This window comes from Camelus dromedarius, chromosome 4, assembly GCF_036321535.1.
Source record: "Camelus dromedarius isolate mCamDro1 chromosome 4, mCamDro1.pat, whole genome shotgun sequence".
Lineage (NCBI taxonomy): Eukaryota > Metazoa > Chordata > Mammalia > Artiodactyla > Camelidae > Camelus > Camelus dromedarius.
In genome coordinates this window covers 41,467,167-41,572,018 of record NC_087439.1, presented here as the reverse complement: position 1 = coordinate 41,572,018, position 104,852 = coordinate 41,467,167, and the positions used below count along the sequence as shown (strand labels likewise).

At 34.3% G+C, this 104,852-nt stretch overlaps 1 protein-coding gene across 4 annotated transcripts; it reads right to left on the bottom strand.

Annotated features, from left to right (window-relative positions):
* Positions 1-12,444: 12,444 nt before the first annotated feature.
* Positions 12,445-93,128, bottom strand: LOC105091047 (sodium channel protein type 2 subunit alpha). 4 transcript variants are annotated; one of them, XM_064484871.1, is made up of 27 exons: positions 93,045-93,128; positions 91,113-91,430; positions 90,092-90,210; positions 80,962-81,051; positions 80,082-80,210; positions 79,607-79,698; positions 78,264-78,536; positions 75,390-75,453; positions 73,706-73,847; positions 73,362-73,568; positions 71,804-72,091; positions 66,982-67,329; positions 63,113-63,245; positions 58,558-58,796; positions 52,879-53,052; positions 50,631-50,987; positions 44,222-44,701; positions 34,430-34,550; positions 30,993-31,147; positions 29,225-29,398; positions 25,122-25,244; positions 23,856-24,137; positions 22,372-22,425; positions 19,446-19,583; positions 18,978-19,082; positions 15,167-15,437; positions 12,445-13,648 (listed from the first exon to the last, which is right to left on the bottom strand). In XM_064484871.1, exons 2-27 carry the CDS (start codon positions 91,377-91,379, stop codon positions 12,453-12,455), a joined length of 6,021 nt encoding a protein of 2,006 aa, XP_064340941.1. In that variant the 5' UTR covers positions 91,380-91,430; positions 93,045-93,128; the 3' UTR covers positions 12,445-12,452. The 4 variants fall into 4 exon arrangements, with proteins under 4 accessions (XP_064340941.1, XP_064340939.1, XP_031307431.2 ...); XM_064484869.1 differs by lacking the exons at positions 90,092-90,210; positions 91,113-91,430; positions 93,045-93,128 and having other exon boundaries at positions 80,962-81,466; XM_031451571.2 differs by lacking the exons at positions 79,607-79,698; positions 90,092-90,210; positions 91,113-91,430; positions 93,045-93,128 and adding an exon at positions 79,420-79,511 and having other exon boundaries at positions 80,962-81,464.
* Positions 93,129-104,852: the final 11,724 nt, after the last annotated feature.

Here is a 104,852-nt window from a genome sequence, read left to right as displayed (position 1 = left end):
ACATTCTACCACTAAGCTATAACCTCCCGCTTAATATTTAAATTTTGGTAAATCTGGAATTTATTTTGTTATAAGGAGGGAGATTGGGATTCACTTCTTTTTCAGATGACTATACAGCTCCCTGACTATATGCATTAAATAATCCATGTTTTCCCAAATGATATGAAATATCATCTTTCATATCTTAAATCCCTATGCATATTTAAATCTATTTCTGGATTTGAATTAATATAATTGTATTATTATACCTATTCCTGTGCCACTACAAGTTTTCTATAGCTTTGAAAAGGCCTTAATATTTGGTACGAGTTATATTCTTTTTCTAGGGCAGTTTGAAAATGTGTGTCAAAAATGATAAAATTAACTATAATCTTTGACCCAGCAATTTTACTTCTGGACTTTTTACCTAAGAAAATAATAAAATGTATATAAAATTCAAAATGCATGATCCAGATTCCCCCAGGTCTAATCAGAATATAGGACCAAGTAGAATCTAGTAAGAGTTATAACTAGGGTGGCCACCCTTCTCCCAGGACTGAGGTATTTCCCAGGACATGGAAATTTCAGTGCTGAAACTGGGAAATTCTCAAGTCAACTAGATGGTTGGTCACCTTAGCCATCCTGTTTCTAGTTCTTCTTCTTCCTGCTCAACATAGTCTCTAGCCTCAGAGATATTTCTCTCCACAAATATTTCTAAGAGGTCCTAAGTTTCATTTGGGCTTACAAACGTGTGTTTGCCGCTGTTGGCACTGCCACAATTCCTCCTGGAAGTCCCTAACTGATGTTACTCTAGTCTGTGCTACTTCACAGTCAGACTTCACTGCTTCTCTACTGGGTATAGTGGGCAGCACTGTCTCTCTGCTTAGTACAGTGTTACTTACTGAGTGTTAAGGTATCTCACAAGCTGTATGACCCCGTTTTCCCTGGCTCTATTACTGCTACTCTACAGCCAAAAACACAGACTCTGAGAGACGGACTGCAGACTTCCAACCCTGAGACATCAGGAAGACTACCTGGAGGCCATGGTGTCAGACCCAGGTTACCCAGGGAACAGTTACTTCCATGTTTACCATTAGCTAACTGGAAAGGCTTCCCTCACCTATTCCTAGCACACAGCCACGCTTCCCCACAGGACTTTGCCTCCCCAGCCTCCAAGCTGCTGAGTGAGCATCACCTGTGAACTCAGACGATTACCCAGGGGTGACAGGATCTCAGGCTCTCAAGTTTGGGCTCGTTGCCAATTTACATGTGTGAGTGTGTATCCTGCCACATTTCACTGCTGAGTTTGGCATAAGAAATGAGTGACAATGGAGACTTGAATCACTCCTCTGTGTTGAGGTAAAGTGTGGGCAGAAAACGAGTAGTCGAGACTGAGCAATAACCACTGGCAGTGTTGCCACCCGGGAGGGCAAAACAGGCCCCGAGGCAGACAGGCCCACGTGGCCCATGGCAGCATGGCAGGTTGGGGGGACATGTGCTTCTGTGCTATTAGTAGTTGTTATTCCAGTGACTAAGTACGAAATACAGTGATAACTTCAAACAGAAATACATGTAGTTGTTGGTTTTTAACTATTCACTGTAGCCTATTTGGACTTATATTTTTTAGCAATGAAGAGCAAGAATCAGCAATCTATCATCTATCCAACTTTATACTCTCTAAAGCAGGTGAGTTTCATCATAGGGTATACTTTTAATGCATCTCAAAATATTTTCAGCATATTAAGAAGCATAATGAAAAATACCTAAGGAAAAAGTAGCCTCAGGTTTTTAAAAAAATTATGTTATAGAAATGTTAAAATACTATTAGATTAAAAACTTTCAAAAATAATGTTGTGTAACCCTTCATTCTTTAGGGTTCTATAATTGTGAAAAATCAGCAAAAGATACAATGTTAAAGGGCAAATTTATTTATGTTTTATTAAATCTATGTATATGGTCTTTTAATACATGTATCTTGAAACAAAGTAGAGTCAGACAATTTATGAACTATGGCTTATACATAGAAAAGCTGTATTGGGGGTGAGAGGGTATAGCTCAAGTGGTAGCGTGCACACTTAACACACGAGGTCCTGGGTTCAATCCTGAGTACCTCTTCTAAAAATATACATATAAATAAACCTGATTACCACCCCCCCCAAAAAAAGCCCTTAAATAAATATATAAATCACTGTTTAAAAAAATTTAAAAAGAAAAGAACTACATATGAAAAAAAAGCTGTATTGAATACTCAATAAACTCATTCAGCGCTACTGAATCTCTTCACGATCCTTACAATGCACTTGTCACTTTCTTTTATGTTAAATTATTTCTACTGAAAATTATAAGTTTATATTTTTTCTCTCTCTGTTAAGCTGCAGAGCTGCTGTGGGTGGTTTCAATGAGTTTATACTAAAACATTTCCCAGAAAATAAATTTATCTAAGTTTAAATCTGCTGTATCCCTAAGAAACTATGTAAGGTGAGAGTGGAAAAGGAAGCTACTATAAGCTATTAAAAGTTTTAAGTTTGATAGGTATCCTCCTTGAAGAGTGAGAAGTGAGGAAACAAAGTAATTATTTACCTGCAGACGTTTTGTGTTTCTTTTCTTTCTTTCTTTCTTTCTTTTTTTTTTTTTTTTTGCCTCCAGAACATCTCAAAAACCTATTGATGGTCTTACTTAAGACGTCTCTGGTTAAAACTAATATAATTTTCAAAAGAGACCAAACAAACAAAAATGAATGAAAAGGGGATTTATTGAAAAGATGTTTCACAGAATCCAAAGAAATATTGAGTGCAGCCTTGTGATGCCCTGAGCAGAGGACCCAGGTAAGCTGTGCCCAGATTCCTGACCCATAGAAACTGGGAGATAATAAATATGTGTTGTTTGAACCAGTATGTTGTGGTTACTTATTAGTCAGCAATTGAAAACCAACATGCTATCTTAAAAATATCTGAAAGTTATTTCATGGAGATGACAAATGGATATTTCATTTGTTGGTTTTTAGAATGTCTGAATTGAAGCACTATAGGAAAATCTACACATGATTTGGTACTGACTATAGAGTAGATTCTCCTGTATTTCCAGGTGTTCCTAAGTAAAGGCCTATGATTAAGCTTATGTTTCTGGATTTTTGGATTTTTTTGCCAGGCCTCACATTGAGTCTTGTCCCAGATCATCTATTCTGGTATGCCTGCTTCTTGTTTCATAGATGACTTAGTGGTGATATCATTCTGATTTTTGCTACAGTATGGTCGTTATAGCCTTTATCAGCTAATTCCTGAGGAAGGCTTTGCTTCCTGTTAATGTGCCTTGGGAAATGCTGACTGCTCACTTTACAATACTATCATTATATAGTACTAATCGGAATGCTTTGGATCAGATTTACTTTGTGGACGATGTTTTCTTGGGCTATTTTTTCCCTGCTACAATTGGGAGGTGCTGTGTATGGTAGCAGTAGGACTTTTGTTTCATAGGAAGAGTAACTTATTGTGTGGTTTTGGAGCTGAAAATAAAATTTCCATACGTGTGGATACATGACATTTTCTGGATTCCTTTGTTAAAAGTCCTAGCCACAATAGCTCAGGAAGATTATAGTCTATTTTATTCCTCACATGATTTCAACAAATGAAGCTTTATTAATTTTAATACATGATTAATTATTTCATGAATCAGAGAGAGAAGTTAAGATATGAGCTACGTTGGAAAACCAAACGTTACTGTGTTCATGAAAATATGGATAAATACTTTCAAGACTCTCTTACAGTAATAATGAAAAAGTATTTGAAACTTTGTGTTGATATGAATACCTGGACACTTTGCTCATTTAGTTTTATATGAGTCTTTGAAGTGCTTTCCATTAACCTTTTCTTTAGTTTCATAATTTATTCATGTTCGTTTAATTTTTGAACCATGAGGTCTACTATCCTCAAGGAAGGGAATCTTACTACGTATGCTTCACAAACTGGTTTTTTCTTCAAGAGGTACACTCAAATGTAAAACATTGTTTTTCCAGAAATGTTTTCAATGTACAATTGTTAGTTTTGTTTTTGTTTTTGTTTTTTTTACATCTAAAATAGTTGCAAAATAAGCAGAAAGTGTTTTTACAAGTCTAACTCCTACTCGGCCAAAAAAAGTACTAGTCATATTTCTTAATGGAAGCAGCGCCCTCTAGTGGATAAGGTTGCAGTAACGTAAACTTAAAAAAATACATACATTCTTTAAGGTGAAATTCACGTAGCCATTTTAAAGTGTACAATTCAGTGGTATTTTGTGTATTCAAATGTTATGCATCCACCACCTCTCTCTGGTTTCAAAACTTTTAACCACTCCATAAAACACCTCTTAACCATTAAGTAATCACTCCCTATTTTGCCCTCTTCCATCCTTTTTCTGTCTATGGATTTGCTTATTCTGGATATATCATATGAAAATAAATATACAATATGTGACCTTTTGTGTCTGGCTTCTTTCACTTAGCATAATGTTTTTAAGGTTCATCCAAGATGTAGTATCTATCAGTACTTCCTTTTTATTGTTGAATAATATGTCATTGTATGTATATATCACAACCTTTATCTGCTCATCCAGTGGTGAAATTTGGGTTGTTTGTACCTTTTTGCTGTTACAAGCAATCCTATTATAAACATTTGTGTACAAGTTTCTGTGTGAATATATGTTTCCATTTCTTGCAGGTAAATACCTCGGAGTGGAATTGCTGGGTCATATGTTTGTGTTTAGCTTTTTGAGAAACCACCCCCCAAAAATGCCAACCAAGACACATCAGAATCTGGTATCCTAAAATACTAGAATATTTTGCAAGAGAATGCTTGTTAGTATGGGAAAATAATGCAATAGTTAGAATTACTTATAGTTCCCTCTCATAATGCCAAACTTTTATAGAAAGCCTTTCTAGAATTGAGCATAGGGCAATAACCCCTCCTACCTCATAGGGATTGACTTCAATGATATTCTATAAGATTTATCATTTAAAATACATATAATTATTTACGTTTATCAAGATGTTTGAGTTGTCTCCTAATGCATTTTGACTTCTAATTGTTTCTCTCCTCTTCTTGAATCCTTTCCATCTGAAAAACATAAGGTTTTTATTATTTGTTTTAAATAAAAGAATTCAGATATCAATTACATCAGAACTGGGGAAAAAACATTGCTTACTGCCAAATTTGATTTTTATAAATTTATAGTAATGTTGAGTTTTTGCTTATTAAGACTCAAAATTCAGAGAATTGAATAAAATATAGGCTCCAGAATAGGAAGAACTGTATATTATGTAAGAATTTCCTCATCTAAGTTATTGAATTTGCTGCATAAATTGTTCATATCATTCTCTATTTATGCTTGTAATGTCTGTGGCATCTCTAATCATACCTCTTTTTTGATTTCTGGTATTGAAAATTTGCAATTTATCTTTTCTGATTAGCTTATCTAGGGATTTCCCCAATTTTATTAATGTATTTAAAATACCAACTTTTTTTTTTTCTCAGGAAACTAAACATTTTTTATTCACATCTGGTCAGCAAACATTTATAACTCACATATCTGAAGCAATCAATGCCTTTTCAGGTCTATGAAAACATAAAGTTGTACATTCATTTTTTAATCCATGATAAACATGCTTATTATTTATTTAATTATTTTATTTTATTTTTTGTATATATATGTTTGTTGAAGCATAGTCAGTTTACAATATTGGGTCAATTTCTGGTTACAGCATCAAAATACCAACTTTTGGTTCACTGATTTTCTCTACAGTTTATTTTCTATTTCATTGATTTCTGCTCTTTTCAATCCTATTACCATCATTTCCATTTTCTTTCCTTACTGGACTGTCTAGATAGCCATTATAACATTTAAGAGGTAGGATGATAATGGTTATTAGCTTGTTTACTTTCGATCTGAGTTTGGGGAAGAGTTTAATAATTCACTATTAACGATGCAACTTATCAAAACTAAAAAAAAAAAAAAAAACAGGAAAAATCTCAGTTGCCATATATCTGTTAAAGAAATTACTATCTTTAATTTAAAACTTTGCACAAGGAAGATTCAAGTTCCAGATGGATTTACTAGTGAATTCTATCAACACTTAGGTGAGAAATAATTCCACTCTTACAGAAATTCTTTCAGGAATGAACACGTCCAAACTTGTTTTATGAAGACAGTATTATCCTAATACCAAAGCCTGACAAATTATCCAGAAAGGGCCCTGAAAATAATAGAGAGACATTAAGAGATATGGAAGAAAGATTTAGAAATTTCAGTATATAACCCTCAAAAGTTCCAGATGGAGAGAATAGAAAAATATGGGATGAGAAAATATTTCTAATGCTAAAAGCTGAGAATTTTCCGAATTAAAGATATTAGTAAATATCTTCAAATCATATTAGCATAAATTCTGAGTCAGATTAGTAAAAGTAATTTCATAATGACACAAAAATTTTTAAAAACACCAAAAATAATTATAATCTAAGCTAATCTATTAAAATTGTGGCTGAAAAGTCATTTTCAGAAAAAGAAAAACTGAGTCAGTTTAGTATCTACGACCTTATTAATGGAATTCCTCATATATTTCAAGAAAGAAATAGAACATGAAACGAAGAAGTAGGCCGAAGCAGCATATTTGAGGGAAGAAATTAACTAACATCTAAGTAAGCCTAAATAAGCACTGCCTATATAAATACACAATAATAGTATTGCTTAATTCGTTGGGTGGCAGATAAGGTAGAATTAAAATAGTAGACAAAAATAACACATGAAGTGAACAATGATATGTAATTAGTCTAGGGAACTTCAACGTTCCAGATAAGAGTACAACTATTGATTGTAGTTCACTAATTAAGTATGCATGTTAAAGTTTAAAGGTAATCACTTATGAAAAGCAAGAAAAAAGGAAGGAAGGAAGAAGGCAAGCAGGCAAGCAGATAATGTGTATCTTTGCAACTAGTAGAGATGAGGAAAAGAAAATAAAGATAACAAAATTGTTGCAAAAGAGGACAAGAAAAGAAGGAAGAAACAAAGAAAAAATACCTTGAAAAATAAAAAGCACAAAATAAGGTGATAAAAATAAAATCAAATATACCTGTACATAAAATAAATGTAAGTAGATTAAGGTAGGCTATTAATGGAAAGTGTCAGATTGAGTTTTTAAAAAATTCTAGGTATATTCTTTTAAAAATACATATTAAAAGATAAGAACACAGACACCTGTACAAATAAAGGGATGGGAAAATGAGATCTCTGTAAAACATCCGTAAGAAACCCAGCTGTGTACCCTTACTACTGTCAGCTTACATAGGTACAGATGTATCTGATTTCACTGCTCATTCTACTGCTTAGGAGCAATCAATCACTACTTGTTGCCAACAGAAAAAATTCCAGACTCGATAGCATAATTTTTAAGGTTCTTCACCTTTGACTACAACCTTCCTTTGGACAGTTAAATTCATCTTTGATCTTGCAGCTCCTACCATAAAGCTGATATGTAGTAGACACTCAAATATTTTAGTTCAGATGAAAGTAAAAAAAAAAAACAAAACCACAATTTATGCAATCATTGTAACATTTACTTGCATAATGTCCTCAACTTTTTCATCGGTGTTTTTTCCTTTAAAAAAAAATGAGGAGAAGCACACTTATATTGTGGATCTAACATATAGACAACTAAGCAAAATTTCTTCCCCCGATGCCTCTTCCTTCTCCCTTCTCCCACTATTGCTGTACATTATTAATAGCAAAAGACATTTTTTAGAGGATAATTTATGAAGCATCTTCTCCTATTTCTTATACTCCCTTCCTTTCCTCTACCTTCCCGTTTTTCTTCCTTTTTCTTTCTTCTCCTCTACCTTTTCATCCCCTCCTTCTTTTCTTTGCTCCTCCCTTCTCTGTAAATTAATCTGTATTATACCAGAGCTTAGAAAAACAAGTGATGAGGAGAGATGTCCAGCGACAGAGAAGTTGAAAATGGGAGTCTTTCCTGTTTAGATTTGAGATTTGACAATGACAAATGGAGTGATTGTTTTATGGGGGTCCATATGAGGGCCCATTTGTCCAAATTAGTGGTTCTTACCCAACAGGGCATCTGAAAGACTGTTTTATGAATCCATACTGTTTCCTAAACCATCCCTATAGGCACTAGGGATGGTCAGGGTGCCATTTTGTTATATGTGAGTTTGTATGTATAGTTTGAAGAAGATCTCTAAACTATTCTGATAGACTTCTCTTTTCACCAGCTACAGTCCTAGAAGAGAACTCCTGCTATAAATGGGTCAATGTCACACTTCAAGAGAAGCACCTCTCTCACTACAAGATAAACACTCTTATAGCTATTATACAGGGAACTTATACATGCTGACATAGACAATGAAGCCCTGAATGGGACAGGTGAATTTTCTATAGAATATTTTTTCCTATTGAGCAAGGATACCCTAACTCATTGACCCTTAACCATAAGTATAAGTCAGCATCAATGAGAAGCCTTAAAAAAATCAGATGCTTATTTCATCCCCAGAGATATGAATTCAATTGGTCTGGTCTTGGTCCAGGAATTGGCATTTATTTAAAAAAGTTTCTCAGATATTTCTAATAGGTAATCAGAACTAAGAAACATTCCCCAAACTGCTCATAATTAAATGGAAAAACTGAATATGTCATTTGGGAATTTTGTTTGTATATTATGAAGGGTGGGATCTAAGCTCACTTAGAATTTTTGCCAAAAAAATGGTAGAAATGAACTAAAGATATTAAATGAACTTTTTGTAGTACAGCAGATTATTAGGGGCTTAAATGTACAGATATGTTGTCTACAAATTGTAATAAACAAGATATTTGGTGAACAGAAAAGAAACAAAGAAAATATCCTGAATGAAAAACACTGAGAGCTCAAGAAAGGGTTGGAGAAGTACATAGAACAGTAGACAAAAAGTGCTGGAGAAGGTGTGGAAAAAAGGGAACCCTCCTACACTGTTGGTGGGAATGTAGGTTGGTGCAGCCATTTATAGAAAACAGCATGGAGATTCCTCAAAAAGCTGAAAATAGACTTACCATATGATCCAGCAATCTCACTGCTGGGCATATGTCCGGAGGGAATTCTTAATTCGAAAACATACATGCACCCCGATGTTCACAGCAGCACTATTTACAGTAGCCAAGACATAGAAACAACCTAAATGTCCATAGACAGAAGACTGGATAAAGAAGCTGTGGTATATTTATATAATGGACTACTCAGCCATAAAAAAGAATAATATAATGCCATTTGCAGCAACATGGATGGAACTGGAGACTGTCATTCTAAGGGGAGTAAGCTAGAAAGAGAAAGAAAACGACCAATTTATATCACTTATACGTGGAATCTAAAAAAAAAAAAAAAAAAGAAGAAGAAGAAACAAATGAACTTATTTACAAAACAGAAACAGACTCACAGATATAGAAAACAAACTTACGGTTACCAGGGAGGAAAGAGGATGGGAAGGGACAAATTGGGAGTTCAAGATTTGCAGATACTAACTACTATATATAAAATAAACAACAAGTTTCTTCTGTATAATACAGGGAACTCTATTCAATATCTATAGTAACCTATAATGAAAATGCATATGAAAAGGAATATATATGTACACATATGAATGACTGAAATATTATGCTGTACACCAAAAACTGACACAACATTGTAAACTGACTATACTTCAATTAAAAAAAAAAGAAAAGTAGATCAAGAATACATAGGGAAGGAACTAAAATGGAAAAGAGAATAACAAAACAAAACAGTGGGTAGACAGGAAGAAGAAAGGATGCACAACTTAAAATGTTAGTCAATTTTTTATTAATTTTTACAATTTTCCACTACTCTATCCAATACCATATCTAGGTGTTTGGCCAATATTAAAACTAGATATCCAGTATACTCTTCTTAATTATTTTCCATTCCATGAAAAAAATTTAAAGATGAATTATCATATTTAATGTGTAGTTTTACATTTTTTTCTGATAGACCATTTTACATGATAGAAATTTACCTTTAAATGTCATTTCAAAGATAGAAACAAAGACGGAACAATTAAATACAAAAACAAAAGCAAAACCTTTATTCTTTTGGCTTGATTGTAATGTGATTTACCGTTCTTTATGGTAATAGCATTTTCCTGCATGCATTTCACCAACACACTACAAGTCAATAGCTTCAGTATAAAGAATCTACATTTAATGTTGCCTGTGAAAGAAACACAAAATGTTTAGCTGTAACTGGTAATATAATTTTTGTGGAAAAAGCTTAGATCCCATATCATATCTGATAAAGTTCTAATGCCTTATGGGTTGGTAAAGATATGATCTATCTGTGTAAACAAACACTGGAAAAGACTGATGATTTACTGAGTAAAAAGACTAGGTGGAAACATCTGGTTCAAGCAATGCCAAGAGTATCAGCTGATCTTTTCTTAAGCCTCTTTCGATGATAAGGCATCACTGTTTGAAAGCAAATAAATGCTGGACTCAGTCTGAGATTTGTTTCACATTGAAATGTGTGCAAAGTTTACAGTACTAATAAAAAAGCAGGAATCTACACTGCATGTTAGTCTTTCTTATTTTGTGAAGTGCTTTAATTTAAAAGTGCTAGGAACAGAAACTAACAATAGTGACTGTGACATCAACCTGAAGATACTTTTAATTTCTCATTTTATGTACAAAAGGCTGAAAAATAAAATAAAATGAACTTTGTACAGTATTTATATTTTCTTAGAAAACTCTAACCATATGTTTTCAACAGAATTTAGCAGCTTGCAACATGTTTATACATTGGGCTTTTTACCATAGAGTATTCAATTAAGATTGGAAGGATAAAAAGCAAGAAGCTCTTCCTTGTTTGCTGCAACCTATTGCTTAAATGACATGAAGAATGAGGTCTTGGTTGAACAGCTTGCTTCACTTTACCACTGACATATGGCTTCCCATATCTGACTTCTGAACAGTGGAAGGAATAAGATGCAGCAGCAGAGGCAAGATAAACATGCAGCAGTGACAGCTTCGAACTATAATGGAACCAATTACATCATATTACCTGTTGAAAGCTTGCAAACTATACTTACTGTGGTACATATTTGATGCAATAAATACTGTGCTTAAGTCGTCATTTTTGTTTGCTCAAACATGCACCACTGGGTAAAATTACTATTTACAAAGCAGACTTTCTTTTTTTTTTAATTGACATAATACTATGTCAACGTTACCAAGAGCAGAAGATGGCTAAACAATACTGCAGGAAAAAGCAGAATCAACTTTATAAAGTGGTGGTAGGGGATGCTTTTTGGTCAGTTCAGGTTCTTAGAAAGGACTGATAGGATACTTTTACTTTATGCCAAAGGACACTTATCAAAAATGTTATAGTCATGCTGTCAGGACTCTGAATGACTATGTAATGGTGTGTGTGTCTGTGTGTGCACGTGCATGTGTGTGTATACACATATATGTATATGTGCCTGTATATACATACGTATATACATATATACATGTACATATAATGGATTATGTAAAAATAAAACAACTTTTTAATGCTTGTGAATTCTATGGAACATTTACAGGCACAGTAAAATTTTTCTGGATGAGACACCTTAAAAACATGAATAGCTATTTAAGCACCTCAAAAATCTAAAAACATCCTGACATGAGAAGTAAACTCTTTCCTTTTGTGATGTGATTTTTTTTCGTGTGAGAATGAGAAGTGCAGCATGCCTTCATTTAAAATATTCCCAGTTATACGACAGAAACATAGAATTTCCTACCTTTACTCCCTCTCCCCAAACATAAATCCATTTACAAAAATAGTCACATATAATAGTAAACAACCTGTGAATTAAAAAAAAAGTGATAAATTCACAGCATACATTTTGTAAAAATATGGCAGATGTGGCAGTTAAAACATAAACAGTGGTGACAGTTAGTGTTATCAAGTGTCACGTGTTGAATTTACATAAAAATCTAACTTCCCTCCCCCCTTTAAACTGGTTCCTATCATCTGAGTAGCCATAACTCTCTGCTCTTCAGCAGTGTCAGCTGGTTGTGAACACAGAAACCTCCTGTTGATGCTGTTTCTCTGGTTTGTTGAGTCCCAGTTTGCTGACCAGAGGTCCCTGTCTTGTTATAGGCACTGACCTTAAGTATACATTTGTAAAAACAGTCAGTTTGGCATAGACCTCCTGTGGGAGTCTTGTTGACACAAACACATCACCATCACAGGCTGTAAACAATTGATCACAAAATGGAATTTTCTTCCTTTCTTCACTTCTTCCCTTCTTCCTTCCTTCCTTCCTTCCTTCCTTCCTTCCTTCCTTCCTTCCTTCCTTCCTTCCTTTTCTTTCTCTTTCTTTCTTTCTTTCTTTCTTTCTTTCTTTCTTTCTTTCTTTCTTTCTTTCTTTCTTTCTTTCTTTCTTTCTTTCTTTCTTTCTTTCTTTTCTTTCTTACTTTCACTTTTTACTTTCCCTGATATCTTTCCCTTTGTCTTCCTTTTCTGATTTGTCTTTTTCAAATTTTTCTTTTTCTGGTTTGGTCACACTATCATAGGAAGGTGGAGATGTGGTGGAGGGTGTTCCATCGGTTTTCTCTGGAGTTGAATTCTCATTTAGTTTATCTATGAGGGTATCTTCTTTGATGGGTGTTCCATCACCTTCTTTGCCTTTGTCTTTCTTATATATACATGAAACTTTTTTAACTTTTTGCTTCAAGAGGTAGCGTCTATAAGCCCTCTGGATAACAATAGCAGACACTTCCTCTTGTTTGCGTTTCAAAGTGGTTGTAATGGGCTCATAGGAGACTTTGGAGGGGTTCGATGCCATGAATCTCTCTTCCATCTGTATTCGAAGGGCATCCATCTCTCCACTTTCACCCAAAACACGCTTTGTAAAGGCAAATAAGATGTCAAGGCAGTGGATCCTGTCCCCACTGACCATGGGCAGATCCATGGCAATGAGTTGGACTTTGTTTGGTTTTGCTATGAGAAGCGGAGGATCCAGGGCAGCCGCAAAATCAGAGAGCTTGGAGAACTCTATGAACTGGGTGGCATCTGGGTCAAACTTCTCCCAAACCTCATAGAACATCTCAAAGTCATCCTCACTCAGGGGCTCTGCACTTTCTTCAGTAGCAACACTGAAGTTCTCCAGGATGACAGCGATGTACATGTTCACCACAACCAGAAACGATATGATGATGTAACTGACAAAAAAGAAAATCCCAACAGAGGGGTTCCCACAGTCTCCCTTAACAGAACTTCCGGGGTGATCTTTTTCAGGGTCACAGTCTGGAGGTCCACTGTTGAGAATAGGTGCTAGTAGCCCATCCCAGCCAGCAGAGGTTGTGATCTGGAACAGGCAGATCATGCTGTTGCCAAAGGTTTCAAAGTTGAACATGTCATCAATTCCAACTTCCCTCTTAACATAGGCGAAGTTGGACATGCCAAAGATGGCGTAGATGAACATGACCAGGAAGAGCAGGAGGCCGATGTTAAACAGTGCAGGAAGGGACATCATCAAAGCAAAGAGCAGCGTGCGGATCCCCTTCGCCCCTTTGATCAGACGCAGGATCCGGCCTATCCTGGCGAGACGGATCACTCGGAACAGGGTAGGGGACACAAAATATTTCTCTATCAACTCAGCCAGAAACATGCCTATAGAAAGCCAAGATACAGCAAAAAACGTGTTAATATTTAACAGCAGCAAATTAAAATTTACATTCTAAGATAAGCACTAACCAGTTTTACAAAATGTTGACATGAGAATTAAGTATACACACATTTACATGTACACACAATCTGCAATGTTTGTTTAGCAAAATGAAACTAATATGTTTAGTGTTACAACATTAACACTTTTATGCAAACTGAAGGTATTATTGGTCATTTTTCCTAGTTCAAGTAAAGCACCTATCAAAAGACACGATGTATGTGGCAGCCAAGTTCAGAAATGGATTTGTTTCTAAAATACTCTAATAGTTTAAGTATTTGCATAAGAATTGATAAGGCATGCATCTGGCACCAGGAATATGAGAATTCTTATTCTTCTGAGATGGTTTGTGACCCATTTTATTTGAGAGGTGACAGAATAATGTGCAGGAGACAATCCAGGCTTTGGAGACAGACATACTTGGGACCGAATCCTGCCTGGTGATTTTACACATTGCTAAATGGTGATAATATGCAGCTTTTTGGTTGTTGTTAGGCTTAACATTTACTGAGTCTTTTCTTTGTGCTAGGCATAGTGCCAAGTGCATTTACTTTCATAATCTCATTTAATCCTCAGGACACCACTTTACAAAAATATTTCCTGGAAAACCAGGGATTGGAGAGGTGAGGTAACTTGCCATAGGTCACAGAGCTGGGTAAGTAGTGAAAATAGAGAAGCACCAGGCCAGGTCTGTGTGACCCAAGAGTCTCATCCCTTAATCACTGTGTTACTCCCACATGTCACGGTCATCAGGATTAAATGGAATGGTATATTGTTTCAAAGTTCTATTTAACCAGGAAAGTGTATAAATAGTGGAATACTACTTTTCTCTCTATGTTTATGTTCTCTTTTCTCAAACAGGAAGAACCTTATCTTAAATTTCTTATATTTACTTCCAGATTTGCTGGCCTACACATAAACACTTAAAGTGTACTGACAAAATGAATCTGCTTTGAATTTTTGAACAAAATGTTTATTTCTGAAAAAAAGTATTACACACCATAGAAAACTATCTGAACCCAAAGATAATGTGAAGCCTGTATGAGTGTGAATATATATAAACACACAACATGCTATTCCAATTATCAAGGACAATTATTTATGAATGATTTGACTTCTCCTAGTGATTTATACGTGCAGGTGTGTGAGAATTGTTTAGTCAAAGCAATACTTGTCTGTACTACAAGAGTATGTTGAGTTCAGGAGTATTATGCCAAAGTTGTAGTTATTGTCTTCTGCAGTAAGACTAGCTGATAAATGAAAGCTGCAAAATATGAATTCTTTTTTTTACACATCATTTCATACACAGCATGCAATTAGAGAAGTGGCAAGCTGAGAATGGACTATTAATTAGAATTTCATTTAAAATTTTGGGATGAATGAGTAAGATAACACTTTAAAGTTTCAAAACACCAATTTTCACTACTTAATCTCTGTAGGTGAGTAAAAGCACTTCTTCTTACCTACAATGGAGAGAATGACCACCACAAAATCAAAAATATTCCATCCTATGGTGAAATAGTAATAACGAAGAGAGATTAGTTTCAGTACACATTCTCCAGTGAACAGAACAATAAACACCAGATTAATCCAGTACAGGATGTTTGTCATTTCTTGACTCTGATCATCGGTTTCTACCATCATGGTGACCATGTTGAGGCAGATGAGGATCATGATGCTGATATCAAAGACTTGTTTGGTTACAAAATCAAAGACCATTCCTTGGAATTTGTTCTGAAACAAAGAATATGTAAAATTCACTTAGAAAATGGAAAAAAAATCAAGTTCAACTTGTCTGATTTTAACATAGCAATATGAAAATGCAGCTTGTATAAGGACACTCCATGTTTGTTTCATACTTGGGAGAAAATTCTGTATATTGGAATATCTAACTCTTTCCAAATGTGTTTGTTTTGTTTACACTGTTCATAATACCAATTTTATACACTGACCTTATGTTAAGAACCACCTGTTAGGTTCTCAGTGCCCAGAATATCACCATGCGTATGATGAACAGTCAGTAAATATTTGACACTATAATGAATCTTTGTTATCCCATGGGTTGTGGATGGGTATCAGAATTAACCCGGTGTTTATTTCCATATCAGCATGATCAACAGAAAGCTTCTTAGAGCCTCTGCCCATTTAGTTTTCCAGTGGGTCACCTCAAGGTACAACTCCAAACCCTGGTCACGGATCACTAGCTACAATTTAAATCCCAGAATGTGCTGGAGTAACCTATATAACTTTGGAGGACTTGTTCAGCAAAGGTTTATGTTCTTTCACTTCATCCTGGCCCTTGATAATGATTAGCAATCCTTTGTCCCTCATTTGCTCCCAGGATAGTTTCAAACTTCTCAGAAATATCCCATTCTCTTGCCCTCCATTCTTACTTCTTTTTTGAGAATATCAAAGTCAACCGGTACAAAGAAACTCTTCTACTTCTGTTTGCATTTTATATTACCTTGATTTCCACACCTATTTTTTAAAATATTACTTCAAATTCATTGGAGGAATCAGTCCCTTTTCCTCTCTAAATCTAACGTAGACTACCCTATTCTTGAGCCACATCCTGTGCAACTTTATTCTATATTTATTCCCTTTCTCTTCAATCTCTTGAACTCTCCAGAATCTCTTGCTTTCAACCTAATCTCTCAATCTTAAGAAATTTTATTCTACTACTTCTTCTAAACATTCATCCTCTTTCAGATTTCCCTTTTGATTGTCAAATTCTGCAAACTAGCGTCTCCAATTTTCTCTCCATTTATGTTCCTACTTCATATTCTGCATGACATCACTACTCTTACAGTTGTGTAAGGCAGAAACTCATAAGTCATCTTTGTTGTTTCCTTCTTCACTTCTCATATTCAGTTAATAAACCTTTTAATTTCATTCCTGTGATAGCTCACAAATCCATCCCCTTTATTCATCTCTGGTTCAGTTAACCTACCATCAATGAAATGGTTCCAAAATGAGTCTACAATGCACATACTGCCTCTGTCAATACTAGTTGAGTGATCTTCACAAAACCCAAACTGACCAGGTTCCTTTCAATGGTTTCCCACTGCTCTAAGGACAAAGACTACTCTTGAAAATGGCCTACAAAGCCCAGAAAAGTCTGGCCAATCCTCACCTATTCATTCTCAGCCTGTCCCAAATGACGTGCTGCACTCCAGCATCGCTGGCCTTCCTATCTCGGGGCCTTCACATATACATTCCTTTTCTCTTCCCACTTTGCCTATTGACATTTTCTCATTCTTCAGTCCTCAGCTCATGCTTCAGGGAAGCTTTCCCTAGCTTCCTTGATTAATCATCCCCCTTTCCCTTACCAGCTCTCACAGCCAAATGGATTCTTTCCTTCTTGGATACTTCTATTTGTTGGCGTGAATATTCGATCACCAAATAACTCTATGTTGTTCAATATTTAATTCCAAATGCTCAGCATAGTACATTGTTAATGAATGACTTAATGGATGGATTTTACCAAACCATTTTCTAATTTGCTAAATTGTTGCCAATAATATTGTAGCTAAATGCACTGATTATTTCCCATGCATCCCTGCCTCTTACTAGGTAAATTTATGTCATTTGACTGAAATAAATAGCCTTATAAAATTTTGCTTTAAATTATACATCTATTTGTCTATCTAAATGCTGCCTTATTGATAAACCTCACTCCTTCATTGATTTATCTCTTCTTATAATGGTGACGTGCTCAAGGTGTCATGCTTAGCACTTTTTGAGGGTTTTATTTTTTTGGTATATTCTAATTGTCTTTCAAAAAATGAATCTGTCCTTCAGAGCTCAACTGAATTATGCCTGACACTCTAAAATCCTTCTTTCATATCCATAAGACGTAAATCTGTATTTCCAAATGCTTTACAAGACTTTCGTTTATGTTAGTGGAATCAATAATTTCACATTAACTGTTTTAGATTCTTCATTATCTACATGTCCTCCCTCTTTTCCTATATTTATAGCTGTCTCATCCCACTGAGCCTTCTTATTGGCTCACTTATCTCCTGTGTTCCAGTCCTATTGGCATGACCTCATATTGTGGACTTATATTCTTGTATATAAGGGTTATCTTCTTGTCTAAGGCTCAGCGTTATTTTGTCTCTAACATCTTCTCATATCCATCCCTAAAATCTCTTTTTCTTCAGATTATCATTCTGTTCACTTAATTATATTGCATTTTTATTTGTGTTAATTAAAATAGATTTCTTCAGATTCATAGTGGTGACCTTGACTCAGAAAATTTATATTTACTACTCACTATTTCAAATACATCACTATTCTTGCCTGCAATATTTATTTCCATGACTTTGCAGTATACATGTTCTCATGGAGGGTATTACTATGTTTTCCTTCCTACTCATTCAAGTTGCAATATTTCTCAAAGAGTAGGCTCAAATTGTACATTCCTTATGCTGTGTGCAATATAACTATCCATTTTCTTCAGGCTTTTGGCTAACTTACAAACGAAACACAGGCATGGTCAGTTTTAGCTAGGCCAGTTTTACATCATCACTAATGAATTCATAGAGTCAGGATTCCTGGGGAATGCTGCATTGCCTTATACCATGTACACCTTGGGGGAGGAGTTCTGAGACTTAGTATCTGAGCCACACTTCCAGGAGTGATGGGAGAACTCAGGGACTCTCCTGTCAACATTTCCCTGCAGTAACCAAACAGAACCAGTAGCCACTGGCAAATATGCAATTGGAATAGCTATAAAAAGTCATTAAAAGGATTATGTCATCTGATTTAGGGGCAAGATGCTAGGAGGAAATAGGAGACTTTTCTTAAAACCAGGAATAAAACAAGACCTGTGACTTGTTTCATTAGGGAGTCCATTCAATCTGCACAGTTGGACAGAATATGGGGCATATCTGATATGTACCAATTATATCAATTGATCCCCACTGCAGTCTGAGAACATTCAGTATTCCGAACACTATTATATATGAATATGTTTTCTTCTCTACATTATTAGAAGCTCCTCAATGATATCAGTCCTATGGAATAATATTGTTAGATAAGTTTCAAAGTTTTTTAAATATATATTTTATGTCTATATAAAATATAACACATAGTCTATTCATACTATGTATATATAAAATACAAGTACTTAGGCTATTTAGGCTAGCTAGTCACATTGCTAAGGCAAAAACTTTGTTTTGCAAATTCACCAAAACTAGTATCTAGCAATTTGGGCTGTAAAAGTGGTAGATAACATAGCTTTTACTGATGATGAAAGTGTGTTATTCTTACAGCAGGTCGAGGTATGGGTTTTTGTGGTTTCTTTGAACCCAGTTTTTTCATTGCATTGTAGTATTTCTTCTGTTCTTCCGTCATAAAAATGTCTTGACCTCCAAAGTAAAGAAATGAAAGCAAAACTTGTAAAAATCATGTTCTTTGCTAGCTATAAAATTCATCTTAGTAATTCTGTGAAAATTAGCCCCACATTCTATTCTAATGTTACTAATTAATACATGTATTTTGGAGATGCATATATTCAATACATAAATTATGCCATATTGGTCAGATTTCTACACTGGAAATATCAATATATGCTATCTGAATTATCACTTACTTAAAAACTCATAGATTATTAAGTACTTCAAATAATTTCTGAATTTATATTCTTTCTTTTTGGTGATTGCATTTACAGCCAAAAGGAAACAGTGTGATATGTTAAGTTCACATTTTAGAGCAAAGATGAAATTTTAGTATACTTATCTTTTTTTTCTGTTGGTTGAAGTTATCTATGATGACACCAATGAAAAGATTGAGAGTGAAGAATGAACCAAAAATAATAAAGATAACAAAATAAAGATACATGTACAGATTGTCTTCATACTTGGGTTGTAATTCTACCTATAAAATATGAAAAATTTAACTGTTAGACCTATACTTTCATAAAAAAGATACTTGAAGAATTTTCAATTCTCAAAGCATGTCTCAATTACTGGAAATTAAAAAAATTAAATAGCTTTTATGAAACATCAGGTTTCATAAACATTCAAACACCTATTGAAGAGGTCCTAAGACTGTTCACTGACTTGAAAGAATGAGACAACTCATAGAAAAGTCTGAATAATTAAAATTAATTTCACCCAATAAATGCCTAGATTATGAATGTCCTTTATAAGCAAAGACTTCAATGAGGCATGCAAAGTGAGGATTTCCTCTTCCAACAGACAGATGTTAAGAGTCACACTATTTTATGTTAAAAACTTTCAAATTTTACTCTCTAACTCGGTCTCCTCATTTGCAAAATGGAAATAATAGAACCTACACCTCATAGTAGTTGGGAATGTTCAATATGTTAATCTATGAGAAGTGTTAGAACAGTGACTGGCCAGTAGTAATAGATAAGTATAAAGGTTTGATTTATATCACATATTTCTCTTGATAGACTCAAATTATTACTATATGTATGGATATAGGTACATCAGAAGGATCCTTCCGTTCTGAAAATGAGTCTACTGATTCATCCTACTAGCAGGCCTTAAGCACTATTTCTGTAACAATGATGCCCTCTCTTATTCAGCACAGGTCTGATTTTTTAAAAAGTATGATAGTTGGTTTGAGCTTTGGCTGTAATCTATAGTTTAGGTCTCAAAGGACATTGTCCTAACCAATGAAGTTAAACAGTCACAGATGTAATGAATGCAGATGATGACCCATTGTGTCATGAAATCAATTTAGAGGGTAATGTACTATATCATGGAATTTTCTTCCTAACGAAAAAGGGTAAAATAGAAATATTGTAAAAGTACCTGCTCTTTGATGAAACTTCCATTTTATTTATGTGTGTGTGTAGTGGACAGTGATATAGAATGATACTTTTAAATGCCTTAAAATTAAATATAATACATACAGAAAAGTGCACAGCACATAAGTATAAGATGTAATAAATTGATATAAAGTGAATTTCACAACCCAGGATATTATCAGGGTGTCAGAAACCCTTGGTGTATTCTTCCCAAACATAAATTCTACCATCCTTGCTAGAAGGAATCATTATCTTGACTTTTATAGCAATTTTTTTTTAGAGTTAGTATTTAAGTATGCATTCTTGAACAATTAAGTTAGTTGTGTCTGCATTTTATCTAGCAGATACATTTGTTATAACTGTTATATTTTTAAGATTCATCTACGTTATTGTGTGTACTGTATTCATGTATCATTTTCAACACTGTGTAATATGCAATTATTTGCCCCTTTTCTACTACTTTTGAGTTGTTTACAGTTTTTGTTAGTGCAAAAAATGTTATGTTCATTCTTGGACATAGGTTCTTCTATATATATGTATGTAAGTTTCTATAGAATATATTGCTAAAAATGGAATTGTGGGGCTAAAGAATATCTTGAACTTTAATGAATAATGTTGATAGTGCTCAACTTTTAAAAAGGAATATTTACCCATTTTTCTCCCCACCAGCATACTATGAGTTCTTACTGCTATTTATTCTTGGCAGTACTTGATATTGTCAGACTTTTTAATATTACCAATCAAGAAAGTGTGTAGGTGATATCTAATTTTGGCTTAAATTTACATTTCTCTATTGACTAATGAGAGTAACAGTGAATAACTTTTCATAGTTTTAGTGGCCAACTGGATTCCATCTTTCTTGAAATACTTGAATGCTGAGGAGTTATATAGCAGACAGCATATGCTAGGTTATTAAGGAAGAAACTGAAAGTAAGTTCCAAGTCATGTAGGTTATTGATAAGAAAGATAAAGAGAACTTTAAATGAATTAATCAAATAGGGAGGAACCGTCTGCAGAAAATGATAATGTAAGAAAGCCCTTAGCACAGTGAGTGGTAATAAAGAATAAATTATTACTCATTCAAAAAAAGCTTGTAACTGGGATTCCTGATAGTGATCATGGAGACACAATGCAGGGCGTCAAGCTCTCACACTCTCTTTTTTTAACAAGGTGAGGGAAAAAAAATAACTCAAGAATTCTTTCTAAGTTACCACCTGGTATTTGGTGCCAGGGATAGAACATTTGGAGCTTACTTCCTATGCTCTGGCAATACACCAGAAGCCAATCTCTTTTTTTCAAAGTGTGATTTCTTCCTTTATTGTTAAATAGTGAGAAATTATGGAGATTATACAAAAAAACTTCAAAAGTGCTGATTTGTATAAGGTAGATTATGAAAACCCTTCTTTCTACCACAAAATCTCACTTCCCAGAGAGAAATACCATTAGGTTTTTTGTTTGTTTGGTTGGTTTTCTGTTTGTTTTTTCACCATTAGTCAGATTCCTCCTATCAACAAGAAAGAGCAAAAGCTAGAGGAAATCTGTGACAGATGAAGAAAGTGCCTGTGAGGGCCTTTATTTCATGGCCAGAACTGTCAGAACCAAAAATAAAATGTCTCATTTAAAAAATACAGTCAACAAATTTTTAAGTGCCAGGTGCCATGCTAGATACTAGAAAAGATATGTTAAAAGATTCACAGTGAGTAGAGAAAGACATTCAAATCAAATTTTGGAAGAAATAATGTAAGGCTGCGTATTTTAGTTTTCCAATATAGATGTGCTCTTTAAATGGACCCATAGTTTTATTTTATTGATAATACCACTAAATTACAACACTGTGGAAATAGTCACTGGATCAAATTAAACAGTTTTCCCTCTAAACAGACTTACATTTCGTGAATCAACAGCTGCATACATGATATCCATCCATCCCTTAAATGTTGCCTGTAAAAAAGGCACATCATTTAATTTTTTCCCTCACAAATTACAATTCTAGAAAAAATATTAAATATCAGAATTAATGGCCAAGATTCATTCAAAAATAGGTATATAAAATAATTCGTAATTAATATTTAAACTCTTTGGGGAGGATGGTATAGCTGCATGGTAGAGCACGTACCTAGCATGCACAGGGTCCTGCGTTCAATTCCCAGTACCTCCATCAAAATAAACAAATACTTAATTACCTCCCCCCAAACAAAAAAACAAACAAAAGAAAATTAAACTTTTTGGGCAAACATATGCATTGAAAAGAGTTCAACTTCGTATTCTTCTACAACATCTTTATATACAACTTTAACATCTATAAGTAAATCATGATGGATTATAACAATATGATATCATAAAAGCAATTACCAACAACCTTTGATTCTGATGTATCTATAATAATATAACACAAAATAGTTTCACATAAATAGTACTACTATAGACAAACTGAAAAATATGCTGCACTGTTTGATCTTGATGCTTTCTTTTCAAACTTATTCTTTTCTAAATGGTATTATCAACAATCACCAATCACGATGGTTTGTTCTTGAAACTATCCTCAATATTACTGAATACACTATTTTGAGGCAATCATTCTATAAGAAGCAGTATTATAACCTGAAAACAAACATATCTAACTGCAATTTACTCTTTTAAATATTTGGAGGGGGGTGTTTGTGGACACAGTAATCCTGAAAATAATTCTTGTTATATATTTTTTCAGTTCCTTAGTGCTAGAGGCTCCTGCAATATTTATATAGTGTTGGATACTGTGCAGGTGGATCATCTCAGGGAGCATGTAGACATGACTTAGAGTGGTCAGTTGAGAAGTTGAATGTATTTTTATGAAATTATAACAGACATAACAAACATGATAGGAAGGTTTTCACTGGCAAGAGAACAGTCTCCCTGTCTGAAAGTGTTCAAGCAGCAGGCAGTAAGATGGGAATCAAGGTAGGAGTCTGTCTGAGGCATACATTTGGTTATGGTGGTGGTAAAGGTTGGGTGGGTGGAGACTTGGCGAGGGTTTACATACTGTCTGGTACCTGAGAAGGAGGACAGAAATCGATTACCCTCCACACCTTTCCAACTCCACCCTCGCACCAGTGCCTCTACTTTGCTTAGATTAGAGATGGCCAAAACGGGGGGTTCCTCATAGAGATCTCAATAACAAAGACCTGTGCTGGGGAAACTAATGCATAGTCTGGGAGGCTATAAACTTTGTAGAGCTGTCCAGTGTCCAGCATGGTGCAGAAAAGTCAGTTCGGCCATGATTGAGGAAGAATCTACGCAGAAGAGCCTGAGGAAGTATGTATTTGCAAATACCAAGAAGAATTTTGGAGTCATTTTAATAACACATCACAGTGAATAATAAAGTGGTTACTCACTACTTGAAGCAGGGAAAGATACCCAAGTCCCACATTATCAAAGTTGACTTTCACATTCTTCCACCGGGCAGTTTGGTTGCTCTCTATGAGGGCCTTACATTCGCTGTAGTTGTTGACCACACTGACATCAAACATTTCTCCAGTGGTGTAGTTAATACAGTGATAAAATTTGCCAGCAAACAGATTCACCCCCATAATACTGAATATTAACCAAAAGATCAGACAAACCAGAAGTACATTCATTATCGATGGAATGGCTCCTAAAAGAGCATTTACAACAACCTGGCACAGAAATGAGATGGAAAAAGAAGTGAAAAGAGAGTCAGAACTACGGAAGGACTAGGAATTTAGGTTATTATAAATGCAAACTATATATAGAAAATACGAGAATCAAGCTAGTACTGAAAGTTTGATTTTCCTTTTTCAAAACTAAAACTGCTACCACAGAAAGAATGATTTTTAAATTGGTAAAGTGAAAAGAATTTAATAGCTAGCCATTCTTTTCTATGCAACCATGTGCACACAAACACATGAGCATACACACCTACATACATAATCCATTTCTGGTTGTGTCTGTAACATTCAGAGAAAGTCCTAAGTATTTTAAAATATCACAAAAAGTATCTAAGAGTTTCTTTTTGAATAGCTCAATCTACCCAGACAGGGTATCATTCATTCTTCAGTCCTGAGGGTATGTGGTCTCAGGTTTTGAGCCCCAGGTGATGACAAATGGCAGCACAGATTCCTCCCCATTCCTTTGTACCACCTTTCTAAATGAGTGTTAGGTTTCCACAGTTGACCTACTTTTAGCCATCTCAGCCTTTGTTTGAAAGCTGAAAGGCCAGGTTTGGACTTTAAAAGGTTTCAAAACACATCATAAAGAACAGTGAAAAAAATGATGAGGAATGATTTGGTGGTTTTAAATTACAGTGAGTGGGACTTCCTGCACATTTATAAATGGATGGAACGTAATAATCTTGACTCACATCAGAAGCCTACATAACATGCTAGAAATTTCCCAGAGTGGAAAATCTAGTTAGAAGCAATCTAATTGCTTCTAATTAGAAGTAATCATTCAGTCTTTGTATTCTGTGAGTGCCCCCAACAGTGTCAAGTTTATGGATGTCTGACAAATATTGATTGATTGGTTATGTGCGTATGAATGTTAAAGACACAAATTCTCCGTGGATTTGTCATTTCTAAGGTTCAAAACAGCAGTTTGTTCTCAATTATAATTCCAACAAATTCTAAAGCATTTAGTCTTACCCTCATTCCTTCAAAGCGGGATAAGGCTCTCAATGGCCTCAGAGCTCTTAGTGTTCTGAGGGATTTGATGGCACCAAGTTCTGAGTAGCCCAGAGCATTTGCAGTTAAGCTAACCAATGAGACCTAACAGAGAAAGTAACACAATTTTCTTACTTAGTTAAAAATGCTTACACAATTCAACCTTGCTCCATGCAATAAACCAGTAGTTCTCAAACTTTGCTATCAAAATCACCTGGAAGGCTCATTGCAAACAAATCACTGGCCAAGGTTTGGGGTGGGGCCTGAGAATTTGCATTTCTTCAAATTCCCAGGTGAGGCTAATGATAACTGGCCACACTTTGAGACTCACTGCTATAAACTTACGAAAAAGAAGCTATACATGTTCCTTCTTTTCAAGATTCTTGACAAGAAAAATTTAAAAAAATCAAACGTAAAGCAAGGAAAAGAATGACAAATGAAATCTTCACCTACAGATTTGTAAACTTTATCATTTCTCATATTATTTATCAGATCTGAAAGAGAAATGACATTTAGTACAAGTATGCCAGTAAACTATGCAAGCCACTGTTGACTTGAATATAAACACATTCAGAAAGATCTAGGCTTCTAAACAGTGGCTTAGTCTTTCGGTAAATGTCAGTGTGAGGGCATAAAACCATTAATTAGGGCAAATTAAAATAATTATGTTAAAAAAAGAAAAGTTGATATTTTTAGTATAACTAGAAATTATCAGAACAGTATTTTCTTTAGTCATTTATACAGATGACTAATGTAGTTGATAAAAGTAAAATCTCAGTTAAAAAGGAAAAGAACAGCTGCCATAGGTGGCACAGAAATGTCTGATTTTCTTTAAAAATACATAGAAAACTCATTAAAACTATATAAACTAAGAAAAGCTATTTTCCCCTAAAGTTCATCTAAATTTCAAAAGCAGAAAAATGAAAATAGATATGTAATATAGCTTTTACAAGTACGGTGTTAATGGACACTTGAAAAATACATTTAAAAAAATAAGTGAAGTACATAGAAAAATTTTACAATAAAACTTGACTTCTTCTAACTGCCAAAGAAAAATTGGCACTTGCCACCTGCCTCTACAAGGACTGGATCATGTTGGCACTTGCCATCTACCTCTGCTTGGATTAAATCATGAGCCGCTGCTACCGTTGACCTCCAATACTCCCTGAAAGGAGTGCAGGGTGGAGATCAGCCATGAGGCCCTCTGTGCTCTGGGGAAACTGGCAGAACAGGCCTTCAGATAGTTAGATATTTTCAGGAAAAGATTTTATGAGCCCAAATTCTTGCATCTTCTCATATCTAGAAAATCACTAAAATCTGTAAAGGTGACATCTGCCGCTCCTGACTAGCAGCAAGCCTATGCCTAAACGTGTGCTTGACTGCACGCCCCCCCCCCCCCACTGAAATCATATATAATACTGAGTTCCCCCGCCTCTTTGGACCAGTTCCTCAGAGCTATCTGAGATGCTGTCTCCCGGGCTACAGTCCTCATTTTGCCCCAAATAAAACTTAACCCACAATTCTCACGTTGTGTGACTTTACTTCAGTCAACAAAACTAATTTTGCACATGTGGTCTGAAGTAGCAAAACCTCTAAATTTGGAAAAAATTAATCTATAAAATTTCTTAAGTGGTTTATATACCTTTCCTAAAATCTAAACTTTAAGGCTTTGTAAGTCTCCTTTTCACAGATAATTGAAAAATAAAGTTAATGAATTATCATTTACTGTGAAAGATTTTACACATATAAAATATGAGGACCTATAGTACTTTATCTTCTCTGAAGACAGAATGAAAAGAGATAGGCATAAATTAAAGGATGAAAGATAAAAGTTAGACAGAAGAAAGAAATCCTGAACAGGGGCAGTATTTATTGGCTAAAGTAGTAAAATATCCAATTTTACGTGTCTTGTGTAGCTAAATGTGAAAAGGAGGTATATTAAAGCCTTCTTCTCTTTCTGGTCTTAATTGGTCTTTTGGCTTCTAGATAATCCCCTTCCAGTCCATCATTCACACCTCCACCAAATTTCTCTCCCTAAGAGAGAGCTTTTCTTGTCACTTTCCATAGATAATTCTTTAGCGGCTTATTTACTAATTCTTAGATCTAAACCTCTTTGGATGGCATCTCATGTTCTTCAACCTCTTCTCCAACTTACCTGTCTTACCTTATTACCCAATCACAAAATGTTTCCCCTCACCCTGTGGCACTGTGCTTACTCTCTAGGACTACTTGGCATGCATCAATCAACGCTTTGGTGTCCTTTCCTTCACCTGCTGATACTGTCATCCCCCAAGTGACAGCTCACACTGCACTGAGCTCATGAAGCCTTTGCACCTTCCTCAGGGAAGTGAGTGGCACTTCAAATAGAGATGCCATCTTCTTGTTGTATACATATCTGTCTTCACGAGTTGACTCTAAGCTCCCACAGGCCAGAAAAACATCATTCATTTTTATATATTCCATAATGAAATAGATAATCAGTAAATATATTTGACATAAAGAAAAGTATAGATTAGTTTGATATATTATCATAATAGTTTTCTTGAATCTAAGAAGGTAAATCTTAGAATATGCTAGATAATATGAGCAGTAGCTCATAGATTTCAATTAGATTTCTCTTAAGAACTGCTTCCTATTCAGGTATTGTTGACTTAATGCCTTTATTATCAAATAGATATATTCAATATCAGATATTTTAATCAAAAATTTGCTAAGTATCATAACCACACACAGAAAATAAAAGTATCATCTGTAACCTCATTATACAAATAAAGAACAGGTATAGTCTTGGTATATTTTTCCTTTGTAATGTCAAAACATATGTGGTTTTAGTATTATTTATTGTCTTATATTATTGCCAGTAAACTTTGGATACAATTCTGCATATAACTTTATATGCTATTTAATAGTAGATTTGCTTTAGGCAGATTCAGGAGAAAAAAAAGATATTTTTGTCTCTTAAATTCAAAGAATTCTCTTTGTCTCTTACAATTTTTCTCTTCTGTTTGGTGATTAGAAAGCGCTTACTAATTTAAAAGTTGATTTTTTTCACCTGAAACTGTGAAAAATAATTTGCTCCATGAAATGGTTCATTTGTTTCTTTTACTGGCATCATATGTCCATTTTATATATCAAAATATGCCCTTAATTGCCAAGGAATTATTATAATCAACAGAATATTATCTTTGAAGTGCACTATTTAACACATTGTGCTTTCCTGAAAATTCCAGCACCCTCCTCCTCTATTAGCTCTGAACATCATCTTGTCCCCTCCCCACAGGTTTCCTGTCCCCTGTTCCCTCTGACTTGCATTGTCCTTTCTAGACAAAAGGCCTTTAGTTCTCTTCTATTCACTCAAAATGGACTATTAATTTAAAAGACATTTAAGAAGTCAATCTCCAAAACTAAATAAAAGTGATTTTTTAAATTTTGTTTAGTTAAGATCTTATATCCATAAAAAAGATGAGATCTTCTTCAAAATTCTCCATCAGAATTCAGGGAGTAACTTCATATCCACATTTTTTAAACTCTCATATTCTGATACTGCATCTTACTTCATTTCAACACCAATGTAGTTTCATAAAATTGGTCCATAGCCAATCTGTTTCTACCATTATACAAATCAAAAAGTGTCTCTTGCTGTTTGGACTTTCAAATTTCTTTATAATTAGTAATTCACCTGTGGAACAAACACTTTGCAACAGGCTCTGGCGATGACAAAGTTACTAACATCAAAGATGCCTGTGAAGAATTTAAATACAGTTATTGTGTGAAATGTGAGAGTGAAAAAAGCAAAACTTCTACATTAATATATTATTTTGTAGAAGTTGGGGTTTTAAATATTAATTTAAACCAAATCAATAAACATAATAAGTTGCATCTGACTGTTTCATCTATGAAAGCAGATGCCTTTAAATTGGCAAAAAATGTTTTGAGGCATCTTATTGGGAAGATGGGAACCATCATGTATATTTGGGCCCATGCTGTATTTACCGAGGGCCTTCTATGTGCCAGGTACCATTGCTAGGACTAGCATGTACCATCGCATGCCAACAGAATGAAACAAGAATGTGCAGAATACTCACATCAACAATCAGGAAATCTAGCCAGCACCAGGCATTGGTAAAATACACTTGAAAGCCATATGCAACCCACTTGAGAAGCATTTCCAGGATGAATATGTAAGTGAAAACTTTGTCAGCATATTCTAACATGGTCTTAATGGTTTTTCGCTGTTCAATATATATATCTTCAAAGGCCTGTAAGTGAAAAAACTCCATTGAATTTCACTGTCATAACTATCACTAATTACTATCTTATCAGAAAAAAAAAAAAAACATGCTACAAGCCTCTTCTCAGGGGCCTAAGGCTTCATGCTTTCTAGAGCTGCAGTTTGCTTTGTAGCTATCTATATGCAAATGACTGTTGACTAGGCATTTCAGTCAACCAATCGATTCAAATAATTTTTCAATTTTGATATCAGGGTACCCCAAAAGAGCTTAACATTTTTGAAACATTGCCAGCTGCTTCTCTACAGCAGGAGGCAGAAAGTCATCTGCAAGCAGATCTGTTTTGTTCAGTGCAGAGTTGCTGGACTGTACCCCTTCAGTAATGCAGATGTAAGGAGCCCCCTTAGCCCAGGGAAGGGGAATGGGTTATAATCTCTCACTTTCTCATCTATCTCTCGCTCAATCTGGGCATGTATGTGGTTATATGTCTGGAAGCTCCCTTTGCCACCATTTTGCAGAGCTCTTTGGAAAGGGGCGGGGAACTCATCTGCAAGAGCCCCTGGGCTTCTGGAATGAAAAGAACATTTATGTAATTCAGTCCCCTTACAGGAAAAGCTATCAGGGTAACCTAGCGGTCTGGATCAAGGAGAAAGAAGAAATTTTGGGGGCGGGGGGATGGAGAGAAAAGGGAGATCTGGACTTGTGACCAGGGCTCAACACAAGGGTGTAAATGCTTTGCAGCTCAGTGTATAGCGGAAGCTGGAAGCTCCTCAGAAGCCAGTCTTTGTGCCAGAATGTCAGTGTACTTTGGTTAGCTTGAACTAGGTGTAATTGAGAACCATGAGCTGCTATAGCAAGGGCACTAGTCACTGACAAGAAATCACAATTCCTTCTCCACTTGGCATTAAAACACAGAGCTGACCCTCTTTGCTCTAAGCACATGACAGGATGCAGGATCCTTAGTCAAATCAGAGGTGGGCTTCAAGGCCTCCAGATATAATGCCATAATCCTCCTTCTGAAATTAACTCACCAAACACCGGTGATTAATTGAAAAAATAAATAAATAAAAGAAATGCCACCATGTTTGTATTACCAAATGGAAAATGAGTCACACTATTTTCATGTATTAATCAATATTAGACCAAATCGACCATTCTGTTGATTGAAATCGCATAAAATAAGTTGTAATTCTTTCACTTTGCCACTAGTCAGTAATTTAGCCTACTATTTGCCATTCAATGTGGTTGGCACTAGTGAATCAGCACGAACAACACAGGTGAGCTTTATGCAGCAATGGAGCTTATGTTCATTTAGCTGATAATCACATATCATGTCTACATACTCATTCTTAGCAGAAACTGGCTCTGATGACTAAAAGTTAGAAAAATCCTTCTTTAACTATTACAAAAATATCATACTGATCTAATTTGATTCAACCTGAGGTCAATTTCAGAAAAATAAAAATTTCTACTTACTGAGCCTCTCACAATTGTGCTAAAAATATTATAAAATGTCTCTCCTCTTCACAAACACTTTATTGTAAAAGCATGTAATAGGAGATTCACTGAGGGGAGAGGTAAAGGGTTTCAGGTAAAAGTAAAAGAGCAGATCATCATCACCTACCAGTGCCCCACTGCTGAGCAGAATCATGAAGACAATGAAGGTTTCGAACCAGTTATGCTCCACTATCTTATAGCAAGTTTTTCTCACGTTCCACCAGAGTTTTCCTTTGCCTTCTTCTATGCTTATCTGACAACATTTAAACTTCCGCACACAGTCTAAAACATGTCAAAGTAAATGAAGAAAAAAATTATTCTTTAATTATGTACATTTGTGTTGGTGGGAGATTCATCTACATTGTTACCTGATACATTATAAATAAATTTATTTTTTAAGATGGCTTCTACTTGTAGAAATAGAAATTATCTATACATTTTTAAATCATTCTTTCAACAACTGATTTTTAGTGTTTATAGGACTATTATAATGGATTACATTACATTATAAAAATGGTACAAAAAAGTACTGTGAGAGTTCACCAGTAGAGATTAATTTCTAATACTTAGCTTTACAGAGGAAATGGATTTGGGGCTAGACTTTGTAGGATGTGTAAAAATCAGGTCTAGTACATGGAGCTGTAAAGAAGTGAAGAAACAATGATATAAGTAAAACTTGGTGATGGGAAAGTCCGCAAATTGTATGAAGCAGAGAATTGGGATTCAAGACTATAAAAGATACTCAGAGCCAATCTGAAACAGACCTGAATGATTCAGTTAGAGAACTTGGATTTTATGTGCTGTCTAATGGGGAAAACACTGAAGGATTTATTTGGGAGTTATAAAGAGGATTTATCTGATGAGAATATTTATTTAGAATGTTCTATGCCTTACAAGGTATTGGATAGATAGAAGAGAGAATATGAAAAAAGAGGCAAGGGTCTATGAGATTCAGTCAACTCCACATTAAAGAAAGTGAAAGCAAGGGTAATGCTGGTGACAGTGGTCAGCAATCAAAAGATACTGCTGAGTTGACAGGACCTGGCAGCACATAGAATATGGTGGCATGGGGGTGTGAGAGACAGGGTAGTCATGACATAGGGTTTTAACCATGAGAGAGTTCTTGTTCAATGAATAGAAAAATGGAAACCTCATCTTGAAGGAGTATAATATTTTAATGCATAGATATTTATCAGATGCTACTTTATAATGTCAGCCAGATCATATCCTTTGTTTCATGAAAATTTAATTAAGTCCTCTTAAATATTATTAGTTTCTCAACTAAGAAATAAATAGCAATAGATTTGTTGTTTCTTTGAGGGCAAGATGTTTTTCACATTTCTGTCTCCCAAAGGATCAAGAAGAATTACATGCCCTGAAAATATTTGTGACAATGAGTTAAATGGAACTGAATTTAGGTTTTTTTTCCTCCTAAAGAGGATATGAGATGGAAAAACACTGTTTAATAGAAAAAGACCAATGTTAACGGGAAGAATAAATGTCAAATTTGGGATAGTGATTCACTTCTGAGAGGGAAGGAAGGGAATGGGATAAGGAAAGTGTACAAAAGGGGCCAAATCTCCATCTATTTTATACTTAAATAAAAGCTCTGAAACAAATATGACAAAAATATTCAAATTGTTTAAGTTGGTTGGTGGGTGTCTATGTATTATTTATCATTATTTTCTATAATGGTATGTTGGTGATACTTCATACTTAAATATTTTTTTAAACTTCACAAAAGACAATATTACCATAAATATTATCATGCATATTCCGTGACCCTAAAATTAAGGTAACTGTCTGGGAAAGAGTAATGATTAATACTATAGAAATTATTTTTGTGATGTACCACTTGAATGTTTTGTGAAGTCATTTTTTCATAATCAAATAACTTCACTGAAATGTGTACAGAATTTTGAAGGAAATAGCAAAAAAAAAAAAGGCTTCTCTCATAACATGCTGTCAAATAGCTCTTCCTCTGAAACAATTCAAAAATTGACAATTGATATATAAATATTTGTTTTCACTAATGCATTTAAGTCCAAAGTCAATAGATGTATGCAACATAATCATCAGTAAAAGCCTTGAATCTGTTGACATCAATTGTGATTGCTAACATTTGTATAATCACATATTTTTAAGATTAGCTTAAATTAAGTTAAAACAGCTTGTGAGGGAGGGCATAGCCCAGTTGTAGAGTGCGTGCTTAGCATGCACAAGATACTGGGTTCAATCCCTAGTATCTCCATTAATAAATAAACAAACCTAATACTCTGCCCCACCTGCCCAAACATTTTTAAAAAAGAAAAAAAAAAACAGCTTTAATGTTCTTAAATGAAGTTCTTTTAGAATTAGTTGTAATTAAATAGCATCACTAGGAACAATTTAAGGCAGTCATTATTATTAAAACAAACTTTTCTCAAAGCAATTACTATACAGTGCTGAATTTGGGGTTAAGACATCGTATGAATTATTAAATAGCTGTTTACTAAAAAATAAGTTAAGAATGAAGTGATTCCTATGATTTTAGAGAAACACCTCTGTACCTACAAAAATATTTCCTTTAAGAAATATAAGGAATTTCATACTTTGTGCTATTGCACTAATTTTTAATGCTTCTTTGTATGTAGTGCCTTCCCACACTGCATCTAGACTGGCGGCTTTGCTCTGGTGAACAAAACAGGAGCAAGCCCGATACAAGTGGAGGATTGACAAGTCCTTGCGTTTAGGCTTCCTCTCTTGCTCCTTTACCTTCGCCACAAGACAAACCCAGGCCAGAGTGTGGAGGATGATTCAGGCTAAGTCAGGCAACTGTCTCATCTAAGGCCTCAGCCGTATGACAAGTCCTAACCAAGATCAGCAGAACTGTCTAGCCAGCCATGGGCTTATGAGCAAAAATATGTGTTTTTTGTTATATGATAAGAAGTTTTGGGTGGTTTGATATACAACATTGTTGTTCAAGAGATAACTGATCCATACCTCAAATAACATAATTTAAGCTTTCTTCAGAAGCTCCTCTTGATATTACTCCAATTGCATGGTGCCCTGTATTATATAACTCAGTATATTTTGGTATTCCATTATCTATCATCTAGTATCATTCAGAACTAATAAAAAATATTTGACCTTGACAGATACAGCTAATTGTATCTGGACAGTTTTAGATGTACATTAATCAGTTCGTACCCATTATGACCTGACAAAATAGTAAACAATAAATTATGCCTTTGATTTAAACTTTTTTTCTTTTATTTTTTAAAGCTAAAGAGAGATATGTATGATTTGGCTTTCTCTCTTATCAAAGACTCTAGAAGGCCACCAAAAAACCCAGATAGCTAGCAGCATTTCTTAGAGTTGAACAGGATCCACAAAAATAAGAATATCTGACTACATAAATTAAACCTTACCTTTTCAAAAATCATCTTTGTTTTGATATAGAAAAAGCAACAAACAGGTAAACAAACAGTCATTGGACAGATACAGACGATTAGAGCTGGGGAGGGAGAGAACAGACAGCTAGGACAGAGCAGTCTGATGAGCACACACACATTGTTTCCTCACCTTCCGTAAAACAGGCTTCAGGTTCCAGAGATTCTTCAGGCTCAACTTCAGGTTGTTCTCCCTCAGCGGGAGCTCCTATATCAACTGTGCTGCCTTCAGATGAACTAGTTGCATTTAGCTTCTGAAAATCAATTCCACAGAAAAGCTTTTAAAATATTTTCTTTAATCTATAATATAAAAATTCCAAAGGCGTGCCCTTAAGTCTTCTGTATGCATTTCCTTGATCTGTAATTTAAGAATATCTTAAACATAATGCCAGTCCGCTTTAGTAGAGGTGGGGGGTCACAAGATTAGATACAGTACCACAGCATTTTTTTCCTTTAAAAATATGGTGCTAACAACTTAATTTTCGACTGAGCTCCTGTATAGAGATTCCGAAATAAAAATCATGCAGAGAGCTTATGTAAGCTGCCAGAGTTATATGGTGGTCTGGGATCTTGCTTTTGTAGATTAGTTTGCAAATGGTGTAGTTTGTTTTACTCTAAAATTGTGACCCAACCAACAAAAGCTGCACAAGTGTATTTTCATGTCAAATGCAGAAAAGATTTGATCAAATGCACATAAACAGCAACAGTCTAAATTTATCCACTTTTCATTGACATGAAAACATCTACCACTGGTTGTTATTAAATATATTCTATGGTTTTCTAATTCTGAAAAGAGCAGCACATTGTTAGCTTTATAGCAAGAGCTGATATTTTGCATTCTCTTTGGCCAATGCACTCCTGTGTTTCATTGTGCATTTGGAAACTACTTGTTACTCTGGCACTCTTACCTCTCCAGTTAATATAGACAGAAATGAATCTTTGGTTGTTGTTTTCCATTAGGTTAAATCAAATACCACCAAAAGAAAAATATAATAGAAAGAAGTTGTTCTACATCTTGAAATGCAACAAACTTTAGCCAGGTCAGGTTGTTCATGGGATAAGCATAAATGAAGGAATCCAGTCTTTAACCTGGTCTTAAAATGCTGCAGGACAGACACAGGGCCAGGTATGAGTGCCACATGGAATCAGAGTAGTTTGGGCCACAGCATTCTCGGACCTGTTACAATGTTATTACCATCAGTGCATAACATTTGGAAATGGCTGAGCTGACAAGAGCTACTTTATAAAAGGGATGAGGTAAGCACATGATAAAATGCACACTGAAGTATGTTGAACCTACTATAAAATGGATGTTGTAGTCAGTACTGGAAACATTTTACTTATATCTGGGCTAAGGATTAATACATTTCCCTAGGAAGAGGGTTACTTTATTTTCTGAAAATAATTTTCTTTATATAAAATATTTCCTTTGCATTGTGGTGCTGATAAAATAAAAACATTTATATATGGTATGGATAAAACTGAAAATGCTTTTGTATGTATAATTTAACAATACCAAAGACAGAAGCATAAATATCATATATGTCTCCTCCATTAAAATTAGTTTCAGACTAGTTTCAGGATTATTTTAAAATTCAACCAAACTCCTTGAAGCAAGGATTACAAATTAAACAGTGCTTGAAGGTTGTTGACTTCTTTTTCTACTCACCAAGTATATCAATACTAGACAGATACTTGATGATACTATCTCTGTTATTAAAATTTGAATATATTTTGTTTTAAGATAAAATGTTATATGACTTTTTTCTAATTTCCTATCCTTTGTCTTTCAGTTAAACTCTAAGTGTAGCTGTGTTTATAAACATGTAATTGACTAAGAAAAGACAATTTTATCCTATCAGTCCCATCGACCTGGTTCACATGAAGTTGCTACACATTAGGGACCTAAAAATACTGATCTTATCATTTACTGGATATTGAAACATGACACAGGTAATCAGAAAAAGTGAAACTTGGTCATATCTGATCTAACTACAAACAACCCACAATAAGAAATGGAAAAAATTCCTTTTAGGAAGAATGATCACACTGCAGATTAGGGGGCGACCTGGGGTAAATGAGGATTCCTACTCAGGGGGCGCTGCATGCTTAGGCTGGCACTGGTGAATGACTGCATCAGAGCCTACGTCAGCGCTGGTGTGTTACAGGTCAGGTATTCAACAAATATTCTTTAAAAATGAATGGATTTCTTCATAACAGTATGAACGCTAGTCTTTGACAGTGATTGGGAGAAGTCACCATACAGCATATTCCAGGGAATCCTGGTTCAAAATGTTCAAAAGTTTCCAGAGGCTCTCTGTAACATCAACTCTAATACCTTTCATTTATTACGCAGTGCCTTAATACTGACATGGAATTAATAGATGCCTTTTTAATTGAAGCCAAATATTTATGTATTTATAGGTCAGATTATTACTTTTTCAGAAGTGCAACATAAAAGTATTTTGTGTTTCTAGAAGTTGTATCTCACCAGACATAATCTTTTGAAGTTAAGATCATGCTTTTGCCATCTTTGCATTCCTAGGACCTACCACTGATGTTTGTGTTTAATAGATGTTCATTGAGTAAGTGAATGAGTGAATGCACTCTTATTCCACCACTAACTACTTCTAACACCTCCTATCTAAGACTTGCTTTCACATTCAAGGGAATACAAATAATATTTTCACATAAGTGCAGAGAAACACAAATCCTTCAAGAGTCTAAACTGTGTAAGTAAAGACTAACAACCCTTAGAATTAGAAGTCCTGTCTAAACATCAGACCGATTAATCAGACTTAAGATGAAACAATGAAATAAACTGTACTTAAACACTGGAGTCAGGAAAACCAAGGCTGACTCATTTTGACAATGTTTTTCCGCATTCCACTCTATACACTTGGATCTACAGACCCAGCAGTGAACGGAATCACTCTAAGGAGAGGCAACCTCATCCTTTACCATCTTCCCCCTGATGTGGAACAGCACAGGATCTACCTGTCACATGTTATGACTTGAATACCTTTACTTGGTTTACAAATCAAGAATCTAAGGTGCATATTAATCCTCAACACCAACCAATTCAGTGCCTAGTTAGAGAAAGAAATGCTGCTTTAATCGTCTTGTCAAAAATCACAGTGAGTCAGTAGCTGGACTCTAGATCTTTTGTACCCCATTTTTCTAGGATTCTCTAAACAATTTCTTTGATGATTCATGAGTAAAGTCAATCTTTATCAATTTAAAACATTTAGTACATGTGATATTTAATTAAACATTGTAGGTCAAGGCTTGGGGTACTGTTGATTCCCATGTTTCATGACCATGAACATAGTTCATTATATTCATATTCTTATATATATTAACCTAGAGTATAGCTAAATATACATTAGGATAGTTCATAAACAAAAGTTTACTTTAAACAAAAGTCCTGAGATTGTTGACAAGAAACTCTGATTTATGAAACCTTTCTTGATAACACCAATTCAATGACTCTTAAAATCACATAAGAGGCAAATGTCATAATATTATAAAACATGTTGACTAAAACAGTTAAAATGTATAAAGAGCCTAATAAAAACCAAATGAATTAAATTAAGAATATAAAACTCTTCAGCTTCAGATTAGGTTATAATTATTATTAATCCTAACTACTGTGCAAATTCACTGATTAGAACTGTAAAATTTACATCATTATATGGAATTATTAGTACTTACATACTTAAAAGAAGAATTTTCAAATAAAGATTGTTTGTAAATGCTCCAATCTAGGCATTATTCACTGCAAAATGCCACATGAATAAGAGGCCAACATATTAACTAGCTAGCAGTAGAATCAATTCATTTTTTTTTTTTTTAGAATCAATTTTTTATTTTAAGTTCTACTCTTCCCTTTGGTAAAATTTAGATGTTTAGGTTCTTTTTATTATCTGTGCTTATTTATTGGAAGACAATTGGATTGAATGATATTGTTAGAATAGCCCTTCCCTAGGCAAACTTTAACAAAATATGGATGTCCTCCAATGGCAGGATAGTAAAGAGATCAAACAGGAATAGTGAATTGCTATTTGCTATGTCTAGCATTGGCAATCATTTATTTTTAGCTGAAAATATTAGCTAAACTTTTTTTTTTTTTAGTGAAACCTTCAATATTAGGGGCTCTTACTATTGAAAATCTGCTTGATTCTTCTAAGTGCTGGGTAATTACAATCAGAGGAGTTAAGCAGAGAAGAATCATATTTTGCTTAATGACCTAATAAATATCAAGACAATATTTCACTTTGTATTTTTAGTACCATACTTGTTTTACTTTCCACATCAATGATAAACTATTATTAAACATCTACATGCCAAACTCATAGTTCTTCTTTCAGGAAGTAAAAGTATTTTTGAAAATAATTAATCACAACAGAAAAAGGGAGAGAAAACATCACTTCCTACTAAGTTTTCCATAGCCATGCTTTTTTTCTCATTATGTTGATGTATTTTTTAAAAAATGTAATTAGTAAATATTGTATATAATTTGGAAAAAGTATATTTGAATCTTAGTCAATAAAAGAAATTGTTTTTTTTTTAAAAAAAGAGATAATTCAAATCTAGATTAAATCAAGTTCCACATCTAACCATTCTGCTCTCCAAGAATGGCAATCCTTTGTTCCGTGTGGATCCTAATTCTAATCTGTACTTAAGGAAATCTAAGCCATTTTATGTGAGAAATCTTAATACTGAAACAATGAAAGTTATGGTCATGCTTATTTTGGGATGAGCCTAAAGCCAAAGTGACACATTAATACTAGAAAAGAATTTCTCTTCTTAATAAGGAAGCAAAATCAAAACATCATTATCATTGTATTACATTATCCAGAAAATAATTTCTGTCTTTATAGTAGGTATATTATAAAATTCTATAATCCATAAATAGCAGGGTCTTGATTTTCTTGAGATGGAAAAAATATGTTGCGTTGGCCAATCTCTCAGCAGATTACCAGTGCCCCAAAGACACACATGTTTGGCCAATTTTGTTCCTATAGTAAGGATATTTAGAGCTTTCTTTTCCCTTAATCACTCTCTCACTGGAAAACTTTCCCTTGAGAACTAAACATTCTTCAAGATAAAATCATAGATGGGTTTCCACTGAACCCACTTCACCCTTGCTTACCCAAACCTTTCTTACATATCTTTCTTTCCTTTCCTACCCCTTGTATTGGATTTCAGTATACTACTCTTTTAGGGAACAATGTTTTCTCATCAGAGACATGGTCAAGGAGATTGTAAACTGCAATAATGTGAAGGTGAGAAAAGTGAAGTTACCATTTAATTTAAACCAGTTCCTACTTAGTTTGTGTTCCACCACACATATTCTAGCTACATTTCCTAAATACTGGTAGATGATACACATGACTGTCATTTTGCTTCATATACTGCTCTACATAGGAACTTGGAAAATGATACTCAGAGAATAAGGAAACTAACCTTACCTCTTTTTAAGAAATCGGGAAAAACAAGCCATTATCCTAAGGAGTCAAGTCTCATGCTTTTCTGAAGAATACAAACTAGGGGAAAAAAGTTCTCTCTAGTCCCTGCATATATGTGTATCTGTGTTTAGTTGTGAGCAATTTTACATCTTTGGTCTCATTTTATATGACAACATTCCTCCTATATACAAAGCATTATCTTTCATGAATCTAGAGTGCCAGTGACTGAATATTTTGTTCCAAAGTATTAAAAAAAAAAAAAAGCTCTAAAAATGGCATGATCATTGCTCTTTTCAAAGAGCCAGATATGCTTATGTTAGGGTTGTTTTATAGTTTAATGGCAGAAGAAGAGGAAACTGCATCTATGTGACAAAGGATTTAAGTAACATTTCTTGAAAAAAATTAAATTGGGTTGAACAATTCAGTTAACATATTTTAGCACAAAAAATGTAATTTCAACATCAGGAAATGCAAGGTCCTCCAAACAGAGCCCATAGAAAGGTGTTACACTCACTGTCTTAGTTGCATGACTGGTGTGTGTGTGTGGGGTCCCCTTCATTTAATACACATGAAAGGAGCAAGAGCTCACATTGACTCCCTTCCTATATGAGTTTGCAATGCATAATATATTTAAATAATATTCTTCAATAAAAAGTTTCCCAGCAGGTCTGCATGAAATAAAGGAGCAATAAAAACACAAAGGACAGAGGAGCAACACGAAGAAGAAAATGGATTCCAGATCTTTTTTCAGAATAAACATACCACCTATAACACTTTTTTTCTTTTTTTTTTTTCTTTCTTTTGGATAAAAAAGACATTTATTCCCTTTTCTTTCAGTCTCAGGAGTTACAGGGGGTAAATAGCAACAAAATCTCCAAGGGAATTGTATTCTAAATGCAAAGTACTTTTGGTCAAGTGCTAAACAGAGTGATGCCATTTTCTCTGAAATGAAGCAGATAAAAATTGTACCCATGCTGCTAGCAGCCAAAATATAACATTCCAATTCACTTACATTATTATCATATTAAAACAGCCTTTAGGAAGTTTGCACATGAATATGGGATTGCTTTAATTTGCAGATTACCCTTCAGAAAATTTAATAAGACACTGAACAAATAATTACCAACAGAGTACACTCATTGGGGCTTTATTTGTTTAAGAAAAGGGCATTGCAGAGAAAGCTTTCTGCAAGAGATTTTCAAAGAGCACCTTGTATTTCTCCTTTAGGCCCTTAGCATGTTCAAAACTCTGTAATTGTTTAATGGAAATTAAATAATCCATAAAGGCATGCACTTTGCTTTTCACTGAATATAATTTCTATAAAAAAATCTATGTAAGAAAATTAGCAGCTAACTCATGTTTTAGAAAAGTTAGGGTTGCCAGACTTGCCTGACCAAGCTTTATGACTCAGCGTTAAGAGCAGCTGTGCATGTTTTTATTTTACTGCCAATGGATGGGCAAGGAATGTAGCTGAGTAACATGCAGGCCAGTCAAAATTCATTTAGAAACTAATTATATTTATATATGTACAACTTGCTTAGGTAACCTGGGTAAAAGTGGTGGCACGAGCCTCTGGCTGGTTAAAAAACACCAGAGCTGCATTCTTGATGGCTCCAGCTTGATTTTACCCCTGTGAGAAGTAAGAACGGTAAGCAGTGAAGGTCACCATATTGCACTAGTAAATTTCACTTCGAAAAATAATCATTCAAGCATGGCTTCAAAATTATTAAAGTCCTATAAGAAAAATCAATCATTCAAAATCACAAAATATGAATTAAATTATGTATAGTCAAAATAACATGAGTTAAAACATATAATTACAACATCAATTTAAAATGATATACTCTAGAGAATCTAGAGAAAGCTATCAAATAATCATGCAAATTTGGCAAAAGAGAAGAGGATTCAGTTCAAACATTTAAACAAACTCTGGGTCCACTTGGTTAGTCTGTCCTATAAAAAGGAATTCATTTAGGCATTTGAAAAAATAAAAAGTGCTCCACTTTTTCCTTTAATTTTTCAAATCATTTAAAAGAGTATCAGCAAGCTTCATACCATTTCTTAATACTTTACACCTGATATTAATAGCACAATCCAATCCTACCAGTTAAGAAAATGACTAGACAAAACTAACTTGAAGACAGAACACTAAAAAGATATGCCAGGTGGAAATATTTGGAATTCTTGGATAATTGTTTCAATTCTCTTTTGTTTTCTAGTGTAGAGCTACCAGGTAAGATACCAAAAGATTAAAACCTGCACATATTCCCTTCCTAGACTATTGCCCTAGTCCTTTATTAGTTTTTGAGTTTTATTTAGGAAGTTTGAAAAAGCCATAATTGAAAATTTCACCAAATAATAAATTTTAACAGACAGGTAACAATATCTATGATGGGAAAGTATTGAAAGGACTCCACAGATAAAGGAATAAAATAATTCTGTCAACTTTCAATTGCCAGATCAGTTCTCTGCCCCAAATTCCAAAGTACTGACTTCACATATATTATTTTGGAGTACTTAAACAGAAAACAAATGAAAAATCTTAATGTTAAGCAGAGAAACTGAGAAGAGAATTTGGATTTTTATTACTATAAACCCTGCCTTACTTGACATTTCTCTAATGTCAAACATAGTGGTTTGAGATGAGGCAAAATACATGCTCTTTTAGAGAAGACTGAGAGTTTAAAATTTCTGAAAATTAAGAAGATTGATGTCAAGTTAACCATGCCTCAAAAGATACTCAAACTTAGCCAAAAGTTTAAATTGACTGATACCTTCAACATTTGATTCTTCATAATTCCTTCTTAGTTTATATGACACCCTAAAATTAAACATGTGTAAAATAAAAATTGACTTCCCTTACTGTAAGGGAAATATTTACTATTAGGTATAATGTCAAAATAATGAGAGGGGAATATATATTAAACTTTAATGACCCAGTTCTGTTTTCTAAATGCTGACTTCAGTTTCTGGCAATATACAATAACAGAAATTAGGCCCCACTCTTTCAACATAGCCCAATCAAGTATGTTTATCTAAAATTTTATTAACTAGATCTTAAGATACTATTCAGTTTTAAAATAATAATCTTATTAGTAAACATTTGAGTTCAACTAATTACAGCAATTCTTTGCCCTAGTCTATAAGGTTTTATAATTTTACCCTTGAATTTCAACTGTTATTTTGTAAAACTAGTAGCTATGGCCTTGCTATCTATATGTTCATTTTAGTACCTATATTTAAACTTTCTTTGAATTTCATGTTTAACATCTACTTCTACCTAATCACTGAATTAGCAACACCACCTATCTTACAAACAAGAATGAATGGAAATATCATATTCTTCAGTAATTTTATGGAATAAATATAGGAATACTGACTGAAATATCTAAGGTTCCTTTCTTATACATTTTTGCTCATAATTTTATTAACTGATCCCTAATTTTTGTGACTTTGTTACACTACTTAAATTGTATCCTTCAGTGTCTCTAACTCCCCAAATAATCTTTCTTAGGATGACAATAGAAATAGGGGCTCTTTCTGTTCCCTGTCAGTCAAAATGACAAGAATTTGTTTTTGGTTGTTATTTTTATTGGTTTATATAAGCTTTAATTGCTGGGAATTCTGTCTTCATTTTTGTGTAGTTAAACAAACATTAGGGGTTTAAATTCTCCTCTTTACCCCCAACTCTGCTTATTAACCTACAGACAAACCAAAAACATATCCTGGTATTTATACTCAAGTAAATCAGAGAATTCTTTAAACTACCAAGACTAGTACTGTAGTTGGACACTTCAGAATTTTACATTCTATAATGTATCAAGGCTTTTTGTTTGTTTAGACAGCATGCACTGGGCTCAGTAGGGTTAAAAATATTTTCAGCCTGATTCCTCATGACTACATTCACTTCCTTTAAAAAATTATTTACTTAAGAAAACATAAAACTATATGTAAATACCAAGCCAAGATCTCAATCATATTTTCCATGAATAAATATATCTGTGAAAACTAAATAGGATCACATTTTATAAAGTATTCCGTAAGAGCCAAGAATGTAGCAAAATGAGCATTGGAACTGCCCTCTCACCAAGTATTTTTCTAATACATACAAAAAAAAAATAAAAACACCATTGTGGAAGAATTATAAGGAAGAAAGTGGATAAACTAAGGCATTTTCAAAAATTAAAAATTATTCAAAAATCCTTAAAAATTCATATTAAACTGAATATATGTATCACTAATTCAAAGTGGTGAATATTTGAAAAAATTAAGTCAACATTATCATTTGTTTAGCTATATTTTAATCTACTGTCAATTTATCTATCACTAATTTTTCCACAGATACTGTATAAATAGATATTTCCTATTTTCTTGTAGAAAGAAAATATTTTTAAAAGTCTGATAGTTTAAAGGATACATAATGCCAAAATATCTCCTTATGCAGAAATTCCTACCTCTTTGCTTTCCTCCATATCTGACTCGCTGCTGAATTCTTCAGTATTTAAATTTTCAAAGTCAGATTCTCCAACAGCAATTGGTACAGTCACAGTGAGGCTGGGGTTGTTTATAAATGACATGTAATCACTTTCATCCACGACATATTTTTCTACGCTGCTGCCTATGCCACTTGTGGTTCCATTTCCATCTTTGAGATAATTGAGGTCTTTGCCTATTTCTATGGTGGTATGGTTGGAAATACAGCTGTCTTTTTTGTTATTTAGGTCTTCAAGAGGTTTAATTTCATCTAACGCTTTCTGCTTTCTAACAAAGGCTTTCTGAATAAATTCACGTATTTTTCTTTTAACATAATCGATTCCTTTCTGCATCCTTCCCACAGCAATCTGGAGGTTGTTCATTTCATTATCATCATCGGTGGCAGCAAGATTGTCAGAACTGAATGAACTCAAGAGTAAGGCCAGGAAGAGGTTCAGAACCTAAAACACAATAGAAAAACAGGTGATCAAAACATTCTGTTGCATTTTCCCAAACTGTCCTTGCACCTCATTTTTTTGCTAATAGGCATTCTTTATAGTTTATGATAAACTGTTCTGGAAAAAAAGGTGAATGAAATAAATACCTGGCCGATATAGAATAATGCTATTAACACTATTTCCTTTGTAGTCACTGCAAAATTACTGAAAACACTATTGCATAAAATGTCTAAATTCAATTCAATTCAAAAAGAGAAACCTTAGTTATCCAGATAACTATATAGTAAAAAAGAAAAAAAAAAGTTTTAGTTGGGATATTATTTTCCCCATGTAACCTGGGTTTTCCAGGACACTGATAATTTATAATTTTATTCCTGAAACAGAAAACGATTCCAATATATATATTGAAATATGATTTTATTTTCATGTGTTTGTACCAATTTTTTCACCTTAGATATCTTGCCAATTCAGAAAAAATAAATGTCACCTGCTAGATCAAAAGTCCCAGTTTTTGGTTCAGAAAATCATGGCCACTAGATTGATACCGTGGTTGGAAATACAATAAAGAAATAGTTTTATCTTCCTCCTTATAAGAAGGAAGAAATGATAAAATAAATATTAAATCATTGAAATAGAAAACTAAGCCATTGATTCACAAAAGTCTAAGTTGATTCTTCTCCACCTCCACTCCCCACACACACAGAGTGCACGTAATGTAAAAAGTGGTGAAATTTGAATAAGGTCTGTAGTCTGGTTAAGAGTATTGTATCAGTCTCCAAGTCCTAGTATTGCCACTGTATGATAGTTATAAGATGTTATCATTGGGTAAGTTGGCTAAGATACAAGTGATTGTGTATCAGTTTTACAGCTTGTTATATGTCTCTAATGATTTCAAACTAAGAATATTTTAAGAAGTTGACTTTTTATGGAATTGGTAAACTTTTTTCTTGACAGCACCAAACTATAAGCAGCCGAATGCCTTTCAATCGGAGAATGGAGAACGAAATTGTAATGTTTGTTATATACTGGAGTGCTTTCAATACTTAAAATGAAAAAAAAAAAATGGCTTACAGGCAAAAGAGAAGATGAAGTTTAAAACATTATATGAAGTCCAAAGTGGTAAGAGAAAAAACAATGTAAACCATATGATTCTATTCATACAAATTTCAAGACAGGGTGAAACTAACCAAGGGTGTTGAATAACAGAGCTGGGGTTACTTCTGGGAGTGAAGACATTGACTAGAAAGTGATTTTTTTATTCTGGAGTAGTGAAAATATACTTCTCTTGGTACAGAAGATGTAACTATCCATTCATGCATATTTGAGAATACTCATTGGACTGCATATTCAGATCTTCACTTGTGTCCATTAATTTCAATAAAAAAATCACACAGGTCTATTTATCACCAAAAAAAAAAAAAAAAAAAAGAAATAGTTATAGACCACTAGTTAGTCTGTAATTTGGGTCTCTAAAAATGGGACCCACTGATATGAGTGAGTGAAAGATTAGTGACCATTAACCCACTGTGTAAACTCAAAAAGAGGTAATTTACTAAGGAATAGAGCACTTCCATGGGTAGAAGACAAAGTTATATAATTTTTTTCAGGACTTGATTAATAATATCCATGAGTCCCTGATTATTTAGGCATACAGAACAGAAAAAGGATACAGCTCTAAAGGGGTCCAAAGACAAAAAGTAAATAGTGCAGAAGAGGAATCCTAGGAAAGATTTTAAGTAAAACACCAATGAAAAGTATGCTATATTTTTATTATATTCCTTTGTTCCAATAAGCTAATAAGGGTTAGAGTTCCTTTGTCTAACCGTTTACAGGTTAGTCTAACCAAAGGTAGAACAAAAGTAAAAACTTATAAGATCCAACAAGGACTGCACATAATTTTGTGAGTCTAAACTGATATCTTTCAACTGCTATACCATGGCTGCTGACACTCACACTAAGACCTGCTCCTTTACATCTGAAATTTACCAGTAGTTAAATTTTATTGTGATTTGCTTTGAATTTATTATTTGGATGAAATAAGAGGTGAAAGAGAAAAAATTAAAGGGTACATTTTGGTTTTTATTCATAATAAAACTGAATTTTGGTATCATAATTGTTCTCTAGATTCGATTTCTTAAGGTTTGTTAATGAACTGTCCTTGTCTATTTAGGAACTTTTTCTTGGCATCTATTAATCAACCTTCCCAGAGTGAGATCTAACTTGTAGGTCCTCTTCAAAGCACTGAAATAGGTATTTATTTGTTAGTGTGTCATTTACTGTTATATCTATATGGCCCTCTTCCCTTTCTCCTTAGAATTATTATAGTTTTGGGTAAGAATCAAGTTTCTGTCAATTTTCTCAGTGCAAAGCTTATAAAATTGTTGTAAGGAGTCAATTAAAGAATCCATGAGGCTGTCACAAAGCTTCTGGAACATGGTAAACCCTTGAGAAAGTTCAGCTGTGAGTATTATCGCTGTTACTATGATCCAACCTACCCTACATAATACTATCTTTCAGTTTACCTTTTTATTCCAGAAATGTTTGTGTGAACCAAGCTAATCTATTTATCTAGACCTCCTTTGTTACCAAAGGATATCAGTCTGCATAACAGCTGACTAACGTGGTTGGTGTGATCAAAGGCAATTTAAGGAGATACAGTTCAACAAGCTTATTCAGGGACTGAAACCTGAAATCCAGTTTCACATGTGTCATGGACAGAACTGATAACTCATTGGTTGAAATGACTCTTTCTCTTGTCCCCCAAATTAGTCTCTTGGCATAAAAAATTTACCATAATTTGCATTTTGGGTTCAAGATTGAAATATATTGCATGCATCAATAGTTTTTCCATCCTGATTCTTAATTTCCATCCTAATTCTTAGTTGTGAGAAGAACCCCAAATTTTCACATCCCTCCTATGTGCTAATTGCCCCTGCTTCACTCAGAGATAGAGGAGGCTGGTCGGCTACTTTTAGAAGTAGTAATCTTCAAAAACTTGTATTCTCTTTTTGCATTACCTGCCTTGAACCTATAAAAAGAATTTCTGGCCATAGTGTTAGCAAAGTAAAAATCCTTGGCCTGAGAAAAAGCAGTCTGTGACCTCTGTCTTGTCTGTGGACTAGGCAGTGATTCCTCACTGTGGTCAAGCAGCATACGGGAGTTTATGTGTGTTAAAAGGGAGTTACATCAGCTTGTCTTTGGGGGACTTTACCCTTTTTGGTGAGGATGAGAAGGAAGCATTGTAGGAGGCAGTGCATCAAGTTCATTCACTCTTATTTAAGTAAATGTGATATGAACACATTTCCTTAATAGTGGTAAACATGACAGATATTATTACTATCTTAGTTACTACAGAAAGATAACCAGGCTATCACAAAAGGAGGAATATTTTTAAACTTACAGTAAAAAAAAGGAGATTCTTTAATTTTTTAAAAAAAGGGTACAGAATTTAAATTTATGTCAGTAGATGGAAATTATTATTTTATGGACTATATCCCTTTATGCATATATAGCAATCCAAATTAGTATTAAATGTCATCCATAGGTATGAATACCTCCTGAAATTCTCTTTTCTCATTCTCCTTGCAATTACATGTTAGAGAGATGTGTCTTATTTCAGTAAACTAATAGATAATATGTGATATGTTGAGTTTCCTTCCTCTTTAAATTCATTCTGGTTTTTTTACTACATAAATTCTGCCAAAATTCCACTTGCTTATTGTAACTTTCATGATAAAAAACCATCTGTAGCTTTGAATTGTCTACAGAAAAAAATCCAGTTTTGTTATTCACAGTCAGCCTTTTCATAAATTAAACTCTACACAGCCTGGCCCCTAACTTACTTTCTGCTACTCGCTCTATGAATTCCCTGTTGCTGTCATAAAGAATTCTGTTCTTCTTTATTCTCTTCTTCCAGTGTATGCCTAATACACAAATGAAATCAAATCAAATCTATAGTACAAACCTAATGACCTTTTCTTTGTTTCTCTTCTCTGTAAGTTGACTTACAACATTGTGTTAGTTTCAGGTGTACAGCAAAATGATTTGATTATATCTATATATATCAAGACATTGAATATATTTCCTTGTGTTATTCAGTAAATCCTTGTTGTTTATCTATTTTTTATATAGTAGTGTGTATTCGTTAATCCCCTACTCCTAATTTATCCCTCCCCTTCTTTCCCCTTTGGTAACCATAATTTTGTTTTCTATGTCTGTGTGTCTGTTTCTGTTTATAGATAAGTTCATTTGTGTTATTTTTTAGATTCCACATATAAATAATACCATATAATATTTGTCTTTCTCTGTCTGACTTACTTCACTCAATATGATAATCTCTAGGTCCATCCATGTTGCTGCAAATGGCAATATTTCATTCTTTTTTATAGCTAAGTAGTATTTCATTGTATATATAGATGTGTGTATATCTATATATATATATAGGTCTTCTTTATCCATTCATATGTGATGGACACTTAGATCGCTTCCATGTCTGTGCTATTGCAAACAGTACTACTAAGAACATTGGGGTGCATGTATCTTTTTGTATTAGGATTTTTGCCTTTTCCAGATATACAACAAGGAGTGGGATTGCTGGATCATATGGTAACTCTGGCCAACATTTTGACAGCAACCTTATGATAGAACCAGAGCCAGAACCACCCAGATAAGCTGCTCCCAAATTTCCAATCCACAGAAACTATGAGATAATTAATAAATGTTTATTGTTGTAAGCTACTGTTCATAATTCGGGATTATACACTGCTCATGTTTCTTGTTATTTTAATAGGTCAGAATTACCTAAATTAATACTAAGGAGGTTGAAATCTTGGGATAAATAGAAGTCAATGATGGCCTTTTGCTTATTTTCCCCTCCCTTTCTTCTTCCTCTGGGGAATTGAAGGTCACTTTTATGTAAAAGAAATTAAGTCTATACATTGCATACTTTAAAATGGTTATGACAGTCCTTATTCTATTCCACTGGATTGGGACCTAATCAAGCAAATAACTTTGTAAGAGCCTGATCCCTCTCACAGAATCTATTGTCCTTTCTTCCTCAACCACTGTGTCCACTGCTCCCTGGCTTGGGACAGTCTACCTTTCTTCTTACCAAGCAAAATCTTACATCCCAATTAAAGATATTTCAGGCCTGAAGTCCTTGACAAAGTCTTCCTTGATTATCCTTGCCATTGTAAAGCAATGTTTCCATCTTGTGAACTTGACATATAACACTTCACTTTCACATTTTTTCACTTACTAGTTCTATTTTTACTCCCGTTTGAGTAAATGTCATATCACTGTGCCATATATATCTTCATATCATTCCATTGCCTCTAGGAAAGCAGAGATGTATTGGGCATGGTTCATTTTACACAGAAATAATAAATGATTCTTGAGTCAGTGTTACTTGTTCATACTGTAGTTTCTAGGCACAAAATACCTTATGTGCTTTTAATGGACTGAGATGATCACTAATTTTTTAACTCTAATTTGTTAGGAAATCCAAATTTGAATCATTTTCAAGTGAAACTATTGTTAGGACTTATAAATAAAATGAATGACTGTTCTTAGTAACACTTCAATGCTTTAGTACGAGAACTGAAAGATAAAAGCTAGAAATGGCCCTCTCCACAGAACAATAAGAGGTATAATGATGAAGAACAACTTTGGATCAAAAGATGTTTTAAGAATTTACATTACATGTCAGCTGTAGATTAATAAAATAAGAAAAAATAAAAATAAAAATAAGGAATAAACAAATATTAAAAAGAGAGTTTATGTGGATTTCAATAGTCTGAACTATATCTGATTTTGCCATCATGAATAATTGAGAATTGATTAAAATATATATAAAATATTTCTCAGTTGAACATACTTTTTCACAGTTACATTATCTTTTACTGAAAATGAGAGAAATGTTTTTACTACATACCACTAGGTTTCCAATCACCATGACCATCATGAAGACAGTAAGGCACATGGTTTGACCAGCAACCTCCATGCAGTCCCACATGGTCTCTATCCACTCTCCACACAGAACCCGGAACACAATCAGGAAGGAGTGGAAGAAGTCATGCATGTGCCAGCGTGGGAGTTCACAATCATTGGAAATCTTGCAGACACATTCTTTGTAGCTCTTACCAAAGAGCTGCATGCCGACCACGGCAAAAATGAAGACAATGATGGCCAACACCAAGGTGAGGTTACCCAGAGCTCCCACTGAATTGCCAATAATCTTTATCAGCATATTCAGAGTTGGCCAAGATTTTGCCAATTTGAAAACTCTGAGCTGGAAACAAAAGCAAGAAGATTGTTACTGCCCTGCATTCTAAAGAATCTGTATATCTATTTATCTCAATTTCAGAGTGATGGATTATTTGTGTGCCACACTATTATCTAGCAAATTATCAGTTTGATACCATGGGATATTTTTCATTCTGAAATAGTATATATTGTAAATAAAATAATTATACAGTATTTACTGACATTTTAAGAATAAGATACACCAAATATTCCAGAATCTTACATAAGCATTTATAATATTCTTTTAATTTTTCTGTAAGGAACTGAGCTATCTATGATTAATGGTGATTAATTAGCAGAGGCTGTTTCAGAAACATTATTTAAAACCCCGAAGTGGATATATTTTTTGGCATGCTTGAAATATCATGCTAAAATGACAAGTGCAGATAACATAAACACTTAAATTATATAAGGTACAAGAGAAAAGCCAACTAACTCTTTAAATCTCTTGACTGCTTTAACCTTGCTATATTTTTAGCTTGCTGTAATACTACCCTGTATTTTAAGGAAGATTCTTTATATTCAAATAAGAAATACTTGGACTTGAGTAAAAAACTGTATTTTATCAACCTTTATGTCTTCAGTGACTTAATCAACTCATCATAGTGGGTAAATGGCTCTCCAACACTGTGCTTGACATGTTGGTTGGATTAGCTTGTAGAAGCCTCTAGAATACTATTTATCATTAAACAACATCAGCATTTTACTTCTGATACTTCAGTAAATGTCAGGCTAAGAGCAGTGCATTATTTAATGGCAATTAAGTGACCCAAAGGAGCAAATGTAAGCACGAAAATGTTTAATTTATTCCCAGAGAATAATTAATGCAGAAGAGTCTGATATATTAAGCAAGATACTAATGATATTATATGCTTTCTATATCCCTAAACTACATTACATTATCACAAAGATTTACTAAACTTTTTAAAAGTAGTTGCCCATATTTCCTTGTTATATAATCATTTCTAAAAAGTTTTGCTTTTTTTGCATCTTTCTAGATTCAACTTAGATTCATAGCTATCCATGAAGACTAGGAAAGGAAATCATAGCTCTAAGGCTCTTGAGACAAATAGTGGTAGGGGAATTTCTAAACAGACTTCACAACAAAGTCTTGAGGCTAATCATTATTAAGATAAGTTGCATATAGGAACCTGTCTTTACTAACTGTATACAACCTCTGTTATTTGAAAATAAAATCACAAAAAGAGTCAACTCAAACAGCACAATAAAACATATCAAACTTCAAATGGAAAAGTGTCAAGTGACATTCTGTTTATTAATTTTAAAAGATCCATAAACTTATGAAATATAAAGACCAAATGAAAGACTCTTTCTTTAAAATGAACAAAATAAACAAAATTAAGCAACTCTTCTTGAAGAGTGGATTTGGTAACTTCCTGACTGGCTGAAAGAGCAGACATATGGAAGCTCTGTCCCCTTTCCTTGTACAACTCTACACAGTCCCAAGTCTCAGCGTCTATGGAGACAAAGTGGGCAACTTCATTATTCCTGAGCCTCTGGTAGAAAGATGAGCCCATCCTAAGTCCCAGTCAAGCCATATTATGGTTAAACATACCCCTCAGAGCTGAGAGATACATATCGTGTTAATTGTGATTTGGGTTTATCTGTCACTCCCTTTTTCTCCCTCCTCATTAGCCTTGCCATTCAATTACTAAGGAGAGAACTGTTGGCTGTTCATTTGAATAAACTTAATCTATTCATTAAAACTATGATGAAGAAGAAATTACCATGTACTATGTTAGAAATGTATTCAAATCATATTAAAACTATTGGAAACCTTGTAATTTTTACTAGATAAGAGTGACAATTAATTAAATTATTTATAAAAATATTATGTTTACTCCCAGTTAATTTACCAGCCGAAATGATCGAAGAACTGACAATCCTTCCACGTTTGCTAAACCAAGTTCCATTAAACTAAGGCTCACGATTAAACCATCAAAAATATTCCAGCCTTCTTGAAAGTAATAATATGGATCCATGGCAATTATCTTGAGAAACATTTCTGCTGTGAAGATCCCTGTGAAAACCTAAATGAGAAATGTTTATTACATGAGTGAAGACTCTTGAAAACAAATAGCTATTGAGCAATTTAATTTACTTCCAACAAATCATAACTTAATCCTGAATTTCAAAAATTGGTTTATATATTCAAATCCATATTTAATTATTTACTATTTTTAAGGTTCATAAAGTGATGAAGAATACAACAATTAAGAAAATAAAATTATTATTCTTATTATTATATTCTTAAATGAAAGGTTCAGCTAATTCATTGTGGTCAGCTTCTTGGCTCTCTCCCTAGCCTTCCAAAAACTCACCAAGTAATTACCTAACAGTTTGGTTCCCTCCCGTGGCCCTGCAGGCAAGACTGGTGCTAAGAAGGTTGTATTGGCTGTAATAAACAAGATCACCACTAGCCCTATAGATTAAGAATGCATTAAAAAAAAAGTTTATTTTCCTGGCCAAGGAGAAGCAGCATTCTCCTTTCTCCATTTTCTTTCTCTACAAGTATTTCAAACTTTCTCCTCCACGTCTTCAATCATTTTTCTTTATCCTCCACTCTCAGTACTTCCACATCTTAGAGGTAATGGAAGTCAGCCAACCTGAAATTAATCAGTTTCCTTATATCTATCAAATTACTTACACCCGTACCATGTTTTGGTTTGGTTTTTTCCTGTTAAAAATGAAAGACATGTCCCTGCTTTGCTCTAGTTTCTCCAACTGCATTATGTATTTCCTTTGGTCTTCTCAACAAATTCACTTTCTCAATTAATCTGTAGTTTTAAACTTCTTCCTGTAATGACTGCTTTATGTTGGATTTTACAGGAAGCAATAGATATTCAGTCCCTCTCCACCTTAAAACTACCACCAGCATTATCAAAGAAACTCTCCTTGTATTCTACTTCCCCCATTAGCTACCACTATCTGTCCTTTCCTCATGGGCCAACTTCTTTAAGAGTTTGTGTGCTCATCTATACTCATTAGTTCATTTCTTTAACTTACTACATAACAAGTCCAAAATTTACTTTACCACTTTCTCTACACAACCTTGCTTCTCGTCTGATATTTGCTAAGTCGGTACATGGAATCACTCTCTCCCTCAGTGGCCAACTCAGCAACCTGAGAGTCTTACTAACTTTTCCAAATACCTCTTGAATAGTTCAAGTTGAAATTCATCCATGCACATTATTACCAGTTTTTTCTCTCTTTATCATTGCACAGAATTCCATTGTTTGAATATTCTATGAATATTTCAATAATTTATAGAACTTTTTGTCTCTTTTCCAAGAAATCTTGGCCACCCAATCACATGTGCTAATATTTTCACATATTTTACACTGACATATGCTATAAACCCTTGCTTTAAACAGTCTTTTAAAGAAATTAAGATAAGGAAAAAAACAGTATTTCCTATTTACCCACATCTATTCATTACTAATGACCGTTATTCTCAGATTCAAATTTCCATCTGATATGATTTTCCCCTCCAGCCTGAAGAACTTCCTTTAGCATTTTTTGTAGCACAATTCTAGTGCAACAACTTTCTTCTCGTTTTGTTTATATTAAAATTCTTTGTTTCATACTAGGTTTTGAAAAATAGTTTCACCATAGAATAATGGCTTAACTTCTTTTTTTCTTTCTTTCATCAAGCCACTTTTTTTAACACCTTTTTTGGTGGTATGGTTACTGAACAGTAAACCGCACATATTTCAAATGTACAATCTGACGAATTTTGATAGGTGTATACACCAATCAAATCACTACCACAATCAAGATACCTAACATTTCCATCATTCCCCAAGAAGTGCAATTTTTGAATTCCATCAGGCCACTTTCTTATGTCCTGAACTGTTTCTGATGAGATGTTAATCCCTTGTATATATGTATATTTTTTCTGCCTGCCTCCAAAAGTTTCTTGTTTTCACAGCTTGACTAAGATGTGCCCAATGTAGTTAATTTTATTTATATCTTTGTGATGTTCACTGAAATTTTATAAATTAATATTAAGGTGGCTAAATTAACACTTTTCATCAATTCTGAGAAATTTTTGGCCATCATTTCTTCAAATATTTGTTTTGTTCCATTCTGTCCCTTTTCTCCCTATGAGATGAAAATGAAAATGAAATATGAAAATATTTTGCAAATATTAGACAACTTGATGTTGTTCTATAGAGTAATAAAATTTAGTTCATTTTTCCTCTCAGTTTTTTCTGCTATTCAAATTGTATATTTCTATCAATTTGCTTTAAGTTCAACAACACTTCTTCTGATATCTGCAATTTTCTTTCAAACTCATCCAGTGAATTTTTCACTTCAGAATTTGTACTTTTCAGTTCTAATTCTTTTTTATAGTTCCCATTTTTTCCTGCTCATATTTTCTGTTTATTCTTTATGACCATTTTTCCTTTAAGTTGTTAAACATATTTATAATAGCTCCTTTAAAGTCCTTTAATGTTAATTTTAGTAATTTGGTCATCTCTGTATCTATTTCTATTGAGCAATTTTTTCTCTCAACTATAAGTTATATTTTCCTATTTCTTCATGTTTCATGTAATTTTTCATGTGATGAGAATAATGTGCTGTAGAGAATTTTGATTTAATTATTTTCCTCTAAAGAGTATTGATTTTTGTGCTAGCAGGCAGCTCAATTATAGGTTGGCCAACTTGAACTTATGGTAGCTTGGTTTAATACTTAACTAGGGCACAGCTATTTTGGTTTGCTCTTTGTTCTAGTTGAATCTTCTGGTTCTCTGACATAGCCTTTACTCCTTAAGTATAATCCATCTGGGGCTTCAAAGGAAAGTCCAAGGACTCTGCCCAATTTCTCCATCTTGGTCAGCTTTGAATTCCAAACTCTGTTGGGAAGTATTCCCTTCTGTTCTATTTTTTGGAAGAATTTAGGAAGAATTGGTGTTAATTGTTTAAATACTTAGTAAAATTCACCAGTGAAAATATCTGGGCCTACACTTCCCTTTGTGGGAACATTTTTTGATTACTAATTAAATTTTTACTTGTAAATTTTTTCAGATTTTCTACTTCTTTCATCAGTTTCAGTGGTTTATTACTTCTAGGAATTTTTCCATTTCATCTAGGTTATCTAACTTATTGGCATAAATTGTTTATAGTACTCCTTACACTCCTTTTTTATTTCTGTAAAGTCTACAGTGATGTCCCTTCTTCATTCTCGATTTTAGTAATTTGAGTCTTCTCTCTTTTTTTCTTGGTAATTCCAGTTAAAAACTTGTCATTTCTGTTACTCTTTTCAAAGAATCCTTTTGAGTTTGTTGATTTTTTTCTAATGTTTTCCTATTCCCTATTTCATTAATTTCCACTCTATTCTTTATTATTTCTTTTCTTCAGTGAGCTTAAGCTTTAGTTTGCTCTTCTTTTTCTGGTTTCTTAAGATGAAAGTACACATTATGGATTTGAGATATTCTTTTTTACTACAGGCATTTATAGTATAAATTTCTCTCTAAGCACTGTTTTAGCTACACTTTGTAACTTTCAATTTTGCGTGTTTTCATTTTCATTCATCTCAAAGTATTTTGTAATTTTTCTTGTGATTTCTTCTTTAACCCACTGGTTATTTACAAGTATGTTTTTAGTTTCCACATATTTGTAAATTTTCCAAATTTATTTCTGTTTATTGATTTCTAATTTCATTCTATTTTCGTGAGAAAAAGTACTTTGTATGATTTCAAACTTTATAAGTTTAATGAGGCTTGTTTTATGACCTAACCTATAGCTTATTCTGGGGAATATTTTATATGCACTTGAGAAGAATGTGAATCTTGCCTATGTATCTTCTACTACTCCAAGATTCATTTCAAATACAGATATTATTTTCTTTAACACATAAGAAAAGACCCACTATGAATTGTCCATTTGTTGCTTATGTCTTTCCAGCATCTACTCCCTCTTCTTCTAGTAATGGCAGACCTAATTTTTTTCTTCATAACTGTACTCGCTTACTCTGTCCAATGATGAGATAGGTTCTGGTTTGGCCAAATAGGGCATTCTAACCTTAGAACCAGGTTAACTGCCTGGCTTAGAAATGGTCATGTAACTCCAACCAGGCCAATGATATTCAGTTCTTGGTCATTTGTTAAAATTACTAGTTAGGACACACAATCCCTCTTCTTAGGGAGCTGTGTTGGTAGGATAAAAGTTAGTAGAACTTTGCCATCAACAGAACACCTAGCCAGAGATGAAAGAAACATATCGGGGGGAGAGTTAGCAAGAAGCTGACTCCCAATGACATTGACTGAAAACCTGAATCTAGCCAGATTAAAATCTGGAGGAGGGCCCAAATGGACTTTAGTTACCTGAAGTAATGAACTGTCTTTATTTTTGCATAAGCCCATTTGAGTTGCTTCCTAATACCCACCTTCATAAAGCTTCCTTTCATCCCTTGTTCACTTTTGAGAAATAATGTTGAAGAGATTCCTATATAGGTGAAAATTTGGACTAGGTAACGTTATTGTCCTTTCCTAAAGTTCTATGATTTTTGACCACAGCTTAAAATAGTCTCTGAAATATCTTTCAGAGTATCTGATATAGTACTCAGAGCTTCCATAGCTCTGTCAGTTTCTCATGGGTACAGTTTTCCCCACTGTATAATGGAGACATTCATAGCATCTGCCTTAGGATTGATTTTATGGGAACCAAGGGAAAGATTTTATGTAAACCATTTAGTACAGTGCCTGGTACAAAGTAAGTGGTCAGTATATGTTAACTTAATCAGTTAAGACCTATCTGGACTATAATTTTAAAAAATAGTGGTTACTTCAGAGCCTAAAAATATTGTGTACTATACTTCAGAATATATTATTTACTATCTATATATAGCCTGTTTATATGTTTATTTATTAAGTTGGGAGGTTTATGAGAACTTAATAAGCCTCTTTTATTGATATTAATAAGTTTTTGTTCCTTGACTTTATTAATTTTGTTTCTTTGTAAAAGAAACACTTTGATTTCTGTCACTCTACCATGTATCCAGTGAATGTTAATACAAAATTTTAAATAAAATATATGCAAAAATTCATCACTTACAAATTCCTAAATTTACAGGACAATTCAAACAGAAATAATAACCTCTATATGATATTTCCTCTCCCAGAAATCCATCTTCAGGTATGTACAAATGGTATTTCAAAATTATCTGACTTGGCATATTTTATAATTTGTTTGGCAAATGTAGACATGTCTAAAAGAATCTATTTTAAATACCTGAGGAATACATCAGGGTTTTATCATAGACCAGTGTCCTCCTTAATTCATAATAATCTTTCTAATGAATGGGCAATTTAAATTTAATTATAAATCAAATTATACATAAAATCTTTGAATCTTTTCCACTGCTTAATTGTAGCAATATATTTTTGTTATTAAAAAAGTGATGCTAAACTTTTTCACTATCCAGGTATACATGGCCAATTAATTCATATTTAGTTTAAGAGTGATATGTGAAGTTCATTAAGGCAATCATGAACTCTTTCAACAGCAGAGAAACCCTTAGTGAGCCTTACCAGGTTCCCAACTGACAGCACACTGCTGAACTGCTCTGTCATGGGATAGTGCTCCATGGCCATGAAGAGGGTATTTAAGACAATGCAGATGGTGATGGCCAGGTCAACAAATGGGTCCATCACGACCAGATTGACGAGATGTTTCACTTTTAGCCATGGCTTACAACAGTCCCAAATCAAACACGTGTTAGCAAATTTATACCAGCAGGGTGGGCATTTCTGTCTGGATTCTTCAAGTTCTGGAAGAAAAAAGTTAGAATACTTATGAAAACTGCTTACTTCTTATTTAGCAGACTTTGGTTTAAATTGAAAGTAATTTTAAAAAAATCTAAAATTGTTAAAAGGCATTATAGGTTAATCTAATGGTGGAGCAGAAAAACACTTAGAATGGATTAGCTGTCAGAAGTGTGGGCACAGAAAGGCTAGGAAGCATTTCAAATTTATCTTGGCTAAACATAATTTCCAAGATTCTATCTACAATTTAAACTGATAATTATCTTCAAGGCTATCAGAAATTAATGGGTAGGACTTATGTTAAGTATACTTAAAGCTTATCTATGTTCCAGATAGAGCAAGACATATATTATCAAAGAACTCCTCTTGGGAGATGTCTTAAGAACCTTTATCAGTCTTGCTGAATCTCAGTTTCTTGGATTAGATATGTTTTATTGGATATTTTAATGAGATAGCTTTGTCAGTGTCACTAGTCTTAATTTTAATTTTTTAAAGCTTTTTAAAGTTTCTAGTTATGCCCATTAGATACAGGCCTGTATATTAAACTCAACAAGATTCCTTTTCTCTACATTTCTTAATTTAACTAGGGGGCACAGAAGAAGAGGAACTATCCATCTTAAGAAACTGAGATATTCATGGTTTCATAAAATGGGACTTATATACTGCTGGTAAAATATGAGAGGATTTTAGGTGGAACATATGTAGAATTCATAAATTTTCATGGTATGCATTTATTTTAATGTATTAAAATATATAACTATCATATCAAACCTAGTATATAAAATTTCATACTAAAGTACATTTATTTTAGAAAAAATTATGATGATTTCAAGAATTTCAAGTAAATAATAGGAGATTGAAGACAGAAATGCACAGATCTTTAAAGTGATACTGAAAACTCTGAATCTTAGTAAATACTGACAAAGAATTTGGGGGAATTAGGAAGTGGGAAATTATCTACTATCTTCCTTTGGCATGTTCATCTCTTAATCAACTCTTGAGTGGGAAAGGATGCAGAAGTTGTTGTTTTCTGCCAATAGCATCACTGCATATTCTTTTACCTCCTCTGTCAAATATGAGAACACCACTTATTAGCACTAAAATAGAGGGAAAGATTCTTTGTTCATCCATAGCATAGTTGACTCTGGTTGGTCACTTAAGGATTACTACTGTGGCAACTGAAATATCCCTCCAAACCTGGTACAGTTTACTAGGAACTGAACTTTTTAAAGGAGTTTATGCAATGGACAAATACAACTATAAGTAGTGAGTTTTTTGCTTTGCTGATAAACACTGACTACTAACTAACTTTACCACTTCCCTAAAGCAAATTAATTTTCTGATTATTTTTAACAGAATTTCATTACAGATAGATTCTTCATTTGTTTCTTTAGATATTGAAATTCCTAAAGCACCCAGTTTATTTCCATTTCTCTTATGTAACTTTGTAAACAACAAAGAATAGTTGAGTTGTAAATCAGAAGAAAAATATAAATTTAATTATTATGCAGTGTTTTGTAGATGCTCTTAAGACTCCCAAATAAACTCATATTTATACTAAAGGTAAAAAGACATTATCACTTACAGTAAACAACAAAAAAGAATTAAAAAAAAACTCTTTGTGTATGTAGTGAGAATAAATTTTTTTTAAACACTACTTGTAGTTCAGTAGATAAAGAGAAGCAAACAGAAACTGTGGGAAAAAAATAAATCAGAGAAAAGTTCAAAAAGGGAAAACTCAGCCAATGTTGCTCTTCTTGACATCAGGAGAAAGCGGAGCAGAGTTGTTAAGTTCTAAAATAAAATCATTCAATTATTCATGCTAAAAAAAAAGAATCTCACATTTTGAAACAAAACAAAGCACTCAGGAGAGAACTACAGCCATGTCTCCATTATTCCTGGGTGGGTTATCCCCACTGAGAATCATTTACAGCCCAATTTAGATCTTTGGCTGGCTCCCCTCAATTCCTCAGGAGTTTCTCACCTCACCTTCCCATCATATTTCCCAAGGACGTAACAAGGAAATATTTCCATGGTTTATGTATTTTAAATGCTTGAAAAGCAAACAATTCATTTTTGCTTATCTCCTGCAGTTTCATTAAGTAGGAGGCTATTCGTTACCCTGGACAATGGAGACCTAGCTGTAGTTCAAAAGAAGGAAAACAAAAGTTGCCAGCCTGGATCAATAAGCCTGGTTCAAAAAAAAGGAGAGGTGAACTAAACTGTGATTAGACTTAGAAGAAAGGATCCCCACATAAACAGATTATGTCAACTTAAGACACCTTTTCACCATTATCACAAACAGAAAAGGACTATATTAAAGACAGTTCTAGTTGCACATATGTGTTATGTATTGCTAATAGCCAGCCTTGGTCAATGCCACATTCAAAGTGTTTAGATAAAATTGAATAAAGAAAAGTATGCTTTTCATTCTATATACCAATGGAAAAACAGAATGAAAACTCAGCCATTGTTCCTCAAAAAATGTAAAGTTAAAAGCTTTGCAGATGTTAAAACCAAACACTCAGTCTTCTGCTTCCTGAGTTACACTTATCTCTAGGACATCCTTTTCATTCTAAGCAATTCCATGAGGTACATTTTCATGGAGGGTGATGCGGGTGCTCTCATTTTTAACTCCATATCTTAATTAGTGGACCAGTCCAATCTTGTGGTGGGCTGTTTTTTAAGTAATTTCTTAAGTTAGCTCAAACTTAATGCTATCAGAAGTGCAAAGTAGGACTGTTGATTTAGACTTACCCTGTCTCCTTCTCTGCTTCTTGCTTTAGGGAGCAGACATGCTGCTGACATCGGTAGCAGAACCACTGGCAGCTTCCTCTCAGTGGTTTTGCTATGGCAAGGAGCAGAAGACCAGAGAATCTTCAAAAGATTTACCTGGAGGGACAGGGAGGAGCAAGCTACTGGCAGCTGGGGGGGAAAAAGGAGTGCAAGCTAATGCAGGCGAGGTTGGGGAAGAACGTACTGAGTTTAATATTCCATAGGAATTAGTGAAAAGATTTCTGATATTGCATTAGGACATTACGAAAATTGGGTCCTGTAGTAACGGACATGGCCATCTACGCTGTGAGATTTTCCTGGATGTGACTTTTAGGCTTTTGGTACTTATATTATCATGAGATCTTTGTATTCAGACTAAAAAAGAATTATTCCAAGAATCTTTCCAATATCAAGAGGAACCATAACTAACAGTAACAAAGCATATGTACATGCTTGCTGGTTCTTTCATTCTCCACTTTCTTTTTCCTCTTACACATCTATATACACACACACACTCACACACTTGGGAGGGGAAGAAAAGAAAGGGGCTGTAAAAGAGGAAGGGAGAGAAGGGAAAAGGAGGGCAAGGGAGGAGGATAGAATATATTTTGTATGAAAGCGTTTTCCAAGTCGTTGAAGTTGATAGTTGATGTTTGAATTCACTTACAGTATGAAAAGGTACAAACATGTGAATTAACAAACCAACAATAAAACAACTAATAATAACATTTATTGACTGCCTTCTGCATGCCAGGTGCATAAGTGCTTTATGTATGAGGCCTTATTTAATCTTTACAACCTTATCCTAAACATTATTATCCATACCTTACTGATGAAGAAACTGAAGTATAGAATCACAAACTAACACACAGAGCCAATAACTGATCACAGATCAAGCTGTCCCCAAAGTTTTTATTTTGGCGTTAAGATTCAGACCTCTAAACATTATATTAACTATTCAGGTATAAGCTGTAACCAAAGAGAAAGCTGATATATTGTAATACTCTGGTCAAAGAAAGGCGAAAGTAGTTCTACAAAATTTTGAAAACTTTGCTTCAAAGAGGTTAATATCAAATCCTAATTCACATTTTAAAATTTATATTTCTGGTTAAATTGAATGATTTTATAGCTTTTATAGCTCATGTTATAATATAATTAATTGTATTAATTACAGTTAATACAAGCAGTATTGTATTAAGCAGGTAATACAATTCAAATGGGTAAGCGTCACTATAAAAATAAGCATTTATCATTACACTCCTTTTAATGTCATGCACATAACAAGGTTCAACAGTTTAGAACTTAATCTACAAAAGTGGTATTCCAAGTATACTTTGAATTTGCAGTAGCTTCCTGGAGGATAAATGAAAAAATCTATGAGACCACAGAATCCATGCGTTGCACACGGATTTTACTTTTATTTAGTAAAAGACATAATGATGACGTGGTATCAAGTCAGGAAGAATTATCTTGGAATGTATGGAATTTTTTTGCCATCATTACCAAAGCACCACCAAATAATTGTGCTATAAGATTTTTGACATACCTTCCATGGTGTTGGTCAATATACTAGCCATGCTCATTGCTCTTTGCCTTGCTGTAGGATCTTCCAGCAGATCCATGGAAACATGATAAGAACTGGACCGTCTCTTTCTTATTTCTGTTTCAGTAGTCGTGCCCTAAAAATAAAATTTCATATGAAATAACTATTATTTTTAAGGGCAGCAAAATCCAAAGTTGTTCCTGTAATAGGAACTTCTTAACTAAATGTTTAACTAAATGTTTACCATGCTTTCTCAGACGTGAACAGCTCATTAAGACATTGCTGGAATCATCATTCTTGGGAAGTGTTTGAAAGCCCATTAGATTCTCAGCTTTCAGGGATGCCTGGGTTTGTGATTAAGATGGACTTTCCTAATTCCTGCATCTTGGAGCTCTGGGTTAGAGGGATCATACCTATTATTGGATAGATAACCTTTTCGCATGTCAGCCAGTCCTCTCTAGGAGTACATACTGAAACACATCACTTCTTGATTTACTCACAGGGTGAGTTATTAGATCTTTATATATGTATTCATGTGGTTTAATGTACAAAAAGAATTGTTAAGCTTTCCCTAATAAGCATCAGTAATAGTTGTCCTAAAATATGAATTCCACTTGTAAAATGCTTTTATTCATTATAGACAGGTAACATTTCCCAACTTCCTTAATAATAAAACTAAATTTTAGAAGTAATCTACAATTTTGTCTTACACTTAGAAAACAACTTCATCCACAAAACAATCCATCCTTGTCACTGAAACTCTGATTTGAGGCAAAACATCAAGTTGTGGGGAGGGCTGATTTTTAGCAATGATGTAATGACTTTCTACTACAAAATAGAGTCACCAGAATTTCATCATAGGTAGAAATTTATTCCTACTTCAGGAGATCAAACAATGAAGTTAATTATCACAGGGGGAAAAAAAGGGCAAAACTCAAGCATTTCAAATGCTTAATAATAAATAAGAAGTCACTTTCAGTTCTCTGAGGATTTTCTTTATTTCTAAAATAGCAATATGAGTCTTGTTCATCTACTTAATTGTGTTATGAGTGGTTAAAATTATTTTTTATTAACCTGTGTACCTCTAATGCATATGTATTCAAAAGCAGAGTTTCCACTCAATTGATATGATTGTCATTAATAGGGATGACATTCATAAACATCATTCAAAATTTAATTTTACTGTGAAAGAGAAGTTAAGTTAATGAGAAAAGAAATAACCCCTCTCTCAAACTAAAGCTCTTTAAACCAAAAAGTAGTGTCTCAGAATTTAAAATATTTTGCCTCATCAGAGAAAGGTAAATTTTAAAGGAAATAATGGAGTTGCTTAAAGAGATCATCTAATCCCTTCTGTTCTATGCAAAATTATATGTGTAATCCTAGATCTCATTGTTAGCAATAAATTCCAAAACCTCTAATGATATTACCAAGGAAATTCTTTCTTAAGTCAAGTTGCTTCAGTTGAATTTATGCGTAGAGTACAGGATAGTGTGTGCTTTGGAAGGTGGCATTTGCTTGCAGCTGTTTATGTTCTCTTCTCATTCCCTTCTGCAGTTTCTCAAAGCCCCTTCTTTGGTCTGCACCTTCAGCTCATGCTGCACTACAGTGCAGTACTCTGCTTCACAGCACCTAACTGCAATATTGACGATGGACATGAGGGAGCAGGAAATAGAGATCACACTAGGTTTGTTTCAAACTAGCCTGAATTTGCCTTCAGAGATCTACCCCACTCTCTCTGATAGGATAGGAGTTTTGTGGTAATAATTGATAACTGCTAAATATTTTCTGGTAGACTGACATTCTTTTTGTATTTATGCAAAGAAGTTGTGGATTTGTTTCTTTTGACTCACTTAATGTTAATCCAGATCAGTGATACTCATACTTTGCTATATGTAAGAACCTTGTGGGATGCTTGTCAAGGAAGATTACCTGACTTTGTTCTCCTTGGCCTTTTGGTCTGAGTAAGACTGAATGGCCCCGAAATCTCCATTTATTTTTCTTAAATCACTTTATTGAGAAATTATTGACATGTAAAATGTCGTCTGTGTGTGTGTGTGTGTGTGTGTGTGTGTGTATACACACACAACTTGATGAGTTTGGGGTTAAGTATACACTCATGAACCATCCTAACCATCAGACCATAAACACTTCTATCATATTCTAAAGTTTCCTTCTACCCTTTTCATTGTTGTTGTTGTTATTTGGGGTAAGAACACAACATAGCATCTACCTTCTTAGCAAATTTTAAGTTTACAATTTGGTACCATTAGCTCTAGGCACTCTGCCATACAGTAGATCTCAAGAACATATTTATCTTACATAACTGAAACTTTGGACCCTTTGGCCATCAAACTCAGAAGCAGAGAGTAAAATGGTGGTTGTCAGAGGTGGAGGGAGTAGGAAATGAGGAATCTTCATTTTAAGAAGATCCCAGGGAATTCTGATATAAGTAGTCTGAGGGTGAAATACATTTTCAGAAACACTGAATTAAACTGAAAGTACTTGTTTCTTAGCCATCTCTTCTTTTCCATTTTAAGAAAAATTTAAAGAAATTAATAGGAGGTAATATTACAATATGGATAGAATGCAGGTTCAGTAACCAGTATACCCAGGGTCAAATCCTAGCTCCACCATGCACAGGCCTCAATTTCCTCCTCTGTAAAATGGGGATAATATTAGTAACTACAATAAAGGGTTGTTGTGAGGATTAAATGAATTAAAATGCATGTAAAGTGTTCTGGATAGTTTGTGGTACATAGTTAACTATGGTTATTTTTTAAGAGGAGTTGATATTCCCTCTGCATTTTTCCAGGTTCCTTCATAACAAAGTTCTAATTTTTTCATGATTTGATCTGCCTCCAAGATACTTGGACATTCTGGGAGAAAGTCATGGGGAGAGGCCATGCAAAAAAGTGAAGAAGACAATGGCTATTTCTATAATCCAAGGTAAGACGCTCCTCTATTAGGTGACTGAAAGCCGACTCCATATGATTTTAAGGCGGCTTAAAGAGCTTGTCCAACCATAATCAGTGGAATCGTGTAAAAAAAAAGTCATTCAAAGAAGATTTTAATAGGATTCAAACTATAAAGTACAACCAAATGACATTGCTTGAATATTTTTATATAGGCAAATGAAATCTTATTTAATACCAAAGTTAAAAATCACCTTATGCTTTACAAAGGAAATGTCCCTGTAAGTGTCTGGCATTTAGTTGAAACCCTTTTCCATATGCATGGTTTAGGGCCACTATGTTTATAAAAAGAATTAATGACAGTAATATAAAAACTAAAATCTGCTTTAAGAATTACAACACATGACTTTAGCAGGTAGTTGAGTGGCTTCTTTACCATACAAATGTACAATGGTCATCTGAGTGGGTGCTAAAAATGTTACAGCACTCTGACCTGTCAAGAAGAAGGATGTTGCATTGTAGGATTTAGATGTACTTAGTAATACTATCTACTTCAAGTGGCAGTATCAAGTTCCCCTTTTAAAGGAGCAGAGATAACAAGATCCTTAAGATGAGTATTTATATTTCTTCTTGCATTTATTCTGCTTATATTTATTAAACATAATACATGATAAATTGTTGCTATACTTTTTGGCAAGTTTCATACTGCAGTAGCAATGATGAAGGGATACTTCTAATTATTCTATGATACCCAACCTATATTTTTAATTAACTTGTAGAAAAGTCTGAATGAAACAATTTGACAATATAAGTTCATAATTTGATTAAACCGATCCCCCGCCTCCCACCACATCTGAACAATAGACTCAGCAAAACTTACACATGTGGAAATGGAAAACCATTTCCACCTGCACCAGCCACAGCTCCCTTCCCACCAGTTGCAGGTTCCACTGGCCTCACCTCTGGCAGGAGCTGCCCAGCAGGAGATGTGAGGGCAGAAGGGCCCCCGACCAGGGAGACCACTCCATTGCAGTCCACAGCGCTGTGCATCTTCCCGTTCATGGGCAGAATGGGGAGCACCCTGGAGGCACGGCTGGCCTGGCTGACGTTGCTGTGGCGCCGCTCCCCATGTCTGTGTGGCACAAACAGAGAGTCTCTTCTGCTGTCATTGTCTTCAAAGGTACTGTGCTCATCATCGGCAAAGTCATTCTCAGAGCCGATATCCTTGGCTCGACCTCTGAAGCTGAAAAGGCTCGCCCTACTGTTGCGTCTTGGAGAGAAAAGGGAGCCACGGATGCTCAATAAAGACTATGAATAACAAGAAAGGAAACAAAAAGCAGATGAACACATTTAAGAGTTGGTGCCCTCAAAAATAAGTCTTGACCCAATGTTTCATAGTTGTTGACTTAACCTAAGACAAGTCATTGGACAGGTAGACTCAAGGCCCCCGTGGTAGCTGCTGGTGGGGTTCTGGCACTTTCTACTAGGTCCAGCTCTTTTGTTTTGCTTTCCCTTTTTCTCCCTTCCTTCATTTTCATCTTCTGAGCTCTCATTTTCTGCCATTTTCTCCCACTTTACCTGTGACTTAAGATAGTCAGAAGTACTTCTCAAGACTGTTTTGTCTCATTTCTGGAACCTAGAACTGAAATTTTTGCCAGACCCTTCTCTAGAAGCTAATCTCATCTAGCAATCCAATGAAAAGCAATTAAGTATACAACTACAATTTGATCCTTCAAAGACAAAAACATACCAGTCAGAGCTCACTAGTGACCACACCCTGATGCAGAGGAAAAATAAAATTAACCTTGCTAGTAGGTCTGTTTAATTATAGTATAAGGAGCAGTTTCTCCCCTTTCCTTTGTATATTTTATAATGGTCCTTATGAATAATGTAAACAAATCAATCTGAAAGAACTGTATGATCCATTCCCTGATTTTCACTCTTCTGTCCATCTCAAGAAATCTGAATAGCACCATATTTACAAAAACCTGGTTTTCACTAAGTATCTGGTCACAGTCATTTAACAGTTTTCTAGATGGCTACAATGTCATTGCCATTATTCAGTTTACTTTGATTATTAAGCATAGTAGCACAATGAATGCCTGTTTATTACTAGTCTACTTTTCCAGCCTCACTCTAATGAGCACTTGTTTCTGCTTGTCCAATATCCATTTGTTCTTTTTCTGTTGACAGTACCCTGTTTATCTCCAAGAAATGCTCCAAGACCATGACCCAGGCCTAGCCGGTGAGTGTATTCTGTACCTCTGGCCATCAAGAATGGTTTAAAGATGGGTAGGGGTTAAAGATGACTGTCAACAGTCATCTGTTTCTTTTATAATTGTTGAGAAAGAGGTGCATTTTCTATTGGGGTTGCTAAAAATACTGAATATAAGTTTAAAGCTATTGTGGGCATCTTATCACCCTATTGGAGGAACGTGGTGATACGGAGAAATACTTGGCCACGATAGCATGTTTTTGAGCACTTGGATCCAGCCATGCCTAAAGCTAGTCATCCACATTATTAACATAATCTAATCCTCTTTTGCTTAAGCTAGCTTAAGTTGGATTTCTATGATTATTAGTAGAATACAAACTTCATCATTTAAACATTACTAGTTTCATCTTTTTCTCTCTAAAGGATTTGAAGCTAACTAAAATTATTATTTCAAACCTATATATTTTTACATTCCCTGAATAATAAGTATGCTTTTAACTTCCTTTTCTGGTTAAAAAAATGATTTTCTCAATGACATCTATAAACATCTATAAGCTTTAAACACTATCCTATGTTATATGATCTTATTCATTATTTACAGAGGGAAACACATCTAAGAATACTGATCTGCTCCCCCAACAGAACTCATTTCTTTTTTTCTTGTACCCATGGTTTTTATAAGTATTTTTTTAAACCTCTCCTACATAGCCCAGTTTCTTTCATGTCTCCTTTCTGTCTTTTCATAAGGGACTTCAAATTAGTTATAAGGACATAATAGTTAAGGAATTTGTGACCTACTGGTTATCATTACCTCAGAAAGAGAGGCAGACAAATGCTTGATAATAAGAAATAAAGTAGAAATTATGTATATGTACCACTCTTAGTAAGATTTTATATTTTAACTACAAGTACGCCCCTTAATTAGAGCCAATAGAAAGGCTGGAGACAAATAAGTTATAAAATTGCACACAATGTTTCTCAAAGTTCAAAGGTGAATTATGCCACTATGCAAACTATGAAAGAGCATAGTTTACATGTGGCACTCAAATGCCATGCCACAAATAGAGAATGGACGATAAGAAAAATCTGCCATACCAAATCAACCTCTAAAAACTCCTAGTTTATCACAAATACAGAAGGAAATAATAACTTAAGAAGGTCAACAATATTTTATAAAGGTTTCAAAATAAAATATCCAGATTGTCTTGAGATATGATTAGAGATTATACTCTTGGCTTCCTTCCTTCCCCTCACCTACACTAACAAGTCATGCTGAGGTTTAAAAAATATTTCATCAAATCCACCTCCTCTACTGAGAAAATTATAATCTTGTGGTAATAGCATACATTATATTTTTTTCAATATGAAAGTAGAAATGGTTACCAACACAATCACCTTTCTGTCATGTCACTACAAAACAGTAGTTTTTAATACTTTTGGGCCTTGGGCCCTTTAAAAATCTAACAAAAGCTATGGACCCTTCATCACTGTACCCAGGTTAAGAACTTGGCTCGCTATTTTCAGTATTACTTACAGGGTCCTACAAAGTGAGATTAGTATGATTTCAGGATTCCTCCTTTCCTCCCTCCCTTTTTTCCCCTCTCTCTCCATTGCCTTCTCCATCTTCTTAGTTACTTGTTTGACTACTTCTTTATCAGATCAAAAAAAAAAAAAACTCTTTAGTTCTATTTTTATACAAATCCTGCTTCAGAAACAAATATCAATTTGAGCCAGATATTACACGTTGTGTATATCAGTGATCACCTATAATGCCCACTAGAAGTAGAGGTTTTAAGATGACAGTAGGAGGAAATGTTATGTCTTTGAACAACATTTACAAAAAAAGGTGGGATTGAACCTAACATTTTCAGGCTTTACTATTTTGCCTATAATTAGTTCTACTGGATTTGAAATAAAGCAAACTGGAATAACTCTGTGGTATCAGTTGATTGGCAGTTTTAAATTTAGGTAGTTTTTCCTCATGTTACCTACTTTCCTTCTTTCCTCCCTCCCTCCTTCCCCTTTTCCCTTCCTTCAAAATGACCAATGCCATAAAAAGGAGATTTTATTTTTTAAAAATTCATATTTATTAAGATTAATATCTCCACTAATAGAATCATAATGATGTGGCAACAATATGAATAAGGTGAATAAATGTTGATATCTATTTAAAAACAAATTTGATTTCAAATTTGACTTCAACCCCACTAATCCTTTAATATATCCTACCTTATAATGTTATCTGAACTTGGAGTGAATCAGGCTGACCTATAAAAATTTTATATGTATTAAACACAGGTTATATGAGACTGTAAACTATAAAATGTACAAAGAGCATGTATAATCCTAAATATATGTATCTTTTTAAATGAAATCAAATTGTAAATTTCCTCATCAGTTTTTTAAGGATATTCTTTCCAGTCAACCTGATACAGTGGAAAGTTTAACAGTTTCAGTGTCAGGCTAAGTTTGAATGCCACCTCAACCTTTAATAACTATATGACATTTGGCAATTATTTAACTTCACTGAGCCTAAAAAATAGTTAAAACACTGTTATTCAAGGCTGTTAACATTAATTATGATAGAATAAAAAGAAAGCCAAGCACAAACAGTCACTCAACAAATACCAGCCTTCCCCTTCCCTTCACATCTGCAGATTGGGGATGGAGATTATAGGGCTGTAGTGAGGGGTGTAATGAGTTTATACTTCAAGTAGCAATGCACCACAAAGGTGTCAGCCATTATCACTGCTATAAGTGCTGTTCAAGTTGTTACTGTTAACTGTATGGACATTAAAGTTTCACTACTGAGACACTGTATTTCTGGTAATTCTCTTGGTAATTTCAAAGAAAATTATGGATCCTAAATTTTGAAGTTTCAGCAGCCTGTGTTGGTACATAAGCCAGAAGCATCCAGTGAACATTTTCTGCACTATATAAATCAAGGTATTCTTTCCAAGCAAGTCTCATTAAACATGAGACACAGATAATCAAGTGCAATTAAACACAGCTGTTTATTTAGTGTCATAAGTCTTCCTTAGTGTATCTCTAAGAATTTTGGTTACACTTATAGAAAAATTTTGCTTCGGTTTCCCTTGAAACAAGGACATAAAGAATATTTGCCTCATATGAAGTTTGCACATTGATGGGAACAACTGTACAGATGGACTGGCAGAATCACTCTTTACTTCTAAGAAACTGCCACTCAGAAAACCCACAGTTCACTGGGTCCACGCATCATAGCTAAGAAGGGAGAGGAACCATCTGCTAATTATTCCATGTGGAAAATTGCCCTAAGATGATTACGAGTCTTTAATGAAACTGCAAAATCACAAGCCTTCCCAAGCCCAGTGGGATCTATGCTCAAAAAATGTTTTCCTGGAATTCCAAAAAGTTGTAAAACTCACAAATTCCTTGAGGTGATAACCAAAACACTCAATGATCATTACCATCCAAAAGCACTATGCCATCCAGGAGGAAGGCAGTTTTATCCTTAACCAAATTCTGGCATATCTTAAAAACAGTATTTGTTATGAAAACACAATTTATATAATCTAATATTTTTACCTGGTGTGGAGAGGAAAACCTCTTTTCATATGTCAGCCTGCTTCCTTCTAAGGAAAACCGGAAACCTTTTCTTCTTATGCTGTCTTCAGATTCAGATTTGTGGACCCCATCTTCCTTCTCTTCTTCTCCAGACTGTTCTTTCTGTTTCTTTTTCTTCCTTCTGTTTTTCAGCTCTTTTTCACTCTTCGAGCTCAACTTTGATGCTACTGAAGAACTCTCTGAGAAAACCCCAATCCCACCAGCACCACTGAAGTCTCTTGATTCAGCAGATGCTGCTGCAGCTGCTGCCTAGAAGGGTCCAAGGGAAATGGTAGCTGTCTATAAACTTTGACAAACACTATCCATGTTTCTGCTTAATTTATCTTTGGTATCGTGAATATATGATCTTGAAAAATTATTCTCCATTCGAGTATGTATTTTGGAAAATAATGCATTGTCATTAGGCCAATTAAAGAATTAAAATTAACAGAAAAGTGGAAGATGATATGTGACTTTGATGAAAATCTTCAAGCTGTGGCCTCACACTATGCTTTCTAATTATCTAATAATATGAACAAGACACTCAAATATCATAATGATTTTTCCTGTGATTTAAAGTATCATGAGAAAGAAAGAATTTAAGAAATAAAGGTTTCCTATTTCAACTTGACCCATCACACTTCCACTTGACAGTGACTTTTAGTGCCACTCTAAATGATAAAATTTAATTCAGTCAAGAATTTTGTTTTAATAAACTTTTCTTCTCTTTGACTTAAAATGGTTATTTCACTAAGAAATGCACAATAAAAACATATTATAGATTGTAAATAAGAAAATCCTAGATCATGTCATCTAAGTGAATTTGTAAATTACAATAGCACTGTTGTTGGAAAGATAACGTTTTCAATATTATTGCTGCTACCCCAGTATATTTTATTTATCTGATCTTTATTACATATTTAGGATACTCAGTGTTAAAAAGGAACTGTACTCTATACCCAAGAAAAGCTGAGTGTAGGCTGTATTATAGAATTTACAGGGTAGTAGGCAAAGAATGTAATGATTTCACATGTTTATGTACCAGTGTTTTCTTTATGCAAACCACAAACTTGCATTTAAACACTCTTCAAATAGAAAATAAATACTAAATAGGTCTTTATCTTTCCAGACTCTCTGAAATAATCTCATTTTGACTCTGGTTTTCTGACTTTTCCCACCTCTAGTAGCACTAATGAAGCAGCAACCCAAGAGATTAAAATACTTTGATTGAAGGCATGTAGGCCTAACTACTTTGTAAGCTTGAGTGAATCAGGGGTCACAAGGAAGAAAAAATGTCAATAAAGCAATTATAATTCTCCATGTTTGGATGCCATTATTATTGACAGCAAGTAATCATCAAAATAAAATAATAATCTCCTAATAACCAAATAGGTTCCTAACACTTACCAAACACACATGACATGTTTCAATTGTCAATTACCACTGCTGATTTTGTACGCTAAATGCCTCTGATCTTGATGGCGTGGTCAGAGAATTGAGATAAACAAACACAAAAGGGCTCAATGCTTGCTTACTATACCTGAGCTTCTTCTTGTTGCTTTTTTAATTGTTCCAGCATCTGCTGAAATTCAGCTTCCTTCTGTTCAGCCTCTTCCAGCGTTGCTTGATTCTGTTCCTCATAGGCCATGGCCACCACAGCCAGGATTAAATTTATAAGGTAGAATGAGCCCAAGAAAATGACCAGCACAAAAAATATCATGTATGTTTTCCCAGCAGCACGTAGTGTCTGCAAAAGTGGAAGAGATATTTTATTAAATTTTATATAGGATGTTACATGCTCACACTCTAAGTAATAAAGTATTTTATAGCAATTCTATCTCAGTATTTCATGCTTTCCAGAAGAATCATTTTATCTGTTCTCACCAGTTGATAAAGGTTTTCCCAGAAGTCTTGAGTCATGAGACGAAATAGGGACAAGAAAGCCCAGCTAAAGGTGTCGAAGCTTGTGTAGCCATAGTTGGGGTTTCGACCAGCCTTCACACAGATGTATCCTTCTGGACACTGGCTATGATTAAGTTAAAGGAAAGAGAGGAAGTCAGTAACTGCAAGTTTGATAGCTGGCTTTCCTGTTTTTATAGACATCAATGTCTATTTTATATGACATCAGGGAAAGCAGATTTCTCTCACTTTACCCAGTGTTCAATCCAGTACCAAGCAGACTGATTTACATAACAACACAATCTTCTAAATCTATTTATGGATTCCTCTGTGAGTCCTGACTGTTGTTATTATATTTATCACATCTCATATAAAAGCAATCATATTATGATTACCATCTTCTGGGATTTGTGGACATGAACAGAAAAATAAGTCTACAGGGAAAAATTATAGATTTTCACTGAAGATGTCTAGAGGCAGAAGTGTGCTTAATGTGGTGGGAGGGAAGAGGGGTGAAGAAAGAATGGGTGGTGGCACACTGAGAGGAATGAATTAGTCTGCAGAATAAAGATTTCATAGTGTAACCTTAATGATCGAGCTGACCTTGCCTCAGTATTGTGCCTGACACTTCTGGACTTCATAATCTCGGGCAAGTTTCCCAACCTTGCTAGTCTTGGAACACCTCGTATGTAAGAAAGGGCTAATAACAGAATCTGCCTCCCAAACTTACAAGCATTGAATAAGATACCACACGTAAAGCATTTAGTATAATACAGACAAGGGGTTAAAATCAGTCTGTTTTACTTATCACTAAGATCTGAAGATAATGGCAGCCCAATTTTTAACCATATGAGCCAAATGCAAAGCCTGTTACTACTGGGAATTTTGCTGCGGGTATTAGTTACTAATGTCCACAATATCATCTTCCACAGAAAGAACATTACTCTTGTTTATGATTCTAAAGTCTCGTCGAATGGAAAAAGGTAACTATTTCTCTGAATTTTCCTCCTAGCTTTAGCTCCAGGTACAATGCTTTTTAATAATAAGCATTCACATGACGCCAATCATAATAATTAAAAGCATTTATTTAGTGCTATAATAGCTATACATTTCATTAATCCATTTAATTCTCATAGCCATCCTATCATTATACTCATTTATCTCGTGTGGAAACCGAGGCAAGGAGAGACGACATTATATGGTAGAGTCCCAGTTTGAATCCATGTAAACTCTCTAGTCTATGTTCTTAACCACTTTGCTAAAATATGCTAGATGTGTACTTACTACACCTTGGATGTTGACATTATCTTCAGATAGCTTACACTTTATGCCATGGGGACTACATTAGCTTATATAGAATATCACACTTATAAAAGAACATGCTTATGAATTCGATTAACTTAAGCTTCTTATGTATTTCTCTCTATTTTCCATTGAACTAATTTGGAAGATTAGCTGTGACCTAGTATGGAAAAATAATTGCTGGGTATGAGTGTGTGAAGGAGGTGAGAATCCACACTTATCCCAGCTATTTTGAGAGTCAGCGTGAAGTGGAATTTATGCAGGGCTCTGAATGAGGAGCAAGCGGGGGCTGGGTGGGTGGGAGATGGCAGGTTACTGAGGCTGATGCAGCAGTGCAGACTGAGACTCAACACCAAACATCACTTACCCAGCATCTGAGCTGTTGCCACAAAGCAGAGCATCATTTTGCCCTTCCAAAAAATAAAAGTGACCTATATAAAAGAGCAAGGAATAGAAAGAATCATTAAAAAAACAAACAAACAAACCCTTGAAACACTCCAGCCATTGTGTCTAGGGAATAAAGCTCACATTTTAAAAAACCAAAATGAAATTGAATAAAATAATAAATATGTGCATGGCTAAATGAAAATATTTTAATAATAACTGAATATTAAACACATGTTAAACCATTTTGAATTAAACAAATGTTTAGAAAATCTGTTTTAAAAAGAGATTTTTTTGTAGGGAATAACTATTGTACCATTTTCTATCAATATTTCTTGTAAATAATTTAAATTGCTTGGGATAATTCAAAAAAGAGCTGCCAAATTAAAGCTGTTTGCTTGGCACAAAAAGTGAGAGAAAGGAAAGCCTTGTTGCTTTTAAATGCTGCCATGAAATAACATTTTGTTTTACAAATACGTTTTGCCTGTACTCAAAATATATTCAGACTTTTTTGCCCTACCAATTTTGACTTAATCTCTTGTGAAAGTGGGCTTATGTGTTTGTTCTTTCTATGATAGTATAAATAACTGTTTTGTTTTGATATTTGGCTTGATTACTTCTTTCAAGATAAACTTGCTTCTTTAGAGATACATATTTTCTAAGTATACCTAGTTATTTACTTTTAAGGAATACCTTGTATATATATAACTTTAATAAGTTACAAAGATGATCTCAGGAAACATACATATGCATAAGCATACATATTTACATATTCACATACAAAAATACACAGACACAAACACATTAAAAGACACACAGATATATATTCCACAAAAAATTTTATGATAGTTTTCAAGAATATTTAAAGCCTATTTATATTCAAGGAATACCATAATATATTATACAGGTCAATATGGGGCATAGTTCTACAAAAAAATTTTAGATCCTTACCTCATAATATATATAAAAAATTATAGATGTTTAAAGATTAAAGACTTAAAGACAAGTCCATTAATATAATATAAGAATACATAGGTTTTCTTTTTAATCTAGAATATATAGGTGGCTGTTTTATATGTAGAATATCTATGTGAAAAATTTTATTATCTCTGAATTGAGAAGTATTATATAAACTTAAATATGGAAAAAAGAAAACAAATTTGATGACTTAATTGCCTAAAAATCAAAATCACTTAGGCATCAAAAACAAACAATAAGAAGAAAAACAGGCTGGAGAATATATTTGCCAATAAAATACAAAATGTTAATATACTTGGTAAATTAAAGAGTTCTTATGAATTTCCCAAAATATAATATCACCTGATAGAAAAACGGGTAAAAAAATCAACAAATAATTCACATTATAAGAAACATATAACTTGCTAATGATACTAATAAAAATACTGTAAATTCTACCACATTAATAACTAAGGAGGATACACTTTTCCTTCTACTAAAAGATTTTAAAATATGATAGTAGTCAATATTAATGTGAATCCAGTAAGATGGCCATTGCTATCACAGGTATATAGTGGTATGATCCCTCTGGAGAGCAATTTGGTAGTATGTGTCACTAGCCTTAAATTGGTCATACCTTTTCATTCCCCAAAATTCTATTAATTAAAATATATCTGAAGGAAACAATCAGAAATAGAAAAAAATTCATGTGCAAAGATTGTCCATTGTGCTGTCAATTTATAATATTGATGTATTGGAAACCCCATAAATAATGAAATCATTTGTTTTATTTATTCATTTATCCAGTGAATCTCATCTGTCTAGTATAAATCTTCATAAGAACACTAATTCTTAAAACATTAGTAAGGTAAACAAGGTCCTACTGTAAAGCACAGGGAACTATATTCAATACTTTGTAACAGCCTATAAAGAAAAAATATGGAAATACATATATATGTATAACTGAATCACTATACTGTACAATGGAAACAACACAACGTTGTAAATGGATTATACTTCAATTTAAAAAAAATTAATATAATGTGAGAAGTGATAACATTTCATATGGTTCTAAAAACCACAGCAGATACCACAGACTAAGTATCCCAGTGGAGTACTGATAATCAAGAGACCAGTGGAAGTTGGCTAGCTAATTGTGCATAAAAAGGGAGGGACTTGGACATGCCAATGACAGGGGCTGGCTTCAATGATAAGAAATTATAGTAAAGTACAACGTAAGTATATTCTGATGTCTATCCCTACAATAAAAATCAAACTATACTGATAAACAACTCTCACACAATTACTGCTACCACAGAGATAAACTAGAGTAAGAATATTACAGGGTTAGGTTTTGAGTTTACACTTTCTCTTATCAATAAGTGGCTTGCTGGATTGAGGTTGCTTAACTTTCTGATGAGTACACCAATTCAGATTTCATCCTGGTGAATGGTTTTTCTATTTCCAAATATATCATATGCACTCAGTACATATACTGAGTCAAGCACATAGGGCCAGATTATTCTTCCTGAGTCTTCTTAACAATCCATTTCGGCAAAATGCACTGAATAGTTCAAACTACTGATTTATTTATTAAGATGACTGAAAACTGATTAATGCTTACCAAATAAATATTTTTGTTTATGTAGCATTATATTGTATTGCTTTCAACACTGGTTTTGGAAAATAAAACATTTCCAAATGGTAACTTTTATTATGTTGACTGACAGATAAGGAAAAGTGAGTAAGATATCATTTGATTTCTGTATCACATGTATTAAGTTATCTTAAATTGGTCTAAGTAATCTTGTTCATACCAAAATTGAGACAATTTTCATTATATATATTTTTTAATATTTAAAGGACTAAACAACTTAATGGTTGAAAGAGTATATCTTACTTTTATCTTCAATATAGTCATCCCAGTTAAACATGCTCACTGTCCTATTGAAAGTGGTACCATTCCCATCCAATGAGTTATTAAAAAAGGAGGTGATGTTTATTTCCAAGGAAGAATTATCTGGGGGCCACTGCAAACATTTATTTCTCAGGTTGCCCATAAACAGCTGTAATCCTATTAGGGCAAACACGCTCAGACAGAACACAGTCAGGATCATTACGTCTGAGAGCTTCTTCACCGATTGAATTAGGGCCCCCACAATGGTCTTCAGACCTATAAATAAAATCAAAGGGAGGAATATAAATATATTATGCAAAAGCTACTTTACAGACAAAAACATCATGAGCTTGTCCTGAAAAATAAAGATGTCATGCAGAATGCCAACAATATTAGTTTAATGTTTGTGATTGGATAACATTTTTATGAAAAGCCTGCTAGCTGGTGAAAATGAATGAAAGCAGAATTTGTATGTTCATTAGAAAACTGTGAATGGAAATAAACCAAACGTGTATTTCCAAATATTCCTTAGAGCAAAAGAAATGGTTTTGTTATTCATGCTTAAACATTAACCTTGTGTAAATATTTTGCTTTTATTTGCAGATGTCTTACTCCCTAACCTCTTATTGATTTTAGAAAAATCTATATGAATAAAATAGTAAGAAATCTTGAAGTAACTGAATTATGAGGTTATATTTTTGTGAATTCTGCAAGCTTGAGTATGGGTTAAAAAAGGAAGACATCTGAAAACTGAGCCCCATGCAGCACTCATGCTATCCCTTGCTTTTTCATTTACCTGCAGTTAAGAAAATTACCAGTTTTACACCTAACTGGTCAAATTTGCTTCAGTTTGAATGCCTTATAGTGTAGCTTCTATGCAGAAAGCTTGATGTTACAGGACGCAAACCATGTAGCCTGTTACTGCAAATGCCTCATGCAAAAACTTGTTAAACTCAAAGGCTGATTTAGAACAATTAATTTTAAAGAAAGCAACTAGTAAAAACAAAGAATCAAATCCATCCAAAATATGATGTACTGATTCTTTCTTTTTTACAAATTTTTTTGCAATAGGTGACAAGCAACAAGGCGTACACACAAAAGCTGTGATTGTAGCACCAATGCTGCTAAACTCAGCCTCGGTGTTTAACCTAGCTCTCACCTGGAATGACTGAAATTGTTTTCAATGCTCGGAGAACTCTGAATGTTCTCAACGCTGAGACATTGCCCAGGTCCACAAACTCTGTCACATATCTGTAATAGGGAGTTCACACACAAACACAATAACAGAACACAAGAAACAGTTGGAGATATAAGGGGCCTACCACCTTATACCAGTTTCTTCTTACCTGGAATTACAGAAATAGTTTTCAAAGCTCTCAAGACTCTGAAAGTTCGAAGAGCTGAAACATTGCCTAGGTTTACAAATTCTGTTACATACCTGTAGAATTAAATCAGAGTTATTCAGAATTTAGGGAAATCTAAGTCGGTCTTTTATCAAGACCTTTTCAACTTCAAAGAGTGTTGCCATCAGATTTCCCAATTAAGAGAAAAATGGCATTATCATCAATCATAATCTCTATTACTTGGGAAACTTATTTTATTGCTTTACAGTTCTAACAGAAATCAAAGCCATATAATTTACTATGAAAGTCCTTAATTTCTCCAAAGTGCATAATTTGATTGGAAGAAAAATATCCTAAATTCACATGATAACTAAGAAAAATTCTTGATCTGTTAAGGGAAGCCACCAAGGAGAAATACAGTGTTGGCACCCGCCAATGATTTACTCTTCCCAGATAGAAAATGTATTAAGATACTTACGCAAAAGTAATGACAGTGAAATCCAACCAATTCCATGGATCTCGTAGAAATGTGAAATCTTCTAAACAAAATCCCCTTGCAAGTATTTTTATAAGTGATTCAAAAGTATAAATTCCTGTAAAGGTGTACCTGAGAGAAAATAGCCAAGCCCACATTAAAGATCTAGTAGGTAATTTACATGTACATATCTTAAAGGAGACTTAAACAACAAATACAAATTAAAGGCTTCCATATTGTTCTGTATCAGTCTCTCTATGATGTGGAGCTTAGGTAGAGTTTAAGGAAAAAAGAAACATTACATTCTGAGAGACATTCTCATTGACTGTAACTAAATGAGTATTGTACTTGCTACATTAATTAATTTGAAGACCCAAATAATATGGTTTTATATGAAGATACTATCTGAAATACACTGGCTTTTGGTCTGATTTAAGCAAATAGTTATTAATACAAAAATAAATGAAGGATTTTTATTTAATAAAACATGCATCTTTAAGAGCCATGATATACATTACTAATTAAACATAGAAAGGTGATAGTCATGAGGAAAAGAACATGAAAACTAGGTATAATTTTTATCATCATGCATTAGCAATCACTGATGATCTTCAAAAGAGTATAAGACTCAAAAGGAAGATAAAGGACCACAAGTACTGCAGTCAAATCAGTGCAGTACTTTGAGCAACTGAATGAGCCAGTGCAAGCTTTGTCCTACAGAAAATTAGTGGTTAAAATGAACTTGAATCATTGTCTAAATGGTATGAAGTAGCTAGTATGATTTGCTAAAGAAACCCTGATGAGGTTTCAAGATGTTAGACGCACAATATGAAAGATAAATGGACAACAATATTGAATGACTTTTTTAAAATCTTCTACTTACTCCACATTCTTTGTCCAGTCTGGAGGGTTACTCATGGTCATAAACACACAGTTGGTAAGAATAGTGCACATAATGAGCACATTGAATAAAGTAGAAGAATATCGTCAAGGAAAACAAAGTTCACTGGAAAATTTCACTTTCATACACCATCATATCTTTCACCACCATGAAGTTAGCAGTTTTATGCTCCTATTATTTTATTATTGAGTTTGCTTTTTCCATTTCTGTAATTTTAACAAATTCATATCCAAGCCATGTCAGGCCAAACCATCAACTATTGTGATGCTATTTATGTGTTTTCAGTCATGAAAAACATTAAATGCAAAGAAATTGGTTCACTGGTAAGTAATTTATTGATTTAAGGTTTTTTTTTTTTTTTTGAACGGCGACTAACGTGTAAGCTCAGCATGTATGAAACAACTGACAAAAATTGAACAAGAGAATTCAACCGTCTCTCAGTATCCGTGGGAGACTGGTTCCAGGACCCAGCGGATACCAAAATTTGTGGATGCTCAGGGCCCACAGGGCCCTCTATAGCTGTAGGTTTTACATCCTCGATTCAACCAACCACGGATCCTGAACATTGTACAACGTCTACTGCTGACTGAATCTGCGGGTGCAGAACCTGTGGATATAAAACCCCTGGATTCGAAGAGCTGAGTGTAACTGAATGCGTTGTAACTCCATCCTAAGGGTTTCTTAGGTGGAACATCTTCAGTAAGATTCTAAGTGGAATATATAATATACAGTAATTGCTCATTAAATTCTGAATAGAAAGATAAGATGGCTGGTGTTAGTACTGGCATTTCTTGGGATTGTAACTGTGGCCCAATTACTTATTAATTTCCCTAAGCTTTGGTTCACTTTGTTATAAAAGTGAGAAAATACCATTTCACAGGATTTCTTTCAGGATCAAATTAGTTAAAATATGTTACAGCTACTACAATTTAATGTGCCTTGTACATGGTAGATACTCAATAAATTGCTTTCCTAATTTCCTGAATCAGAGAGGACACTACTTAAAACCAACATGTGGTTTGTTTCACTTTACACCACTTTGCCTTTGCAGACATAGTCAATGCCCTTCACTCTCTTTTATGTTGAAAAACAGCAACAAAAACTCTTTAAGAAAACATTCAATAGTCAGATAGTTGAAATAATTTTCTTTCATGTTTAATAAAAATCACAAAAAGGATTTGTTGTAGTTATGTAAAACAAGAGCCTTACTCAGTCTGGATTTAGAAACAATAAAAATTACAGTGAATAAATGCTATTAATATCCCATCTTGCTCTTTATTTTTATTATAAATCTTCACATTACTTACACATAGCAAAATATCAGCATGATTTTAAGTGCAGTAAAATACAACAGTGAATAGCCAATGTTGTGTTAATCTATAGAGGAAATTTATTTGCACCTACAGCTGACTTTAGTCAAAGCAATCATTGATTTTTCATTTTGACTAGCAGTGATTTAAGGCATATGCTTAATTCTCAGCTTGTTCAAATGCATCCACATGAAAAGTCGTAAGTGAATGATGTGGATCAGCCACGTGAGGGCACTACAACCTAGAGAACACAGAAAAACACCATTTCAAAGAAGAAACACATGTTTTTCCTTTATTGCTAGAAACAAACACAAAATAAGATAAAATTAAAGATGACTTTCTATTAGTATATAAAGCTAGAAGACCCTTTGTGTCTGTGTCTGTTAGCCTGCTAGGCCCTGTAACTCCCCATGGCAGAGTGGCACCATTCAAAATACAAGGTTCCCAGCCTCAAACATGCACAGTCTTAAATTTCTCCACTTCACTGTACTTCCTACTCTGCAAAGATAATTTCAAATATTTCCAACTCTCATCTCATCTCCTCCTTCCTTCCCCATTTCAAACTGATGACCTTATTTCCTACTTCACTGAGAGAAGAGATAGCATCAGACTGCCACATCTTTACTTCCCACTCCCAAACTGACAAACCTTTCTGTGCTGGGATCCTTTCCTTCCTGTTTCAACGAGGGTAGTTTTCAATCCCTCTACCCATACTCTGGACACCTCCCACTGGTCCAGAACACTTCAGAAATCTCTTCTCTCTTCCTTCTCTTATCTTTAGTAACTCCCAGTTAATCCACGTTTCCCTATCAACACAAACTTGCTTAAGCCTCTCTTATATTGGAGGAAATAAAAGAGAATACTTTCCTGTAATCCACAATCTTGTAACTACTCACAGCCCCACTTTTCTTTTCCATTTCACAGTCAAACTTCTTGAAAGATATGTTTTTCTTTAATTTCCCTCATTTTTCTCTCACATTCTCAGCCAACCAGTTTTCTTTCTAGAATATGACAAACAACTTCATGTTCACTGAAAACAGAAGGATAATTTTGAGTTCTTATTTGGTTTGCTCTCTCAGCAGCATTTGACAAGCAATTATTCTTCTCCCTTTCATTACACTCTCTTACTTTTGTTTTCTTGAGGTCCCAATCCTTTGATTTTTCATGCCTCAGGGCAACACTTTTTTGGTATCCTTTGAAATATTTCCCTTTTTTAAAAGAAGGGCATAGGATATCCAAGCCATTTCCCCCTCTTCTGCTATATTTATCCTAGTAGAGCTCATCAACAAACAGCTCCAAGTACCATTTACATATCCACTGATCTCAAGTATTTCTTTCCAGGCTAGACCTCTCTTCTGAACTCCACACACCCAATTGTCCATATTATATCTGCACTTATGTATACGTATCTCATCAACACCTCAAATTTTTTTGTATTCTAAAACTAAACTAAAAATATTTTCATTTTATCTCTCTGCTCCCCTTAAATACTGCTCCTTTGAACATCTCTGTATCACAGAAAATGTCTCATGATCCAGCCAGGAACCTAGGAGCAATCTCACATTTTTCTCTTCCCTAAACCTCCACAATCAACTCAACACCAAATACTGTCAATTCTACCTGCTATCCCTAGACTCAGTGCACTTTCTTTTCCAATCCTCATATCACTACATAGTCCAAGTGTCCATCAAATCTAACCTAGATTACAGCAATTTCATTCAAACTGGCCTCTCTAAATCCATGTCTGGTTCCTTTCAATTTTTTTCACACTGTACCAAAATGATCTTTGTAAATGTAATTTGGACCATTTCAATAACTTTCCTCTACTCTTAGGATGATGATCAAATATCTTAACAAAGAGTGAAGAGTTTAGGAGATCTAACTCCTGTCTACTTCTCCAATTTCATCTTCTTTACTCTTCATTCCACTCTCCCAATCCAGTATTATTATAATTGTTTTAGGTCATGAAATGAAACATGTTCTTACTCAAGTCAAGGTCCTCACAAATATCTATTCTTTTTCCAGGAAATGCTCTCTACTTCACTTTAGCCAACTCATACTTTTTCTCTAGTACTCAGATTAAAAGTTATTTTCAGTAAAAAGCTTTGCACAATAGCACCTTAGGCTTCAGCAAGTTAATTCTTTAAGGCTCAGTTTTCTTATGTAAATGAAGATAATACTATTAATACTTTCCTTAGAGGATACAGTTATTTTTATTACTATTAATCATTTATTAATTATAAAAATGTAGGGCATTTCTTTATTATTCTTAAGAAAGGGAAAACCATTGTTTGTTCTGTTCAAGGACTTTGCAATAATATATAATATTCAGAGAAGTTGCAGAGAAAATTTTAACTAAATATGTATATGAACTAGAGGTAGAATATAGTTTTATGTAAGATGTTTTCTAACATAAAAACAGAGAATTCAAAGCAAAGTAGATAGGCCTCTTTTTACACATTGGTGCATATGTGTGAGACAGCAGAAATATTGACTAAATGTCATATACATACATACATATATATATATATATAGAGTTAACTCTTGAGTTGTTTAATTTTGTTATTAACAAACTCCTAACTATGTGATAATATGTGATAACTTTTGAGCATTGGAAGCAGGAGAAATAGAAATCATAAGTTGTTTACCCTCCTTTCCCACAGATCTATGTAATTCTTGCATGGAAAACCATGATGTTTTTGATTTCTACATATATCATATAATTTTGGGATAAGCTCACTTCTTATTTAATGAATTAGTAAATTGGAGCCACTGAAAATAACCTTTGAAATGCACAGACAGATATTGGTAATGCCCTAGTACATTATTTATATCTGAGGGTTTAGAAATCAGTTTTCTTCTGTTAGGTGGAAATTGCAAAGCATATTGAGCTGAGAATCAAAAACCTAGTCTGAAGTTTTAGCTCTGCCACTTAAATAAAATGTAGCCTTAGAGAAAGACTAAGCATGTCTGGACTTCAAAGAACTCATCGCAAATTGAGAAGGTTGGGACTGACCACATTATGCTTCTGTCATTTAACAGCTCCTAACTCTAGTGCTGTATAAGCATTCTGTTTGCAAAATCAAGCCTCAAGAAAGTAGTGATTTGTAAGACTTCTTTGTGGAATTCCTTAAACAATATGAGAGTTTTCCTTTGCTAATCTCGCAGCAGCAGCTGCTGCTAGAATTGTAACTACTACTGCCAACAATAGCTGTCTTAGCTACCATTTATTAAGTTCCTACTAAGTGCTAGTTATGGTGTCAGGTAGTTACATATATTTATTATTACTGATTTGTAAATTATGATTGCAATTTTATAGATGGAGAAACTGAGATTCAAAAAGTTGGAGTAACTTGGCCCAAGGTCATAGAGCCAGAAAGTAGATCTCAGAGGTGGTGTTTGAAATCAGGTTTCCTGACACCAAAAGCTGTTTTTTTTATTTTCCTATTCTGTGTGAATGATAGGCAGTTCTGCATTATTGTGTGATTTGGAGTGTTTCAGATCTTTGCCATCGCTTTAAATACAATCTGTACACTAACATCTCTCAAAGTTATACCTCTAGCCCAACTCTTTCCTGAACTCCAAACTTGCATTACATTTAACTCTTCAATTCCCCCACTGACTAATAGTCACTTCAAAAAAGTATGCTCAGGTTTAAACTCTTCTTTTTATTTTTTAAAGTGGTAGTTTTTATTTATTTATTTATTTATTTAGGAGGAGAGGTAATTAGGCTTATTTATGTATTTACTTTTTAATGGAGGTGCTGGGGACTGAACCCAGGACCTCGTGTATGCTGAGCACCCACTCTACCACTGAGCTATACTCTCCCCCAAATCCAAGCTCTTGATTTTACCCAGTATATCGCTGCACCTGAAGTTGTCCCAAGCTCAAGCAACTGCATTTTTCTTTCTTGACCAGACTAAACTCTTGGAGTCATCCTTAGCTCTGTTCATTCCCTCACACCCCACATCTAATTGCTCAGCTCATCCTGTCAGCAGTTCTGAAAAACACATCTAAATTTGATGATATTTGTACCCTTATTGTTTCCACCATAGTCCAAGCCATCAGCATCCCCTGCCTTAATAATGGCAGTAAGTCCCCAATCTATCTTCTTGCTTCCACCGTTTGCCCCCAGTCAGTCTATTCTCTACCCAGCAGCCACAGTGATCTTTTATAGATTTGAGCCAGGTGATGACATTCTTGTGCTGAAAACCCTTCAGTCATCTCTCCCCATCTCATTCAGTGTAAACTTGGTGTCCTCACCATGGCCTACAACTTCAGTCCTGACCTCTGCTCTCACTGACCTCATCCCCTCCTACTCCCTGCCTTTTCCACTTCTCCTCTGGGTTCCATGCTGATTCTTGAACATACTTCCACTTCATACTTTGCCTTCACAGTTGCTACTCCCCTTTTTTCCCTTCTATGTCTCACTCCCTCACTTCCTTTGGAACTCTACTCAAATGCTTTCTTTTCAGAGAGGACTTCCCCGATTATATGATCTAAAACAGTACATTGCCACACTTCTTTTTTTACACTGTTCTATTTTTCTTAATAGCCCTTATCACTAGCTGACACTAGCTGATTTATTTTTATTATTTTCTCCTCTCAAACACACACATACACATGGATGTAACTACATGAGAGTAGGGACTATGTTTGGCACAACGTTGTATCCCAGTGTCTAGAAGAATGTCTGCCACACAGTAGGTACTCAATAAACATCTGCAAATGAACAAGTGAATGAATAACAAATGCAAAATACAGGAGAGTGTATATTAAGCTAAAATAATAAAAGCTGACATGCAACACATTTAAAATTCTAATAGGGAATTTTAGGAATATGGACTATTTTTGACTTGTTTACCATCAGAAAATATAACCATATTTTATTTAACTATCAAAACAAGATAGTAGGCACATCAAAAACATTTTCAGTTTTCAAAATATACCCTGGCGAAAATATAGTAAGCATAAGATTTTTCTGCCAAAATCAAGGAACAAAGCTAATTTGATATGCAACAGCTCCTAATGAATATAATAGCTTTTTAAGAAACAAGTCAGGATTTTAGTTGCAAATAGAGATACCAGTCTAGAGTTAAAATACAAATTTCTTTATTGTGAATGGCCATTTTCATGATTATAAACTAATGATAATAAATACACAATGACCCCTTAACTGTGTCCGAAGCCCACCTTTACTAACTCCAAGCATTTTAAACTTATAGCAAAAGGCACTGGGCTTGAAGTCAGAAAACAGTGACTTGAGCCTACGATTTGCATTATGAGAAATAAGACCAAATCACTGGGGAAATCCTCTACAAGCTGTATTATTTACATTGAAGTTTACTAGGATCTCCAGTCAAATGTGCATTATCACCAATAGACTGAAGAACTGTCTATCTTAGACTATTAGTCCACCTGCCTTTTTTCATATTTCTACTACAAGGTGTGATACCTGAAATATAATTTAATTCAGGCAGTCAGAGATTTTAAAAAATCTATTCTACATTGGAAGAAATATGTAGCTGTAAGCCCTTTGTAAGCTTCTAGGAGAGCCAATTGTTCAGTTTGGCAAACCTGGCTGCCTTCCCATCTCAACTTGCACTGCAGACCTCTTAACAACTTTTGACCACTGGAAGTTTTTTTTTCTTTCTGGGAAGCAAGCACAAACCCTCAAATTCAAATTATATCTTGATTCCTAGGGAGCTCCCACCATAAACTCAGTCCTCAGAGTCTCGGATCAGAACTTCTAAAACTTCCCTTGTCCTCTACTACTGTGAGTCTCTTCCCAGAGGGTTGTAAGTTAGGGTTCAAGGGTTCCCTAACCTTTAGAATTTTTTGTAGTAGAGATGATAGCTTTCATGAGATTTTCAAAAAATATATATTATCTCCCTACAAAAGTTTTAAAACAAAACAAAAACCTGCCTTTTTCTTTAATATTAGGCTTTCTTAATTTTATCTTATCATTCAGATCCCAAACAAAATAGATTTTTCTGACCTATTCAAACTTTCCATTTTGTTTTGTATCTGATTCTCCAACCTCTGTCTCATTCGTCACTTTTTATTCAATATATACTCACCCAGTATTGACTACAAACAAAGCATTGGGCTAACTCTGAATTTTCCACATAATTTCATATATAAATTGTGTTTACATAGGGATGTACAATTATTTTTAAATATAATGAATAATTAAGGGAAAGATTTATTCAGTGCACAGATTTAAATACACAAACAGACTAATGGACCATAATTTATAGTTCAGGACACCCAAATCTAAATCTGTTTTATTATTCATTCCTAAAGCTAACTCTAAGACATTTTTTTCGGGTTTTCTTACTTGAAAAACAGAAGTAAGGAATCATTATTGCTTAAAATAATTCACAAGAAATTATTAAATCTTAAAACATAAAATGAAATTAAAATACGTTGATGTTTATGCAAAACTGAGGAGGGACGAGAGTAGAATGACCTAAAGATTAAAAGGAAACTAAATTCCAGAATGCCATGCTTCTAAACACATCACTTGCCACATTGCCAGGCAAGTCTGGGGATATGCCTTACAGCCCCTCCACCCAGAACTGTGATGAGTTCCCTGTACCAAGCTTATTCTATCTCTTGAATTCCTTATCTTATCTAATTCCCTACCATATTCAATTCAAATATTTTCTGGGCTAGCTAGGGGGAGCAAGCTTTTATATTGTAAGCCTTAAAGCCAGGCCCTGGGCTGACCATGTTGTAAATTGCAGGCAATGACTCTTTCCAATTAGGAAAACAAAATTTATAGTTGTCCTATCTGAGACTTTGCTTAAATTTCAGTTTCCCCTTCCTTACCTTTGGTTTCTGATTCATATCAGTCCCTTATCCCAAGGCTTCTGTGCTCTTCTTAGAAATGCCCCTGCCTGGCACAACCCCAGTCTTCCAAACCTTTGCTTCCTTGGTTTTTCCAGGGCTGGCTGTCAGTCAAACCACTGTCCATGGACTGGAATAAAACTTCTCATTCACAACTACTCTATTTAACTTCCAGAAGTAAATCAAATTACCACATCCCACCAAGGTGTCATCAGTCCCATTTCAAGGAAGTAGATACTTCATAAGGATAATGAAGCATGAAATGAGGATGTATATGGAAAAACAGACATTAAGCCTTTGGAAAGAGATAATTGTAGCAGGACCTGTGACTTGAATAAAAGATAGGAACAACTGACAAAAAAAGAAAGAAAAAGAAAATAGAAAATTAATGGGAGTGCTGCTGGGAAAAGAATTTGAAGAAATATTTGAAAGGCTAATGTGTATACAGTCATAACTGTAACATTTGCTAACTCAAAGCTTTCAAACACTCAGATGAAAAGCAGAAAGGAGTAAACTTCAGACCAAAAAGATATAAAATTGTGTAATTCAAATTATGCATATATTTTCCAAATATAAAAGTAGTAAAGAAAATTAGCTCATGGAGTTTACCCATTATATAACATTGTAAAATTTGAAGACTTCTAAAAGGAGAGCCTGGTGATACTATCAAAATTAATGGAGAAATCTTGGATGTAGCAGGCAATTCAGAAGGAAGCAGAGGAGGAAAGAAGAAAGAAAGGAGTAATGAGTCAGATAGAGAAGAAATACTCAGAAGATGGGGATAAGTGGTTCACTTACCTATGATTCCATTTTGCAATATGCTAACTATTGAGTAAGAGGAGGAAAAAAGCTCATAACATTGCCAACTACATGTATTTTTGAAAAATTCCCAACTCAGTAAGTCAGCCAAAGAGCAAAATCATATTAGTGACTATTTGAAAAAAGGATATGAATGTACCAAAATCTTAATAGCTAATTTTCTAATAGGATTGAAGGGAGTTAAAATGTATAGGGCAGGGGTGGCACTGAATCGAGAGATTGCTTTCCCTTTATTCAATACTATAAATGTCTGAAAAAGAAAACAAACACATTAAACAGAATTATTATTAAAATTAAGAATTAAGAACATTTTAAGAGAAAAGTGAGACCATTTTTTAGAAATAATGCCTTATAAAATAATATAAAATAATATAATAATATACTAATTGCCAATGTATGACATGATGCTATGTGCTTTCTTTCTGAGCGCTATAAACTCTCCTAAATTTAGTAAGTGACATGAGTATTTAAACAAGAAAATAAAGAAAATTTGTAGTCAGTGCCATAGGAATTCTTAGCATCTTTATCAAGCTTTAATATCAGTATTTTAAAGCTGTATTTATAATTCACAAAGACCTCAAAAATGAGACTCTGACTACTTCAGTTAGATAAAAATCTTCTCACAAGAACTTCAGGGTTTTCCAGACGTGTTGTTTGACCAAATTCTTTTTTAGGCACTTAAAACTCATCCGCTTTTATTTCTTTCGGAGAAGAGCCATGGAATGGGTAGAGTTTATGGTATGAAGGAATAAACCTACTGAAGATAAAAGTACCTTAGGTAGAGCTGGAGATTGTAAAGAGGAATTTGGACACTACTCGTGGAAATAATTTTTTTAATGCGTAAAAAACAGTCTCTTCATCTTCACTTTTTGCTTCCCCACACTGTAAGGGGAATAGACTTTTGCCCTTTCTCATTTCCCCAACTGCAGAATGCCTTTCAGTTCTCTGCCTGTCCCAGACATGGGTTCAAATGGGTGCTTCCAAAAGATTTCTAGGATAACAAGGCCATTACATGGTTAAGCCCATCCAGTGCCCTAGTGATACTTCAGACAGAGAGAAGGAGGCACAATATTCTTCACCAGACATCCCCGGGACTAGCCAGGGACTAATTAAGAAGTAGGGGAAGTAAAGGCAACTTGACTAAGTACTCACTTTCTTATTGATATAGTACGGGTCCAGGTCCTCCAACGGTTCTGACACCATCTCTGGAGGGATGTCTCCATAAATAAATGGAAGGGATTTTCCTGCTTCCAAGTCACTATTTGGCTTTGGGCCATTCTCATCATCCTCATCTTTGCGCTCCTGTTTGGGTCTCTTAGCTTTCTCTTCTGCAATGCGTTGTTCAATAGCAGCAAGGGATTCCCGGGTAAAGAAGCGGAAGCTGTCAGGTCCTGGCGGTACCAGCACTGACTGTGCCATCTTTTCATCCTGCTCCTTTAATCACTGTTTAGCTCCTTGCATAAGAAAGTGCTTTGGAAACAAGAGAGAAACAGAGAAAAAAAAGCAGTGGTCATTAGGATAAAAGGTGACTGTGGCAATTACATGGTATTGAGATAAAATATATAAACCAAGCTATCTGCAATATTTTACTAAGGAAGCTGCACTTGGCGTTCAGGGGATTCTCATGCATGCATTCATCTGCTTGCATGGAGATCTGTCTTTCACATTCAGTAGGTGTCTATGAGGTAATCTAATCTCCCACTCCCAAAATGTTTTAAGTGAAAATATCCAATTCAAAGCTCAGAAATGGAGGATACTGGTTTGTGCTTGCTCTTTCACTTGTGTGAATATTTTGGCAGCCATCTTTTTCAGCATCCTCTCTGAAAATATATCAGAGATCCATAACAAGAGATGAATAATCACCCAAAATTGTAGAATCTGGGCTGTGTGAGGCTCTTGCATGTACCTCTCCATTTTTTTCCATGTTCCCTTTGGCCTACTTTTCCACCTTTAAGAGCTTATTCAGAATCAACGCACCTGGTAAAGAGCTCTGGAAATCCTAAAATGCCAGGCTGTGGAAAGATAGGTAGATACTGCCTGAAAGCAAGGGAGCGGGAAGGAGCAGGGGATGCCCGATTGCGTTTGGAACTGCTTGGAAGCTGCACAGGAAGGGATCCAGCTCCTGCCAAACCAGGCAGGAAGTCACCCACGTCAGAGGTCTGGAGCTTGGACCCCCTGGTTTAGTAACCTGCTGCTAGCTAGTGTAATTGCTTCTTAAATTAACAAATTTTCAGTACCTTAGGAAATACTGTAGAGATAGCTCATTTTCTCAAATAGTGCCCATTTCTTAAAAAATCACCAAGTAGATTTGGACTTGGAAAAAATTATCTAAGTTTAAGATAGTTTATCTTTTAAGTGAACTCCAATTATGTTGGTCTTTGTGATAACATAAATGGAGTCTTACTGTATTCTAATCATATTTTACTGGACTAACATATATAACTCAACAGAGCACACCAGTTATTCCAAATGTTATCTCTGAACCAGTGGCAGGAGTCTCTATGTTTTTTGAAATAATACAACTAAAATCTTGACTCCTGAATGCCATCTGTGTACAATCACTTATTTATTTTTCCTTCTTTTTAAAATAACAATCCATTTTAACCCCTACCCTACAGGAATGAGAATTACCATTTAATTATAGGAAGTGCATTTTCTAAGAGTAAAATTCATTCATATCCAGAGCATTTCTGCAGCATATGCCAAATCAAACACGGAAATTTAAAATAACATAAGTTACTGTACCATTTCCATTTTTCTTTTTGAAGTAGACCAGGACCTTTCAGCCACCAGCTAGCAGACTGCCCTCTCAGTATCACAGTACCACCAAAACATCCCTCATTTTCCTCACCCATCCCCAGAGACCCTTAAGCCTAGCGACAGGCATATGCATGAAGAAGGTCCCTGTACACTTCAGGAAGGGACCTGCCATGCCTGGATGCTCTAACAGAAGAGACATGCTAAAACATGCAGCCAGCAGCTTCAAAATGAAAGTGGTCCTCTGCAGATTCCCCCAAGGATTTTTACTGTAAAGGTAGAGAAGCATCACAGAGAATAAGCATAATAAGAATATTAAAACATTACCCCTGCAGAATCTTTTACACCAAGAGTTTAGGATTGATAAGCTGGCACCAAGAAGACTGCAGCTAAAATTCCATCATGCTTTTTTTCTTTTTATCTTTTTTTTTTTTTTTTTTTTTAATTCTCCTTCAAAGACCACACCTAACTTCCTGTAAAAGGATTCTGGTAGCTGAAGTAAGAACAGGCATTTCCTGTGCGGGGACTACAAAATGGCATTACTATAACTACCACTAGAGGGCGGAGGAACTGTGAAGAGAAACCTCTCAGTGTACACACACAGGCATTTTTGAAGCAGCCCAAAGCTCTCAGCAATGGAGCTCTGATCTACAGCCTTTTAGAATAGAACGTTAAGACTTTGCTGATTTCAATTATTAATTTTGTTAACCGATAATTCTTCTGTTCATGCTTTTAATTTGCTAACCCAGAAGTCATTGAGTCGATACAAACAATTCAAATTAAAAGTAAAAAGAAAGTAAATAATGAAGCATTAAAAATAAAAATTCATAAAACATCAATTACATTAATGAAAGTCTTACACACATGGAGTTTAACATTAGACCTACCCCAGAGTATCTGAAATCCATTAAAGGGCTTTGCTAGTTCAACAAAGAGATAGCTTTTGTGCTATCCAAGTTAACTTTCCCTAGAAATAAAATTAAACTGATGGTACATCAATCTTATATTATCTCTAATTCAAATGACTGAAAAGTGACCAGGAAAAAAAAAAACCTGAAAGCCAGTGGGATACTAAATGCCAGTCCTTAGATTAATAACATAGTTAAGATCTGAGGGTGTACTATGTGCCAGTCACTGACTAGGCTGAGTCTGCATGCACTGTATCATTTCATTCTCCTGCAACCCTATCAGATAAACACTTTTGTGATCCTTATTTGAAAACCAAAGAAAGGAAGTACTCTGAGGTTAGGAAAAGCTAAGATCATATAGGCAGGATTCAAACTCAGACACCAAAAATCTGTGAGCTTTACTCAGTCATAAACAAAAAACACAAAAATAAAAACACCTGTTTGTGCAACTAAAGCCTAAAATAAGAACTAAATAAAAATCAAGCAGTGGCACCAATTATAATCAGAAATAGTCATAATTATTAAATCAATACAAATTTTTGCATATTTTCTAGCTTTACCATTTTCATTAGAAAATGTATTTATTTGAAATGAGCAAGAAGAAGATACAGCCAAAAAGATTTTTTTGTCATTCTAGTAAGTCTTTTTGTTATAAAAGCAAAAGAATGACCCAAAATGGCTTGAGAAAGAAAGAAAAAGAAAGAAAGAAAGAAAGAAAGAAAGAAAGAAAGAAAGAAAGAAAGAAAGAAAGAAAGAAAGAAAGAAAGAAAGAAAGAAAGAAAGAAAGAAAGAAAAGGAACATGGGAGTTTATTGTCAAGGTTTATTGTCTAAGGCTAGCTTTAGGCATGGAATGATTCAGAAGCCCAACTAATGTTACCAGCACCTAGTTATACTGTATCCTATAGCTCTGACTTCCATGGTGATAGGTTTTCTTTCTTTATTGTAGTAAGATGCTATAGCATCTCTGGCCTCCCAACCTCCCAGACAAATCTAATAGGAACAAAGACACAGAAAAACTCTCATTGCATCTCACTGGTTCCAGCTGGGTCACATGCCCATCCCTGAAGTAACTACTCTGTCCAGGGTGATACCATGCTTTGTGGTTTGATTGATTTCTCCTAAGCCAAATGCCTCATCCTGAAACTAGGAAGAAATCTTACTGAGACCTATGAACGGTCAGGGTTGTGGTGGTGGTACAGAAACATTCCTCAAATGCAGAGTTGTGGTGCTATTACTGGAATAAGAGGGGATTGATGCTGGTTAACAAAAACAAACAAGCAAACAAGTGTGCACTCTAGTCACATAGTGGTCATATTTGCAGTGCCTCAGTATTCGGAGAGTATATATATATATGAGCATGAGCACAGAGAGTATATATATATATATACACACACACATACTCACACACACACACACACACACATATATATAACATATATTCTAGCTTCATCATTTTCATTTGGTAAATTTTCATTATTGTCCATGTATACCATCTTGGAAACCAGGTAAGATATTTAGAAGATTACTTCCTCAAAATAAGTTGTCATACTGTAATAAAATATTTCACAAATCTCTATGGTGAGCATTAAGTTCATTTATCAGATGAACACAAGCTTTGAAGGTATTTCAGGTTTGGTTCCAGACTACTGCAATAAAGTGAGTTAAAGGAATCTTTTGGTTTCCTAGTGTGTATAAAAGTTTTGTTTACGCTATACTGTAGTGTAAGTGTGCAATAGCATTATGTCTAAAAAAAGTACATACCTTAATTTAAACATACTTATTGAAAAAATACTAAAAATTTTAATCATCTGAGCCTTCAGTGAGTCATAATCGTTTTGCAATAGTAATATCAAAGATCACTGATCACAGATTGCCATAACATATATCATAATAACGAAAAAGTTTGAAATATTTTGAAAATTACCGAATTTTGACACAGAAACAGGAAGTGAGGAAAGGCTGCTGGAAAACGGTGATGATAGACTTGCTTGACACAGGGTTGCCACAAACTTTCAATTTGTAAGAAGAATTGGCAAAAAAGCAAAGCACAATTTATAAAAAAGCAAGTCGTGCTTGTATCTGAATATTCTGGTCTTTACAGATATGCTAAAAATAGGCTAACTTGTTATATGAAAGATTCTAATTCAAAAAAGTAAACTAAGGAGTAAAAGATTTACAGAGTGATTTGCCAAATGTTTTGGGGGGAGATTAACTATAATACTAATACATAGTACTTACTTCTTGTCAAGGACTATTTTAAGAACTATAAAATCATTTAATTCTTATAAGACTGTGATGAAGTAGATAGTGTGATCATTCTCATTTACAACATGGGGAAACTGAGGCACCAAGAGGTTGCAACATGCATAAATTCTCACAACTGGAAGTGGTAGAGTCAGGATTTGAGCTCATGCTCTCTGGCTCAGAATCCATGTTCTAACCATTATCCAATGCTTCTTAATCCTTTTTCTGGAATCATTCACTATCAGGAACACACAAGACAACATGTATTTATATTAGTTGTAGGATCACCCCTTTCTCTCCCATTGATCCTAGCCAGTGAATGTGTATTAGGATATTTTAAAAGGTGAATACAAAATATTTTACCCAAACATCCCAGACACATGATGAGCAACACCTGAATATTTTTTCCATCTCAAAAAGACTTTTGTGAAGCATAGGTAAGAATTATAGTCTCTTGTTTCTTCCCAGGAAGAGGTTTTCACAAGTCATCATGCATATTAGTTTTTCTTGCATTTGCTCTACCCTTGTTAATACCACACTGATATTTTATGAGAATGTTAAATGGTATACGTCACATGGCTTTTAAATTTCATTCAGTTCTGTCATTTTTCAGACAGAAGATTTTGTATTGTAACTTTTAAGGCCAGACACAGTATTTGGAAGATCCATAAATAATAGGAAAGGCAAGCAATATTATTTTAAGTTATTGTAAAGGAAAGAATATTAAGAATTGGATTTCTAAGTTCTGATAACATTTCTGTTTCCCTTTCAAGGCCTTCTTTTTAATTTTTCTCACTTATAGAAGAGAAGCATGAATTTTCTAAATTAAAATATAGAAGAAAAACTAAGCCATGTTATTACACATGATGACACCTACAAAAAAAGTAGTTAACAATTATATGAAAGGTCAATAACAAAACAAAGATAAGTAGTAATAAATAGTGTATGACTCTCATTTCTTTCCACAAAGATTCACATTTATAATAATAATTACTCTATAGTTAAATTTATACTAAGAAAATTATTAGTTTATTACATCATATAGATAAAGAAATAATTACATAAAATAGTTTATATTATAATTAATGATTAATGGAATATTACTGAGCCATAAAAAAGAATAAAATAATGCCATTTGCAGCAAAATGGATGGACCTGGAGGTTGTCATACTAAGTGAAGTATGCTAGAAAGAGAAAGAAAAATACCATATATCACTTATATGTGGAATCTAAAAATATGACACAAGTAAACTTATTTATAAAACAGACACAGACTCACTTACATAGAAAAAGAAAACTTACGGTTACTGGGGAGGGGGAAGGAGGTAGGGAGGGATAAATTGGGAGTTCAGGATTTGCAGATACTAATTACCATATATAAATAGATAAAAAAACAAAGTCCTACTGTATAGTACATGGAACTATACTCAATATCTTGTAATACCTTATAATGAAAAAGAATATTAAATATATATGTAACTGAATCACTATGCTGTACACCAGAAATTAACACAACATTGTAAACTGACTATACTTCAAAAAAAATTAGTTATTATAGATAAGTGCTCAAAAAACTTAAGAGGATTTTGTACCCAAGAGTTAAAAAAGCCGAGAAAGACTAATGCATCTTTTTCTGAAAGTGATCTTTTAATCCTATTTTTACAACTGTAATTTTTGGTTTCTTTCAGTACATTAGAGTAATGCTAGGAACATAAGCTAAGGAAAGATTTGCTAAATATTACCTGAAGACTTATTTTCTGGTTTCCTTAATGTATAAGTTTGAGTCTATTTTCTCATGAACTTTTTGATTGTCACTGTGTTTTTGCATATCCTTCTCTCTTTAACCTTGATCCACTAGCTCATTTCTGTAACTAACAATTTCCATAAGAGGGAGGAAGTTCTGAACAAACAGACTTACATATTTTCTCACTACAGATTAGAAACAGAGCATAATAGAAAGTAAAAGACAGGCTCAGTATGTACTGTTCACTTAAACTGTCATTTTTTCTTTAAATGCTAGTTTTAGTTACAATACTTTAAAAAAACTTATTTTTAATATTTTATATTCACATTATGTTGAGCAATATTCTTTATAAAGGTATATGTATTCCTTTAAATGACTGTTGCTTTTTAAAATACATTTTGTTTTTCTTTAACAGAAATGCACTCCAATGTTATCATGATCTCTGGGAAATATTATTCAATGTGAAGATAATCACTTTCATCAAATTTTCCTGAGAAAAATAAATTATGTATGAGATACGCCTATACAAGCATTTTTTATTTTATTGCAGGTAGAGTGGCAACTCATTTCTATATACTTTCTTAATCTTCAGATGTATTAAATGCATATTCACGTCCGACCTTGCCTCAATAACTTATCAACTGTAAGGTCACTCTAATCTGATTATACAGCAGTTTGTTTTTGACGGATGGATCATGCAAGAATGACAGAATTCCATTTCTGGATCTTAACAGTCAGGTAAGGAAGAAAATTTCCTAAGGTATGGTCTACCCCATGGGAGTGAGACACTTCCATGTGTTCCAAATGCCTGAATATTTCCAGCTTAATTTTCTTCATTCCTTCTGTTTCATTGAGGACTGCTACCTAAAACTGTACCACTTAGCCCTCATTCTCTTTTATAGGGAGGAAAAAGCAGCCTCTAGACTCTTAAGTGGGATCATAGATCTGAATGTCTGGGCATCTTCCCCAGGAGAGAAAAAGCAGGCAGAGCCAGGAGCAGAAGGTCTTTGGAATGAAAAACAATGCTCAGAAAATAGCTACATTCCAAAGTGTCCTAGATACAAAATGTGTGCATACTTCTGTATGTGTATGTGTGTGCATGTGTGTGCCTCAGAGAGAGAGAGAACTACAGATGAGAGAATGAGAGCATAAAAGACCATGGATTGCTTTGTTCATGTCATGTTAACATGACCTAAATTCTGGCACTCAACCTCGTTCTTGCTATTAGTTTCCACACTTAATTCTTTCAATATTTTGTGAAGGAAGTAGTATTTTGGCTTTAATGTGGTGGTGATCCAGGCTTATGTAGGCTGTGTCACCTGACATGGCTGGGCAGAGCCAGCATTTAAATTCACATGTGTCTGATTCAAATTCTAAGTACACTTCATTATCCCATTTTCCCTCAAGAGTGGGAAATGTACCACTGATACCAAGTTGAGAAGGGTAATGTGAAATATATCTGATTTTTTAAGTCATTGGGTTCCCCATCTATACCTAAGATATGTGTAGAATATCCTAGGTCCACTGCTATTAAGCAAACTGGTGGCCCACTAGGAATAACTCAGTCTCCCCTTCATAATCTGGCTATTGTGGGATTAGCTTGACTTCCACTAGAATGACTTAAACTCTCTGAACATCAGTGTTCTCATCAGTAGAAATGAAGGCTCATTTTGAGTTTTATGAAATAAATTTATAAGAAAGAGCTAAGCACTATGACTGGGATGTAGTAGATGCTTACTAAATGCTGGTTTCTTTTCCTTTTTTCAGAGACACCTTAGTGCTGTTTGTCATTTCAACCTTTTATTGAAGTTATTCATGTAAAGCCTATCTCTCGATTATCTCATCTTCCTAATCTTATCCCATCTTTGTTTGTAGTTTCCACAGTATCTAGGGTAGTACTCACTTGAGATAAACTGTTCAGTAAGTCACTGATGAATTAACAGCTGTAACCCTGTATTTATTCAGGAGCATTCTTGTTCTTTTCACTGAGTAGACTTTCTTTTCTTTCAGGATAATTTATGTGTCATGACACCAGAATAATTCTAGGTTTCTGATTTTGTTGTTGTTTCAGTTATACGGAACTTTATAAGTGACTGTATACATTTATGGCAACACCATAGTTTGAGCTTAACTTAGATTTCCAAACATATGTCCTTAACCTAAATGCAGACTACTATCCTCACTGCCTCTCCACCTCACATGCCCACTCCACACATATGCACATGTGCACATATACACAGATATGTTTGTTTTTGTTTCTCTAACTTATTTCACCACCCAGAAAGTTCAATATTCATTTATTTGCCTTTTACTGTTGTATCAATTCTTCAGGTGCAGTTGCTCTTGAAAACTTTAAAATATTTCTTCTTCATTTTCTGAATTTCCATTATACTTAAAGTAGAAAAGTAGTATATAGTATTAACTTCCTAATGCATACATCTATATACATTTTTCTTTGCTTTTACTTACCCCTGAAACTACTTTCAGGTTAATCTTAATGAAAGAATAGCATTATATTTGTCACCCTCATCCAAGAAACATCAATCATTCTCCATCCATATAAAGTACAAATTCCTCTCCCTGACATTTAAAGGACACTCCAAATTTCCTTCGTTTCCAGTCTTATCCCCTGTTGACTCCTACCAGTATCTTATCGTAAAGACAAAGTAATTTTTTCAAGTTTTCCTAAACCTGCACCCTGATCCAATAGTTCTAAGCTATTGTTTATGCTGTTTTCATGACCTGAAATTCACTATATTACCAATTTAACCGGATGAGGCAATAGCAGTTTTAAATCTCAGATACTGCACTTCCCATAAATACTTACAGATCCTTCTGTCTGGTTATGTCCTTTTACTTTTTCAAGCTAAATAGCCCTGTTTTTAATACACCATTTGTTGTTTTTATGTAACTGCCTTGAGGTAAGTCCATGGTGTCCTCCTCTTTGTAACTCTTGAAGTTCATAAAGAATGCCTTGCACAAACTAGATACTCAATAAAAGAACTGAATAACAGAAGATTTCAAAGAGGCACAGTATTGAACAAGCTGTCATGCTGAAGAGGGCCTGGATGTACAACAGGCTCTTGTGACTCAAGAGGACACATCTAAGATGAATATGAATGTCATAGAAAAAAATGATTCAATGTAAATAATAATGTTCAAACTCTTAGACCTTCATAAAAACAAAACAATTACTCTTTAATAAGAAGTAATTCTCAGTTACCAGAGGTATTCAAGCAGATACTATAGAAAGGATGCTTGTCTGGACAAATAATTGGAATATATAATTCCACAAATATTTCTAACCTCCAGATACTGTGATTGCCTAAAAAAGCAGAGCATCAAATTATCTTTTGCTAAAGTAAGAAAAACAGAGTTAAATTAATCATTATGGTCTTTTACATAAATTCTGGATTAGTGATAATGCAACATCTAGAAGATGGTGATAGAACATATTGTTTCCCTGATCAGTGGGTGCTGCTGCTTGGCTGTGAGCCGCTTGAGGGCAGGGAGTTTGTCTGGGCCTGCTAACCACCTTCTCTAGTGCTTATTGCATCATATGTTTTCTCCATAAATATATGGAACTGAATTAAAAATGAGACAATTTGCATTTGCATAACTAGACAAAAAGAGATCAGAAAAAAGACACAGTAAAAAAGGATTTTAATAAAATCTGGCTTGTTTTAAAAATACAATCAATTACTGCTTCTTGGACTGCAATAAGAAAACATTAAAAAGCAATGGTAAGAAGTTCTTGCCTCTTTTTAGGATCAAGAATGAATCTATTTGCCTTTGTTGAGTTCACATTGTACACAATGTATTTTCAGCAAATATGTAAAAATATGCATCCAGATACATGTTTTCCCTTTTAAACTAGTTAACTTGGAGGTCCAGGCACTTAAGCCAAGAGGGTTTGGCTCTAAATAGTTTTGGTTTTCCAAAACTATTGGGGTTGCTGCTTATTTTTCTGGGGAGCTAATTTCAGTTTTTTTTTTAAACAAATGTTTTTGGCACTCAGTTTCTAATTACACCTGATTTATGCAACATCATTTATTTTAAAGAGCTCTAACTGACTTACTATTATGTGGTGTGCACCAGGCTTCCAAAGAAAAGGCAGTGACTTTGGAGCCAGCCAGAACTAGTTCACATCCTTACTCTGCTACTTTCTAGCTGTGGTTCTTTGAACAAAGTACTTGGATTATAGTAAGGATTATAGAGGGTAAGTAAAATACCCAACACATATAGAAGATGTTACTTATTCCATTTTTCCCTATGCCCTTCAAGTTCTTACAAATAGCATTGTGTGAATCAGAACAAATAAAACTAAATATAAAGCTAGAAGACTGATCTTTTGCAATTTACAATCCAATTTATCATTTAACAAAGATTTTTTTAAGTGCTCACTAAAGACCAGCATTCTTCCAGATGCTTCTAATACAACAAGTAACCAAACAGACAAATCTCTACCCTCATGAATCTTATATTCTATGTACCTTAGTAATATAGATAATACACAAGAAAATTAAACATAGAATATAGCAGGTGATGGTAATTGCTATGGAGAAAGATAATGTAGGAAACAAAGAGAGAGAGAGAGACAAAAAAACAGTGTAAGAGGTGAGGGAGAAGAAGGCTGTGTTGTAATTTTAAATAGAGTAGTCAAGGAAAGTCTTGCTGAGGAAGTAACATTTAAGCAAAAGCCCTGAAGGATTCAAGGAAGACAGCCACGTCATGAGCCTTCCTGGATGATAGGGTTCCAAGCAGAGCAAATGCATCAAAAGAGTTACAGAAAGGTATTCACATTTGGAAAGCCCTATATAGGAAGGTAAATAACACTGAAAGGAAACGACAGTACAAGGCAATACCACATCAACAGGAAGAAGAAAGTGGAGCAGGTAGCAGGGACAGTGAGTACACCAGCAGATGCTGCCAACCTCAGTTAGGCCTGCCATCTGGTTTCCCAGCAGTTTCACCGGAGACACCTGTGACATAAATGTCAAGATCAGAGTCCAAGCCAGACCCTGAGAAGCAACAATCATACCATAAATAAAGGAAAGCTCACTGCCACTCAATGTCCTTAGCTTGAGCACAAAAAGGGGATAATAAAAGCAGGATAGCCATGCCTGGCAGCTCAAAAAAATCTAAACCTGGATGGCTGTCTGCAGGGTGGACCCAAGAACGGCCTTAAGAATAGATATGGAGAGTACAGGAGCCAAATTTAGTGGCTAGAAACAGCTCAGTGTCAGAGAAACAAAGCAAAATGTTGCCTATCCTCAATGCCTAGAAACATTTATTGAAATTTTAAAAGATTAGAAAAGGGATACTCTTTTGGACCATGATGCAGTTTTAAAATAGACCAATTAAAAATACAGCACCAATTAAAAATACAGCTATGAAACAGGTATTACTACAAAACTTCGAGTTTTTTTTATGTGTGAAAAGTGTGCTGGTAATGCATTTGTCTATTCAACATGTTGGCAGCTCTCTTCACTAGCTTATTTCCTGACTTCTAATCACTCCTAATACATTTTAGAGAGAACAAATAGAGAATTAGCCACTCTGCCCTTAAGTCTTAACAGCTTGAGCCGTCCTCCCTCTCTCTCTCCCTCCCTTCTCTCTCTCTCTCTATTTCTTTTTTTCCCCCTCCCTTTAGAACAAGGATAATTCCTGTCCTGATCAAATCCATAAGGTTGCTGTTGGAATGAATTCAGATTATTTAAAGCAACTCATTTTTTGAACTGTAAAGCATTAGAACATTGCTTATTCATTTTCTTCTTTTTCTTAATTTTACTAAAATATCAAATTTGCCTGTAGAAATGAATGGAGAAAGAATATTTTAAAGAAAAAGAAATGATCTCTTGCATTCTGTATTTAAGTTTCCCTATATAACTCCATGTATGTGAATTATAAAATTACGGTTAGAACTTATAAGATGGTTAGATTTTGAACAGCTTTCTATCCATGCACATGGATGCAGAAGTCCACATATGTCAGATCATGTGATTTCCATCCCACCATATTGCTGTACTAGTTTCATCTGCAAACTAAGCAGGAAAAACAGCAGGCTTGAGAAGGGAAAAGGGCAAAAGACTCAGGAAAACACATCATCTCCCCACAATAAAGTGATCATTTGCCTTCTACATATTCATTTCTAGACTCATATCCATGAATGATATTTCCTATTTATTTGTCTCACTTCCAACCAAACAAAATATACTGAAATCATTAAAAGCAAGGGCTGATCTGTAAAAGGAGCCTCATCACTTGGAAATTATCAAAGGGCAAAAAATGACTCAGACTTTTTTTAAAAGTTCAAATCATGGTCACAAATTGCAAATTGAATTTTCTTTTGGTTTCTCCTAAAACATACACACACACATACACACACAGGGAGAGAGAGAGAATGATTTGAGTTCTGTAAAGAAAATGTTCTTCCAGAGAAAAAAAATTGTAAATTAGAAGATATCACTTAGATTTAGAATTAAACCCCTTGTATTGGCACAATAACCAATGTTAATTAAAATGATAGGTTTGGTGTTTGGAAGGGGGCCTCCCAAGAGATCATTTAGTCAGACTACTTATATTCATTAAGGAGTGAACTAAAATCAGAGACAGATGGCAGAACTCAGCACAGAGATTTCACAACTTTCCTCGGTTGTCTATTCAACTCTTTAATCACCATCTAACTTACTCTTTAGTTATAATCTCTGTTAATATTAACACTGTTTAGACTCTTTCTGCTAGTGGTTCATTGGATGGAAATAGAAGCACCATACACATCCCTATATGGGATTTATCAGGGGAAAATTGCCAAAACATTTATTTAGCATTCTGCTTATTTACATTGAAAGGATATTTACCTATTAGTTCAACCAAGATAGAGTAACTCAATTATAACTGTAGTAGAATAAAAACACTGGTTGATGGTGGGCATGATCTCTATAATCCTCAGCATTTAGTCTGCGTTTCTGCCGATGCCCTTCCCCAATTCTTCTGAAGAAAATGTAATGTTAATTTGATTACTCAGTTCCTGAGACAACATAATTAGTTACAAGGCATAAACTCATAGACTTTTAACATGTTGTATTCTGTCATTCAGTATAGAGCACTTTCTAATTTTCCTTATGATTTCTTTGATTCATAGATTGATTTAAAGGTGTGTTGCTTAATATCCCCCCAAAATGGGCTTTTTCTAGCTATCTTATTGTTATGGGTTTCTAATTTAATTCTATTGTAGC

Excerpts from the sequence above, each read along its gene's own strand:
- LOC105091047 (XM_064484871.1), bottom strand. The coding sequence starts at position 91,379 with ATGGCACAGTCAGTGCTGGTACCGCCAGGACCTGACAGCTTCCGCTTC. Across the intron at positions 79,699-80,081 it reads TTCACTGTCATTACTTTTGC|GTATGTAACAGAATTTGTAA; the intron begins GTAAGTATCTTA and ends TTAATTCTACAG. Across the intron at positions 13,649-15,166 it reads GGTCATTCTCTCCATTGTAG|GCATGTTTCTGGCTGAGTTG; the intron begins GTAAGAAGAAGT and ends GGCTTTCTATAG.